The sequence below is a fragment of the Rhinolophus hipposideros genome (assembly GCF_964194185.1).
Source record: "Rhinolophus hipposideros genome assembly, chromosome: 7".
Classification (NCBI taxonomy): Eukaryota; Metazoa; Chordata; class Mammalia; order Chiroptera; family Rhinolophidae; genus Rhinolophus; species Rhinolophus hipposideros.
In genome coordinates this window covers 100,201,819-100,343,349 of record NC_138053.1, presented here as the reverse complement: position 1 = coordinate 100,343,349, position 141,531 = coordinate 100,201,819, and the positions used below count along the sequence as shown (strand labels likewise).

The window sequence follows — 141,531 nt, the reverse complement described above, 5'->3', positions numbered from 1 at the left end:
CCTGCTGAGGGAGGGATGGGGGGCTGCCGCTTGGGGCAGAATTTCCCAGTGTCTGCTCTGCTGCCTGGGGCCTGGGACCCTGGCCTCCCTGGAGCCCTGGGTGCCCACCGCGGACAGTGGTACACGCCAGCATACCAGGGGTTGTGAGGTATCCTGCACGGGGAAATGGCCATCACTCAGCACCCCCAGTTCACTGGACACCATTGCCCGTGTCACATGTCAGCTGCCACCTTCTGTAGCTGCCCCAGGACACACTGGGACAAGCGAGGTCCCCCTCTGCCACCTTGTCCCTGGGGACACAGTGGCTCCTTTTCAGACTTACCTGTCCTGGGCCTCACTCCTCCGGAACTCAGGGCTCCAACCACAGGCCTGCGCAGAGGGCCGAGTGGGGGCCCGTGGGGCTGTGAACTGGGGTGACCACCCGTCCCAGGCAGGGCTGCAAAGGTTGGCGCGGAGCTCGCCACACCCAGGGCAGGGCGGCCCAGTCTGACCTGGCCTGCAAGGGCCTCTCTGTCTCTCTCTCTTTCTCCCCCTCACACACACACAGCTGAAACACGTTTCACAAAACAGAACTTGCCCTTCTCAGGTGAACTGACTCTGGTATTTTCTATTTTGTTAAATTTTTAAAATTGTTGAGCCAGACTCACTCAATTGAAGTCCTCGGACATTTTCCATTCCATGTGCCGACACCAAAAAAGCTGCGGGCCCTGCTTGGCTCATGGATCCCCTGGGGAGCTGTTGCCATTACCTGAGGGCTGGGGGGGGGGGTGCAGGCAGGTGTGGCTGCCTGCTCTTGTTGTGCTCCCCGAGCCCCAGGCCCGCACTGGGTTGGTCTGTGGACCCTGATCTGATCTGTGCGGAGGGTGTGATGCCCCAGCCTCCTCCACCGGGAATCTGTGGGTCCTGGCATGGAGGTGGCGTTGGTGATCTCAGGGTGCTCGGGAGGAGGGGGGCAGTGAAACCCCAGCCCCAGGTTGGGGTGTGGTATCATCTTCCATGACCATGGAGCACAGGACTGGCTAATTGTCTTAGAAAGGTGACCTTTTCTGCGCTGCCAGTAATCAAGGTTCAGGTAAAGAAACCATGAACACTGGGCTTGTCAGACGCCTCTACAGAGATTAAAGGAGGGTAGTGGAGTAAACAGCCAAAAAGCCAAACACGCAGGAATCTGCTTACCCTTTAAATCACCGCTTTCACTGTTGCTGAACCTTTATGAAAATGCTTTTCTCAAAGGAAACACCACACGGCTTTCCTGGGCTTTAACTCGCAGACTTTGTCTAAAGGTCACTCGGTAAACAGCGTGAACGTGATGGTGAGGTGCGGTAGGCCGTGGGCTGAGACCTCCCACTCGACGGACTGGGCACAGGTGGGCTTGCCCGCCCAGGAGCGTGGTCTCTGCCCGGGTTCGCGTGACAAGACAACACCTGGTCAGGAGTTCTGAGATTGTATTAAAGAGCCTGACTGCTCCTTGGAGAAGGAACAGCAGATACAGCTTTCGTACGTCTACCCCACCGGGGCTCTGACATTGGACCCGAATGACAGACTTGTGGAGGCAACACAGGACCTTCCACCTCTCTACCATCTATGCTTCCATCCATCCACCTACTCCTCTATCCACCCGTCCACCACCCGTCCCCCCATCATCCATCCATCCACCCCTCCATCCCTCCATAATCTATCCATTAATTACCCACCCCCCACCCTTCTTCTACTCCTCCTACCTCCCTCCCTTCTTTCTCCTTCCTTCTATCCACTCACTTATCCATTTATCTACCCATCAACCCACCCACCAAATGTCCACCGATCCATTCACCTACTCTCCTATGTAAATACCCTCCCATTAACTCATCCATCTGTAAGTATATGTGACACTGTCTACCAGGTGCCAGGACTATTATTTAAATCACTGGCAGAAGTGAATGGGACCAATGCAGGCCCTGCTCCCAGCCAACTGTGAAGAGAGACAAGAGGCACCTGCTGGGAGACCTGGGAAGAGGGGGCTCAAGGATCACTGACCAGGGGCCAGATCCCAAAAGCAGAGGTTGGAGCGGGCTTCCAGAGGTGATGTCCAAGAGAAGGTGGAATGGTGTTAGGAGTCAGTGATCGGGAAGTGGGAGATGAAAGTTGAAAGGAGATTGTTCCAAACGGAACAAGTGGGAGGCACAGGAATTTGGAGACGTGTCCGATACCGCTCTCGTGTACCCTCTCACACTGCACTCCAACACCCTCATGTACCCTGTAATACTATACTCCAACACTCTTGTATACCCTCCAATACTACACTCCAATGCTCTCGTGTACCCTGTAATACTTTGCTAACATAACAGTAACAATGTATTTCCAATGAGGTACTGGGCTTAGGGTTCACCATCTTTTTCTGGGGAACACAAACTTTAGTGCCCCCCTGTACGTCAATGCTGTCTGCTGAAAGGTCCTTCCTTATTGGCTGAAATATACTCACCTGGGTTCACCAGTGCTCCTGGTGTTTCCTGTGTTTCATTCATGAACTTGTGTACATGTTGTGACACACACATATATGTGTGTTCTGCTGGGCACATAGCTGGAGGTTGAATTGTGTTTGGGGACATACTTCTCTTTAGGCTGGTACTCCTAAGCAGAGCCTGAAAGGGGGGTTCCCTTGATTCAGCAGTGGGGGCTCTCAGGAGAAAATGGAGGAGACAGAGTAAGGGGGAGGGCTAAGAGCAGGTGTGGTTCCAGGAGCAGTGGAACACAGACCTATGTCAGACCAAGGTGGCCTTCTGCACGCTCAGACAGTGGTGGGCCATCGGTGTCCGAGGGCCTAAGCCCCAAGCATCTGCGGGAGGGGCCCAGTCACCCAAGGCAGTCCCCAGGCTGCCTCACGTGTGAGCTGTTTGCGTCTATAGCAGGTGGGGAATGGCCACACCTGATGGCAAAAGGAATCTGTACGCCGGGCAGGGCGTCTGAAGCCTCTTCAACCTCAGCACTTTCTAAACCTGCTCCCCAGAATCCTGGGGCATCTTTCCCACTCCAAGGCCTCTCTACCCTGGAACGGGACACCTGTAAGTCTGTGTGGGGGCTGTGGCCACAATTAGGACTTTTCCTAGGTGCTCATGCTGCACCTAGAACAGAACAAGCCAGGCTCTTGAGGGGAGGCCACCAACGGCGGCACCTGGGTGACCAGGAAGAAGGGGGCACATGAAGGCACTGAGGTCGGCTCGCTTTGTCCCCTTGGAGCAGGATCTATGTCCAGTCCTGGGTCTGTTGTAACGGCTGACAGAGGTGGAGACGCCAGGAGGGGGAGGGAGTGGGCCATAGCCATGGGGCAGCCAGGACCCCAGGGAAGTAGTAGCCAGAAGTGCTGGACATTTGAGGAGTGGCTTACCGGCATGTTGGAGATGGCAGGAGGACTCTCTCACATGGTCCCTGGGAAAGTGAGACCCAAAGAAGTGAGGGTGTTCTCTGGGGGACCTGGGACAAGAATGATCACCTGGGGGTGGGGTATGAAGGCCCCAATGTGGGTGTGCCTGTGGGTCCCCTGGCTAGGCAGGGCTGAGGGGTCTGGCGAGAGTGACCAGTGTCCTATCACGTGGCCAGAGACTGGTGGAAGTGACCAGTGTCCTATCACGTGGCCAGAGGCTGGTGGAAGTGACCAGTGTCCTATCACGTGGCCAGAGACTGGTGAGCGTGACCAGTGTCCTACCACGTGACCACAGGCTGGTGGGAGTGACCAGTGTCCTACCACGTGACCACAGACTGGTGGGAGTGACCAGTGTCCTATCACGTGGCCAGAGGCTGGTGGAAGTGACCAGTGTCCTATCACGTGGCCAGAGACTGGTGAGCGTGACCAGTGTCCTACCACGTGACCACAGGCTGGTGGGAGTGACCAGTGTCCTACCACGTGACCACAGACTGGTGGGAGTGACCAGTGTCCTATCACGTGACCACAGGCTGGTGGGAGTGACCAGTGTCCTACCACGTGACCACAGACTGGTGGGAGTGACCAGTGTCCTATCACGTGGCCAGAGACGGATGGGAGTGACCAGTGTCCTATCATGTGACCACAGGCTGGTGGGAGTGACCAGTGTCCTATCACGTGGCCAGAGACGGGTGGGAGTGACCAGTGTCCTATCACGTGGCCAGAGACTGGTGGGAGTGACCAGTGTCCTACCACGTGGCCAGAGACTGGTGGGCGTGACCAGTGTCCTACCACGTGATCACAGGCTGGTGGGGTGACCAGCTGCCTGACCACATGGATCACAGCACTGCTGTTTATTCAAGTATTGTGATAAAGCACAGAGTTCTCCTCTGGGCTATGGCCTGAGCGGACCAATGTCTAGAAAGACCGCTTTAGCCACAGAGTGGACAAAAGACCCTCAGGGACCAAGGGCAGGGAGCCACTCACAACTCTGGTGGCACGTTCCCAGGAGAGGTGCTTAGCCAGGGCAATGGTGGTGGTCAGACTGCAGGGCTGGGGTCTGGCTACACAGGGAGCCCGCAGGGGAGCCCACAGGGCAAATGAGGGTTCGAGAGAGGGAGGCAGGACAGTGCTAGGTTGGTCTGGGATAGCGGCCACCCAGGGGGCCTGGCTGGGGCCCAGGTTAAGCCCAGCAGGCCTGGGGGCCCCGCGGTGCTCCCTCTGGGCTGGGGTAGGGGTATTCCAGAGGGTGAGGAGCTGCGAGCGGAGCCAGTGGCCAGAACAATGACAGGGTCGAGCAAAATGTGGGCAGGTCCTTTCCCACATAGATTTTTATTGTTGGTGATGCTGAGCATGGACAGACAGACACTGAGAACACTGTGTTCTATGAGGAGCAGCGACGCCCTCGGGAGCCACACTGCAAACTGCCTCCAGCCTCCCCTGGGGCCACGGTCCACAGCGGGCCGGCCCACAGCCCCGGGCTTTCCAGCGGCGACCGAGGCCAGCTGTGGGACGGCCACGCTTTGAACTTAGTTTCTCGTAACAGCAGTGGGGACAGCAGCAGACAGGTTTGCAGAACCAGCCCTGCATTCTGACAATTAGTTCTGATTCACAGATAAATACGGTTTTAAAAAGCCATTCCCTAACATAGAAAGTGTGGTTATGGATGTGATGTGTGCCTGAGAGAAAGAAAATTCTGGCTGGTCTTGCTCCCAGGGTCACAGCCAGGCTGAGCCTGGCAGGGTCTCCTAGATGCCTGCCTGCCTTGCGGGGCTGCCTGGTCAGGGCCCAGGGTGGGGAAGCACGCCTGCTCACGAGAAGCACCTTCTCTCGTGGCCGTGGGTCCATGCCCAGGTAACAACAAACTGACCGGTACCCACATCGGGCAGGAGTGGTGGCAGTCACACGGGTCCCATGGAGTCTGTTTCTCTCAGCTACAAGGAAATCGACAGCGTCCCCATCACACTCACCAGACCCCCACCCTGGGGGCTCTGAACAGACTGCTTGGGGGACGTGGCGACACAAGGCCCCCCACTCCATTGCCTTTTGCACGGTTTCTTTCATTTTGTCCTCTGCACAATTAGGCAAAATGTGACATTTAGCTTTTGTAATGAGAGCAAACTAATGACCCAGGAAGTGACTGAGCATGAGGCTCACAGTCCCCTACAATCACGGTGCTTCTCTCGGCACACGGAGGGAGCGAGACCCGAGCCCTGGGCGGGGGCTGGGGCTGGGGCTTTACACAAACAGAACACAACGTATTCTACTACGTTACACAGGACACAGGACAACGGCAGGTGCTGTCCCCACGGCGCATCACTGGTGTAAACATGGGAAGACAGAGCTCCCGTGTGTCCAGGCAGCACAGGTACCGGGAGCAGCCGCCTCTCTCAGGCTCGGGTTTTCATCGTGGTTGGCGTCTCTCCCTGGACGAGCACGACGGCCGCCCAGGGCCTTCCTTTTCTGCTCCCCTCTACACCATGAGCCAGTGGCGCAGCTGCAAAGAAAACGGGTTTTCAGAAGTCAGAAGCCAGCCCGGCTGGTCACTGAGCGGGTCCTCAGCTGAGAGGACAGTGAGGTCGTGGCCGGGATGCGTAGGGGGATGGCCAGTGCCAGGCTGGGCACACAGACCTGGTGCCTGCGGAACCTCAGCTAAATGAGTCGGGGACATGCGTGCAGTGAGGGGCCGGCACACAGACCAGTGACCGCGGTGGCCCACAGTGGCGTGACATCCACTGCTGGCCGGACATACCCGGGGCTGGTCTCAGATCGCACCCCTGCTGGCACCCATGTCACCTGAGGCCCCCACCCCAGGCCCCCAAGGCCACTTTCCTGGGGCCTCTGATTCGTCCCAGTCACACACTGTGCCCTATAGTTCCCTCTCGCTTACGAGACCCAGTGTGTGGGGAGCAGCCCTCATTCACCACTCGGGATGAACGAGATCGACAGAACACCATTCAGTCTTTGGCAAATGTCACCACCTGTTATTATGCAGCTGGGAGCTCAGCCTGTTTTTTATCACAAACCCTTTGTAACACTGAACGGCAAGAACTGTATTCTTTAAACATTTTCAGAACTAGAGCGGCCGGGCTGCCTTCTGGCCCAGCCACAGTGGCTGGGGGTGCGCAGTGTACGACTGCCTGGCAGGGCTCAGCCTCCCACCGACTAAAACCAGCTCAGCAGCAAGGAGCCCAGGAACGCGGCACAACCTGCCCCAGTGATGCTGCGACTGGCAGATTATGAGCCACTACGGCAGAAGTGTTAAAAGTGACAGACACAATGTACAACGATGAACATTTCACAAGAAACAGGCAGAGCAAGTGCAACTTCCAGGGACAGAGCAAACGTGTAGCTGTCAGCCGAGTGGGGTGCAGTCAGGGAGCCATGAGATGGAGGTGGCCGACGGCCTGTGGGGGGTTTACAGTCAGTGTCCTGCAGCCGTCAGAGCCCGTGAGCCTCACAGACTTCTGGTCAAGATGGAGGGATAAGGACCAAATCAGCTGTGCCATCTGAAATAGCCCCAATGAACACAAAGTGTCTGAGAGGACAGAACTGCACAGGGAACCCAGGGTCCCCCGAGGTTCAGCTGAGGACCCAGTATGCACAAGACTACCAGGTGGGAGACAGAACCACCTAACAGGATTGGCGGGGACAGCCCCTGAAACGCACATGGTGGGCACCAAGCCTGCTCCCCACAGCCCGACTGGAAACTCCCTGCTTCGTGGGTGCAGGACTCACGAAGGTGTCGCTTTAGTAGCGGGAAATAGTTAGCCCGACACTAAATGCTGCTCTGCTGCAACCTAATGAATCTTAAAAAGCAAGTCCCCAAAAGGTCACACTGTCCCCAAGAAACTTAACAACGTCCCAGAACAGAGCTCTAGAGTATTTTAAGGAATGCAAAGATACCAGCATCTAACAAGGCAAAACTCACAATGTGTGGAACCCGTTAAACATCACCAGACATGCAAAGGAGCAGCAAAATTCAGCCCTAAAGAGAAGAGTCATCCAACGGCAACTGACCCAGAACTGACATCAATGAGCCAATAAGGACGTTAAAACCATGATTATAACTGCACGCTATACACTCATGAAGTGGAGACAGGACAGCTGTAAAAAGACCCAAATTGAACTTCCAGAAATGAAAACTGCAATGTGTGAGACAATAAATATGCTGGATTATCAGATCACACAACGTGGAGGAAGAAAAGCAGTGAACTAAAATACAAAGCAACAGAAAGCACACGAAATAGAACAAACACACAGAGGAAAGAATTAAAGTGGCCTAATAATATCTGTGTAGTTGGAGTCCCTAAAGGAGGTGGAGCAGAAAAATACTGAAGAAATGATAGCCCAGGGCGAGGGCGGCCGGATGCCTCGGTTGCTTGTAGCACGAGCTCTGAACAGAACAGCTGCCAGGTGGATTCTCACATGGGCCAGCGAGCTGCGATGGCTGCAGCTAGATTGAAGACAAGGAGCTGCCGCTGAGGGGTCAGAGGGGTGTCAGATGGCTCAGCTGGGGAGAGCCCCAGCGCTCATCAACAAGGTTGCGGCTTCAATTCCCGCATGGGATGGTGGGCTGCGCCCCGGCGATGACTTGGAGCTGATGGGCTCTGGAGAAACACTGTTCCCCAGCATTCCCCAATTTATACATATGTATATAATCATTAAATTTGAGGAATGTGAGGAACGGTTGCATGGAATTCTTCTGAGGTTACGACTGTAGTTTAAAAAAAAAAGAAAGAAATGCTGGCCCGAATTTGCTGAAAACGACGACCTCGGAGTTCCAAGAGGCTTGATAAATGGTGGGTGTGAGAAGCAGGAAGAGGGGGCGGCGCACCAATTACACACGTGGAAAAGCACAGCCCAAGGATCCGGTCGCCAGTTATTGTGCTGACAACGCCCTGTACTGAGCCAAACACGCCTGAAACCCAATGAGGTGCCCCGGAACGACAGGAGGCAGGACAGGGACAGCTCCGGCTGCGCCGACAGCGCTTACTTCGGGGGCAGACAGGTGGGTGCACGCGAGTTACCGTCCAGGTGTGGTTTTCCCGTGGGAGTTCACAAAGCTTCATTTTGCTAGGTAGGTAAACAGCCAAGGAGTCGCTGTACCAAGGACGACAGTGTCGTCGCACAGCCGTGCGCCTCGCGTCTCCTGCCCTGTCCTTCGTGACCGCGACCGGCCTGAAGTGCTCCAGGTCCCCCGCCCGCACTCGTCCCCAGGGAGGCGGGCTGGTCCTTTGCTAATTCTAGAATGTGCCATCCCACCCTTCAGGGCCTTTCCAGGTGCTGTGGCCCCGCCCAGGCCCCGCCCCCACACAGGGCCCCGCCCCAGGCCCCATCCTCACACAGGGCCCCGCCCCCCAGAGGGCCCCGCCCCAGGCCCCGCCCCCAGACCCCATCCTCACACAGGGCCCCGCCCCCGCACAGGGCCCCGCCCCCACGCAGGCCCCACCCCACACAGGGCCCCGCCCCCACACAGGGCCCCGCCCCCAGGCCCCGCCCCCACACGGTGTCTGCTCACACGCCCCTCCCCTTGGAGGGCCCATCCCAGCAGGTCCGGCCCCTCTTTGTCGCCTTGTCCTTCTCTCCCACTGGCTGCACCTGACACATGTCTGCTGCCCGCCCTGCTCAGGACAGGGGTTCCCAGAAGGTGGTCCCAGGGAGTGTTTGCTGAATGAATAAAGGAGCCCCCCAGCTTTGCAAGGGCTGTGGTGCTCGCCTACTCTCCAGATCCGCTGCCTCCGCGCAGAGGGGGCGGTGGGGACAGTGGCACATACTCACCGTGAACTGGCGCACCTCCCCACTGTCCACCAGCTCGCGCTCCTTCTCGGGTGTGATGGCGTAGGCCACTTTCTAGGAAGGAAGGAGAGTGTGGGCACCAGTGACCAGCCCCACATCGGCACATGGTCGGCGGGGGGAGCTGACAGCCGGGTCCTCTGAGACCCTGGAGCAGAGTCCATGCAGGTTGAAAAGGCAGATGCTGGAGGGTGGTCTCCACATCAGCTTGCTGTGACTCTGAGTGAAGGTGGGCAGCACGCAGGACCCCACTGGCCCCAGGCCCCTGGAGCTCACATACCACGTGGAGAGGAGGCCCTGGCTTTGTCACATCGAGTGCTGCAAGCCAGCCTTCCATCCACCACCTGTCTGAATGGCCCACGCCCCGGAGCCTGGACGGAGGGTGGCGCTCCCCTTGCTCGTCCCCCAGGCCCATCTCTCAGCAGCTGTTTCTCTGACTCTGAAGTCAGGTTTCCTTTCCAGTGTCACAGCCAAGGGGACCATCCCACAGCCCCACCTGTCTCAGCTACTGAGAGTTTATGTGGTGTCTGTACAGTTTGGGTGGTGGAGGGGGAAGGCCACTGGACCTGGCTGGTGGCATGACGCCTGGGCGGCGGGGCAGGGTGAGGGCCTGTGTACACACGTACCTGCCGCAGGGACCCGGGCAAGCTGCAGAACTTGTAGGCTGCGTAGATGGGCACCATGGACATGGAGGACGCAGCGATGGTCCAGCCCAGCGCGTTGGCCCACTCGGGGAAGACGTAGTCTCCATAGTGCGGGGGCCTGAAGGTCACGACGCTGACCACGACCACAAACTGAAACCGAGGGCACAGCTCAGGTGCGTGTGCAGCACGGAGTGGGCATGTTCGGGCGGAGGGTCTGGAACCACAGCTCCAGGGGCCCGGGGCCCACAAACGAGGGAACCGGGCAGCTGTCATGGGCGGCGCTGGGCAGGTGCACGTCCTCTCGGTTCTGTCTGACTAGCGGGAATTCCTTCAGCTGTGCTCGTGCCACCTGGGACACCTCACCTGTCTAGAGGTCATACCCCCACAGCCGCAACATCTAGATGTGGGGAGATGGGCATGTTGGGGACGGGCCTCAGGCTGCCAGACGGGGTGACACTAGTAGCCTCTGAGTGTTTGGGGAGCTCCTTGTGAAGCACCGTTCACGCAGGCGCCCACTCCTGCCCCTCTGTCTCACTAGCCACCGGGCTGGCCCATGGCGTGGTCTGTCTGGCTGCCTGCCTGTCCCAGGCTGGCCCCCCATGACTGCTGGGCTGGCTGGGCAGGAAGAGGGCCGGGCATCAGGGGGCTGGTCTCTGCACAGCTCATGGGCTCTGCTTGGACCTGGACTCGGCCTTGATCAGCCACCTGGGCCACCTGTCCAGAGCCATGGGGTGTCAGTTGCAGCCACCCAGCCCTGCTGCTGCAGCACGGAGGAGCGATGCGCAGCCTGCAAATAAGGTCTGCGTTCTAGCAAAGCTGGAGCTGGTGGGCTTGGCCCGGATGGTACAAGCCAGGCAGCTACTGGACATGCCTGCGGAGGGCCCCCAAGGGCAGAGAGGTGACAGAATCCATGTCACTCTGCCCTCAAGATTGAGTACTTGTCGCCCCTGAAGGTCCTCACAGCAGAAAGTCCACAATCCGCTCCCTTGCCTGCCCCCCTCCCAGGGTGCACAGGGGCCTCAGGCTGAGGAGGGCACCGGAGATTTCAGGTGAGGTTTCTCAGTGGGGTTGGGGATGTCCCCCGGAGACTAGAGAGGACAGCAGGGGCCAGCTTGCCCTCCCGGAGTCCTGCTGACTCCACCTTGGAGACCCTGGTGCTAGGCAGCATGGAGACCCCTCCCCACCTCAAGCACCTTCGCACGCTCGAGTGGAAACCTGGCCACTGCTGGACCGAGTGGGCGTGAGCGCCGGGACACGGCAGGGACATGTGGCCAACAGCCTTACCAGCAGGAAGCAGGGGCTGACAAACTTCCAGCACAGTCGCCAGTAGAGGCTGGGCCGCTGCCCGGTCATCTGCTTGATGTCGTCACTGAACTGCCGCACACCTGGGTGGGGGCAGCCGGGCAGATGGTCAGCACAGCGCATTCCCGCCCTGAGCAGCAGTGGGGTCCTCCTGACCCCATTGCCGCCCAGGGGACCCCACGCTCGGCCACCTCCTGCAGGGGCCGGCCCCACTCCAGGCCACCCAGTGGTCTTATGACCGGGGGTCCCCACACATGTCCCCCGTGGTGACAGTGGGTGATGTTTGCTCCTTCCCTGTTGATCACTCGGGGAGACATGTGGGGTCCCAGAGACTCTGCCCGACCGCCCTCCACCCTCGTCCCGCCTCAGCCCTCCTCCCCGTGTCCCACAGCTGCCCCTGCTGCCCCTCTGCAGTCACGTTTTTTCCAGTTAAGAAAACCGACAAGATGTGTGTAACATACAATTGACCATCTTAGCCACTGTAAGCGTCCAGTGCAGCAGCATTAGGTGCATTCACACTGTTGTCCAAACGTCACCTCCGTCATCTCCAGGTCTTTCTCATTTTCCCGCTGTCCCCATTAGACACGGAGTCCCTCCTCCGGCCCCAGCCCCTGGCACCCACCCTTCTATATCCTGTCATCATGAACTTGACAGCTCTAGGACCTCACATAAGGGAACTCATGCAGGATTTATCCTTTTGTGGCTGGCTTATCTCACTGAGCATATGTACTCAAGGCTCATCCATGTTGTAGAGGGCTCAGAATTTCTTCTTTTAAATACTCTATGACGCACACAATCATGATACTTGAAGGATGTGCAGCGTGATGACGAGTGGCCACGGCCAGCCCTGAAGGACACCTGGCCCAGCGAGCTGAGTCAGCACCACGACCCATTTCACGGAAGAGAAAACTGAGGAAGCAAGGTGGTGGCTCGCCCTGCCAGCACATGGGAAGGGATACGGCTTCCTCCAGCTTTTTCTGTTGCTGACAAATGACACTCAGTCACCAGCCCAGGATGGGCAGGGGCTGTGGCTGCAGTTCAGTGCCAAGCCCCGTCTGGGGGCTGCCTGCCGACCAGCAGGTCCCCAGCCTCATGGGGCTCACAGCACTAACTTACGACAAGCGGCTGGATGTGGGTGGGTCTGGGGCAGATCAGCAGTGACGTCCTTGAGGGCTCAGTTCTGTACCGTGAGGAGCCCGACACGTGAGCAGGGTCACGTTGAAAGATGATGGTTGGAGACAGCATTTGCTGGTCACGCTCCCCAAGGAGGGACAGGCTCAGCTCATTTCTCTGGTGTCTCGGTGCTGGTCACCTGTTAGCTGGACCTCATGTCCACCAGCATTAGTGTCCCCACATCCCATGAAACCATTCTTTCTCAAGAACCAATTAGGATATGTGCACAGCATAACTGTGGCCACAGTAAGGATTTGGGGTGCCATCCAGGCCAACTGTCTTCATTGGTCCAATGGAGTGACGGTTGCCAACCCCCCGTCCTCTGTGATGCTGTGGCAATCACAATTTAAGCTTCCTGGGACTCTCGTGTCCCTTTTCAAGCGAGCGTTACTCAAATGGAAGCCGCACAGCCATAAAGCGACAGGCGACCGGCCCCACCGGTTGCAGTCTCCCGCTTGCCGAAGCACACCAGCCTCCAGGGAGCTTTGTCCTTACCATAGAACCAGGCCACCCCGATGGCCTCGATGAGCACTCCAAAGAGGATGGACGTGCCGGCCGCGAAATGGTCCAGCAGCGTGAAGACGTAGATGCCACCCTGGAATAGGAGGGGCCCTGCTGAACTCGGGGAGCCGCAATGTGGCATGCCTGGCCCACGAAACCTGGCCCACGAAACCTGGCCACGAAACCTGGCCCACGAAACCTGGCCACGAAGCCTGGCCCACGAAACCTGGCCCACGAAACCTGGCCCACGAAACCTGGCCCACGAAAGTGCTTCTCCCAAAACATAAACCTGGTCTGTGGATTCACTTTACAGACAGATACTGTTTCACTCCCTATAAAGTTCAATTTGAGTCACTAAAATGCAGTCCACACACAGCTTCTTAGGGACACATCTAGTACATGAAAATGACCTCTCTTCTCTTTTCCCAAGGCTCCAGGTGTTACTAGAAATGAAAGCCACCAAATGCCAAGCTTGGCAGAGCCTCTGTGGGGAGGGGAGGTGACCCGGGCCCCCTGCACAGACTGGCCTGGCTCCAGCCCCACAAATCCAGCAGGCAGGTTGCTGAGCCAGGGGCACGTCCCTGGGAGCTGTCCAGGTGCTGAAGGCTCTGGTGGCAAACTTCCATATGTGCCACAGCCATTACGTGACCACAGCTTCCCTGAGTGTGACCACGGCTAATCTGCGTGACAGTGGCTACCCCGAGTGTGACTACAGTTTTGCTCATATGGTCACAAGTCGAGGGTTGTTTGTGGGGTACAGCTCTTAGAAAAACTGTGGCTGTGCAGCCTGACAGCACCGGCCACGCTGCCCAGCGCTGAGGACTCAGGACAAAGACTCTGGCTAAGGTCAGCCTGTACGTACGTTGGTGACGCAGAAGAGAGAGAGAAGGAAGGTGGCCAGGACGATGAAGAGGGTGAAGAGCTCCCGGTGTCTGTGCAGCAGCTGGAACTCATCGATGAGCCCGGTGATCACAGACTCCATGCCACCCATCTGCAGCCAACACAGAGCAGGGGACATGCTGGGGGGAGCTCGGCACACGCCTGACTGGGAGCTCGGCACACGCCTGACTGCCACCTACCCATAAATCCATGGATGTACACCGGAAAATGGGCACGGAGTGAGAACCACATGGTGTCGAGGGTGAGAACGACCTAAAGACAGGGCAGCCCTCGCGAGGGCTCCTCATGACATGTCCATTGCAGAGAGACGACTGGGGGTGGACGCTCTGTCCACCGGTGGTGATTTGCTCAGTCACCTTGAAGTCCTTGGAGGGCAGAAGTGCTATGTGGCCAACACAACGCCATGTACTGCATTGCCACAAAGCAGGTCTGCTGGACTTTTCTAAGCAAATGTCTCTCCCATAAGCACATCTATCCCCAGGGCGGACAGGCCTGGCCCCTGGCTATGTCCTCGCTGATGAAGGCTACCTGACTGAGTCTCGTCATGATGGGGTGTCGCCCACACAGCCCTGATTGCTTGGCACCCTCTTAGTCCTGCTCTGTTGAGACCACCTCCCCCAGGAAGTGCTGTCATGGCTCCGTCTTCCCCAGACTGCCATCCAAGGGTGTGACCCGGCTGGTGGGAGATGGAGGAGGAGGGTTATGTAGCGTGGCCAGAGTTACGGGGAGGGACTCGTGGTTCTCTGCACTTTCCAGGAAACTCCGCTGAACAAGATGCCCATGGACAGTCATGGGACCCTGAGGTCTCAGCTGGCGCTCACCAGCAGGCAAAGGGGAAGGCGGCAGAGGAAGTCTAGCAGGCCCAGGGCCGACCCTCCACCCCCAGCGCACAGCACACACAGGTACACACCACGCACAAGCACACGCCCACATATACGCACGGGCATACCTAAGCACATGCACACCCACCCACATGCATGCACGCACATACAGGCACACATGCATATACATGTACGCACACGCCCGCACACGCACACCCATGCACACGTACGCAGGGCTGCACAAGACATTCAGTGGGCCAGGCCCGGGCTGCGCCGGAGCTTTCTGTCACCTCACCCTGCACATGCAGCCACTCCTCCTGGGGGCTGAGGGTCAGGGACAGTGAGGGGCCTGCCTTGATTCTGCGTGGTCATAGCACCCGGTTTTCCTGTGCTGCCCTCTTGCTGTGTGTGTTTAGGGTCCATGGTGGCTCACGCAGAGGGTGCAGCTGGTGCCCCCAAGTAAAAGAAGGGGTCACTTGGTAGAAACACCCCATCCAGGAAGGGTCTCATGTAATTGTGGGACCCCTCTCTGCCACCCACGTGGGCTCTGTGTGAGTACAGAGACTTTGGGGGATGAACCCGCTGTCTGGCGGGGCCCCGGCACATGACGTGCTGTGGTCACTCACGGCGCTGTCGATCCCCAGGGCAAGCAGCATGGTGAAGAAAACCACGGCCCAGACCGAGGACAGTGGGAGTGTGGCGAGCGCCTCAGGGTAGATGATGAAAATCAGCCCGGGCCCTGAAAGCAGACCCCCGGTTGGCACCGAGCAGTTACTTCTTGCTCCCCCACCACACCCCCCGAGGCCAACTCAGCCCAAGTGCCTCCAGACAGCGACAAAGCCTTCCCATGGCCAACTCATCTCTCCCCCTCCTGTGAATTCAGGGGACACCTGGGCTGGGACTCTAGAGAATGGGAACCCAGCATCAGTGGGACACTGATTCGCCTGTAATCCCCAGTGGGCCACAGCTGTGCTCTTCCAATCGCTCCTGTCCCTGGCTGCGGGGATGCTGCGATAGGAGTGGGGAGGGGCTCTGGGGTCCTGCTGGTCCCTAGACACACGTCAGGCCTCCGGGTTTGTTCTTCCTGAGCAGGCTGCAGACACGGTTCACGAGAAATACATTGTAAATGTTTCTCTGTGCTGTGAATTATTCTAAGTACAACCTTTAAAAGCACATTTGCGAACGTTCTCTGGTGTGCGGCTAGAAAGAGCGTTACCTGCTCGCAGGTGAGCACTCCGTTCATCAGCCCCTTGCAACACCCCCCGGATGGGACTGCTGGGTCAGCACAGGCGCACGTGGGCAGCGGCACCTGCTCCTAATCCCCACCAGGTGGGATCTAGGGGCACGCAAAGGCTGGGACTGGAGCACGGGGTATGGGGGCAGCAGGCGCAACCAAGATGAGATGCACTTTGGCCGCGAATAATCCCAAAGTGAAAATATTCCCACAGGAAATTGGTAACTGACCATTTTCACGGTCAGCTTTAGTAGACGGGCACACGCCTCTGCTTCTGGACAGAGAGGTGACTTACAGCTCTTCTGCTTGTCCCATTGTCCGGGTGCCCATGGGAACAGAGGATCAGAGGCCAGAGCCTGGCCACCTCCTAGAGGCCACCTTCCGGAGGCTGGCTGGCCCTGAGGCTGCGCTCTCTGACTCCCGCCCTAAGGGAAGGGGCACCATTTCCGGTGTGGGGAGAGGGGCAGGTCTCTGAGACACTCTGAAGGATAAATGCTGTGAGCTAAGCCACGAACCTGGGAAGAGCTTCGTCAGATGGGTGGAACATAATGTCAACACCCTCACCTTCCGTTTCTGCACCTGAGTTAGTATCTCACCCTGTTTTCTTGAAAATTAGAGCCATGAGTAACGTTTACTTGGCTTGTCAGGCCCACGCACAGCAGACGCAGGGTTCCTGTCAGGGCTGACAACCCACTGGCATTTCTCATCAGAAGGACAGTAGGACGGGATGTACAAAAGCAAGGGGCCAGATCTCAGAGCTTTGTGTGCGTCTGCACGGGGCTCCCAGGCTTCACCTGTGTGAGTTTCTCCTTGAGGAAAGGATGTGGACTTGGAAACATACGGCGGTTTTGCCCCAGCCCCGCTGTGTCATCTCAGAGGGGTCCTTTTGGGCCTGTGGGCCTGTTTCCTACTTTCAAAGCGGGGTCTGATGGGATGATGAGGGTTGCCCCTGGCTGAGAGCTCAGGGCCCAGAGGGGTTGGTCCTCTGCTCCCTCCTGACCCTCCCTGAACAACCTCCCTAACTCAAGAGTAAAAACACCCAGGAAAACAGGTCAGTGGCCCCACGGGGCTTTCTTCAGTCTCAGCGGCCTCCAGCAGAGCGGGGCACTTCCAGGCACAGGAGAAGAGGAGCGAGGTCTGTGAACTGAGCCAGGGGACCTCTGGGGGAACCCTTACCGCTCAGGGGAGGGGTGCAGCCATCTTGGGAGACCCTGGAGCCTGGACTGACCCCATTCAGGGCTGCGTGGGCCCTGGTTTCCACCATGAACTAGAACCGAATAGACCCCCAAGAGCCCAGGGGCTTCAGCGATCAGTCCCCTAAGGCACCCGGAACTGTGCCCACCCACCAACTTCCCCTGCCTGGCACACTTCCTGCTGGGGAGGGCCTGCTCCCGTCACCGGTGCCCACCCCTCAGCCCACCAGCTCCCAGTGTGGGGGGCTGATGCAGATGTCACCTGGGCTGCAGTGGGCTCCCATGGGGACGCCTGCAGCCACTCCGGCCTGCATCCCCCCATTTTACAGGAAACATGTCTTGAGAACTGGCCCGGGGCAGGCAGAGGTGTGGCCACACGCCCGCTGCAGACTCACCATCCTTGGCCACGTCCCCAATGGGCACGCTGTGCTTCTGGGCCATGTACCCCAGGAAGGAGAAGACCACGAAGCCGGAGGAGAAGCTTGTCAGGGAGTTGACCGAGGTGGTGATGATGGCATCTCTGTGACAACAACACACCCGTCCCCACACTGGTGCAGCTGCAGTTCCCATCATTATCCTCAATTAGTGCATCTGGGGGTGCCTTCCTGAGGATCATGCAGCCGCAGAGCCCGTCCTCCGGCTGCCCTGCCTGTGGGCATGGGACTTCCACCTGGGACCTCCCGGCTGCAAGGCCCAGGCTCTGGGCACGTCCCCACAGTGACCAACTGTCCACGTCTGCCTGGGACCAAGAGGCTCGAGAGACACACACTCAGTGCTGAAGGTGAGACAAACCCACTAGCAATGCAGGGGTTCTGGGGGGACAGAACAGACAGCCATGGGGTCCCCACATATGCTAGGGGTGGCTGTCAGGTGGGCGGACCTTGTTCTGACAGGGTGGGTCTAGTGGGCCCTAGATGACACATTTCCCAGCTACTGCCAGGGGTCTGGTGCTGCTGGTCTGGGGTGGAGGAGGGGGCAGGGGAGGGCGGGAAGCAGGGGTGGAGGAGGGAGGGAAGCAGGGGTGGAGGAGGGAGGGAAGCAGGGGTGGAGGAGGGCGGGAAGCAGGGGTGGAGGAGGGCGGGAAGCGGGGGTGGAGGAGGGAGGGAAGCGGGGGTGGAGGAGGGAGGGAAGCGGGGGTGGAGGAGGGAGGGAAGCGGGGGTGGAGGAGGGAGGGAAGCGGGGGTGGAGGAGGGAGGGAAGCGGGGGTGGAGGAGGGAGGGAAGCGGGGGTGGAGGAGGGAGGGAAGCGGGGGTGGAGGAGGGAGGGAAGCGGGGGTGGAGGAGGGAGGGAAGCGGGGGTGGAGGAGGGCGGGAAGCGGGGGTGGAGGAGGGAGGGAAGCGGGGGTGGAGGAGGGAGGGAAGCGGGGGTGGAGGAGGGAGGGAAGCGGGGGTGGAGGAGGGAGGGAAGCGGGGGTGGAGGAGGGAGGGAAGCGGGGGTGGAGGAGGGCGGGAAGCGGGGGTGGAGGAGGGCGGGAAGCAGGGGTGGAGGAGGGCGGGAAGCAGGGGTGGAGGAGGGCGGGAAGCAGGGGTGGAGGAGGGCGGGAAGCGGGGGTGGAGGAGGGCGGGAAGCGGGGGTGGAGGAGGGAGGGAAGCGGGGGTGGAGGAGGGAGGGAAGCGGGGGTGGAGGAGGGCGGGAAGCGGGGGTGGAGGAGGGCGGGAAGCGGGGGTGGAGGAGGGCGGGAAGCGGGGGTGGAGGAGGGAGGGAAGCGGGGGTGGAGGAGGGCGGGAAGCGGGGGTGGAGGAGGGCGGGAAGCGGGGGTGGAGGAGGGCGGGAAGCGGGGGTGGAGGAGGGAGGGAAGCAGGGGTGGAGGAGGGCGGGAAGCAGGGGTAGAGGAGGGCGGGAAGCAGGGGTGGAGGAGGGCACAGATGGGGCCTCAAAGGAGTCCGCTGCCCTGCAAGCTAGAAGGCTTCCTTGCAGGGAGGTGACACACATCTTCGTGAGTTTCAGTACCTTCCTGAAAGCAACACTCACCCTTTACCTGTAGCTTCCCCATTTTATTTCCCACTTAAAAAGCCGTTTGTCTCAGAGGTCTGGCACACACAGCTGATTTCTCCTCCCTTCATCCAGGACACACTATGACGCCCTTGATCCTGCAGACCCTCATCTGGACAGGGGCTCAGGACTTACCTGTAGCAGTTGTTGGTGAATTGATTGTAACTGGAGAAGGCTATCAGCACCCCAAACCCAACGCCCAAGGAGAAGCATATCTGCGTAGCAGCGTCTATCCAAACCTGCAGCCAGAGGAGACAGACAGGGCTGTGAGAGATAATGCGGGAAGCCACAGCGCAGCTGTCACAAGGCAATTGTGCGAAGACCGTGACCTCAGCTCCCTGTGCTCCCTGATGGTGTCTCCAGCTGAAATGCCACCTGCTCCGTGGAACGGAGTCGAATGTAAACCCAGCATCATTACCAACGAGCACCTGCCACCCAGGCATGATCAGAGGAAAGGCCGTCTGGGGAAAAACCTCCCCATGTCGCTTGCCCGAAGGAGCATGATGAGAAGGGGGCCGCGTCTTTGCGTGTTCTTCATTCTTCGATTCTCTGTGGACCATCAGTACATTACTCCATAGGACCGGAGTTAACTGGTTATTAATTAACGCTGGCATCCGCTCTGCTTCCTCTCCCTGCTGCCCGGAGTTGAGGACTAGGACCTCTGTTGCACTTCCTGTCCGTTTACACGTGGCTCCCTCCTTCGTGCTCCTGGAACACATGTCTGCTCTCGTGGCCTCACCGCCGTCTTCCCGCGGGCTCCCAGCCAGTGTCCCACCGAGGTCGCTCACCGCTGCCTGGCCTTGTGGGCTTGAAGGTGTCCTGTGGGAGGCACCTTCCTCCCAGGGCTTCTCCCCCTCCCAGGGTTTCCTGGGGGACTGGAGCCATGCCTGCCCTACCTGCTCCCCCGTTCCTTCCTTTTCTGCCTCAAGGCTGCTCCTTCCCGAGTCTCTAACGAGCCCCACACCTGCTTTTCATTGTGACCCAGCAGCATGGGTAGCTACCTTCCAACGGCCCCCTGACTCCAGCTGGCCCCCCACCCGGCTGAGGCCTGCCCTTCCCCCTCTTGCCATTGAACTCCCCTGGGTAGCTGTTGAGGTCCCACCACCTGCCCCAATCTAGTCCTTCTGAATTTCTGACCATTTCCTTTCAAAAGCTGTTATTCCTTCACCCCCGCCCCACCCACAAAGCACCCAGAGGCCACTGCCATTTCTGGATGGTTTCCCTCAATGCTGTCCCTGTCTTTAGAGACCCCTCTCCCATGGCCTGGCCATGCCTCCTCTCTCCAGGAGTGGGTGGTGGCCATGGTCGGTTATGGAGTGGACGGGGGCTCCAGTGGGTTGGGGAGAGGACAGGTGACTGTGGTGGGTTGGAGAGCTGATTGGGGACCGCGGTTGGATTTTTAACCCAGAACAACCCCTTCCTTTGCTGAAGAAATCTATAGGTGGCTCTGGACTTCATTTCTGATATGATTTAGATCACTCTCTTGTACTGTGGGGTACAGCTTCCTGAAGAGGGTGTTCTGGTTCCTGCAATATGGACCGTTCTCAGCCTTGCTGGGCCAATGCACGGGGATCTGGTGCTCAGGACCACGTCCTGGGTGAGACGCAAAGCTCTCTGGCACAGACTGGGCAGCCCACACTGCTCTTCCAGGAAGCCCAGATCATTCCTCCAGGAAGAGATGGACCAGGGGGAGAGGTCGATGGGCAGCAACGGTCCATTCTATTCCTCGAGTCCCAGCAGGTAGACCGGTCCCCTAACTCCCTCATTGTGGTCATCAGCTCCCCACTGTGCCCACACATCCCTGTCACTTGGACCGTGAGCTGCAGCAGGTGAGGGTGCTGTTTTGCAGAGCCTGGCCTGCAGCAGGATTTACAGGGTGAATGAGACATTCCGGCCAAAATGCTAAGTTTGGGATCGCCTGCCCCAACACGGAGCCCCTGCACAGCACCTGTCCACCCACGAAGGCCGCAGGGCACGAGTGGTGGCCGTACTCACGGACGCCTCGCAGAGCCGATGGAAGTCCACACTCAGGTACGCTTTGATGCCGTCAAGGGCCCCGGGAAGGGTGATCCCTCGTAGGAGCAGGGCAAAGAGGACCACATAGGGCATGGTGGCTGTGATCCACACGACCTGGGGAGAGGACAGGGTCACCCGGCTGCACAGGCCACCCACTGTGGGGACAGGGCACAGAGAGAGGCGGCCCAACATCCCCCACATTCACAGGATGCCAGCTCAGCAAATGCTCACTGGGGTGAGGCTGCCGAAGCCTTCTGCCGTGTGCACCTTTCCCAAGGATTAAAATAGGACAAACAACTTGGCAAGGAAGGGAAATTCCTGCTCGTATTTGGTCTGTCACAGTAGGAGTGGGCAGGAGTGGCTGAATTTCTGATGAGTGAGATGTGAGCGGATTCCACCTGGCTTACACGTAAAAGATGGATTCTGGGCTGCGGGGGTGGGGCGGGGAAGGCACCATCATTGAAAGGTTCCCATGTGTCAGCATTTCACTGCATGTATTATCACAAGTGACAGGCACATTTTGATCAAAATTGCTTTGGGTGTCCATAATAACCAAAATATTTTCATCAGCAAAAAACTATTTATGCTGTGCTTGTCTTTATGCTGAAAACACTGCTGTGGGTGCTTTCCCCCGGAGGCCACTCCAACCACAGCCACGTGCCGACTTCCCAACCAGGCCTTGGCCCCTGGTCCACTCCCAAGCCAACCACAGCCATGTGTCCACTCCCCAACTCAACCATGGCCACGTGTCCACCCCCCAGCAGCGGCCACGTGTCCACCCCCCAGCAGCGGCCACGTGTCCACCCCCCAGCAGCGGCCACGTGTCCACCCCCCAGCAGCGGCCACGTGTCCACCCCCCAGCAGCGGCCACGTGTCCACCCCCATTGGTGGAGCTGTAGCCTCACCTTCCCAGAAGTCTTCACTCCCTTCCACAGGCTGAAGTAAAGCAGGACAATGACCAGCAACAGGCAGGACGTGAGCTGCCACCGGGGAGGGCCCAGGTCATCGATGCCATGGCTCTCGTGCAGGTGCAGCACCCCCCGCCTGCACGGGGGGGGGGGGAGAAGGGGTGCTAGAGGGATGTGCGTCCCCCAGGGCTGTCCCTGCACAGCGGTGCTCGCCCCGGGACCCACCGCCCAAACCAGCCTGGCAGGACCAGAGACCGCCAAAGGGCCAGGCCCACCAGCGCCAACCGAGGTGTTCCTCGGGTAGAGGTGTTCCTCGGGTAGAGCGCAGAGGTCAGCTGTGGCAGCGGGGAGCCCGTGGCACCTGCGTTGGAGCTGGGGACAGGAGGGGTGCCTGGGCCTGTGAAGGAAGGGGCCACAGAAAGCAGAGGGAAGGACGGGGCGCTGCAGGGGTCACTGCTGCCCACAGAAGGTCAGGACCCCTTTGCAGGCGAGGCTGAGAGGACTCAGAACAACGTGGTAGGACACACAGGCACCTGCGCGTAGGGTTTCCAGGAAGGAATTCCTGCCCGTTCTCAGGAATTCTTTTTTCTTTCCCGTTCCCAAATCCCAAGATATAAACTGTTTTCTGTTCTCCATGAAAAATCGTTTCCACAAAGTGACGGCCGATACTACCAACCACCTGGGTTCAACGAGCCGATTTTCCCGATTTCCCGACCAACTTTTCTCAGGATTTGGGAATGGGAAAGTGAAAAAATTTCACGAGAATGGGTGGGAATTCCCACCCGGAAACCCTACTTGCGCTGTTCCCTGAGGGTGACCGCTGACCACAGCTGTCCAGCTGCTTTGAGGAGTCGTCTCAGGTTTGTTCAAGAATCCCTCATAAGGGCAGAGCATGAGGCCGTGGAAAGGGGATGGAAGGCATGGCCGGGAGCACTCCCTGTGGGCAGGTGGGGGCCAGGCACTTTCCACGGTGTCCTTAGACCCTCGTTGGGACCTGCGGGACAGGTGCCCGGTGTACCTGCTGCCTCGCTGTCCCAGGTTTCCACCTGGCCTGTGGCTGTGGCTGCTGGGCAGTGGGGAGGCCACACTGTGAAAGGGGACAGTCCTGACCCCCTTGGGAGAAGGCCGCACGGCCCAGCTTCCAGAGCTTTCCACCAGGTACAGGCTCCCGGTGCCATGTGGGAGTTCGGTCTTCCAAGTCCAGGATCACAGTCTAATGACAGGACAGGCCCTGAGGGCACGCAGAGCCCAGCACAGCACTCCTGGCCCACCCAGCACCCAGGCACAGCCAGGTTGGCTTAGGGACAGATACTCCACTGTCCTAACTGTCACTGTGATCTTTACGGAGCCCAAACCACACACTGAAGTGAAAGGATCGTCCCATGCTGCCCGCTGACCACACAGTGCGAGGTCTGGGAGACAGAGCTCCGGTGGGTGGGAGGAGGGGCCATTGCTGGCACAGTGCTCACCTGCTGTGCCCACCTGCCCTCACAGGGCCGGCCTCACCTGGGGCAGTAAAATTCCCAGCATCTCCCTCTCCTCTTCTCCCCACCTCAGCCCTGGCTCTATATAGGGCTGCTGTCCATGCCCCCAGCTAGGGCTTATCACCTAGAATCTCTTCACCAACCAGAGACATCTGCTTGGGCCAATACCACAGTGGAGTGGTATTCAACAGACGATTCGATTCGGGGAGGCCCTGCCCAACTCTGTGCAGTGCAGCCACACCTCGGCAGCCTCGCACACACGCACGGGTCACACATCCCAACCTGGTGGCAGGTGGCCGTTGACCCCACCTGGAAAGGAGCACAGTGACCCACAGGAGTCTGTAGCCTCTGGGGCCTCAGAGGAAGCGGCCCTGGAGAACGCACGTGGCTCTGCTCATAAGGCTGTTTCTAGGACACCCCACACTCTGTTTCACTTTAACCACGTCAAGTCACTTGTGGAACAGCACCTCATCTGTACCAGTCCATTCCTTTCCCAAAGAGTAAACTGTCCTCTTGTTTGAAATCCCACAGACAATTCAGAGGGCAGGACACTGCCAGCTGGGGAGAGGAGACGGCACGCACCATCGCTGTGTGGGACAGCCACACAGTCACGACAGGACGCTGTGGGGCACGGGGAGGGCTGTGCTTCCCGAGAGCAGGCACAGGCCCATAGAACTAGAAAGAGTATCTGGGGAAGGTGACTGGAGGCTGAAATGCAGAAATTTCCGGAGCCGTCAGTGGTCTGGAAGAGCAAACAGTGATGGCCTGGGATATCACCAGCCTTGGCAGAGGTAACACTTTCACTTGACCTCTGCAGGTCCCAGAGCTCATGCAGGGCTGATGACCGCTGAGCTCCTACCAGCAGGGCAGGGGACTTGATCACATGGGGAGTCCAGTGGATCCTGGAAGGGCCAGTGCAGTCAGGCGACAAGCCATTCCCGAAGCAAAAGCTTCTCCAGAAGCATTTTAACAAAAAGCTGCAAAAGGGTGGAACTGCACCAAAAGCAAACTAACTTCCTATCAGCATAAATCCAATACCTGTTAAAGAAGGACCACAAAATCTAATTACCCACGAATGTAAAACTCACCAAGTTTAGCATGTGGAAAAAATTACTGGACACAACAAGAAGCAAGAAAATGTGACCTACCACCAGGAAAGAACTCATTAATAGTTCCCTCACACCAAATACAAAAATTCACTCAAGTGGGTAAAACACTAAATGTAAGCACTGAAATTATGAAACTCTTGGAAGAAAACAGGAATAAATGTTCAAGATCTTGGGTTTGGCAACAGATTTTTTAATAAAAATATTCAATGTATTTAAACAAACAAAAACTCAGTTCACCCATTTCTCCCAACCCCCACCTCCTGCCTCTGGCAACCACCAGTAAGTTCTTTGTATCTATGAGCTTAGTGTTTTTTCTTTCTTTTTCTTTTTGTTTTTTCTTTTTAGCAATGGATTTTTTGATATGACACCAAAAGCAAAAGCAATGAAAGAAAAAACAGATAAACTGACTTAATCAAAATGAAAACCTTTTGAGCATCACAGGACACTACCAACAGAGTAAAAAGGCAACCCAAAGAATGGGAGACAGTGTTTTCAAATCACATATCTGATAAGGGATTAATATCGAGAATACATGAAGAACTCCTAAAAGTCAACAACAAAAAAGCCCCAAACAACTCGATTCAAAAATGGGCAAAGGACTTGAATAAATATTTCTCCAAAGAAAGAATACAGATGACCAATAAACTCATGAAATCATGCTCAACTGATCATTAGAGAAATGCCAATCAAACCACAGTGAGAGTCCACCTCAAACCCTTTAGTGTGGCTGCTACAAAAAAAAACCCAGAAAACAAGTGTTGTCCGAGATATAGGCAAACAGGAAGCCTGTCCACTGCTGATGGGAACTTCAAACAGTGCAGACACTGGAAAACTGTGGTGGGTCCTCAAAAATTAAACAGAATTCTCACGTGATCCTGCAATTCTGTCTCTGGGTATATACCCAAAATATTGAAAGCAGGGACCCAAACAGATATCTTTACACCACTTTTCACAGCAGCATTATTTCCAGCAGCCAAAAGGTGGAAGCCACCCAGGTGTCCACTGACAAACACAAGTGGTCCATCCGTCCAATGGACTGTGATTCCCCCACTCTGACACCAGCCACAGCAGGACGGACCTTGAGGACACTGCTGAGAGAGAGAAACCAGACGCAAAGGACAGATACTGCGTGATTCCTCTTACGTGAGTCCCTGCAGTGGTCAGACTCAGAGACAGGAAGTGGACGGTGGTGCCAGGCGCTGGGGGAGGGGACGGGGCGTGAGTGTCTAATGGGGACAGAAGTTCCGTCTGAGATGATGAGCAAGTTCTGGAGATGGTGGTGGGGGTGGTCACACAGCAGAGTGAATGTGCCTAATGCTGTGGAACTAGATGCTTAAGATGGGTAAAGTGGTGCATTGTAGGTTATGTATAGTTAGTTTACCACATAGAAAAAAGTCCCCCCTCCCCACAAAAAGAAAAAAAAAGTCCTCCCACAAGAAGGCAAAATTCTTTTGGGAAAAACTGATGCTGTGGGAACTCAATGCCAGTAGGTCTGCTCAGTGAAGTTCTTCAGGTGGCAGAAGAGCACCTGAGATGGTGAGTATGCAGGGAAATAGAAAAGGTATTTTCTGTTTTAAGCTTAAATATTTCATAATGAAAAGGGGGTCAATTCAAAGAGTTGATATTCACAAACATATGTGCACTTCATTACAGAGCTTCAAAATACACGAATAAAGCAAAACCTGGCACAACTGTGGAGATAGGCATATCCACAATCGTGGTTGAGATTCAACACCCTTCTCAGTAACTGACAGAACAAGTAGACAGAATTATCAGTGAGGGTGTGGGAGACCTGCACAGGACCTTGAGCTGGCACCCCACTGTCTACCCAACAACTGCAAGACACATTTCTTTTTAGGTGTACACAGAACACTCATTGGGGTCAACCATATCCTACGCCATAGAACAAATCTCAGTATATTTTGAAATAAAGCAGCTTTATAAGTATGTTATCTCGCCAAATCATAATTAAACTGGAAATCAATGACAGAAACGTATCTAGAAAGCCTCTAAATATTTCTAAATATTTAAACAACACACCTCCAAAAACCTCCCATGAATCAAAGAAGAAATCACAAGGCAGCTCAGGGAGTACTTTGGACTGAATGAAAATGAAAACAACATATGGAACTTACAAGAGGCAGATAAAGCAGTCTCTTAGAGGCAAACTTATAGCTTTAAACTTGAAGCTTCCGGATTTATATTAGAAAGGTAACGGTGGTACTGATGAGTGTTTATGGAACTGGGGGACACGCTAAATGGTTGGAACTGCATGGGCCTATTTTGGGGCTTCCAGAGCCCACATGCCCTTTCCTGGTCCAGACTCCATGTCTGTCAAGTGTGCTCACCGCCATAAACTCCGGGTGTGTCTGAGCCCATTTCTCATGTGCACCCACCAGGTGCTGCAGCTGGAGGAGGGTCAGCAAGTATGCGGCTGATGAGGAAAGTAGTTCTGCGTGAGAATTGGGACTGTGAAAGGGAGGATGGAAACTACAGGGTTTCTTTCTCTCATGGAAGACAAGCAAAAGCAAAAGGGACTTCAAGGGCTGGCCATTTTTCACCCAAGCACTCCCATCCCCCCATCCCACGGGTTGCTGCCCAGAGAAAGCTGCAGCAGCAGGAAGGAGTCTGGAACCACTGGGACCTGGGGACTTTCTCCTCTGTCCCGAGCCTGCACAGCTCAGCCCAGGAAGCCATGAGCACTCCTCATTGACCAGCCCAGCCTGACAGATACCTGAGGTCCTTTCAGATCTGCCCTGCCAGCAGGCCAGCTGTCAAACCCACGATATGTCATACCTGCACCTATTGTGCTGGCATTGGAGTCCCCTGACTCCAATGAGAGGGCTACAAATGGCTCCATTGCTGGACATAGAGCTTCACTAGTCTAATGAGTACAATTATCTCCACCCTTATGGCATTTCATGGTGGGCCGCGAGCTCCCTAAGTGTGTGTGCCTGTAGGAACATGCCGTCCTTTTTGCAGTGATGTACTTCCTAGAGTGGGTTCAAATTCCAGAAAACACCTGGTTTGCAGGCCTGGCAGTCACAGCCATCTGCCGCAGGGAAACCCTGTCAGCACCACTGGGAAAGTCACCTGCAGAGTGCCTGGGGCTCCAGTGTCTCCAGTAACCTGTGACGTCCTCGTAAAACTTCCAACGCCCCCACGTCCCCATGTCCCATCCAGCTGTTCTGTGGCTTCTGCTCCTGCTAACGGGCCCTTCAGGGAGAGGGCGTCTGGGCACCCTCCCCTGGCGTTTCTCCTCCAGACTGCGGATTCTTAGATTTCACTGATTTTTAAAAATCACGTATCATGTATATTCTTCCCTTCTAGTATCCTTAGTCATAAACCACTAAAGTAATCCATTTTCCCCTCTAATTTTCTTATCAGAAAATCCCTTAGATAAATCAACTCTTTCCACACCTGCCAAAGATAAGCGGTCCCAAAATGGTGTTACTCAGCACCTTCCTGCACCTCGGCCAGCGTTCCAAATGTCCTAAGTTGCACCGAAATCCATCTTGAAATTGTAAAACACATGCTGGCTTGAAAACTTCATTGCCATTTTGTTGGCAAAGTGATCAGTGAAACCCACCTGCAGCACGAGCTGTCCCCGACTGTCCCTTTGCGTAGTGGGACTTATCCACGGTGCTCCCAGCCCCTGCCACAGTCATCTCCACATGGCTGCTTTCTGTGCAGAGGGGAGGCCACCGGGGGAGAGCACACACACCCAGCCTCGGCCTCTTAATGAGACAGCACTGCATTTGGGAAACGTAGGGGTAAACAGGCCCGGGACAAGCGCTGTTTTTCATTTTTCTGTTTGTCCCTAAGAACGGCAAATCAGCTTTGTCCTACGCTCTGCTTGTCTGTGTTGGGACAGGTCTGTCATTCTTGGTTGCCTGTCACACTGAGTCCTGGGCACATACACACCCTTGCCTGTGTCTCCATTTCTCTGCCACACGCCCACCCCATCACCATTCAAGCAACTCGAATGGACAGGTCCCAGGCATATTCTCTTGTCAGCCCCATCCTCTGAAACCAGCTGTGCACCCCCACCTCCCAAGATGTCTGTGAGCCGGAGGCATGGAGTCTCCCTCCTCCTGGCAGGCGGCCTCTTAGCAGGCCCCTCCCTCCACATCAGGGGGTTTCCCTCCCTATCCTGCTCACTTTCCACTCAGTCCAATCCCAAACCACAATCCCCACCCTCCAACTGCGCTCTCCCTTTGATGTTCCATCCTTCTCCCTGTCTCTCCAAACCCTGCGTCATCCGTGAGGAGGGGAGGGGCAGGAGCTGATGCAATGCCAGGACAGACTCGAGGGTAGGGATGGGCTTGCAGGTGGTGGGGGCCACGCGGCAAGAAATGCTGAGGGCCAGGCCTGGCATGGAAGGAACAGGACACCAGGAAGGCCGCTGGATATGGAGACTGAGGAGCAACCCGTGAGAAAACCAGCATTGTGTTTATAGGAAGAAAAGAGCATCTGGGGGGAGTGGGCAGTTGGTACACCTGTAGATAAGTGTTTGGTGAGGCAGGTGTTCTGCAGAGAGTGGTGCTGGGCCTACGCGCCAGGCAAAGCAGAGCGTGGAGCCCAGCCCATTCTGGAGGCGACACTGCAGGCCCCAGTGCCCAGGCCGGGCCACCAACCCTACCCCAAACTGCCGCTGGGGGAGGATGGAGCAGCCCTGGCCAGCCCAGCACACATGACAAGGGCTTTGCCAAGCTCTAGAAGTGTGATTCGAAAATATGCCCCACAAGAACTCAATGAGACAGAACACAGCACAGGACAAGGACAGGGCCCTTTCACACCCCTGGGAGGCAGCAGGGGCAGGTGGCTGGTCCCCGGGGTACCATGGGTGCCTACCTTTGTGCCCTCCCTTCCAGAAGCAGACATAGCAAGTGGGGAGTCACTGACCCCTGGGAAGCAGACCCCCACTTACTCAAAGTACTCGGCAGCGGGCGTGGTTCTGAAGCTGTCATTGAGGCCCAAGCTGTCGCTGGCGTTGCCGGGAAGGGTGTCGGAGCAGTTGGGGCTGTTCCAGGTGTTGTTGCAGTGGGTCCAGGGCAGCTCCATGGTGAAGGAGGAGAAGAAGTAGTGCAGTGCCCATGCGATGATGACGTTGTAGAAGAAGCCCACGTAGAGCGAGATGAGGATGACCGTGAAACCCACGCCTGGGGTGGTGAGGACACAGCCACCATCAACAGACACCCCTCTCCACCTCCTCCAACAGGAGACGTCGCCTCCCAGTGCCGGAGGTTCACATCCATCCCAAACCCAGGTGATGAGAAGTGAGAGGGCAGATATCAGACTTTAGGCTGGGATCTCAGAGAGGGGCTTTCCACTCCAAAATCATCTGTGTCCATCTACATCCACCCAGAGACTCAGAGTGCCTCTGAGGGATATTCAGGACCTGAAAGGCTATCCAGGGCCATTGAAAAGCAACCTGGGAATATGCAGGGTCACCCAAGGACATGTAGGGTGATCTAGGGTCACCCTGGTAGAACCAGGCCACCCACAGACATACAGGGTAAGTAAGGGCCACCATGGCTATCCACTACCACTCAAAGCCACTCAGAATCAAACAGGATCCACCAGGCTCATGTAAGGTCATCTAGGGCCACTCTGAGTCACCCTGGGAAACCCAACCCAGATTTGTCCAGGGCCACCAGGTCATACAAAACCATCAGAATCATCCACTATCAACCGTGGCCACCCATGGCCATCTAGGGACATCCAGAGATACAGTGTACCAACAGGTGTCAATATAGACCACCGAAAACCTTCAGGGTCACCCAGGAACATTTAGGGCCACCCATGCCAATAGGGTCATTGAAGACCATCCAGGGTAACCCAAGAATACCCAGTGACTCCCAGAGCCCTGCATGGATACCTAAAGCCATCCACAGTTACTAATAGTCACTAATGGACAACAAGGGTCTTCCACAGCCATCCATGGCCACTGAGGCTCATCCAGGACCATCAAGGGCATCCAAGACCATCCATGCCCACCAGAGCTAATCCAGGGCCACCCAGAGCCATCCAGTGCTATCCAGGTCCATTCACGGCCCCCATATCTACTCATATCCCCCCAAGCCTACCCAGGGCAAACAGAGTCATCTGGGTTCACTCACAGCTACTTAGAGCCACTCAAGGTCACCCAGGACCATGCATGACCATTTAAGGTCTCCCAGGGCTTCCAGAGTGCCCTTTTCAGGATCACAAAACCTGGAATTTGGGTGGTGAGCAGTTTTTGGACTCGTGTCATCCTGACTGGCAGGCAGATGGGTCTGGCAGTTAGAAGGCCCCTCCCGTTGGTCAAGGGACTCCTCCTTATTCAATGCTAGACAAGCATTGTTCCTGCTATGGTGGTTCATTTTATTAAGCTCCATGCAGAGTTCTTTTCATTTCAACATTCCTTCTCAGCTTTGCTGATTAGTTTGGGCTATAACTTTAATTTTCTTGATTGAAATCTGGTTAGGTGCCATGCTCTGTCTTGCCTGCTTGTGGCTGGAGCAGGAGCACGTCTTCAAGGTGACTTTTGTAGGGAGTGGCATGGGTTGTTTTTAGGGGCACAAACCTTAGGGAAAGCTATTTTTATGTTCAGGGTTCTACATTAAAGTTCTCTTCCCATCTTGAAAGCAAAAATAGAGGCACTAATATTTATCTGGGTTTAAATATTAAAGAAATCCAGTATCAAGAGGGGCCTAAAAGAAAATAGACCCTGGTATGTAATCCCTCAGTAGCAGCGATAATTAAACAAAAATTGTTTCCTTCAGAAGACCTTCTCCAATGTAAAAGTAGTCAACATTAAATAATCCGTATTACAATTTTGCTCACTGAGTTCCTTTAAGACAGAGGCTGGCCTGTGATTTACAGTGACCTTGCCCAGGCAGCCATGCTGTCGGGAAGCCATGTGGTTCTGACGCACATCACAGAAGGTTTGCTCTGGCGGTGGGCTGACATTGGATGCCTGACTTGAAATCTTTTTAAGGTTAAAACTTTGTGTATCAAATCCTCAGCTCGAAACTTTGGGAACTCAAAGAAGCCTTTGATCAAACACAAGTGCAGATCCAGGTCCAGTATGTGAAAGGCGGACTTTGCCTCTGGTTCTTCTGGAACCCACTTCTGTGTGACCAGCCCTCCATCTGGGCAGGCCAGGTTTCTCAACCTTCACAACAGAGTGACAAGGTCACCACAGGACAATGTGGCTCCGAGAGCACATGGGCTGCCCATGAACAACACAGCACACCAGCACCAGAGCTCATTTTCATCCAAGAACATCTCCCCCCACCTTGCTCTGCGCTGCTGTCTAGCTGCCCTAAATGCCTGGAGTGAAGGAAACAATTCTCTAGGAAGGTGGTTGTGAGTATCAGCTGTTCGTTTGGTCACTCCAAGTCCCAGTTTTCAGGACAGCAGAGCCTTAGAGAGCCATGGGCTTGGGCCACTAAAGTATAGCTCCTCACTGACTCTACCTTCACCAAGTTCCTCCTTAGTGTCACTTAGGGCCCAGCCATATGAAATCCACTTTTTGTTTGCTATAGGAATGCTCCATAATCGTGCTTCATTACATCATCATATACTCTAAATAAAGCTCCACTTGATACATTTCTTTCACCACTTATTGCCACGAGAAACTGTGCCAAGGAGGTGGCAGGCTTAGTCCCCTCTAATATTTCCAATGAAAATATTAATGAAAATGTGTTCCTCTATTGTCTGATTCTCAGGAAGCTCGGGGCTAAATGTGAATTTCAAGCACAACTCTTAATGTCAATTTTCTTAAATTTCTATTTTTAAAAATATTTTTATATTAACCTTGTGTGCACTTTGTTTTGCTTTATTTTAAGCCACCTTAGGTTCTTTTCCAAAAGAGGGAGAGTTTGATAAATCACACTAAAATATTATTGACCACAAAATATCATAAATTTGTTATATTCAACAAAATAGAATGTTTCCATGGAAAACATAAAGTGGGGGGTGTCTCTGGCAATTTCCCTGACAGCCTTAAAAGGAGCAGCCTTAGGCCTCAAGAGAGCATGACAGTCACCCCTCTACCATCCCAAAGCCAGCTCACTCCAGAGCATCCACAGAAGCCGGCTTAGGAGAGCGTGTCAAAAACAAATACTAATCTCAGGAACACCAGCTGGAGAAAAGGCTCCCTACAGCTTTCAATTCCTTGGAAGACTCATCAGTGGGTGTCATTGAAGAAAACTGGAGAGCAATCCTCCCCTGTCGGCTTGCAGGTCTTTGGAATCTGGTTGGTGTGTGTGTGCATGTGGACGGCGCTCAGATCAGAGAGGAAGGGGGAAGAGAAAGATAGTTCTGAGACTCCTCCCCTAGGACCCTGTGATGTCATAGCTGAAGGCCACCTGCAGCTTCTCCTGCCTCACGCCCACCCTCAGGGGCTCTGGACAGACAGCACAGGGAACTGAGGCTGAGGCCCAGCCTCTGAAGTAGCTCACCCTCACAGTGGACTTCACCGCCTTGCTTTCTCGGGTGGAGCTCAGTGCCAGTCTGGTGCAGGGAGAGGCTCCCAGGTCAAGGGAGGGGAAGCGAGCTTTCCAGTGAGTTCGGCTCCAAATGCAGGGAAAGCTTCTACAGGGGCCCGGACGTGCCATGAAGGGCTGGATGACCTTTTAGCTTATTTGGTTACTTAATGATTATTTTGGGCATTTTAACTGATGTCTTCATTTAGGATGTGTTACCCCTATTTCATGATACATGACAATACAGGCAATTACTTTTTTTTAAAGACAAAGAAAGAGACAGCACATGTGTCAGGGTATCCAGAGAAACATAGTTTGCCTCACCTAATTTTAGAGGCACCTGGGCACCCTATACATAAAACAGAACTTGAATGTGCAGGAAATCACCTGCTAGGCATCACAGATTATCGACATTAACGATTCAAGGTGTCTCTTCTTGAAACATAAAGTCTCGTGTTCTTGCCCTGGTTCATTTCTCCTGGACAAGCATGGCCCTGTGTTGATGGTACACAGTCCAAGCTCAACAGATGATTCTGTGGTTCTCATGCCCTCAGTCCTGGGGCACAAGCTAGGTGACCAGTCTGACCAAGATCCCGCCCACAGGGGCCACATGGTGCTTCTTCCTGTGGCCTCACTCAGACCTAGCTCAGCCCTCCACACGGATGAGCTTCCAGGACTGGACAAAAGCTGACGTGGCACAAGAGCGTGGCCATGGGGCTGGGAAGTGGATTAAAAGGAAAAGGACCGTGGCCCCATGGGGCTGGGGCCAGCTGTGTGCCTGCCACAGTTTTCAACAAAGCTTCAGAGTGATTTATTATCGTGCAGCTTATAAACTGTCAGGAAACGCTTTCCAAGGATTTCAAGGTGCTACTTAATCCTAATGAATTTGAATCCATACAGGAAATCTAACTGTTAGCACCCCATTCTAGAGATGCTCAATCCATGCACGGAGGCATTTCACCACCTCCCAGCAACTTCGCAACCTGGAGGAGAAGTCGGCAGACACCACTCAGCTCAGCAAATGATTCTACTTCCCAGCCCCACGATCACAGGTGCTCAGGAAAGAGGTGGGTTTACTCTGTTTTGGCATTAGACCCCCTGGTGGGGGGTGGGGGCACGGGGTCCTGTCACAGAAGAAACTGACAGACATTCCCTGGGCAAGAAGGACATGCTTCTGGATATCCAGAGATGCCAACTGGTGTCACCAGAGTCTGTGTGGCGTCGTTTTCCCCCCAGATGGTCACTTGAGGACGGACAGGCTTAATTTCCGACTTGGCACTTTAATGCTATAAATACTGACCACAGTGTGAGCTCATCACAGCACATGACCACGGACACGTTAGCACTGCCCAGCAGAGCCTGAGGTTCACGAAGAACTCATTTGCATCTTGGACAGTTAGTTTGGATTCATTGCCCTCGATGGCACCACTACCGTGCCAGTACGCAGATGCTGAAACGTCTAAGTTGACAGCTGCGCCCATCACTAAGAGCTCCCTGGGGCTTTCAGGTACACGCACAGTCCTCCACTGAGAATTAATGATGGCACCAGACGGGAGTCTCAGGCAACTCATTTGAGCTTTGATATCAGTGCAAATCACACAAGGGGACAGCTAGGACCTGGCACCTGAACCCAGACGGGTCCAAGTCTCCCTCTGTAACCCCACTTTAGCGTGGGCCCATGAATCATTTAGCCTCGGAAACAATCACTAGTGCCTTCAGATTCACCAAGCAGGCCATTAGGCAGGAATAACAGACAGTGCCTGCAGGAGCCATCACGCCTGGCCAGTCTCAGTGCTTCCGATGCTGCGAGGGTGATTTTTTCCCTATGGAGACCGACCTCGGCAGCTGTGTGATGGTCTCACCCCCACGGCCGGATCACTCGCTGTCTGAGCACACGCCCACTGACCCATCCATACAGCATCCTCGGAGACCTACCAGGGCTTCTGCGCTCCTCAAAACACCAACTTTTCAAGAGCTGAGAAAATCCAAAGCCTGATCTTTTAATAGCCACTTTCTTAATGAAACCAGCTGTCTGAACCAACCACCATGCCTGGCCTCTTTGAGGAACGTCGCCCCCCGTCACCCCCCACGTCCTCCCTGAGCCCTCAGCTCCTATCTCACGGTGTTGGCCCAGTGAGGAGGCAGAGAAGTCTTGGACTGAATCCCACTCTGCCCCTGAGGAGGTGACAAGCCCTCTCATCTCAGTGCGTGTGTCTCCAATACAGAGATGACACAGTGCGTGCCTTCCCTGGGGCTCTTAGGAGGATGAAGTGAGGTGACCATGGGAGGGTTAGTCACCAGGACTCAGCCAGAGGTGTGTTTGCTTCATAGTGCTGTGGTATCGCAGTAGTGGCCTGGAAGGCTCAGGGAATCACTAGGTAGTTAGATGACAGATAGCAGATAGATAGATAGATAGACAGACAGACAGACAGCTAGGTGATAGATAGATAGATGACCAATAGATAAGTGATTGATAGTAGATAAGACGATAGATTGATAGATAACAGATTGATAGATCACCAATAATAGATTACAGATAGATGACAGGTAGGTAGATGATAGGTAGGTAGATATAGACAGGTAAGTAGACAGATGATAGATAAGGAGAAATAGAGTGAAGAAATAAAATAACGTCACTAGAGTCCAGCTGCTAATTGACTACCACCAAGTAGTTGAGGTAGGAGGAAATGATGCTATTTTGTCCTAACTCTCCTGCGGAACTTTTGCACTTGCCGGTCCTGCATCAATGCCTGGATGTACATCAGGCCTCCACATCACATTCTGGTTATGCCATGAAGGACTAAGGAAAGAATGTGCAGGTTACCCAGACCACCTGACATCGGTATCCTGACGACTGGTCATCTAGAGGATCACCATCTCGGACCAGTCCAGAGACCAAGAACGCAGGACTGATTCTTCTCAACAATGTAATTTTTATTATAAGAACCCTTAACTTTTCTTCTTCAGAACACTCTGGGTATCGCTTAGTTGTGCTTCCACTTGCAAACCCGAAGACCCTTGGATAAATCTTTATCATTTATTTCTAGCTGAAGCCTCCTGATTTCATTTGTGTTTGGTCGACATTGACTAGATAATAGATAGATATGATACACAGACGATAAAAACGTAGATAGATGATAGATGGTGGATGGATGGGTGGTGGATGACACAGGCAGGCAGATGACAGCTATATACTTGGACAGATTGATGATGGGTACATAGTCAATAGACTAGACAGATAGACAGATACATACATAGGTAAAGAGAGTTATGGGCTGACTGGTGTCCCTCCAAAACTCTTTTGTTGAAGTCCTAACCCCCAATATCTCAGAATGTGATCTTATTTGGAGATAGGTCTTTATAGAGGAAGTCAAGTTAAGGTGAGGCTGTCAGGGTGTACCCTAGTCCAAAATATCTGATGCCCCTATACAGGGGAAGGTTGGCTATTGAGACACACATAGAGGGAAGATGAAGGGAAAATACTGGGTGAAGACCATCATCTACGAGTCCAGGAGGGAGGCTTGGAACAGATCCTCTCCCACAGACCCCACCAGGAATCACCCGACCAAAACCTTAACTTCAGATTTCTAGTCTCCAAAGCTGTGAGGCAATAATTGTCTATTGTTTAAGCCACTCAGTTTGTGGCACTTTGTATGGCAGCCCTGGCAAACTAGTACAGATAAAAAGAAAGAGAGGTGGTAGATGACAGATGGATAGATAGATGGAGGTCTGATCTTATCTACCATCTTAACATTTTGAGAAAATGAGACCCCTAATGAACTGTGGGGTGGCTTCACCAGGGGTCAAAGGAATACACTCTCGAATCCGTGGTTATTACAGATGCTTAGAGTGGGACAAACATTCAAATGGTGTGTTCCCATGTAGCCATCTAGCAAAGCAGGACCACATGCACACGACTTAGATGGGCCTGCTTGGAAAGTTGTAGAGCAGCCCCCATCCCTCCCCCCTGGTCCACGCACGCCATGTCTGGCTGGCATCCCCACCATTACCTTTGAGGACTGGGCAGATCTTCCAGACTCCGGCAGCACCCTCCCTGTTGAACTGCCCGAGGGCCAACTCCATGTAGAAAAGTGGCATTCCCGCAATGACCATGAAGAGCAAGTAGGGGACCAGGAAGGCACCTGTGGGACATGGCAGCATGGTCATTGGGGGTCTCGAAGGCTCGGCCATCCCCATCAACCTCACAAGTCTTGGCCATGACCCCAGTCTCATCCCTGCCTGGCCACCCTCCACAAAGAAGCCACAGGTTGGGGTGGGTGAGCCTCCTCCCTCTGTGCCAGCACCACTGTCATCAGGCTCAGATATGTCCCTACTGAAGACCCAGCCATCCCCATCCCCAGCTGTGGTTGTCAACCCCAAGAGCACAGCAGGTGAGGCCCTGCCTGCCTGGCTCTGCTCCTGGCGCTGCCCCCACGTGCCTCCCTCTGCCCCTTTTTGCTCCTCTGTGGAAAGTCCACCCCTCTTCAGCTGTGATGCCTCTGGGATCTGTCGGCCACCTCTGACCCTGTGTGGGATCAGGGACTGTGGCTGACAGGGGCTGGGGTTCCTCAGGGAGGTACCCTGTTCCTTCTGGAGCTGCAGCCTATCCCAGCACACAGCTCAGAGCCCTGTGCTCGGCCTCTTAGAGCTGTGCCTTGGCTCTCTCCTTGGGATGGGGGGCAGGGAGACCCCACAGCTCTGCCTGTCCTTGGGCCACTCACTATTCCTGCCGAGGCATCAGTCTGCTCCCCTTGAGCTGGAATGCCAAGAACACCCCCCCCCCCAAGGTCGTCATCCAAAGCCCTCCATCTGTGCTGTGACCAGTGAAGCAGGGAGGCAGCAGGCTGGGGCGGCACCAGGAGGGTGGGCACGATTTCCAACTAACTGGCTTCTCAACTTGAGTTTTGAGGTGACCCTGCCCCTGTATCTTAGTTTTCTGCCTTGAGTCCACAGACAGTTGTGGCTGAGTTCAAGGGGGGACGGGTACATTTCCAGGGCATCTTCTGCTACCCAAGCTCAAGTGACTCCGCCCACTTTGTAAGTACCCTTCTGTGGGCCTTTGAGAATTTCCTTTCCAAAGTGAAATCACCTTTGGAAACAGAAGGCCGAGCCATGGTGCCTCTAACCGCTAACTCCTGCTTTCTGCTCTCCTGGCCTCACCATCCTCAACTGTGAAGTCCAGACACAGTGAAGTCGCTCTGAACTCGACCTCTATGGTTTTGTGACACCATCTGGGGGTCTGTGCCCCACTAATGTTAAGTGAGAAAACAGGGTGGTCTTGCCAGAGTGCGCGCATTCCTCAAGGGCACTGCCTCCATTGCCTGGGTTCTAGCCCACAGGAGCGCCCAGGACGGCAGGTGGGGACTCACCCCCACCATTTTTGTAGCACAGGTAAGGAAACCGCCAGACATTGGCCAGGTCCACTGCGAAGCCGATCACCGAGAGGAGGAAGTCTATCTTCTTGCTCCACGTCTCCCGGTCCTGGGTCTCCACGGGGCTCTGTGGGGTGCTGGTGAGGGTGGAGTTGGTGAGCTGCACCCCATTCTGCTCCTTGACCAGCACAACCTCCACCGCCCTCGGGCACGTGGCGTTGGGCTCCTTAGCCGGCGCCACCGCGGAAGGCATCCGTGCCACTGGGCACTGGCTCCTACTCATGGCACACTGCAGTCTAGGATTCTGTGCCTCTTCCTTCTTGGTCTCCAGCCAGCTTGAAAGATAAACACAGAGGAATGCACAAGTTGGTAGCCAGAACGCCGGTGGCAAGAGCATGGATCCCAGAACTTACAATCTCTTCTTTGGGGCAGAGCAAATACATTCCGAGAAGCTATGATGGCAGGGTGGGGCTGGGGGCGACAGGACATGAGCAGCTCTCCTGAGGTCTTGAGGAGACAAGCTGTGGAAACCTCCGCACGGACATCTGCTTTGCCCTGTCCCCCACTCCTTTCTCCATTCCTATCAAAGTGCAGGGCTCCTGTGGTCTGGAATTCTGCTTTTAACAATAATGAAGCAGGGAGTAATGTCAGTGTCCAACCCGCATTAGACACCAAGCCTGGACAAGAGCGCTAGCTAGTCTTTAGACCAACATCAGCCACAGGAAGGAACGTTTAAAGATAACGATTACAACAGTTTCTTGGAAGAGTGCCTGCAGGTGCACACCCACCAGGGGCCAGAGCTCGCCAGCCCCACCTGGAGGAGGGGGGCAGGGGCCAGAGCATCATCCGGAGTCACGGGAGGGGCCCCGAGCTCCCGTACTTGGCAGCATTATCAGGGAGCTCACTTCCAAGCCACTTCCACAATCCTGGGCAGTGCCACCCGGGACCACAGAAGCTGTTCCAGTCACAGCCAACAGAAAGCTGGGCCCCGGTGGCCATGAACAGCTTTAAATGTGACTTGCTATGGCCTTTGGATCCACCAGCATGGTTTCACCTGTTGGCACACGTGTGTGCACACAGCCTAGAACACACACATGCTAGCATACACACTCACATGCAGTGGCTGAGGCAGAAGCACAACTGGGTGGCGGCTGTAAGAGGAATTCTCCACCGTATCCAACTTCGAACAAAAACCCACAATGGGAGTTATTTTATGCACCTTCTCTGTGGCCCCTTCACCTCTGTTACAAACCCAACAGCACCTTCCTGCTGTGTATGAAGACCGCCCCCAGGGGCTGCGCGGCCTGCGGAGCAGGTGGGTCTGGCCTGCGGGGGTGCAGCTGGCGCGGACTGGCCTTTGCTCTGCCCAGGCCCTCGCAGGCTGATGGGCGCCTCGCCTGCCAGGGACGCCCACGCCCAGCGTTTGGGGTGAGCCGGGTCACTCCTGGAGCTGCAGCCTCAGAGGCCAGGTTTGGGTGCAGAAAGCAAAGTGTGGCCTCTTAGCAAGCGTCTTTCCTCACAGCACCCCCAAAGAGAAGCGCGGCTGGCTCAGGCGCTGTGCTCCCCTGGGCCGTTCCTGCCCACAGCCTGGGAGCACAGACCCCGCCACTCAGCGCCCCCAGCTCCACCTTCAAAACCAAAGACAAACGCCGCGAGACGGAGCGTTGGCTGGGAACCCCCCGGACCGGCTCTGGGGCCCGCTGTGCCCGGGCCCGCCTCCCGGCCCCACACGCAGGATCCCGCCACCAACGGCTGCGCACCCCCGGGACGGCCGCCCCTTCCCGCGTCGCCGGCAGCCCGGCGCGCACCAGCCCCGCACCCCTCTCGAGCGCGCACCTCCCGGCCGCCGACCACCTTACGGCCTCCAGCCGCCCGCCGGGGACCCCGGGCCGCAGCTTTCGGGGGCCACAGCGCGAACCGCGAGCCCGGAGGATGACGCGGGGGCGTCTGTGCGGGAGCCCCACGGAGCGCCGGCCTCACCTGTGCGCCCGGCTCGGCCCCGCGAAGCTCGGGCTCCCGCCGCCGCGCGCAGGGCGGCCCGGCCCCCCGGCTCTTATCGCGTCTCCGAGGCCCGCCCTCGCCGCCCCCCCGCCGTCGGGGGCGCCCGCCCGCCCGGCTCCGCCTCCGCGCCGCCCCGGCCGCGCCCCGCACCCGCCCCTGGGATCTGGACGCCCGCGGGCGCCGGCGGCCCGCGCAGCGCTCGGCCGCGGGTCCTGCGTGTCCGGGAACCTCCGACGGACGTGGCAGGGCCGAGACGGCTGCTTCCCCGCGGGCCCAGCCCTGCCCGCGCACCTACGTCTGCTCGGGCCCCCGCGACCCCCCCAGCGCGGCGGGGGAGGCAGCCGGCCACGCCTGTGCCCGCCCCTCGCTGCCGCGCGACCCCTCGTCCTGGGGACCCCGCCCCCAGCGAGTCACGCGCGGAGCTGGGGCGGCGGCGGGGAGCGGGTCCCGGTCGCGCGTGTGCCGTCCTGTCTGACTGCTCAGCCCGCCGCGGCGACTGCGCCCGGCCCGAGGTCCTGACGTCGCCGGGTCTGGCCGTGGAGACTCGGGCGGGTCGTTTTGTGGCTGGCGGTCGCCGTGCTGTGCCCGCACCTGGCGCGGCAATTGGCATCAGGTGGCTGGAATCACGCTGGCGTCAGAAAATGAGTTTCCCCAACGGCTTGGTGGTGGGTACCTGCCCCAGGACCAAACCCACTCAGAATCCTCTTTGCCCATTAGAGCACCACGTGGAGGAGTGGACCTCCAGGCCATGCAGCGAGACCCAGGACCCCAGGGGCAGTGGCATCAAGGTGAGTGGTCCCCTCACTCACACCCCCCCCCATTACCTGGCATGTGCCCTTTGATTTCCCACTGTGCACTCACATCCACACGAGTCTCCAGGCTCTCCCCCCTGTCTGGATGTAGTGCTCGGCAGGGTCATGGCAGCAGTGTGCCTTTGTCACACCCTGTCACTTCCTCAGGACTGTTTCCCCCACTAGCTCCTGCCTCCTCCTGGAGACCAGAGTGACTGCCTTTCCCATAGCCTCCTGATGGGGAGTTGGTGCCTAGGACAGGGCTGGTACCACAGCACAAAGGAACTGTCTGCCAGGCTCATGGGCATCAAGCAGAAAGAACCTGTGCCTGGTATATTAGTCCTTTCCAGCTGCTGTAATGAAAAGGCCACAGACAGGGTAGCTTTTATAACAACGAACATTTCTTTGTCACAGTTCTGGGGGCTGGAAGCCAAAGATGAAGGCAGGGGCAGAGTTGCTGTCTGGAGGCTTGGCTTCTGTTTCACAAATGTCTTCTCTCTGCCGGGTCCTCACATGGCACAGAGTGCAGGGCTCTGTGGGGCCTCTGGTATAAGGGAACTAGTTCCATCACCAGGGCTCCACCTTCATGATCCAACCACCTCCCAAAAGCCCTGCCTCCTACCACCATTGCATCGGGGGTTCAGATTCAACATGTAAGTTTGGAGGGACACAATGCAGCCCATAGCACTCGGGGATGGGACAGGATTTCAGGAGTGACCCTCACACAGGGCTGTCTCTCCCCACATATGTCCAACAGCGTAGGTTTCAAGAAACAGGAGGGATACAGTGATGTTAATCAACAGGCTCGTGGTGCAGCTGGATGGCTCCGTGGTTAGAGCACGAGGATAGAACAACAGGGTCGCCAGTTCAAGTCCTACACGGGCCAGTGAGCTGCACCCTCCACAACTAGATTGAAGACAACGAGCTGCCCCTGAGCTTCCAGAGGGGCGGCCGGATGGCTCAGTTGGTAAGAGCGCGAGCTCAGAACAACAAGGTTGCTGGTTCAATTCCCACATTGGATGCTGGGCTGCGCCCCCTGCAACTAAACATTGAAAATGGCGACTGGACTTGGAGCTGAGCTGTACCCTCCACAACTAGACTGAAGGACAACGACTTGGAGCTGATGGGCCCTGGAGAAGACACACTGTTCCCCAGTATTCCCCAATAATAAAAAAACCCCACAAAAACAAAAACAAAAAAGCAAAAACAGGCTCAAAGACACAAATGGACACCAAGAAAGTGATTTTCCTTTAAACGAGAGCACAGGGTAGAACCCGTGAGTTCAGATATATATTAAACACACACACACACACCTGCGTGCACACACACACACCTGAATAAGAAACAGTGGGAAGAAATGCAAGCCTGATAGGGGATAACTGTGACACCAGCCAACAAAGTGCAAGGAAAGGAGGAGCGGTGACAATAGCACACAGGGCTGTGTGTGTGTGTGGGAGGGGGGGCAGACAGCGTCCTCTGTGCCGGTAACACAGACTGAGTGCATGGCTCCCCAGTGCATGGCTGCAAGAGGTGCAATGGGGTGACCACCCTCTCTAACCTACACCCAGGCCAACCAAGAGAACAGCCCAACAGCCAGGAGCCCTCCACCCCGGCCATGCCCTCACATGTAACCACATGACTTAGGATAGCTGGCAACAACCCTTGGGAGCTCTTAGTGAAGAACAACCTGGGACGCGGTGGTGGTGGCGGTGGTGGCGGCATGCTGGCCCACAGGACAGAAGCCAGAACCATGCTCTTGTGCTCACCATCCTCCTAGACAGGGCCGCTGCCCTCTGGACCTGCGCAGGTGGAAATGGTGCAGTTAAGAGCTGATTAACCCTGATTAAAGGGCGCCCTTTGCCTGCTTGGAACTGTGCCCTAAGTTCAGAATCCAAGCAGGGGCCAGAGGCAGGCAAGCACGTCACATCCTGCCAACTGTTGGGGCTGTGCATGGCTCACCATTCCCTGTGGACTAGCTGCAGTGGCACAGCACGTGGGAGGGGACCTGAGAGGCTAGGTTTTAAGATGATTGGTTTGCTTGGCCCGCCATGACCAAGTGCCAGGGCTGGGCTAAAACACAGAACTACCCTCTCTGGGTTTGGAGCCAGCAGTCCAAGTTCAAGGTGAGGGCAGGTTTGCTTCTTAGGCTGTGAGGGAGCACGTGCCCCGGCCTCTCTCAGCTTCTGCCATGGGCTGGCTGTTCGTGGTGCTGCGGGGCTTGTAGAGTCACCATCTCTGCCTTCACGCTCACATGGTGTTCTGTACATGTGTGCCTGCCCAAACGTCCCTGTCCTAGTGGACCAGGGCCGACCCTATGCTCTCATTGTAACTTGATCACCTCTGTAAAGACCTGATCTCCAAATCAGGGTACCTTCTAGGGTCCCGGGACTTAGAACTTCAACACATGGATTTGGGGGCACAATTCACCCCATGACAAAGAGGGACCTTAACAGGCCTGCTCCCAGGAGCGCTGCTCAGAACATGGCAGCGCCTTAAAGCTGTGCCACCAGACACGTCCATCTGCTCAGGCTGTCAGTCCGTCTGCATCGCAGAGACCTGTGGGGGCAGCAGGGTGCAGGGAAGGACAGAGGCCGCTGCCGTGTGCACCATCTAAGGCACTGCACGTGGCCAGTGGGGCTCAGCTGGGCTGCCCCTTTGTTACGTCAGCTGCTGAGGAAGCCACCTTTGCTTTAGACTTAAGGGGACCATCGGAGCCATAGCGTTTATCCCCTCGCTGGGCACTGAGCTGAGACCCCCTTGCCCCTCTTGACCCTATGCCGCTTCCTGTGGCTTCAGTTATCTCCCGCAGGAATGACAGGGCTCCCAGGTGCTGGGGCAGCAAGTTCATGCATCACACAACCTTTGCCAGTTGTTCTGGCCTCTGTCCTCTCACTTTGCTTGCTGACCACCCTCACACTGTGTGTGAAGGACTGAAAAGACCATCCACCTCAGGCAGTGAACCTTACGGGCAGCATGTGATTCCTGAAATGGGAGGGCCAGCCTGCAGGTTGGCAGCTCCTTGTTGGAGGGAGGGAGTGAGCTGGTGCAGCTCTGACTGGGTGGCCCTCTCTAAAGAAAAAACACCAGCAGACCAGGAACATGCTGGTGCTGCTCCCTGAGTGAGAAGTCAGGAACTATCGTCAAGTCGCAGGCTCAGTGGGGTCCTGCCCTCGGTGACCCTGCTACGTCCCCATGCATCTTATGTTACTATGGCCATCCCAGTGGATGGCTGAGCTCTACAACACTCCCATGGCACTCAGCTGGACACCGGGAACTGTGTCTCCCACATGCCCTGGCCTTCAGCACCTGCTGAGTCTGAGGGGAGAAGGCCCAGTGGCTGGGCAGTCCCCTGCAGCCCCCCAACTGGGTAGCACCACCCCTCCCACCTTTTGCCCCTCCAAACCATCCAGCAATTTTTAACCTAATTCTCTGCATCAAATTCCTCTCTGTTTATAATTTGCGCAGTGGCTGGCATTCCTTAGTCAGCTTGTGCTGCTATAACAGAAAGCCCCTGGCTGGGCAGCTCAACTAACATTTCTTTCAGTTTGGGGGCTGGATGCAAGATCAGAGTGCTGGCATGGCCCAGTTCTGGTGAGGTCCCTCGGGCTGTGACCTCACATAGGGGAGGAGAGAGAGCCAGCACACCTGATCCGGGCCCTGATCCCTCCTGGGGGCCCACCCTCATGACCTCACCTGAGCCGAATCACTTCCTAAAGCCCCACTTGCTAATACCTCCTCCTGGGGGTTTGGACGTCCATATGTGAATGTGGGAGGAACAGACATGCAGTGCACAGCAGTTCAAGACTGAGATGTTTCGATTCAAACTGAGCTAGTGTCCTAGCACTTCATTCCCTTTCTGGGAAAATTTTCGTTTTCCTTTGAATTAATAACTGCCTGTCTTTTCATTGGTCAATTTCCCATGTTCCTATCATTAATCCACATCCAAACTCTCCAACAGAAGCATGAGTCTCTTCTAGATATGCCCCAGCCCCACGGCACTCAGCTGTTGTTTGAGCCTCTGTGAACAGCTGGCCCTCCAGTCTTGCTGCCCAGATGTCCTGGTGTCTCCCATCTCCCAAACTCTGGGACTCACACAAACCTTTCCTCTCTTATTCCCGGTTTCTCAGCTCCCTGTGGGCTGTGTTATCTTGGCGGCACCACCACTTGCTTTCAGGTCTCTGCACCACCAGGGAGAAGTCAGGGGTTTGTCTCTCAGAGCCCCTCCCCTGTGTGAGTGACGGTTAGGGTCTGCCCAGGACAGACAGTCACAGGAGACCAGGAAGGAGAAAGAGGAGCGAAGCCATTACTCTCTGGAGGTGTGCCCTTAGGTGTGGTGTCCGGCAGGAAGTTCCTAGTGACCTCCTGTGGGCTCTTCAGCCACCTACTTGGCCTGAAGCAGTTGCTGGGCAGCATTGGAGTAAATCAACACAAATCCTGTCTATGCAGCTGCTGCAAAGGTTGATCACCACCCCCACTTGTTAGGAAAGACCAGGAAGAGACAGTGTCTTTTCACATGGCAGGGACAGCAGTACACCTTCACTGTCCTGTCTCAGCGTTCCATCAACCACCCTGCTGTTATTTCTAGTCACATGCATCTGAAGAGAACGTATGCTCTGCTCTTACTGGGTGAACTATTGTACAAATGTCAACTGGGTCAGCTCAGTTCATAGGGCTTCACGTGTTCCGTGTCCTTACAAAGGTTCCATACTCGTTCTGTCATTAGGAGGGATGTGTTGAGATATCCCAGGATAACTGTGCCTGGGTTCTCCTGGTGGTTCTACCATCTCTGCTTCGTCCTGTTGACACTCTGTTGTCAGGTCCTCTCCTGGGGACCAGAATCCTTATCATGAAGTGCCCTTGTTTAGACCTGCTCAATAACCTCTGCTCTGCAGTCAACTTTGCTATTAAAACCACCTCTCCACCTTTTAATTAGCATTAGCCCCCTTCCTTTTCCTCCTAACCGACTTGTGTCTTCATGAGTAAACTGTCTTTCTTCTATGCGTCCTTTTATAACCAATGTGACAGTCTCTGTTGTTTATTGAAGGTGTTTATACTATTTACATTTAATTTGAATATTGAATATACCTACTATTTGTTTTCTATTTTCCAATGTGTTCCCTGTTCCTTTTTTTCTCCTTTTCTGCCATCTTTTGGATTGAGTTTTTAAAAATTCTATCCCCGTCACCCTTTGTTGGATCATTAGCCAGATCTCCTTAATTGTGCTATTTAGTGGTTGCTTTAGGGTTGCAGTATGAACCTTCCTTCCGTCATACAGTATGAACTTCCTACAGTTCATACTGTAGGGAAGTCACCACAGGGACGCCTACTTGTCATCAAACATTTTACCCCTCTGTGCTATGGACCAAGAATGTGTAATCAATTTTGTTTTTCATAGTCAATCTTCTTTTGGAGAGATTTAAATAATGAGAACGCATGCCCACATTGGTCCATGTCTGGCCCTCCTCCCTTGGGTAGACCCAGATTTCAAAGTGCTTCAGATTCTTTCTGCTTCAAGAACTCATTTCAACATTCCTTGTAGTGAGGGGCTACTGCTGATGAGTTCTTTCAGCTCTCATGTGTCCAAAAACGGCTTTACAGAGCCTTACCATTGTGATCACAGAATACGGTGAATGCTGCTGCCGAGTGCCATCCAACAGAAAGACAGGCTCTTCATTCAATATGGGAAGCAGTGTGTTGAACCTTAGTAACAGTGTGTGATAGGTTTCACCTTGTTCGGTGCAGTCAGTCAGGTGTGAGCTATGGTTGAGAGTAGAGGTGTTTAAAGTGTGCCCTAAATCATCCTCCATCATGGCAACAGTCCTTGTCACACATCGCTTCTGGTATACGACAATTTCTGTCAAGTAAAAACAGAACTGTGTATCCTCATCCACCTTATTCGCTGGATCTGGCACCGTGCGACTTCTGGCTCCTCCCCAAAGTCAAAGTGATTCAGGACACTGAAGCAGCTACGACAGTTCAACTAAAGACACTCACGAAAGAGGACTTCCAGAACTGCTTCAGAAAGTGGCAAGAACGATGGGATAAGTGTGTTTGAAGCGAGGGGGAGGGTATTTTGAGGGGGATTAACGGCAATGTGCCTTTACTATAATAAATTGCTGTTTTTTTATTTAGACATTCACCATATTGTTTGATCACACCTTATATTTCTGTTTGAGTAAAGAATTCTAGGTTGGCAATTTTTTCTCTCCTTGTTTTGCAGACGTTGCCCCACTGTCTTCCCACCGGTCTCATTTCTAAGGAGAAACCGGCTCTCCCGCGTGCCTTAGCTCCTTGTGTGAAATGTGTCTTTTCTTCTTTGGCTGCATTTCTTTTTGTCACTCGTTTAAGCCTTGACTGCGACACGCCTGGTGAGGTTCCCATCATGGCTCCTATGCTTGGAGTTCACTGAGCTCCTTGGGTCTGTGGGCTCACAGTTTCTATCAAGATTAGGAAAGCATTTCTCTAAATAATTTTTCTGTTTGTCCTTTTCCTTGGAGACTCCAATGGCATATATATTAGGCAACTTGAAGTCCCACAGCTCACTGATGCTTGGTTCAATTTTTTTGTCTTTTTTATTTTGTTTTGAGTTGTTTGTACTGCGTTATCTTCAAGTTCACTTGCCGTCCCTTCTGTGATGGCAAATCCACCTTTACTCTCAACCAGTGCCTTTTGTGTTTCAAACATTGCAGTTTTCATGCTAGAATTCGTATTTGTCTCATAAAAGGTATCTCTTATGTCTCTACTGAACGTGTTCAATCTCGGCCCCAGCTGGCTTTCTGAACAAGGTAATTCAGTCATATTGCATTATTGCATAATGAATGCCCTTTACTAATTCCATCACCCGAGTCATTTCTGGGTCTGTTTTGATTATTATGGATCACATCTTCCTGATTTTTTGCATCCCAGTAATTTCTTTCTTTTTTTTTTATTTTAAAATTTTTATCGGGGAAGGGGAACAGGACTTCACTGGGGAACAGTATGTACTTCCAGGCCTTTTTTCCAAAAAGTCAAGTTGTCCTTTCAGTCTTAGTTGTGGAGGGTGCCGTTCAGCTTCAAGTTGTTGTCCTTTCAGTCTTAGTTGCAGGGGTCGCAGCCCACCATCCCTTGCGGGAGTCAAACGGCCGCAGCCTTCAGAGTTAGGAGCATAGAGCTTCTACTACCAGAGCCACCGGGCCCGCCCCCTAGTGATTTCTGATTGGATGCTCCACATTGAGAACTCTACCCTGTTGGCTACTGGAGAATTTTGCATTCTTGTGAATACTCTGAAACTTTGTTTTGGGCGATAGGTAAGCTACTTCTAAGGAGTTTGGCCATTCTTCCTACTCTTGCTTTAAAGCTTTGTTCAACCCAAACAGAGCAGTGCTTCATCTATTTCCTCACTACTGAGACAAGGCCCATCAGAGTTCTCCACCAGGAGAGGGGATGAATCCAGTCTTTGTTGCTGCATTTTGACCGGAAGCCAGATTTTGAACTCTTTCACTTTCATTGTGTTTAAAAGAATTAGTAAGAACCCATGCAGCTCTTGAAAACATTATGTGGCAGAGACCTGCCCCATTGTCAGTGCTGCTGTGTGTGCTGTCCTGCTCAGCAGACATCTAGCTGGGGGGCTGTGCAGCTCAGGCCTGCCCTGGCACAGGGGCAGACGCTGTTATTTAACTTCATTTTCACAAGGGAACATACTCTGTATGATTTAAATATTTTGAAATTCATAGAGATTTACTCTCTCGCCAAGCATAAGTCTATTTTGTCAACTGCTTCGTGTGCACTTCAAATGGCAATTAAGTCCCTTTGGTAAATGGTGTTGTCCCAATTTTCTACATAATTATGTTGCCCTGGTGGGTCTATCGATTACTGAGGGAATGGATTTGTTTATCTCTCCTTTTAATCTGTCACTGTTTGCTTTCTGCCTTTTAAGCTCTGTTATTAGGGTTACTGTGTTTTCCAGTTGGAGCAAACCCTTTATCATGGCGCCACGTTGGTCTGTGACACGGTGAGTCTCCTTGTCTTAAAGGTCACGTAGTGTGACGTTATTCTTGCCACATCAGCTTTCTTATCTTATGTTTGTATGTTACATGTTTCCCACTCTCTTACTTTCAAATTGTTTAAACAGCATATACATATAAATATATACATATACATGTATATGTATAGTTAGGTAGTTTTTACTTGGTGTAGTGAGTATCATTTTAGTCTATATTTAATAGAATTACTAGTGTGGCTGGATTTAAGTTTACCATTAGCGATTTGTTTTCAATTTGTGTTATCTGTACTTTCTTTTTTCTTACTTTCTGCTTAGTTTGGATAAAATTACTACTTAAAAACACCCCATTTTTATCTCTGCTGTTGGCTTATTAGTTCTACCTCTCAGTTTTCATTGGGGAGCTTACAATACATGTGTTAAACTCATCTCGGCCCATCTTCAGATAATAGTAGTCCTCTGTGCCGACCCCTATTTCCACGCGTTCTGTGATAACGTTTTCTTTTTATCTAGCTACTTGTAAGTGACTTTATCAGTCACTTTCAGAGCTCTATAATGTAACTTCTGTATTTTTGTTATAGTTATTCTGCTTGTGACCTATTGAATTACTTGGATATCTGAGTTTATAGATTTGGAAAAATTCTGGCCACTATTTTGCCAAGTAATTTTTGTCCTAATCTCCCCCTTTCTGGGACTCTAATCACATGTGATGAAACACTGATATTTTTTTTGGCCTGTGCTGCACTGGTGCTGTGAGCGAGGCTCCCTGCTGCTTCCTCCGTCACCCTGCCCATGCTGGGCGATGGTGGACGGCCTGTGTCTTTCTGTGTGCACTTCCTAGACTTCACCAAGTGACAACGGAGGGATGGAAACGAAGCAGGGATGAGTCAAGAACGGTCTTGGCTGATGTGGGCACCTCGTCAGAGCAGGTCCAGTTCCTTGGACGTCCTGTGGGTTGCACTGGCCCCTCCCGTTGTTGAGGGGGCGTTGGTCCCCATCCCGATGCCCTTATGCGGATATGCATCTGCCTTCTCTCTCCTATGCGGATTGCCACCACACTGTCTGTGGAGCTGAGTGACTGCCTCACCGTCACGCAGCTCGTTCTACCACAAAGGAAGCATGGCAGCCATGCCCATACTCTCCATTCCTGCCAAGAACCTCACCTGGAAGCAGCTGGCATGACAGAACAGAGGACGAACTTCTGAAGTTTCAGGTGTGCTGCCTGCTGGGGGATGGGCCTGTGAGGTGGGGGTGACGTCATTGCGTATAGATGTGCTTTGAATGATGGGCTTCCCAGCAGGACATCTGTGACCCCAGGGGTGGAAGGAGGAGTGGCTCTCCTTGCCCTCAGGCCCAGTAGCTATGATAGGGTGGCCTGTGCTGCGTCTCACGTTCACACACTCTGTGCCACCTCCCAGGGCTCTCAGCCTGTGGAGCTCAGTATGGAGTGTGACCCAGTGTGGCCCCAGTGTGTTTACTCCTGCACAGGAGACTCAGCACTAGTGCGTGGGCCACGTCTTCGGCAGTTCCAGGAGAGGGGCTCGTGGTCAGACAGGGACACAGGGAAGAGGCGGTGGAGCTGCAGGTGACCTGCTCGAGGACAGGTGAGCTGTGGGATCTGGTTGCTGACCCTGAACCTTCACGCCACCGTCACCACGATTCAGATGAGCTCACACTGCCCTGTGGCCCTCTTCATGGTCCCACTTCTTTCTCTGCAACTTTGGGCTCTTCTGACTAAAAGGGCTGCATCCCCAAGGATGGAAAAGCTTCTGCTTGGGGACAGAATCGTGCCATTGCACTCAAACTTCATATGGTCACCAGCTACTTGGGGCCACTCCTGTGACTGAGCCAACAGGACAGGGCTGTCCCTGATGCTAGCGACATGTGGGGAATGGGGCGCTGACCCACTGGGCTCCTCTTGGCACCTTCACAAGTAATATCGTGACTAATAAATGCAAGACAGATACTTTGGGATAAAAATTTGAATCCTCTCATAAAGAACCCTGACCTTCCCAGGTGCTGGTCGGAGCCAAGGAAATGTGGCATGGGGATGGAAGACAGAAGTGTGAACACGGCGGCGCCCTCATAACTGCTTACAGGGACCAGGCCGAGACTGTCCCCGCCCCTGGCACATGTGCGTGTGTGACACCGCGAGCCCGCACGTCAGTTTCGCACTTACCTTCCCCACTTCTCGGGGTTTGCTGCTGTTCTAAATGGGGAAGATGAGTGGTGGTGAGTGGTGAACTGTTTCCATGTCAAACAATGTCCAGATGGCGGCGTGACTGTAGTGGAAGGAATGACATCGCCCAGGGAAGGATGTGAACATGCACGGGCTGTCACGTTTTGGGGGGAAGGTAAAAGCATGTGTTTGGGGTGTGAGGGTTGTATCATGTTAGGAGGAAACAGCAGACGCCACTCACATATGGGAAGGGCTGACAATGGACACTGAGTAGCTGCAGATGCACAGCACTGGTCACTGGTCAGCCGCTTGCTTTCAGTGCCCGTTTCCATGTCCTACAGGCCGGCTCTTGGTTGGGTCAGCAGAGGGGCAGAGGATGTTGGTGAGATGGGCAGCGGAGGGGCAGAGACTTCCTTTTGTCCAGATGCTGAGGGGGCTCTGGGTGCCCCCCAGCCCCGTGTGCAGCTGCACTGCCACTGCTCCTGGCGACTTTGCCGTTCGTTTCACTGGGAAGTTGTGTGCAGCTTTGGGTGTGAAATATTCAGACCCTGCCTTTCTTTGGTCCTTTTCTTCACTTAAGAGAAATTAAATACATTTAACCAGTTTCAAAGGCAATCCCCATTACTCTACTAAAAAGGGCCGACACAAGCACGTAAGTAAGATGGCTGTTGCGTGAAGGGGGCCAGTCTGGTGCAGGTCCGTGTCTCCGGCCAGTGGGGTCAGACATGCACCGGTGGCAGCGGCTCCTCCGACTAATTTCTGCGAACAATGTCACTGAGTGTTCTGGACGCCTGAGGCCAGTGGCTGACCACCTGATGCCCACGTCCAGTGTGCAATCATGACCCACCAGCTGTCCTGGTTTTAGAGACTTGACAGGACCGCAGTGTTTGAGGGCTACGTGTGAGCCCAGAGAAATGAGACGACTCACCAGGGAGGGGGCGGCCATGTAAGCTCGAGTTCTGGGAAATGTCAGCCACTGTCCACGTGATATCGGAACGCTCCAGCCCTTCGCTGGGCTACGGACAAAGCTTCATCTACGGAATTCCAACAACTGTTTTCCAAATACAGTGCTGTCAAAGCACTGAGAGGAACGTCACAGCCTGAGGAACAGTCGTTGTCTTTCTAACAAAAACCACACATAACAAACCTCAAGTGCACACGACTTTACGTTTTATTTTATTCATTCCATTGCAAACCCAAAGTTCTTTACACGGCGCCCGACCCACGGCCTGCGTGTGGGGCGGGGCTGCACCTGCCATCTTGCCGTCATATCCCACTAAAGGGACTGAAGTGACGCTCAAGCTCTGAACATCGCTGTCACTGTGAGAGAGAAAGTGGGTCAGGGGGAGCAAACATCCATTCGATGTCTGCGTATCAGAGATTTTTCTCCTGAAAATGCACGGTGGCATTTCATTCAAAAAACCCTTCATCACAGACAGGAGGGATAAGGCCACGTGCTCGGGCCCTCCCCCAGAATATCCTAGTTTGTTCACCTCCTTCATTGGTTGCTGGTACGTTTTTCTCTTTGAAAATGAACCTTGATGCACTTTATGGTTATCAGGTCACCATCAGCTACAAGGCTGTGTTTGGGTCTGTTGTGCCTGGGTCACGGGGCTGCACTCGGCCTCAGTTTAGCCCATCGCTGTTTGCGTCCTGGCTGGCAGTGAGCAGCTGGCACAAGGCAGGGGTGACAGAACGGGACGGAAGGGCTTTCCTGATGGGGGTCTACGGGTAGAGACACATGTCACAGCCACCTCAGGAGGTCGGTAAACATTTTCTCCCTGTGCTTCTGGCCTGGTGGTCACTTTCAATAGAGATGCCCCAAATACAAAATCCCATTCATTTTAGAAATTCAGAAACATTTCTTTCCCCAAGGAACCCAGAGACTTTGCTTCAGGGCACAAAGGAGAGTCTGTGGCTACAACTGCCTCAGGACAGGTTCGAATCCCGTCCCAAGGAAATGAATCAAGGGGATTTCGTGAGGAGCCAAGGTAACACCGAGGTATCCCGTCCCGGCTGGGCTTAGGGAGGGGACCCAAACGTCACGCTGCCAGAGGCGTGCTGTCCCGTCTCAGACCGATGCCACCCTCGTCACTGTGACAGGTGGGGAAGTCTGAATGAGGCTGTCCCCAGACACCCCAAGGCTGTCCCGGCTACCCCAGCCACCCGCTCAGCTGCTCCCCACTCCAGTTCCTCTGTGTAGGGTGCTGCTTTGCCCTAACTCGGTGCAGATGCAGGCAAAGGGTGCGTCATGTCACCCCAGGGCGCAGGCACATGACCCGATCCCTGCAACAATGACCCGGACTGCCAGCCCTCACTCCTAAGTCAGCCACCTGCGGCCAGCGCTTCCCCTGGAGCTGACGCCACAGTGAAGGGGATGACGTCATAGCAGAACCGATACCAAGCTGGTAATGTTTATAAAAAAGGAAGGCTGAAAAAGAGTAAGGATGGGAAAAAGCAGCTTGGGGCCCGTGCTTGTGGTGGCCCGAGTGGGAGGGGAGGGACCTGGGAGAGAGGCCGGGAGGGTGAAGGCAAAACCACAGACAGCCCGAGTCTATCAAAAAAGGGCTGGTAAATAAATACCCTGGAAAAAAAATGAAGTAGAAAAAGAATTTTTTTTTTAAAAAGATGCTCAATGTTTCCTGAAGTTTCTAAATGAAGTTTATAAAATACTCATGAGCTCCCACAAATATAGAAACATTTAAAAACCAAATGGCAGTTGACCACGTGGTGACTCCAGGGGTTGGCAGACGGTTTGTGCTGCAAGCAGAACGCAGGACACGTCCCGCTTTTCACGTGTGCGTGGAGGCCACCGCTCACCAGAGGGGCTGTGTGGAAGACGGAGATGGAACCCTAAAACCAGGACACCTTGGGGGAAAACAAGTGCCCCTGGTGTCCACCCAACCCCTGAATGCCCGCTGGAAGGGAGACCCTGGAGCCCAGCCACGCCGGGCCAGGCACTCGCCACACACACGGTCTCGCTGTGAAGACGAGGTGCCCAGTGAACTCTCATGGGCGCCCCACAGGCCAGCACCTCACCCAGAAGCAAAGTGGAAACACGCCCAGTCTCTGGATCTTGGGCCTGGGACAGTGAACACGCAGCCTATGTGGAGAGTGAAACCCAGAGGTGGTAACAGCAGATGTGGCTCGCAGCCATGTGGGGACGGGGTGGTGACCACGGGGAGCGGCCTCCTGATTCCAGGCCCCACCGTCTTAGTCCAGTTTCTTCCGAGCAGCCGTGTTCCCAGCGTCCGAGTTTTCAGGGCTGAAGTCGGCACAGAAGCCGTTGGGGGTGGGGGACAGGGGCGTCTGTGCACAGCTCTCAAAGGGCGGCCGGTCAGGGTACAGATACTCCTCTGCAAAGTCGGGGTACATTTCTGCAAACCTGCTGAAGTCGGCTGGAAAGACAAGGAGACTTGTGGTTACTGGGACCTTGGGGGCAGATGCCTGGAGCTTATGGCCCTTCCCTCGGTCCGCACGGCCCCCCCTCCCCTGGCAGGCTTGGACTGAAGGCAACGACCTCGGAGGGAAGAAGAGGAATGGGCACCCCACTCCATTTTTCTCTGCTGCACCCAAAATCACAGAGAAGCAAGGAGGTGGTGACTGCATCCTTTCAACTATTCCTCCTTGGGAATTTAAAGAAAGCGTGATTGTGAGTTCAGTGGTACATTCTGGGAACTCGGCGCGTGTGAGGGAGGCACCGCTCATCACAGGGTCGGCTCAGGGACAGGACGGGGCATCACGTGGTGACAGACACTGTGAGGCAGGCGCTGGCAATGGGCTGAGCTCCGGGGAGACCAGGCGCGCATGGCGGCTCACCTCCGAGCTGATCACAGCACCTGAGTGGCCTCACGCCTCTGCATTCCCCAGTAGCCGGGGCCCTGAGTTGGGGTGGACAGTGTCTTTGGGCCCCCACTAGGGTACCTGAGAACAGGTGACACTGAGAAGCCTGGGTGCAGGAGCCCGCAGGCTTCGGGAAACTTGGAATGGCTTTTACTGGAAAAGCCTGCCTTTGGTCAGCGCTCACTACAAACCTCAGCGACAACCCCCACCCCACCAGGAGACACGGCCTTCTTCAATGCAGACACGAGTGCACGCACTCAGCTAAACCCACACACACTCCTGTCTGACATTTAGACACAATTTTAAAACATGTCCAAACAAGACGTGAATGATGACCTTTCCTGAGCAAACGTCTACTGTTTCTGAGCGAGAACACACGTTCATTTGAAATGTGCACACTGGCTGGTGCGCTGAGCCTTCTGGGACCTTGCTGGCCTGCCCCCCAAGGTGGGTTTCAGGTCCTGGCCTGAGGATCTGAGCTGTCCCACTTTGTGTGGTTACTGGTAATGATGCCAAACCCCCCCAGAGAGCGCCGCCCGGGGCCTTCCCCCACACTGGGGCCTGACCGGGGCCCTGACGCAGACGCCCACCTGGGCCTGGCCAACCCACAGCCCCAGGACGGTGTCCACTGTGGGCTCTGAGTTGTGCGGCTAGGCTTGTGTCACCCGCCTGCGGAAATCAGATTTGAAATTGCCACCCATCCTGGCCAGGTTTCCGGACGGGAAGAAGCTTCCTCCTGAGAATCTCTGTGTTGCTTGCAACACAGGGGGCCTGGCGAGCACAGGTGGGCAGGAACTCCATGTGTGTCCCCACCCCTCCTGGGACCCTCCTGCACGAGTGAGTGTCCATCGTCCCTGCTCCTGGGGCCACTCACCAAACGTGATGCTTCCCTTCTCTTCCTGGTCGATGGCCTGGAAGAGGTCGGTCACGGCGAGTCCTGCCACCCCTAAGGCCGTCTTGAGGATGCTGGCCAGGGCGTCCTCGTCGATGCTGCCATTCTCCTGAGAGCCGTACATCTGTGAGGCAGAGGCTGGCGTCACCCCGCAGCCCCTCTCGCCCTCCCTCGGCCCCCCCAGCCCCACCTGTTCCCCTTGGCCCCCCGTTGGCGTTGACAGCTGCTGGCAAGTGATGGAGGCAGTCATTGCAGGACAGCCTGTGCTGTCATCCTCGATGCCAGCTCTCCTGTGAGGGAACCTTCCTCAGAGAAATGCTCTGGCACACGCTCTGTCCCATTGGGCGGGACCAGCAAGGTGGGCACAGGTGTGTGCCATCCTCCCCCGGCGCCACCTCCTGCCGCAGCCTGTCACACCTGCCCCTCAGGGGGGAGCCTCGGCACACCGCCCGGAGATGGTCCTGCTCGGGCTTCCCTCCCAGTCAGGGGGCTAGTGCAGTGGCCGTGCGGGGAGAGCCATGGGGCATGTGGCACTGAGCAGCCCGCCGAAGACCGGGAAGACCCTGTCTCGTGCCCTTCTTGTGAACGGGGGTGACTAATTCCTAGATGAAATCGACCTGAAGAGCTTCGGGCATGGTTTCACACACAATGGCTGGTCTAAGCTGGGGTAAACCCAGCACTCAGGCAAACGGTTAAGTTTACCCCATAATCAGGGCTTTCAAGACCTGAGGTGACCCATGCGTCACCGTCCCCACCCACTAGACTCACGTGAAGCCCGCACTTGCCTTGAACGCCAGCTGCATGGTGTCCAGGGTCTGGGCCGGCCGGCAGACGACGGACAGGGCGACCACATACTCTCGCGGGTCCATCTCACCACTCCCACTCTGCAAGAGAGAGAGGCCCTCAGGGGCAGCTCAGCCAGCTCCCTGCGGGAGAGCTGGGGGTCCACATGGCCTCTTGTGATAATAAAGGACGGGCCCACTCAGATATGAGGTTATGTGTCTGCAGGAGAAGAGCACTTTGGAGACCACTCACAGCCGATGGGGTCACCACACAGTACGGCGTTTCTGGCCGTTACAATTAATTTTCAGCCAAGGAGACTGTCAGGGCTGCTGAGGAAAGCATGTGGCCACGACCACCACCCACTAGGGCCTTCCTGTTAGAAAACCAGACCCGCCAACAGCAAGGCTCACATGTGGGCTCTGGGGAAGCTAGTGAGAGCGCGGGATAAACGTGAGTCGTGACACCAGTGCCCGGCAGCTGCGCACTCAGTGTGCACTGGTTGGGATGAAGGTTGTTGGCAATGCTGCTGGCTGCTGCAGTGACAGGATGGGCCAGTGGGGTACAGGTAAGGGCGCCTGCAGGGGAGGACACGGCAGGGTCACAGGCCAGCATCGCTGTGTGATGGCACCGGGCCTTACAGCGATCTGATTAAAACCCCCAAACCACAGCCGTGTTTATCAGCAAACATTAATTTAAATGTGAAATGTTTATGTGCATTTAAAAACACGGGAGAAAATTCCCCAGAAGACAGTGTGGGCTGGTGTGAGGGGGCCAGGAGGGGTGCTTTCCCCGCTTCTATTTCCAGAATTGTCTACAGAATGCCTGTCATGAGGAAAACAATTTATACATGAAAGGCTGAAGGTTTTGCCACCAAACCCCTCCCCCCGCCCCTGCCGGGCGACAGCGCTACCTCGTCAAACAGGGAAAACATGTCACCCAACGTGTCCGACACGGGGACTTCCAGGGACGCTGCAAACTCTGAGAGGCTGACCTTCCGTCCCCCGGCCATTCGAGCGCTTTCCGCGTACCTGTCCAGGTCTTTTTCAAGTTTCTCTGGTTTTAGACTAAACAAGGAAAGAGGACAAATTTTTGCAGTAAAATCACAGAATGCCCAAATTAGGAGGTTTACTGTTATGTTTAAGACCCAATGAAATATTAAATTATTTATAGACCAAGTAGCTAGTGTCCAAGAAGAGGCTTCTGATAATCCGAAGGCACACAGGGTGCTTTGCGGAGGCGCCGACACCAGCAGTTACTGCCCCCCCGCCCCTCGCCGCCAGTCTGTAACAGGACGTCCTCCGGGTGGCGCCAGAGAGCTGGCACCAACAGAAGGGTTTTAGGACACTGACTCCTGCGTGGACTGAAGTTGGTACTGGAAAAAGAAAATCCCCCCCACCTCCAAATAAGCACTGTCTCTGTGACATCAGGGGGCCGCTGGGGACCGCTGTGACCTCAGCAGTCACCAGCACCTGCAGAGGGAAGGCCCTGTGGGGTGCTGGTGGAAGTTTCCAGTCTGGCTCGCAGCTCTCGGCCGAGCTGTCCTCTCACTGCTGCTGAACACAGCACACCTGCGTTGTCGCACGCGCCCACGGAGCTCGAGGGAGCGTCCTTTCTGACCGCCTGCTCGAGAAGAGCCAGAGCACTCACCCCAGGCCCCTCACCAGCCTGGCAAATTCTAGGAGGCAGGTGTCCACGGGCAGACGAAGCTGTCCCTCCGCTAGGGCCAGCTGGCAATCCTCGAAGGTGTAGTCGGTCACGGAGATGTCCAGGGCCCTGCAGGAGAGAGGGGCCCTTGTGAGCACCCCACTTCACAGGGCCTGCCTTCAAGGACTCTCCCGAGTCCGCTCTGAGGGCAGAAATCCAGGCAGAGGTGACAGAGACTGGCACATCCCACGTCCTGCTCTGAGCCCCGCGGCACCCACACCGCATGGCGATTTGTCCTTGAGAACGTGGGCATGTAAACAGGCGATCCCTCTGTGGGATCTGAGACGCTTATCTGTGCCATACACGGTACTTGCGCTGAGATTTCAGGCTTTTACTTTGAGTCCCCATAAAACTTTAGTTAAAAGAAGAAACTGACGTGAATACAGCTGTGTCCAGGGTGGACATGCAAATGATGACCCCGGGAACAGGGGTCATCAGCGTGATACATGGAGGAGTAGCTGGAGGCGCAGGCAGCTTTGCTTAGAAAGGCCCCTAGTGTGTCCACATGTTGGCGGAGGCCCCGCGGGGGCGAGGCTGCAGGGAACCAAACCAACTGCCCAGAGTCAGAGGGAGCAGCATTTGTAACTTAAAAGCCAGAGTCAAGGGACACATATATGAAGACGCCTAATGTGGGCTGATCCTGCCACGCCCATTGTCAGCGGCTCCTTATCCAGCCGGCAGGGGCCGCGCGCTCTGTCCTGCCGCTGTGGCTGCAGCAAACGCAGCTTCTAGCAATTCCAGCAGAGGCCGTGCAGGCAGTGGGGGAAATGCATCTTCCTTAACAAACCAGGAAAAGCTGCACGGGAAGGACACGTAATGACACCGCGTGACCCCCACCTTCAAAGCCCTCTGGGTCAGCAGGCGTGCAGCCCCCGCCCCTCTTTTAACTGGAGGGCAGTCTGGGTTTCCTTGAGCTCTTTACCCAGGGGTGACAGGAAAAGCTCCTTCTCCCTGGTGGGGGCAGAGGCTGGTCCCTCCAGCCCCCACGGCTGGAGTGGGGCCCCTCCCATCTGTCCCTCCCCAAGAAGGGGCGTCTGGGTGAAGCCTGGGCAGGACAGAACTGACCAACAAGGAAACCTGGAGGGAGGAGGGAGAGGAGATGACAGAGAGGCTCTGACAAGGGACACGTGGGGACCTAACCCACAAGCCCCCCCCTGGGCTCCCACGCACGAAGAAGCCTTGAGCCGGAGTCACTGGCTGGGGAGGACTCTCATCTCAGAGCTGTAGAGGGACCACGTGTAGAGTCCACATTAGCACCGAACATAACTGCCTAACAGCCGAGCGCACGCTGCACATTTGGGCCTGAACAGAGACGCCACGGGCCCAACGCGGTGCTTGATGGAGAAGCTGACTTCTTGGCAGGTGACCCAGGGCAGCTTCTGTCACGGCTGCCACTGCCCTCAAGTCCTGGGGACAGAGTAGGGATTCAGCCATCCTCAGAGCTGCACCAGCATTCATGAAAAAGCACCTTTCCTGACCGCGGAGGAAAACATTTCATGGCGGGAAACGTACCAAGTACAGAAAACTAAACGGCCCCCATGGCTGAGTGGGCTGTCAGTCCCTTAAATGGTAGCTCCTGTTGCCATGACAATGCTGTGTGCAATCACACGAGGGGAAAGGACTCTGAAATCCTTCTCCACGGACGCTGGGGTTCCCCTCGGCACACTGAGCTGTGATTCTTTGGGACAGAAGTCACAGTCATACTAGAAAAGTCGCACTGCTCGACGGGAGGGCAGGACTGCCCCACGGGAAGGCAGGACGAGGCCAGCTCCAGGGACCCACAAAGCCCTCAGGGACCCTGGCCCCTCCCAGGCGCATCTGAAGGTGGGACCAAGGACCAGGGAGGCGACAATCTCCGTTTCTGGAATTCTCCTGCAGCCGCTGAGGCAAGGGGGTGCTCCCTGGGTTATCTGTCCTTTCCATCGACTCTATCATGCTTCTCCCCTATTACTATGTGCAGTTTCTTTAGGATGCATGTCTTTAAAAATGGTAATGATTAATTTTTTGAACGTGTACTAAAATATTTACACCTGACCTGCTGAGCCTGCAAGTCCACGGACATTATTTCTTGACCAAGAGGTTGAACAAGGGTGTCACGATTTCCCCTAAGTCGGGGGTCGTGTGAATCCTGGTGGCCGGTATGTGGTACACAGAGGCTGGGGGAGAAGGGACCCCAGAGGGTGGGTCAGGGGGGGCGCATTCCGTTAGAGTGTGCCCAGAGCCCCCTTTCTGAGGAGGCTGGACAGACTGGACAGATAGCTCAGCGACAGCAGCTGGTAAATCGCCTGCAGCCGTGTACACCGCGCTATGGTGACACTGTCAGAGCCCCTCCTGGCGCCAAGGCGGCGGTGGCCATGTGCCTGGCTGCAGCTAGTGCACTGGCTGTGTACCGGTGCAAGGCTAAGGGTGCAAACCACTTAACTCAGAAGATGGGGCAACAATATCAACAAACACTACGGGGGTGAACACTGAAGCTTCGGGAGGCGCCCACCCAGGCCAGTGCCCTCACTGACAGCTCTGCTGCCGGCCAGCACGGCGCCCACACACGCAGCACTGGGGTGACTGGTGGCTGTGAGCACATCCGAAGTTTGGGAAAGTGAGTGATGATTAAGATTCTTCCAAATGCTGAAGCAGCAGAAACGTCACCTGACAGAAACAGGAGACGTGAGGTACGTGCCTAGTCGGCAGCCAGTGCTTGTTCACTGGTTTCTGCCAGAACCCTTTGCCCCAACACTTATGGACGCAGAGGGAGCAGGGTGTCCGGCCCACCCTCGCCTCGATGGGGGAGGAAGCGCTCACTCACTCTGCCATGACGCGTCGCACGTTGTTGGCGTACAGAGCTGGGTCCTTCCTCTCCTCCTCTGAAGGGCTGTACACTGGCAGGAACTGAGCACAGAGAGGGCGGTTACTCCCACGAGGACCGACCACAGACACCCGCCTCACCAGCGCCACCTAAGTGACAACTGAGTCTGACAAAACTAAGACCTGTCAAAGCACTTTCCATCGAATCATCTTTCAAGTGGTCACACGTGCACACACGTGTGTGAAAACTCCCAACCCATTGCCCTCACCAGGGGCGCCCGTTCCCCGATGGGAGCTCTCAGGCTGTTTTTACCGTGTTTCCCCGAAAATAAGCACTGTGTTCATGATTTCACACAGGGGCGTGGTCTTTACACACAGACAGTTACATGCGTGCGTCCCTTTCTGAAGTTCTCACTTGGTGCTGCAGACAGCACAACTGATCATTTCTACGTCAGAAACAGACTCATCTTACCTCTCTGATATTGCTGCATTTTGACATCATAATAAATTGTCCCCTGAACATGTGTCTGAGTGAGTGACACTCACACAGCGTTTTAAATGACTGAGTTCTACTGTGCAGGAAAGGAAACCACCAGCGCCGAGCCCTTTTTCTTTAATGTGGACATTTGAGGATACAGGGACTTCCTGAAATCCTGTCTATGCTCGTCGTACAATGCCAGTCTCTCACTCACCACTACATTTAAGAGAACCGTGTGAATCGCACCAGGTCCTCACGTCAGCCTCGCCCTCTGAAGGGTAACACCAGGAAGGTGGTCTAGTGATTTCACAGTTAGACAGCTGCTTTTCAGCTCTCAGTTAAATCAGAGACCAGGCCTGACCCGGGAGGCAGGGGCAGCACGGGCTTGTCCTGAGGGCGCGGCCGCCGGCAGACAAGCCACAGAAAAGGTCCTAGGCGGCAGGTCTGTCACCCTGGGACTCGGGCCAAGGCCCTTTCAACTCAGCCCTGTGTATCACGTAGCTGATGTTCTCCTAAGACTGGCTCATTTGGAAATTCAGTACTCCTCTCAATATTTATCGAAGGTAACAAATTGTCTCATTAAATACTTAACTTCTATACGACTCATCTTTAATTTTCAGGTGCAGGAGTAGCCTATTTAAGAAAATAAACTCCTTTTTAAGAGTTTTTAAGATAATGAACTCTAGCTTTTAAGAAAATAAACCCTTTTTAAGAAAATAAACTCTAGTCTTCATCCACACCTAAACTTACAAGCTGAATGAATATGACTGTATTTAATTTACCGTGTTTCCCTGAAAATAAGACTGAGCTGGACAAACAGCTCTAACACATGTTTTGGAGCAAAAGTTAATATAAGACCCGGTCTTATTTTACTATAATATAAGACTGGGTATAATATAATATAATGTAACATAATATAATATAATGTAACATGATATAATATAATATAATATAATATAAAATATAATATAATATAACATAAATATAATACTGGCTCTTATATTAATGTTTGCTCCAGAAGACACATTAGAGCTGATTGTCCAGCTAGGTCTTATTTTCGGGGAAACGGTAGCTGAGGGGATGGGTGTTGTGACTTTGCGACATCCAACAGGATAAAAACTGGGAGGCAGGCTACGTGAGTATTACTCTGACCAAGTATTAAAGAGAGGATGACAGTGTGATAAATTTAGCAGTATGACTTCAGCAGTACTAGTATCAGGTAAAAATAAAAGCCAGAAACTTAATTCACTGTGCATATGCCAATTTTATATGCCCTTAAGCTATGCTAACCAAAATGTAAAAAATGACAGATTTATATTCCTCGTTGATTTAAAAAATCCTGTCTGAATGGATTCAAAATAATGCAACAGGTGCAGTGGTTGATGCAAAAGCCCTGGAAGGACCTCCAAGGAGCCATGAAAGACGGAAAGACTTCAAAGCAAGACGACGACATATCATTGTATCTACACAGATGTCCCTGTGCCATTGTATCTATACAGACCCCAAGCAACACTGCTTAATATTGTATCTATAAATGTAGATACACACGTAACTGCATCTCTAACACTGTATCATACGCTGCATTTGCACAGACCCCACCTAACAGTGTAGGACAGACCTTGATGCACTGTATTACACTGTCTCTGTGACACCCCCAACATAACACTGGGCAACACTGTATCTGTACCAACCTCAATTTCCAATTGATTGTGAAACTGACACAGTGTGAGCCACAGGATTTCCAACCTTAAAAACGAATAGATTAATAGCATTGGTTAAAATATTCCGTCTAGTTAAATTACTTCCAATTCTGGAGCAAAATCTCCAGAGCCCTTCCCCTGCAGAGGGCACCTCTGGGCAGTTAATTCTCCTTCACGAGATGGATGCTTTCCTCAGCCTGAACCTGAACCTTGACCCAGCAATAAGTGACAAGGCTACTTTTATTCAACAGTGGTTTTCACTGTTCTTATGAAATACACCCACACCTGTGGCTCTGGCTTGCCCTGCAAACCCCCATTTTCCAAGTTTGTCCTCCAGCTCAGGAAACCTTGTCCACCTGACAGCGGTCCCTGCCCTGGTATGCCCTGGCGGTGCAGACTGGACAGGCCTGAATCATGCCACCCCCAGACTCCCTCTAGGAGCTCAGCAAGAGCTCTTCTTTCTTTCCCAGGGGTCCCCTGGTCAAGGATGGGATGGTCACCACTGAGCTAACAGACACCCGCTGGAAGAGAAGGGTTCTCATGGTTACCTTCCCACTGGGGTTGGAGACAATTAACCGAAGTGCTGGAACCCAGGGGGTGAGGACGGCCGGGTTCATACACTGGTTCTCACAGTGGCTTGAGCCTAACTGCTGACAAACAGCAGCGGGTCATGTGCTGAGGTTTCACATTTGCTAACGGAACCAAGTGCTTTCCCAGAGGACAGGACTAGGGGACAGCTTGGTCTGACTTACGCTCCAGGGCCTTGCCACGTCCACGTGATAGTGTCCTGGGGGTGAGAGAGGAACAGATGAAGCGCCACGGGAAGCCGGATGTAGGAATCCCCACCGAGGCCACATGGCGCCTCCGTCCACAGGCGAACCCGCTGTTGTGTGGGCCTCATCTCAGGACCCAAGACGCTGACCTTCCCATCCCCCTAAGTCCACTCTGGGGCAGGGGCGAAGGTGGGTGCTCTCTTCCCACAGCTCCAAGGTCACTTCCGGTGTCCACCTAAGTCCCAGCCCCATTCCTTTTCTGCCCTTCCCCCCTCAAGGTAGCCCTGGCAACTCCAGTCCACAACGTGGAGCCTGCTCTGTTGGCGACACCCGCCTGCCCATCACCATCAGCCAGCCACATTCCAACCCCACACCCACCTGCACTCACTCCCAAATGCCCTTGCTCCACCTCTCGGTCAGAGATGCACTCCAGCAGGTTGGCCCCAGGCTCAGGAAGGGGTGGAACAAGCCACCGTAAAACTGTGTCCTGCACACCCCCAACCCCATGAGAGCCCAGGGCCCGGGGGGCATTTCAGACCCTCTCCATCCACAGCCTCCGCAGCTGCACTGGCCACCGAGGTGGGGACGTTAGATGGCACGCCCTGCTTCTATCCTGACATGGGTTACCCACACGGGCTTCCTTCTTCTGCAAGTCCTGACCCCTCTCACAGGCTCCCGGAAACCCACCGCACGGGGATTCCCCATCACCCAGGAGGGCCCCGCTCGCCTCTCTGACACGTAAGTTGAATGTTTCTGGAAAAACCGGTAACAGCATCTTGCTTAAAATACGTTGATGGAACAGACTTAAAAAATGGAAAACTCAGAATCCTGCACACTGATGACAGGTTCTTATTCTCAGAGACTGGCTAATGAACGCACGTCTCCCAAGTTTCACTTGTGCTGTGAGCATAATTGATCTGTCAGTCTGCGTGGCGACCGGTTCTGACTGACATGTATTTACTGGCCGCTCAGAGCCTGTCCTGAGCCTGTCCAAACCTGCAGGCAGGGCCCAGTGTGCAGACCTGGGACCCATGGAGTGGGGTCTGGAGTTGCTGGTACAGACGGTGGCATAAAAGCTGTGGTAGCGAGAAAGCTCCATGTAACGAACAGATCTGCCTCATGTTGTCCACGGAGAACCACTCCAGGGCACCCAGCACCCAGGCAGGCACCAGGGACACGAGTGCGTGTGGACCTCTCTTGGCTACAAGAGTGTCCATCGAGGCACGAGCATGCCCACCTGGATGGTGTCACAGCAGAAGTGGGACGCAGCTGGCATGGAAAGAGCGCCCACAGGATGCCTGGGAGGAAGGGACAGCTGTAGCTGCGGTGGCTACACGGGGCCCCAGCTGGAACCTGCGCTGAGGCTCGTCCAGGTTCCCCCACTGAGCTGGGGGTCCGTCACGATGGCCCAGGAGCTCTCCCAGGCGCTCTGGGCCCCAAACACCCATTCCTTCATTTTGTTCTTAGGACAAAACCTTCTGCACACCCAGCGGAGGCACGAGAAAGGCACATGAGCTGGTCACCTAACTCCTCTCCTCCCGCTTCCTTTCCTCCAGCCCCCAGAACTTAAATATTCTTAATTTAAAAATTGTCTGGAGTGTGAGCTGGGCAGCGAGAGTTGCTGACAAGGTGGGGTCTCCCACCCAAACGTCAGGATGGATCACGCGAGAGGAGGGCCATCGCTTCCTGACCTATGAAAGCAGGACTTCCTGCACAAACACGGAATATTCTAGACTAGCGGTGCATTAGAAACCCAGTGTGCTCAGAAGCCTCGCAGTTCTCACTCCCGGGCAAGCCGCCTTCACAGGACTCCCGGAGAACACACTCACCAGCTGATTTGGGTACCGCAAAACCACAGGCTGCACAGGAACTCCCGGAATGAAGGCACCTGCAGAGAGAAGGGACGGGGACGCCACCTCACTCCCATGGCACAGGCACCTGCACGCTGCTCACGCCGGCCTCACAGGCAGCGTCCTTCCCATTCCGCAGTGACCTGGTCGGTGCCTGGAAGGTCCCTGCACATCGTGCCGGCGGGAAACACTTGGAGAGGATTCCCGGCTCCCAGCCCCGCCGCAGGGAGCAGGCGGAGCACCTCGGCCCTCACAGGCCCTTTGGTGGGGCAACCGGGAGGCACTGGTGGGGGGGCAGGTCTCCCCCACTTTCTCAAGGAGAAAAGGAAATAATTAAGGAAACTACATACCAGGCTTGAAGGTAATTAGGCAGGTCCTGTTGGTACAAGTTCCCTCTGGAAAAATCATTATCTTGAAAAGAAAAAAAAAAGAGTTCAGCAACAAGGGGACATCATTCAGAGCTCACAGGTGCCATCAGTCACGGGCTGTTTCTCTACTGCGGATGTCATTTAGATAATCATTTTCAGGTGAACAAGCTGAAATACGTCATGAAGCATACTTTGGTTCTTCCTCTAACTATGGGTTTTATTAAAATCTGGAAGCGACACAAACAGACAAAGCATGTGCTTTCTTGGGCCAGGGACATGCAGACGGGCCACCGTGGGCCCCACCTCCCAGCTGCCCGGAGGACTGGACGCAACCACGCAGAACGCATCCAGGGCTGACACCGCCAGGGCCACCGCGGCAGACACACGCCGGCAGCTCAGCCCAGGACGTCACACACGAGTGGACACCTTACAGATGAACGCAGCACTCAGGAGCCGGTGCTGGCCGCGGCGGACAGGTGAGCAGCTCTTTCCGACTCATTACTTATAAAAAGACTCATTGTCAACAAAGGCTGGGGAACTCAAGACGTCAGAATTGTTTCTCCTTATTTCTTTTAGTTTTAAAATTTCAGAACCCAAAGTGCCTGATATTTAGCGCATTCTTGGATTTGCACACTCACCAAAAATAAAAAGAAATAAACATGTCCAGCCCCCGGGAAGGCCATTTCTGGCCCTTTTGTTTCTTCCACCCACCCCACCCCCAAGACCCAAGTAGTTCTGATGTTTTGGAATAAATCCACCTAAATGCAAGCAGGCTGCTCACCTGTGGCCACTTGCCGTCCGACTGTGCCCGTCTCTTGATCTCCTCCACAGTCCTCCTGCGGGAATCCTGGTCTGACCGGGACACGAAGACCGGCCGTATGTACTTGATCAGAGCTGAAAGAGAAGGTGCCGGGTCTATGAGGGGACGCAGAAGGACTGGGTGAGGGGCGAGACCCCCAGACGCCCCGAGGGCCGCACCACCGGGCAGGCGGGGTCCACGCCCGGCCACAAGGAAATCGGGACAAGCACCGCCAGCTTTCACCGAACTCAGACGACAGCATGAAGCCTCGCAGCCTGCAAAGTGCAAAGCGTCCACGGAGATAAATCAGGAGAAAGACGGAAGGAGGCTGAGCCCCAGGGAGCGGGAGCCTCTGTCACCGATGACAGAAGAGGGCATGCGGGCCATGGGCTCCGAGTCAGAGGGCCCAGGGCCCAGGGCACGTTGTGGGCTGAACTATGTCCCTCCAAAGGACAGGCTGACATACTAGCCCCCAGGTACTGTGGCTGTGACCTTATTTGGAAACACGGTGTTGCTGCTGTAATTAAGGAAAGGTGAGGTTGTTGGGACTGGGGTGAGCCCTAGTCACTGGCTGGTGTCCTTACAGGAGGGAGAACAGACACAGACACAGAGGGAGAAAACTCCACGTGATGACAGAGGCCAGGCCAGGAGGAGGGGCCACAGCCAAGGGGCCCCGGGGACCGCTGGGAGCCACCGGCAGCTGGAGGAAGGCCCGCGATGACTGTCCCTCTGAACCAGCCACGCCACCATCTGGATTTTGGACTTCCGGCCCCCAGAACTGGGAGAAAACCAACTTCTGTGGTTTTAAGCCGCCAGCTTGTGGTGTGTTGTCACAGCAGCCCCAGGCCACAGCACAAACTGGCGTGTCAGGGGTCCCATGACCAAAGCTCACGGCAACCACCACGTTGGGCCTCTCACAAAAGCACTGAAAGGTGTTAACATACTTTTTAGAAAAGGAAGCTGAACTGACTTTAAAATACGACTGTCCTCAGTGAGAGCTTCCATCTCGGGAAACAGGGTAGAGCCAGTGGCCCTGGCAGCTTGTCACCCTCCTGGGCAGGTGAGGCCACGCCACACCTGCTCTGCCCCAGGGTAGCCCTCGCTGGGCCCACAGTCAGCTTCTGGTTCCTTTCCGGATGCTTTCACTACCTGTACGGAATAACATCTATCACACAACTTCTTGGAGATCTTCTAAAGAGCAAAGGGAAAATTTACTTTTGAAAAACACCCAAAATTCTATCCAGTCAGATCCACGGGGCTCATTAACATCGAAGGCACACGTGGACCAGAGTGATGGTCTCTCCTGGGTCTTGAACTTTCTGCTTTTCATCATTCTAGGACCTATTTCCTCCTTCCTTGCCGATTATTCCTGACTCTGCTAAAACAACAACGAGAAGGAAAGGACAGGATGATGGAGTTGCGTCCTGCCACCCAGAAGCGGGTCCTCTCCGGAGCTGTGAGGAACGAGCGGTACTCTGTGATGGCGGCTGGAAGGCACCACCGACCTCTTTCATTGGGAGCAGCCATCACTTGGCCAACAGCACACAACCTATCGGACCTTCTCTCAAAATGTCCCTCTCATCAAAAAGAATAACGTTTACACAGCATTCTCTCTGTAACTGTCAAATGAACACTGATGCCGTCAGGCACCACATGGAAACTCAGGGAAGGGAGACGCCCCTCTGCCCCCGCAGCCCTCGCCCAGCCCCGCCGGCCTCCGCCCAGACCAGCCCGGCTCCAGAATCCACATGGAGGCCCAGCTCAACGGGCAAGAGGCTGGTGGGTGAGGAGAGCAGCCAGGTGGGGCCGGGCGGGCAGCTCCATGGGGATGAGAACCTGGGACAGGCGCAGACCCCGGGGGCACCCTGGATAGCGCTCGGGTGCGGGAAGGCTGCTCATCTGTGCAGTGAGGGGACCACAGAGAGCACCCAGGCTCCTCACGTTCCCACAGTATGGTGACTGCGCTCAGGGGTGACCCCAAAGAGATGAGTCCATGTCCTAAGCCCCAGAACCTATGAAAGTGACATAGAGAAAAAAGGGTCTTTGTGGATATAATTAGTTAAGAATCCTGGAATGAGATCACCCTGGATTATCCAACGACAAGTGTCCTTATAAGAGACACACAGAGGAGAGACACAGACAGACACAGGGAGAGGCCATGTGATGATGGGGAAAGGTTGCAGTGACATGGCCACCAGCCCAGGGACGCCAAACGCACTAAGAGCTGGAAAGGCAGGGAGGAACGTCCCCTGGAGCTCTGGCGGGAACCTGGCCCTGTGACGCCGTGTCATGAGCCCTCTGGCTCCAGGGCTGTGAGAGCACATTTGTGCTGTTCTCAGCCCCATTTTGGTCACTTGTCATGCAGTCTCAGGATACCTGTACAGTGTACCCGTACAGTGACCAGCGAGCCAGGATGAGCTCAGAGCTGTCCCCAGACTTCCAGAATCCTCTGCGGTAGAGGTAACAGAGTCTCGTTAGAGAGACTTGCAGAAGTACTTCAACACGTTATAATATTCGAGGGCACTAGCCTGCTAATAAAAGGTAAACATCACAACAACTACTACCACAGAGGACATCACACCAAGGGGAGACACCAGGGACGCGAGGCCGATGTCTGTCACGTGGGCATGACCTGCACCGCCTGGGGGGCAGGGGCGCGGGGGTGTCACTCACTTCCCCATATCGGGATGTCTCTGCTCTCCGCCTTCATCACAATGGAGGACATGGTCATGGTGACGGGGATGGCGTCGAAGTAGGAGGAGTGCGGCGCCAGGGTGAGGATGGCCGCCTCGGTGGGCAGGGCCTGCCGCCCCTTCACGCTCACCCAGTGGAAGCCGCCGACGAACCACATGGCACGCATGATGGCCTTCAGCAGGACGTCCACCACCCTGTAAGAGAAGGCACAGTCCCGTGAGGCACGTGGGCCCGGCCCACCAACCTCCTGAGGGGTTCCTGTCACGGGCTGGTCACTCGGAGACCAACGTGGGGTCTCAGAGCCAAGCTCGCTGGGTCGTCCAGGCCAGCTCCTACCCGCAACCGCTGTTACTGAGATGTCCCCGGTGGGAGAAGAGAGCTGTCTACTCTGGACACTTAATGTGCGGCAGGGCGGCCTTTAATTTACTCATTTATTTGAGGAAACACAGGACTGGCTCAGCTACGTCACTCAGCAGCTTTAAGACAACACGTGGCCCCTGAATACAACAGGACAAGGCACACGGGCAGGAAGTAAGACACTGTAAGTGTCAGGAGTCATTTATTAGCATTCTAAGTATATATATTTTAAATTCAGAAAACAAAACCATCAAGACATCTAAGCTACGTAGTAAAATGTGGAGCAGAGCTGACACCTGCCATGTAGAAGTCCCCAGACTCATGTCCCACAGGTGGCCTGACGTTCCTAGAATCAGATGTCATGTTATTAGAATGAGCCTTTTCTGGATGAGATTAGATGAACAATAAATTGGGAGATAAAGTAAAAATCAGTCTAGATTAACTAAATTTGTTACCCAGTTATTCTTTTTAAAACATATGAGAATTGAGGCATTTAAAAGTACGTTGCCTTCCATGGTTTGCTCTGACGGCTACAAGCGAGATCACTATCCAACACGTCGTTAAATCCCCACGGGGACGGCTGCACCCACGCCAGTCCACAGGGAGGAGGGGTCTCCTTCACAGACAGCCCTGTGTCAGCAGGTTGTCTGGGGGTCAGACGGGGTCAAGCTGCCGCAGAAACACAAGAGCCCCACACCTGACTGGACTGCTCTCCGAGGGGCTCGAAACCCTCGAAGGATTCTGGAAAACAAGGCGCCAGTGACCTGAGTGGGGCCAGTTGCCAGAGAGTCCGCGTGGTACAGCTACTGGGTGGTTACACACGAGACGCTGGGGGCTCAGCTCGATGCCCCACCGCGGGGCTGGTGTGACTGCACAGATGCTCACCTCCTGATCACCTGTGCAACTGCACACTCGTTTTCACAATAAAAACATGTGCAAAACAGAGCCCACAGATGTTCACTGATGCACAAGGAGGAAGAACAGGGCTCTGGGGAGGAAGAAACAAGACTGCGGGGAGGAAGAAACAAGGTTGCGGGGAGGAAGAAACAAGGCTGCGGGGAGGAAGAAACAAGGCTGCGGGGAGGAAGAAACAAGGCTGCGGGGAGGAAGAAACAAGGCTGCGGGGAGGAAGAAACAAGGCTGCGGGGAGGAAGAAACAAGGCTGCGGGGAGGAAGAAACAAGGCTGCGGGGAGGAAGAAACAAGGCTGCGGGGAGGAAGAAACAAGGCTGCGGGGAGGAAGAAACAAGGTTGCGGGGAGGAAGAACGGGGTAGTGGGAGGAAGAAACAAGGCTGCGGGGAGGAAGAAACAAGGCTGCGGGGAGGAAGAAACAAGGCTGCGGGGAGGAAGAAACAAGGCTGCGGGGAGGAAGAAACAAGGCTGCGGGGAGGAAGAAACAAGGCTGCGGGGAGGAAGAAGAGGGTTGTAGGGAGGAAAAATGGGGCTGTGGCAGAAACTGCAGTGGGAACAGAACCAGTCCTAGGAAGGCAGGAGGGAGAGGGGAGCAGTTAAAAAACATGGGGATCAAAGCTCGATCTGTTAGACACACACCCGGCACTCTTCAGGTCAAGCTCAAACACTACCCAACAGAAAGGGACAGGGGGCAGGGGCCCAAACCTGATAACCCTCTGATGGTCTGGGAGGAATTCTGTCCCCACCCAGGTTGCAGGAAGGCCGCATAAATGCTGGCCTGAGAGCACAACGCTGGGGCCCAACACCACTGTCCCCAGGGCAAAGGTAGCCGATGACACCGAGGTGGCCTGAGCTTTTCCAGGAGATGTGGATCGGGAGACAGCTGTACTTATACACGGGCGGGGACCTCCACCCTCCTCTTGGCACACAGGTTAGCATCTTGAGACGTGTGGCAGAAGCAGCCACATGACAGGGGACAGGCTGTGGTCCTGAGGCAGCCCAGTCGTGCTCAGAACGGGGGTTTAACGCCCCCACTGCCATCAGCACCGTCACTGACAATCAAGAGCAGGGCGCCCAGAAAAGCACGGGGACAAGAAAACGCTCTTCAGTCAGTGATCTCACTGCAGCAACGGCCAATTCCTGAGAAAGGCTGGAAAGTGAGAAGGAAACCTCCCAGACATGCAGAAAAAAGGGGGGCAGGACAGGCTGTAAGACATGAGGAAAACAGAGCCTCAGAGCCGAATAGAGACCCAGATTTTCACACCGTGTCAACGTGCTGAGCACAATGAATATTTTTAAAAGTCTCATACTTAGAAATTTCCTGCAAGATTGTTCCCAAAACACCAAGGACAAAGAGAAGACCCCGAGACCTCCCACGAGGAACAAACAGGTTATCCCAGCACCCGCCGTCGGTGTCAGAACCACATCTTCAAAGCTCCCCGACACAAGGTTTGGAAACTTATTCTGTGCCCAAACGACCCATCACTTCTGCGGGGAGAACAAAGGCATTTTCAGACACAGAATGCGCCCGAGTTCCTCTCGCATGTCCTCTTTCTAAGAAGAGAACTTCATACTCCAGAAAATCTTGGACAAAAAACAAGGAAAAAGAAAAAAGACAGAAACAGACCCAAGAACCAGCCGACCGTGCCCAAAGAGGCAGCAGACAGGCCGAGAACATGGTCCCAGCAGCGGCCGCGACCTGAGCCGGACAATTCCGAGGCTTCGCTCAGGGCTCACTGTGATTTTCTACAGACAAAGCACAAGGTATTTTGAAATTCTGTAAAATAGAAAGAAAGACAGCTGATGTGCATGTGGCCATGGCTGCGACGGTGACGGGAGAGCTTGTCCCCGTGAGGAGCCCGCAGTGCACAGACATGTGCAGCTGCCTCCTGCCACGTGCTAGCCGGGCGCGTCCGCAATAAAGTGACAGCTCTTTCCTTAGGAGCACGGCACCAACAGCAAAGCAGAGCCAATGCAGACGGGACCCCACACATTGGAACCAGGAAGGACGGGCCCGCAGACATGCCTTCCACACCCCTGTTGTCAGAGCTCAGTCCCGACGCCGTCATTCACCCCGTGTTTACTCTCCGGCAGGCTCGGAGGGCACCCAGACGGAAATCCATGCCTGCCTTGAGCTCACTTTACGGGGGGGAGTAAGAGTTTTTTTAAAGATTAGTGAATTATGGAGTAAATCAGAAACAGGTCCCATCCATGAAAAAAGAAAAAGAAAAGGAGAGTGAAGTCAGGAGGGTGAGGAGCAGCAGAGGAGGAGCTGCAAGGCCACGGCGGGCCCTGTGTGCAGCTGGCTGGACGGGGGCACGGCCTGTGCAAGGGTCCTGCGGCAGGAGCACGCACGAATGCTGGAGAGACAGGAGGCCCCGGAGGGAGGAAGCGCAGAGCGCCAGGGCCCTGCAGGTGCTGACGGGACGAGGCTTTTCCTGGGGGACCCGGACACAGATCCAGGGCTGGGGCTGACGAGAGCTGAGAGCTGTGCTCTGACTGCGCTTGTCGCTTGTCTCCTCCGAGATAGAACTACAGGAGAGCACGCAACAGGCTTCTCTGGGGCCCGGGACCAGGAAGTAGGAGCAGGTGGAGGGTCAAATGTGTTCTGGAGGTGGCGCCACCACATTTCCCGCAGTGTGGATGGGAGGCGTGGGAGACAGGGTCCAGGGGACTCCTGGGCTTGGCCACGAACAACATGGAGTCCCATCAACGGAGGCGGGGCCAAGGCTTGAACAGGCGGGGAGATGGGAGCCCGGAAGCTCCGCGTGGGCACGTTGAGTTGGAGATCACCTAAGACAGGTAAGTGCAGAGTTGGGCTGGAGGAAGGAGTCTGGGAGCCGTTGGCCTGTGGACAGTTGTCACTGTCCCAGAACCAGAGGGGCTCATCAGAAGAGCACGGGGATTGACCGCAGCCAAGGTTGGGAGAGTGAGCTGCAGCAAGAGGGAAGGGGCCACGGAGGTAGTGGGGGTGACCGGAAGCTGAGGGGACGGTGTCCAGGTCAAGGGAGCGTCCTGACTGCGCACCCTGGGCATGACTGCCGGGACCTGCGTCCCTGAGCACGCAGGTGCGTGGGGGTGGGACAAGGCCTGGTCACTGGGTCTTTAAGACGCACATGGTCGGGGAGGATATGGGCCTGCATGTTGAATGGTGCTGCTACAACAGGAACCACAGACAACGTGAGGAGTGCGGCAGGGACCACCCCAGGGAGCTGAGCACCGACCGCTGGTGATGGCAGGCGGGGCCTGGGCCACATCCTGGAGCCTTGAGCTCGCGGCTCGATGCTGGGCCGCGCTGGCCAGGAGCAGGGACGGTCCCCGGGCAGCAGACTCGAGGGGCGTGTGGGTGCTGCTGGCCTTCTCTGGGACAGTCACAAGCTGAGACCCTGTGTGAGCGGAGGGTTCCAGGAGAGCAGAGAAAAGCTCAAAGTAATTCAAGTCCAGGCTCTGGCCTCCAGTGGACACGTGGCACTGGGGTTGTCACGGAGATGGACTCCTCAGATCTAGGAACAGAGTCCCCACACGGAGCACTCAGGAAAAGGTGTCCTCTGCTATGGGCTGAATCGTGTCCCCCAATCTTGTATAACGAAGCCCCAACCCCCAACATGACTGTATTTGAAATTAAGGCTAAGTGAGGTCACGGTGCGGCTCTGATCCGACAGGACCCGTGTACTTATAAGAAGAGGGAGAGGGACCAGGGCGCCTGCCACGGGGACCCAGAGAGGAGGGGATGTCTGCGGCTAGGAAGCGGCCATCCCTGCGGCCGACCGGGCCGCACCCTGACCTCACCTCCCAGCCTCCGGAAATGCTTGTCTCTTGTCTGAGTCCCCAGCCAGCAGCTCTAGGTTTAAGGTGGCCCTGAGCGGACTAGGATACCCTCTTTCTAAAACCCAGGAGTCGGCAGGGGCAGCACCGTCTGCCCACCCGGCCTGGCTTGGGCATTGGCCTGGTGTTTGGTTGGGTTTTGCAAGAAGACGCGACAATGTTTACAACGCTGTGTTTTGAAAGTAACTTTGAGTGCCTTCTGTGAAATTGTGTCATGGCTCCCTTCACTGCAGACCTAAGACTTCCGCTTTAGGAAGGTTTGCATGACACTAAGTTACATCCAGCATAAACCTCCCTGATCTCGCACCAGGGTGTCAGAACCGCACAGTTCGCAGCGCGCAGTGACTGCCCAGACGGCCGCACGGTGCTGCTCCGTGTGGGGCACAAGTGTGTGCACTGGACCCGCTATTTCAAAACCTGCTTCCTCTTAACTCTCTGTGTCCCAAAGCCTTCCAGGAGTTCCGTGTGGGGTGTTCACTCTCCTTTGTTTCCCCTTGAGCACCAGACCCAGCCCAGGGCCGAGCACGAGTGACTTCCCCAAAACACTGCTGCGTGGGGCCCCGAGGGCTGTGCTACGGGAAGTGCGTGGGCGATGTATGCAGCTGGAGCACACGCACACACGTGCATGCTCACACACATGCAAACAGACGAGCAGACACATACATGCACACACATGCACACACGTGCATGCAAACAGACATGCAAACACCTACATGCCACACATATAATGCACACACGTGCATGCTCACACACATGCAAACAGACGAGCAGACACATACATGCACACACATGCACACACGTGCATGCAAACAGACATGCAAACACCTACATGCCACACATATAACGCACACATGTGCATGCTCACACACATGCATACTCACTCACATGCACATATATGTACAGACGCGTGCACTCACACACGTATATACACATGTACACACCTGTGCATGCTCACACTTGTACACATGTATGTACACATGTATATACACAGCCACAGACCCACACGCACACACACGGATGAATGGTACCCACCCCAGACACCACGGCTCCTGAGAAACTGCCGGCCCCCACCTGTCCCTGGTGGCCTTTCCATAGGCCCGGGCGTCTGTGAGGCTGGGCTGTGGGCACTGTTCGCCGTGGCACATTAGTGAATTATTCATACACAAGAAAGGCCACCTGGAGTTAGCTCGCCCAGCGGAAAACAGTCCAGAGCCGTCTATTTTGAAAAGATATAATCTGCAGGTGGAGGAGAGGGCCGAGAGCGGGAGAGAGGGGGCCGAGCGGGAAGGAGGGGGCGGCGCGGGAGGGAGGGGGCTGAGAGCGGGAGGGAGGGGGCTCCAGGCACAAAGCGCCTGGCACTGTCACTTCCCGACCATTGCTAATACTGCAAACTTTCCATTAAGTCACCTGTAATTTGTCAGAAATTCCGAAATCTCTGCTTTCTAGCGATGGGTCCTTAGCCTTGTGAGATGGAAACCCTGATTCCTACTTGGCCTAGATTTATTCTGCTTGATTATATATTTGATACTAAATTCATATTTTATAGTTCATAACATTAAAAACAATAGCACTAGGTGCACCACAATCTCCGAGAGAAATCGTAACTCCTAGGCTAGATGAAGCACCATAGCCTGTGGGGCCCCAGGCCCGGGGACCACAGCTGATGGGCCCAGCAGCAGCCCCAGGCCAGGCGTGGCACTGGGGACACAGTGGGGACACAGCCCCGGCCTGCCCTCAGGTGTTCTGGGGAGCTAGAGAGACCGGGAACGTGAAACACCATGAGGAGAGCACATGGGGACCCTGCAAGAAGGGTCCCCTGGACACCAGGCCCGTCCCCAAGCCTGGACGCACCACGTTCAACACCAGCACAGCAAACCCTGGGACCTTAACGTCCGCACCTGGCCTGCATGTGGCCACCGTGTCTGCAGGGCCTGTGGGCATCAGGGTGGCGACCCACGCTGAGGACAGAGCCCAGTTCCCGCGGAACCCACGTTTCTGTAGTTCCCGCTCTTTCTAGAGAAAGGACAGCTGAGCTAATATGTCCCACTGTGAGGGGCCAGGCAGCACGTGTTGAGCTCTGTGGCCGCAGGGCCTGTGCCACCATCACTCCGCTCTCCAAGGCGGTGGCCAGGACAGTGCATGACGCGTGTGCACGCCTGTTTCCCAATAAAACTTTATTTACAGAAACAGGTGGCAGCCAGGTGTGGCCTGGGGGCCCTTTGGCCAACCCCCACACTAAACAACTCATGTTTCTGTTTCCAAATAAGCTGTTTAAGGACCCCTTGTGATTGATTAGCAATGTTAAAACATTCCATGTTTCCCCGAAATTAAGACCTAGCCGGACAATCAGCAATAATGTGTCTTTTGGAGCAAAAATGTAAGACCTGGTCTTATTTTACATTAAGACCGGGTATAATGTAATATAGTATAATATGATATATGATATATGATACCGAGTCTTGTATTAATTTTTGCTCCAAAAGACGCATTAGAGCTGACTCTCTGCCTAGGTCTTATTTTCGGGGAAACAGGGTAGAAGGCTGGCCAAGACTTTGGTTTTTGATAGGAGTGATACCTTCTAAGACTGAAAATACTTAGAGCTGTTAGGCCACCCGCCAGTTTCTTCACTCCGAGGCACACGGTGAGGCAAAGAACAGCGCGAGGCAGCTACACAGGAAGACGCAGTGACTTAACTTAATTCTCTGAGGTCCATGTGAGCCTTTAGTTAAGACGTGTTCACAGCAGGCCCATCTACAGAGCTCGGTGCTAAAAGCGAGGAGGCATTTAGGGCTACGAAGCCGGAGGAGCACCCGAGACCAGACCAGGGGCGGGAGGCAGCAGGTCCGGGACGGGGAGTGCCCCCCGGGACATGGACTATTCCACGCTGGGTGGACAGGAGAAGCTGTGAGGACGGACACACGGCCGGTGCCCCCACGCCACCGCGGACAAGGACTTACTTCCGCCACAAGGCCAGGGGCTGCTCAGGGTCCCTCTCGGTGGGTCCCAGCGAGGCGACGAGCGCAAAGGGCCAGGCGAGCAGCATCATGAAGGCGGCGAGCAGCAGCCGGACGGGGAAGAGTGTCAGCGTCATGGCCGCGATCTGGGGAGACAGGGGCGGGTCACTGTGGAAGTCTCTCCTGTGGGCTCCTTGCATGGACGTCGCCCAGCGCCGGGCCTGCCGTGCCCTCCAGGATGGCTGGGTGTGTCACCGGCCACCTGTTGCCCCGCCTTCCCGTTCCATCCTGATGTCACCTGAGGGACAGCCAAGGAGTGGGGTGGGGGGCTCCCTCCCGGAGTCGATGGCACTCGGCCCCTACCTCACACCCCACAGGCAGCCCTGCACCCGGGCCTGACGCGACACAAGGACACTTTTGCAGCACTCAGCCGCCATGTATGGAGCTGGCCAGAGTGGAGCCCAGGAAGCCCAGGGAATTCGGGTGGCTGTGCAGCCCAAGGTGGTCATGGCGGGAGCCCAGCAGAGAATGTGCCACCACGGATCTGGTCGGGGGGACTCTGGGAAGACAGGTTGTGGCTCCAGGGAGAGGGGGACAGGCCGCGCAGGTGACAGGGACAGAGCAAACACGGGGAGGGAGTGGGAGTGATGCACACACGGGGTCCAGCAGAGCGGCCAGGTCAGGAAGAGCCCTGGGTGGCCAGACGGCTGTACCTGAAGTGCCGTGAGGTTCTGGCTTCGCACCTGGCACATCATAGGCGACTATGAACTTGACCTCAGGTGCCCAGCCAGGATGGGGCGGGCAGGGGCGACAGAATCAGAGACACAAAGGCTCCACGATCAGCAGATGCAGTTTCTGATTATTTGCAATAACACACACTTCAAATATGTCAGTGAAGAAAAGACAGATGAGAAGGTCCACGGTGACACAAGCCCTCAGTGGCCGACCCTGACGGGCCCCACCCCACCTCACCTTGTTGGGTCTGTCACCTGCAACTGAACTCATGCTGACTGTCCCCGGGTCTCTGCAGAGTCCCTTGGGTTCCCTATCAAGACCAGCACTGCCCAACAAGACACTATGTAAACCATGTGTATAATTTAAAATTTCCCAGGGGCCACATTTTGAAGAAATACAAAAGTGATGAAATTGCCTTTATAGTTTATTTAACCCAGTAGGTATGTCTGAACTATTATCATTTCCACACATGCTCAATACAGAAACTGTGAGCTTCCCCACACCTATGTCACGGTGTCCCACGAGCCCGGTGGCACTTACAGAGCCCCTCGGCTCACAGTGGCCACAGGCTATGTGCCCAGGAGCCGCCATGGCCTGGCTGCCTGTTGGACGCTGCCACACCTGGAAACCACACGTCTGCAAACGAGGCCATGTTGACGGGCCCTCTCTTTCCTCCTGTTCTGGGAGGAAGGGGCGTCCCTGCCCCGGCGGGAACCTCCCGTCTCAGCCTGAGGTTGGACGGGAGCAGCGAGAGCAGACTGGCTGTCTGGTTGACGTTGACGGACTGCTTCCCAGTACACGGGCGCTGGCTCCAGGCTGCCAGTGAACGTCTTCCTGCTGAGAACACACCTTCCGTCCCAGGCTCTCCGAGAGCTTTGTCTTGCTTTGTCACGACTGGTGCTGGACTCTCACAGGTCTCCCTGCGTCTGGTGGACAAGCCCGCGCCTGCCCTCACCCACCATCAGTAGGCGGTGCTCACGGCTTCTCCCACATTCAAACCCTGGCTACAGGGCTGGGCAGCTGCCCATACGAGGTCCTTTTTCAAGGATTCGCTGGGTGTGCTTCTGGGACGGAGCCGACGTCTCTGGGATGGAGCCACCGCCGAGTCCTCGGGGAGGCTGGGCCCCGGCCCTGTCCCAGCGTTGCCTGCTCTGGGCAGGTCCTGCGGCGTGTCAGGGCCACAGCCAGCCGCCTCCACAGAGGAATTTCCACGGAGATGTCTGACTGCTCTGTCAGTGTTTCTAGGACTACTGTTCACCCAGATTTCTCTTTTCTCTCCATTTCACTTCAGTGTTTTTGTCAATGAGGAAACCTCTGGAAGTCCTCAGCAGGTTTTTCCTCCCCTACCAAATTTCCCATCGTGTGTGACTTCAGGAAAATTGAGTGAATCTGCCCAGGACATTCCCCTGTGGGTTGACAGCAGTCCTGACCTACAGTTTCGCTGCTAATATTTCTGTCTCTAACCCTTTTTATCCTATGCTGACTGATACTCTATTTTATTTAATCTGCTCACAGAACCAGTTTGATGTGCGTGGTCCCCTCTGCGACCTGCTCAATCACACTGATTTCAGCTCTTCCAAGAGCCTCTCCTGCACTGTGATCAGACTCGAAGGGTCCGTCTAACTTCTTGTGGTAAAAGCCTGAGCACTATTTTCAGAAATGCCTAATTTCCCAACATCCACGTTGAGAACACGCAACTTTCTCTAAGTAGCTATTTAACCCCACAAGTCTGTAGCCTTTCCTTTATTAACACTTGGTATAAAACACTACAACCTTCCCCCCTTTGTTACTATTTTATAATTTTGTTGCGGAGGGAAAAGAGGACGCAATACAGAGACAAAGACGACACTTCCTTCCTGCTCCTGAGACGGCGCCCTTCGCGCGTCGGGAGGGCTGGCTGCCCTCACCGTCCAGGGTGCCGGCTCCGAGGGGACGGTCCTGGGGCTCATCATCCTGCTCTGCTGTGACAACGCCAGCGGGCTGTCTCCTCCCAACGTGCAGAGACGTCCAGTTCCTGGAGAGTTCTCTGTTGGTTCCCATAAACCGCTCCTCAAGCCTGGTGCCTGTGCTGGCAGAGTGACAGGCCACAGAGAGCACAACGGCTCCGCCAGTCAACACACGCGATGGCACAGCGTCTGCAGCCACTTTCCTTCAGGTGCCAGATGGTTCCTACTACAAACCGTGGACAGAAGCAACAGTATCTCACAGGTTCCACAAAGACCACACGCAGCCCCACCCCATGCACCTGAGGCCTGCAGACGGGGCTCCGAGGGAACCCAGGGGTGCAGCGCCCCATCCCGTGTGGACCGACAGGGAGGAGCTGACGAGACGGGATACGGGACCCAAGCCTGCCCAGCACCCCGAGTCGGGGCACGGAGCGCAGCTGTTGTCTGGTTAATTAGCAACATGTTTCCTGGAGGCTGGTCGGCAGCCACGGGCTTCACTCGGCCATTGCACGTGGGCCACATATTTGCTCTGGCTGCCATGTGCACCGCAGTGGGCACCGTCCTGGTTTCTCAGTTTTGCAGCAAGAAAGGAAGGATGTGTGAGTGACCAGCACAGGCTCTGACCCTCAGCAAACAGACAAGCTGCCGGTGACAGGAGGAGCAGGAGGGTGGGGACCGGACGTGGCCTGAGACAGAGCCCCACAGACCTGCAGGGCGCCGCCTGGCACCGCCTGGAGGCTGGGAGAGGCGGTTCTGTCAGTGCACGCACACGCATGTGTGTGTGTAGATATGTGTGGATGTACATTATGTATGCATGTGTGTATATACCTATGTACATTATGTATGCGTGTGTATGCATGTGTGTACATTATATACGCATGTGTGTACATTATATATACTTGTGCGTGTGTACATTACGCACGTGTGTATATATGTATGTGTACACACACACTGAATAGATACAGTGCTGTGTAAATCGCACCCCTACAGGGTCCGGGGGGCGGGGAGGGAGTCCCGGCTTCCCGGGCTGAGAGCCCACGTATTTTCCAGCTACTTCACTGGGTCCCCACAGCTCTTTGTGCTCTCTGCTGGGCTCAGCCTTGCCCCAGAGGAGGCAGAAACCAGCCCCAGGACTTGGAAGGCCTGCGTCAGCTCCTTCCAGAACCATCTGTGGGCTCTGGCCACTTGTCCTGAGCATAGACTGCCCCTGGCTGGACCGTCCCATCCTGCGCCTTCTGGCCCGCCTCTCCTCGCTGGCTCTACCGCCTGCGTCCCTCCCAGGCCCGGCCCCCAGCCTCCACGTATCCTCACTGTCACGCGCGCCCTGTGCACGCCGGCCACGGGCCTCAGCCTGTGCCAGATGACCTGGCGCTGCGGGGCCACAGTGACGACGGCGGGCGCAGCTGTGACAGCCACATGGGTATGCACAACTCTGGTGGGGTGGGGCTGAGGGAAGAGCAGTGTCACTGCAAAGATGGTGCCAGAAAATCCTGGCCAGACTGGAAACACAGAACAGAGAGTGTCTGGTGGAATGGAGCCACCAGGCCGTTTCCAGGCGGTTTTGGCCAAGCCCTCGGAGGGTACTGTGGTCAGGTACCGGGCAGTGGGCAGGCTAGACATGGCAATTTCACCCCGAGACGGCTATGCTGCTCTCCTCTGCTGGCCAGAGGGTGAGGCTGCGGCTTTGCGGACTCCTAGTATTTCTCCCCATCAGGAACATATAGGAAGGGGCAGGGGTGGCCCAGGGAGAGAGGGCAGGTGTCCACTCCCCACACCCCAAATGAGCAGCTTTGTGCTGGACACCGGCTCAGAGAGCCCGGCCCGGGGAGGGTTCCCTAGGACCTGTTCACAGCAAAGCCCCTGATAGGGGCCATCCTGCCCAGTGGGTGAGGTGGCACCTGGCAGATGGCAGCTGTGCAGGCAGCACTTGGGGGGCAGATGGGGCTGGAGGTCCAGAGAGGGAGGTTCTTGCTCCCAGGTGACAACTGGCCGGGGCCCCAGGGGTTGGGGGCCAGTCCCTAAGGAGGCAGAAGCCTCGGCAGAGGGGACAGGGAAGGGACAAGCAGGCAGTGCAGGGACCTGCAGCCCTCTCCAGATGCCGCCAACAGCTGCAGCCTGCCCATCGTTACCAGGAGCCCCAGTCACCTCCCACGTGCCAGGCAGTCACCCTGCCCGTGAGCTAAATGAAGGTTTGTGACACACTCCTGAGAGGAATGACATTTAGAGTCCCTGGCTGAGTTATTTAACTACTGAAAATCGGCTACGATAAACTGTCCCATTACAAAGGGGTTTAACATGAATGACACTGACATACACGTCCCCAGCACGTGGCTGATTTAAACTCGATTGGAAGGTGAAGCACCTGTTCCAACCCACTTCATCCAGAGCCCCCAGTAGAGCGGGTCCCAGCGGTGACATGCCCAGGGGCCAGGGAAATTGTGGGCTGCCTGTGGCCTCAGACACCATTTTCACCCACAGGACACAGGGCCCTGAGCGAAGCTGATTCCAGGTCGGGGGAGAAAGCGCCAGAGGGGAACCTGGAACTCAGTGGTGCAGCGAGATGCGGAGAGCTGGCAGAGCCCGGACGCCGCCGGTGACACGGTGCCATGACGAGAGCTTCACAGGTGGTTATGACGTGACCCACGGTCTCAGGCACAGGCACACACACACACACACACACACACACACACACACACACATGCACATGCGCACGCCAAGGAGAGGCCTGATGAGAAAGCAGCCCTGGCCACACCTGGCGCTCGCACGTCCAGCCTCCAGGACCCAGAGACAGAGAGACTCGCGTTCTAGCGCCTCCTGGGGTACCATGTTAGGACGGCCTAGGCTGACACGCTTGGAGTATACCTGAAATGTCCCGTGGTGAGAGGTCTGAAAGGGACAATTCTCATTTCACATGGGAAACGTTCACCAATTCACAGCGAATTCACCAGTCGGCCCAGAGCTCTAAGTGAGGCAGCGTGGTCACACAGCTCTGACTCACGGGCACCACCCCCTTCTCTGCGAAGGCCACAAAGGCCCCCGGCATCGCCTCGGGCCCACTGGTCCAAGTGCCTCGTGTTTCACAACCACCGCGGAGCCACGGCCCTGCTCGGTAGGAGACAAGGATCTTCAGCGTGTACACGTCCCTCTAATCCACACGTTGCTGTCCCTGTACCAGGCTGGGTCAATCGGGGGAAACACACCATCTCTGGGAGTGGACGGGCCAGTTAGGGCGCCGTGATGGCGTGTGTGCACTGGGCATGCACACTGGAGTGACGCCACACTGAGGGACCCCCGTCAGCCGTGCAAGCCTCTAACAACACCTGCGGCCAGGAGAGCACGAGAGGAGGAGGTGTGGCTGCTCCAAGGGGCCCGGGTGCCAGTAGCTGGCAGAGGTTCTAGAAAGGACCACAACTCAGGTGGGTCTCCCCGAAAGTTCCCTGAGAATGACTGCAGCCTGGCCAGGTAGGGCCTGAACATATGTATTTGGCAGCGGGAGGCCTGGCTCCCCAAGCTGCTCACACAGGTGCAGGTGACTGGACAGACGGCTGACGCCAGTGTCGCGGGTGGCAGCAAGCTGGATGCCACCTAGGGGGCCACCAGGGGACAGGTGAGCTGAAGGTCGCCTATGTGACAGACGCAGGGGCCAGCCAGAGGCAGGAGCTGCGAGTTACATGGGGCACTGAGGACTGGTCCGGAGGTGACATTTCCTCATGTCTTATAACAAACAAAACGGGACTCGTATCTAAGCCATTTAGACGCCCGGCATCTGAATGAAGCATTTGTCAAGGACGGCAGGCCCAGGTGAGACCCAGGAGGTGGACAAACCACTATTGAGGATGGGGCCTAGGGAGTGGGGGCAGCCTGGATGAATGGGGGAGCTACAGCAAATACTTGGGGCCCTGGGAATCATGGGCGCACGGAGAGAGGTCTGCCACTCACCAGGATGGGACCCCAGGGCAGTGAGGCGCTGGGGCTTACCTGCTGGGCCACTTGGGGAGCTGCCAGAGGCCAGGAGGCCCCCTGCTGCTCCCAGCCCAGAAACCCAGAGTTGGGGGCAGAGGGTCCCCCCATGTGGGCAAGAACTGAAGGGAACTGCTCATCAACTCAATGGACACCGCTCAGAATGAGGGTTGCCGTGAGGCCACAAAGAAGCAGTTCCAGGAGCAATGCAACAGACGAATCAAGTACCCCAAGTCAGTTAACACCCCCAAATGGCATGTGCAGCACGTGAGGGCATGGCTAAGTGAGATGCAGCCAGGCAGGGCCGGCCGCTGGAGAGGGGCGCAGGGACAGTCCTGCCGGGTGCAGGGTGTGGTCCATACCCCACAGTGGGTGGGCCTGGACAGGTGGGGAAACTGAGGCACACTCAGGGAGGTGGGCAGCTTCCCAAGGTCAACCGGCTGGTCAGAGCAAAGGCCGAGTGCAAGGAGCAGCAGGACGAGATGGGGCTGGCCATCCCTCCTCCATGCACCTCACGACCTTGGACGTGGCCGGGCACTGGGACGACCCTTGGCTGCTGCCCGGGCTCTAGCGCTGTGTGCATCGTCACAGTACAGCTGCCGTCCCACTCCCCTGCCCGCCCTCCCCACTAAGACAGTCGGTCCGCTCAGAGGACACACATTTGGGAGTCACACTTGCCACCATCTTTCCTACCAGTTCCTACTGCTTCACCTGCAGAACCCGAGACCCACCCTCCTCCAAGATGCAACAGGGCAGCTCCTAGGCGGGCGCTCCACACGCAGCCAGAGCACAGCCCTCTGCTCGGAGGTCTGCACGGCGGCCACGTCACCCTCTGACCCCAGGTTGCCCTGCCCAGCCTCTGCAGGACACACCGGCCTCCCTATTCACCCAGGCACCCCAGTACCTCTGCAGGGCAGGGCCTCCCCGAATCGCTGCAGGGCTGGGTCCAGAACCCTCGCTCACCCCTGGGCCGTACAGAACAGCTCATGCTGGAGCCCAGAGGGGTGCGCCAACTCGTCCCCAAACACAGTGGGGGTTGGGGGACACTACGGGACAGGAGCTGTAACGAGGGCAGAACGGGGAGTCTGGGTGACAGGCTCCTCTTTGGAAGGACACATGCCCAGGGTTCCGGAGTTGCCAAAGCAGTGGTTCCTGGGGCTGGGGCTCGTGTATCCCCGAAACGTACCTGGGGGGCTGGTCAGGGTCAGCCCTGTGCTTGGCCGAGTAGGTTAGACATGAAGCGTGTACATTCTGCAGAAAGCTGTCCAGGGCAATGTGAGAGCAACACAAAAACCCTGCCCAGAGAATCAATCTTGGTTTTCTGCTGTTACTTATAAAAATACATACAAAGCAAGCGTTTCAAGAATCCGGTTTAGTATGGACAGAATATTGTAAAACTGCGGAGCTAGCACCCGAAGCCCTGGGAGCTGTGGCCCCCAGGCAGCCGTGTCCAGGCAGGGGGCGGGTCCCCAGGACCATGGGGAGACATTCCAGGCTCCCGGGGCCGCGTTTTTTGTTAGACACAAAGTCCCACAGGCCCAAACCCTATGCTGCAGCCAGTGTGGGCTAAACAGGGGTTTCCACACTGACGCCAACACTCAGAATAAAGCAAAAGTGAAACGAAAGCCTGGAGTTCTGAAAGGTCGGTTGGTCTTATCTCGTCACACACACCGTTGCTCTTATGAAAAAGCTTCCTCTTTATGAAGAGACAGACACAAAGGCGTCAACATGGGGGTGGAAATGGCTGTGGGGGGCGGGGGGCGCAGGGCACGTCCCGGGGCCCTGCATGGGACACACACACTCTGTGCGCCGGGTACCTGGGCTTCTCCTGTGTACTTGCTCATCTATAAATATCCTGCACCCCAAACCCGTGGACTTCTTACTAGCGAGTGAACATCTGCCGCTGACCTCAGGTGGCACCTGTCCCACCGAGGCTCCCTGTCCACCCATGTGACCGTCAGAATAGCCTGAGCCTCCGTTCGGGGAAACTCCCAGAGCCCGTGCTTACCACTGCCCACATGCCCGTTTCTTCCCAGCTCTCCCACTCAAATCTAAAATTAAATATAGCTTCTCTAAAACAGCTATTTTTGCCTTTCAAGCCCTCAGCCAGCCCTGCGTCTCCACCATCCCCGTCACCACTACTCACGAGCTCTCCAATCAAATCTCACCACCCAGCGTGCAGTCTGGATGCTTCTTCAAACTGAGTGTTTCAGTAATTCCCTGAGCTCACAACCGTCCCACGGTCGGTAGCAGAGCCATCTTCCTGGACAACCCACTGCACTGCACCGTGGGTCTTGAGAGGCAGCCCTTCGTGGTCAGCACGGCTCGGCCTGAACGCGACAGCCCACACCCAGGAGCCCCCACGGGAATCCCCCCCAGCAGCAGTCTGCCTGCCTGCCCTGCGGCCAGTGCCTGCGGGTTCCGACCAGAAGCTGGGCCCTCGAGCCGCTGACCCTGTCAGGCTCAGTCATCAGCACCGAGGGCTTCACAGGCCCCCGGCGCCGGGACCCGAGGGCAGCCTGAGACGTGGGGCCCACGGTCCATCTGGCAAAGGAAATATAAAGCCAACCCCTCGGTCAGCGGTCAGCACGGTGGGCAGCGGGGTCTCCGGGTAAAGCTTTCGGCGATCAGGCACCGGGAGCCCTGAGGACACGAGGGTCCAGGAAGTGGACCGGCTGTGGGTCCTGCCACAGGGACTCGGGCTCCAGGGAAACCAGCACCCAGACACCGACGGCCAGAGGCTGGGCCCTAGGTGGGAGGTGGGGGCACGACACAAATAACAGATGACAGATGTCCGGAGAGATGGGCACGCCTGGGGGGAGCGAGCGAGCACCCCTTCTTCAGGGAAGCTGGGCAAGGTCTGTACAATGAGTGGTGGGCTTCAGGCAGACAGAGGACGTGCGTGCGGGGGGTGGGGGCAAAGGCTCCGGGGCCAGAGGGCAGGGCCCGTGGGAGGGGCGGCAGGCGGGCAGGGCTAAAGGGCACAGGCAGATCAGCCTCAGGGATGCCAGTGCCCCTCCCCTGCCCCCGCCGGCCTCCGGACCCCTCCGCTTCCTCAGTTTCTAGAAGAGTTCACCTCTGGGTTTCCAGGCCCACTGGCTGGAGCCCGAGTCTGTCCCTGTGGCCCCAGGATTCTGGTTACTCCTGCGCGTGCACATGTGGAATTCCACAATCAACCAAAACGCAGGTGGGGGCCGACACGCCGGGAATTGTAAGCTGCCTGCGCTGGACATTCCACTCTGGGAACAGGCCTGGCCTCCAAAGACAGACGCTGGCTCCACGTCCCTACTGAGATGCATCAGGACGGCGACACCTGTGGGGCAGGACACCCTCATCACACGTCCACAGAACACGGAGCTCTGCTTGCAGAAACACACGCGGACGCTGCGAGCCCCATAGGTGGTGGAGCAGCCTGGGGAGGGGCAGGACACAGGGGCTACGCCAAGAGGACAGGTCCCTCCGAGGGGAAAAAACACTCAGGAGGAAGGGGGGCAGCAGGGGCCGCACGGGCCAGGCACAGAGAAGGGCCGTCCTGCTCTGGGGACCAGGTGACGCCAGAGCCCACCACGAGCGTCAGAACACCAGCAGAGCCAGCACTGCACCTCGAGAGCACTGCTGCAGGCACCGGGGGCCAAGAGACCATCTGTGCACTGACCGGTCGTCCCAGGGCCGCTATGGGCCCCTGGCCGTGTCCCTGCCCTTTGGAGCTCACAGGCCAGAGGTGCCTCAGTGAGGAAGTGAGGAGAAGGCCCCAGCCCCTCTCGTAAGTGCATGTTCCCATCCTAACGGGCTGAAGTCAGGTGCTTCCTCCCCTGATGGCAGACCAGGGTGAGCGGGCAGCCCTCTTGGCATCACATGGCAGAGTGCGCCTCAGCCCAGGGGCAGGAAAGGTGGGGGGCGCAGACCACAACACGCCGGAGGCAGGGGAAGGGTGCTGGGAGCGCAGGACAGACCCTGGCCCCTACTGCCCCCAGCTCGGCTCAGCTCGGAGCGATGGCCCAAGGAAATGCCTCACCTCCAGGGGCCGGACTGCAGGGTCTGAACCAAGGAATCTTGAAATTCAAGAATGGCAGCATTCCCACCTGCTTCCATTTGTTTAGCGAATACCTGCTAGCCAGCAGGGCCTGGTGACAGCTGTCCTGAGTGCTCTTGTGGGGGGTTGTCCTGTGCTCCCGGCTGTGGGAGAAGCCTCCACCTACAGGCAGCCCCACCTGGGCACCCCCTGGACCCCACCCTCAAGTACAGAAAGCACCCCAGACATCAGCCGACTGGCAACACTGGTGGGTGAGGCTGGGCCTGGCAGTGGGTCTGTGGTGCTGGCCAGCAGAGCACAAGTGGACAGAGCCGGGGGCAGTCTGGCCCCTGGCCAGGGGGGCCACTCCGCCGAGCGCAGTGGTGAGCAGGCTGACTGCTCCTTAGAAGGAACGCACTAGGATGGACTGGGGGGCTGGGGGCGCGCGGCCAGCTGGGAGAGGGGTTCTGCACGTGCGACAGTTCCCCCACCCCCGGCCAGGGGGAGCCTGGGAGGGGAATAGGCTAAGATGTGAGACCCACCGCCATCCAGGGTGGGCCGTCAGGGCCCGCAGCCGTCTGCACTCCTGACTGTCTCGGGCACCGAGCAGCAGGCCCTGCTGGGAGCCCAGCGCTTGTCCTAGACCCCACACCTCGGGGACCCTGCGTGGGACACGGCACAGAGAGGCCCAGCTCTGTGTCCACATCCAGGGGTCTGAAACATTAAAGTTGTGAAAGATGTTTTTTAAAAAGTTTTTATGTGGCAGGTAATTTCTTAGGGAAAATAGGTCACCCCTCAGACTCTGAAACGGAAACAGGAGTTTTAAGAGTGGTCCCAGGGCACCTGTGACATGTCCCCACACCAGCACAGGGCGAGGCCAGTGGCTCTGCCCACGACACTGGGTGGTGGCCTCCTGGATGTCATGGCCACGTGTGCAGAGCCCAGGGAACTGTGCCTGAAGGAAGACAGAAGCCCACGCCAGCAGTGAGAGCAGCATTTCAGCCTTTCAAACACCCGAGCTCACAAGGCTGCTCGAGACCATAAGGCGGTTAAATGCCAAGGGACAAGAAACTAGTTTTCATTGTGCAGAATGTGGGGGCGCCAAGGGCTGCACGGCAAAGGGGGTTCTGGAAGGACAGACTGCGATCCATGAAAGCATGTTATTGCCAAACACACACTTTCCTCTGGGCTTATCGTCAAAATACTGCACTTCACAGCTAAAGGTTAACAGAACACAACAAACTTAGGCCAGGCCAGGTCGCTCTAACTCACCCCTGCAAACCCACGGCAACTCCCAAGAGCGAGCACGGCTTCTGCTCGCTCTGGGGACAGTGGCACTTTGTCCGGCTGTGTCGGTGAAGGCCGGGGAGTAGAGTGGTCACCAAGGCTCCCAGTGTCGGGTCAGGCGGGAGGGGCAGGCACCAGGCTTTGCGGAACACGATTTAGAGGAGGCATCGCCCAGACGTGCCTGAGCAGGGAAGCCCAGGCCCCTCCTCAGAGGTGCAGCACTGGGGGTGCCCTTCTGGAGGCCTGGCATCTGTGGGGCAGCGGGGGGGGGCAAGGTGCCCGGCTCCTACAGCTCAGCTTTCCAGGGGCTACTGTTTGGGGACAAAATCCTCATTATTTAAAATGGGAAATAATGTTGACTGTGCTTTGCTCAGTCCTAAGACATTACAGCTTGTAAAACAAAACTGTGTGTTCTTCTGTGTATGTGAATGTGTGTGTGTACTTCTGTGTATGTGTGTGTGTGTCTACAATGTGTGCATATACTTCTGGGCACATATGTGTGTATATATGTGTGGGTGTATACAACATGTGTATATACTTCTGGGCATAGATGTGTGTGTCTACATGTGTGCGTATACTTCTGGGCACACGTGTGTGTGTACATGTGAGTGTGTCTGTATGTATACACACATGTATAAAACACACACACACTGAAAATGCAATCGCAGGGCAGAAGAGCATAAAAACTGAGAAGACAAGCCTTTCTGGCCTTGAATTCCCAACATGAGCCCCGTCTAGTGCCACGTGTACTCCTCCATAGATTAGAATTGGTGACTTAGAAGGGACATCTAGTTCCCTATGGGCCAGACTCCTTGCGAGGCCAGTCAGACACGAGCACTGAGCCAGCCCTCCAGCACTGGCAGGGCACCGTCACTACACGTCTACTGCCTGGGACTCCAGGGACGGCACTGTCTCCTCACCTGGGACACGGGGACAGGCCGCCTCACTCCCTACGTGACCCTCCCCCACCTTCCTCCCAGGGCTGAGCTGAGTGACCAGCACAAGGACGCCCGGATCTCACTGACGTGTCACCATCAGACTCCCCGGTGGTCAGAAGGTGGCCGGAGATGTGGGGCTTGGGGTACGCTGGCAGCCTCAGCCTCCCAGGCCTTCTTTCTCCCACGGGACACACGCTCTGCTGCAAACCCCCACCCCCATGGTCCCCTGGGGTTTCTATTACCAGCAGCCCCTCAAGAGCACCAGCTCAGGGCCGGGCCACCTCCTGTTCATCCACCCCTCCACACCCCCTGGCAGAGCACTGGCTTGCAGGAGGGGCTGGATAGAGCTGCTGCTGTGAAGCGTAAGGCATGGGGCACCCAGATACAAGAGGCAGCGGGGGTGGGCGGGGTGGGCCGAGTGAGGGAAAGGCCAGGCCCTCTGTGTGTGGGGGGGGGTGGGGGGGGGTGAAGCACTGAGACCAGCGGGCCAGGTGGGCATGGGACCCCCTGCTCCAGAATGGCCACTCCTAACTTGGGATCCAGGTTGAGACTAAACAGGGCACCTGTTTTTTTTTGTTGTTGTTATTGTTTTTAATTATCAAAATTCAAGCATTTGGTAAGGACTCGTAGAAGAAGATCACCCACTTTTGGGTAAATTCCACCCCCCACCCCCCATGCAGGCTGGTGCGTGAGAATCTGCAATCCTCTCTGGGGATTAGGCTGGGGGAGGGGTGCACTAAGCTGCCTCATCCCACAGTCAGTTCCAAGGTGGACAGGAAGCCAGTCTGCTTCCCAGGAAGTAAGTTCTCACCGACACTAGTTACAGGGAGTTCGAAAACGGGGACTTCAGAGCTGGAGGGGGATGTGCCCACACCCATGGGTTCCAGTGGGAAGCACCAAAAAACCCGGGCACTATGAAACCATGGTTGTTCATGACTTCAGAAGCAACAACTCCCCATGCAACCATCCTATAGCATACTCTCCACAGTTTCCAGATCTTACGGTGCTGTTCACTGTCCAGAGAGACGCTTAAGCTCCTTGCTACATCTGCAGTTAAATGACAGGCAGACTGGCCATTCATCCTCAGACACGTGGCGGCCCCTCGCTGGCAGCGAATGCTAGCAGGTTGGTGCAGGCCCCTTACTGCTTCGTCTTACGGGAATGTAGGTGGGTTTCCCCGTGCCCCGGTGTCTCCGGCATTGCCGAACCCATTTATTCATCGATCTGGGAGGCAGGCGTTCTTTGGTTGACAGGCTGGTGCACGGTGCAAACTGCCCTACCACAGCAGACAAAGGTGAGAAGCTTGGCAGACAGCACTGCTTGGTGCAAAGCCAGCTGTGTACATAGAGCAGTACTTGGAACCTGGACGGCATTTCTGAGCTACACACTGTCAGCCACACACTGCAGGCATCTGAGCATGGGACGCCTCTGTGATAAAGGCACACGCCAGTTCTGACATTGCAACAAGCTGTGCACAAAGTATCCCGTCCTGCCCGGCAGCCTGCGTCCTAGCACCTGTTCCAATTCTGAATGTCTTCCCGATGACACCCACCTGCACCCAAAACCAGGACCTGGCGGCCGCCTGGCCAGTCTCACTGAAGTAGAGCCCGAGGGCCTTGGGTTCACAGCCCTGGACCCTAATGGAGGGCAGCTGGGGCTGTCTGCGTCTGCTCTGACTGCCTCCCCCCCGCCACTCGCTTCTTCACTCAACAGCTAGCTGCGCATATACACTAGGCCCAACCCAGCTGGGCAGGAGTGCAGTTTGGGGCAGAACAGACCTGCTGCCTCCCGCCCCCCACCCCCGCCTGTATGGGCAGTAACAGGGGCTGCCACAGTGACAGGGATTCGGAGGTAGTCATCCAGGGAGCTCCGGGAGGAGGGGGCTTCTTCCTGGAGGTGGTACTTCACCCAAGAGGGAGGAGCACAGAGGTCAGGAGACAGTGGGCAAGAGGAAGACCGAGAACCCTGTGGCACCTGGGGCCAAGCGTGACAAGCCTGGGGGTGGGGCAGAGCCCAGAAGGGACCGTGGGAAGCACCTGAAGGGGTCAGGGCTCGGTCCCCAGGGCACCTTCAAGGGTTCTAGGCAGTAGAGCAGTGGGAGGAAGGAGGCCCTGAGGACCACAGACTTGGGGGGAGAGGGCTGGTGGCTGGGGGCCCACTCAGGAGTTCAGGGGAAGTGACTGTCCTAACGCCCGAGTGCCCCGGGCACAGCACCTGGCAGGTGGTCAGCGTGACGCTGCAAGTGAACGAGGCGCCCCCAGACCGCACGGTCAGCAGAGGCTGGTATCTGGCTTCGGACGGGCACAGAGACGAGGGACGAGGGACGGAGCCCAGGAGCCTGGGGACGAGGCTCAGAAGCCTGGGGCAACCTTGCCCTTCTGTGTCACCAGAAGGGACGGCACCTCTCCGTTCTCTTCACTCTGCTCTGTCTCTACACACCCTTTCTTCTCCCACGTGCTACTGCACCCACCAAGAAGGTGCTTCGAGAAAAGACAGGTGCCTCAGAAAATGACAACTTTGCGCTGACTTCAAGAACTTTCAGTTTAGTATTATTTCAGATGAATCACTTTACACATTAAAAAATTCCCAATCTCCACCTCCCCAAAAAGTTTCATCACACACACACGGAAACACCCTGCGCACCTACTGGACACGGCTGGGGCCCGGCGGCTGCTCTGCTTCTGTGGGCGGTTCTGGAGCCAGAACAAAGGCCCACTTTGAGCGATCCCGCCGACGTGCACACAACGAGCACGCAGCTCCCACAGGGGGTCCTTCCAGCGGGTCAGAAGCCACGTGAAGAAAAGGGACAAGTGTGCAGGCCACTGCTCCTGGCGGCCACCATCCCGCAGCCGGACCCGAGGGGCCCCCGACGACATCCATGGACGCACGTGCACGCTGGCCCCTCCCGGGCGGACGCTGTCGCAGACAAGGGCCTCCGCTTACACCCCCCCAGGGAGCGCCCCCTGCACACGCCCCAGAAAACAATGTGCAAACAGAGCGGCGTAAATTCTCCCGCGGTTCATCTTCACGGGACCCCACGCCGCCGCCCCCCACTGTCCGTGGCACTCAAATGACCAACGAGGTGCCCACACACTAAGCTCATCAAGTGACAAAGTGACACGCAGGGGGCCACTCCAGCACCGAGCTGGGGCCTGCACGCGGCGGGAGTGGCCAACCGGAGGAGGGACAGCCGCGTGGACCGAACGCGGGTGCGGGTCCGAGATGGGGGCGCGCGGATCGCGGGGCGGGGCGCGGGGGCCTCGGGAAAGAGGATGGGATCCAGGTTCGGGACCCGGCGGCGGGGACCCGGGAGAGGGACCGCGACGGGCGGGGGGCCGCGGGGACCCGGGAGCGCGCGCGGGGCAGCGTGGGGGCGCGGGCCGGAGTGGGGGCGGCAGGCGGCCGGGCCGCGCCGGGGCCCCGGGCGGGCGGCACCCACCTGGGCCTTCTGCAGGGCGCTGAGGCGCAGCTCGTGCACGAAGGGGTTCCGCCCCGGGGGCGCCAGGCGCCGCGAGCCGCCGGCCCCCGAGCTGCAGGCGGCGCCGGAGGCAGGGGCGTCCCGGGGGCCGCGTCCCCGCAGCCTCATGGCCGCGCCGCCCTCCGCGAGGGTCGCCGCGGGGCCTGGAGGGCCGAGCGCGCGGCGGGGCGCGGAGCGGAGCGGAGCGGAGCGCGGGGCGGGCGCGGGCCGAGGATGCGCGGCTGGAACGGGCCCGGCGCGCGGCCGCGCAGGCGCGGGAGGGGCTGCGGGGTGACGTGGGCGGGGGGCGTCGGCGGGGCGGGGCCGGGGCGGGGCCGGGGCGGGGCTTGCCTGCGATCCCCGCCCCCGCGGCCGGGAGAGGCGGCCCCAGCCGGTCCGGCTCCGGCTCCGCGCACCCACTTGGCTGGAGGCTGGCGGCGCGGGCGCGGGCGCGGGTCCCCGGGGGCGCCCGGCTCTGGCCCGAGCGCTGGTCGCAGTGGCCGGACCCCAGGGCCCGGCCGGCGGTCCTGTCCCGGGAGAAGAGGAGGTCCGCTGCTAGGGCGGCGGTCCCCACCGCGTCGTCCCCTCCGCCACTCAGCACGCGCACGCCCCGGGTGTGGGTGTGCCGCCCAGCGCGGTAGCTACGAGGCCGCCCCACTGCCCGAATCCTGAGGCGCACGAGGAGCAGGGCCTGGCCAGACCCCACGTGCGACAGGCCCACGCAGACTCGGTTCCACGGGACGCGCGAGACCTAGCTCACCCAGTGTGGGAAGACCTCATTCCAGACACGCGGGGTCCACTCAGACCGCGGGGACCAGTGGAACCACCCGGCTCGCGCAGACGGGCAGGAGGGGTCCACAGAGGCATTGGCTGGGTGGGACCCAGTGGTTGGGGAAGGGGGTGACGGGAATCATGATTCCTTCCCCTTCCCTAATTACTCTAGTTCGTGGAATTACTCCCCAGGTGAAGGGGAGGCATCTGGGGAATCCCTAATTTATGGCACAGAACTAAGTAAGGCAAATAGCTTCCCGTTCCAAATTCATAAATTTCAAAAACTCACAAACCTTTTGTAGTGAGAACAGCTAACTATGCACGCCTCTGCCTGGGCCCCTGAGCCATGAGATGGAGGAGCAGGCAGTGGGCGGTGAGGGAGGGAGGACGAGTGGGACACGTCCAGCAGCCCCTCAGTTGACACATGGGCGCCCGAAATCATGGGCAGGTGCCCCAGCTGTTCCTGAATTGCTCTGGGGTGACCCCACTGGGGCTGCCCGGCCGAGCTCTCCAGAGTACTGCTCCTGGGGACTTGTGCTCTGTGAGGCTCCTCGGCCTTGTCAGCCCCTGGGTCTTGGGACAGGGAGTGACTTGACCCTCTGGTAACCCGGCTGATGCTCCCACGTGGGGAAGTCTCGCCATGCTGGGCCCCTTCGTGTTTTGATGGAGGGAGAGAGTTGGGACCAAAAGAGAGCCAGCCTGGCAGTTCCCCTGCGGTTTAAGCTTCCTTCTCGCAGTGGCTGGACCACGGGGACCGGCCGGCAGGTCCTGTCCCGGGAGAAGAGGAGGTCCGCTTCCTAGTGTGGTGATCCAGCATCATGGATAGGAGAGGGAAAGAGCAGGGCTGGGTCCCACACCGCTTCAAAGCCATGCATGTGACCTGGACAAGCGAGCTGTCCTCAGACCCTGGTGGGCACATCTGTGAAAGGCAGCTAGAGGCAGCATTGCCCTCCACAGCGCTGTGGCGATATGGGAGCCTAGGCACTGTGGTGGGCATTGTGTGCTGGTGGACACTGTGCTGGTCTCCGGGTCATTCAGTCGGTAACTGCTCTGATCTCAGACACAGGGGCCCAGCTGGGAAGGCTGATGGGACCGTCGACGGGCTGTGTACAGCGGAGACGGACAGGGAGGGCAGCTCCTTTCATTCCCAAGCTGTGGTGGACCCTGGCCTGGGAGGCCTGTGACCAGGAGAGCAGCGGGGGCGAAGAGTGGAGGGCCCAGAGGGGTGAGTCCAGGAGTTGCCCCTTGGGAGGACTGGCCAGGACAGAACTGGACGGCTATCCAGTGGCAGGAGACGGCAGTAGGGACCCCCGTTCAGTGAGCCACAGTGCCCGGGCTGAGGGAGCAAAGCAGGAGGGAAGTGTGCTGATGTCTGCGTATTCACACAGATCTGGGAGCCCTTTCACACCCTGAGTGTGCCTCCCTGCTGCTCTCTCTTCAGCCCATGTTGTTTCTCATCTCAGTGGCCGCCTTCATCCCACTGTCCCTTCAGGAGGGTCTCCAGCACGTCGGTGGGGACACCCCAGGGCCTACCTAGTCATGTCCTCAGTGGTTCCAGAGCCCAGAGGCCCTGAAATATGGTGGGAGATCAGATGTTTCCCAAGGTGTCACCCTTGGCTGTGAAGTCCTGAGACATTTGGGGTGTGTAATAGTCATTGTGTGAAAAAAGGAAAGGGAACAATTCATTTGGAGCATGAAAAAGTTTGTTCTAGAAGGATGGAATGGCAGAAGTCCTCATATTCGTGATCTAACCTTCCGTATGTCCTAAGCTCTGGCTGGGAGGGGGGACTCGGTGGGCTCTGCCCCAGCTGGAGAGCTGGAGATTAGCGCCTGCATTAGTACAGCGGGGCCCTCTGGGGGCTGTGGGACAGACGGAGGACTATGGAGGAGATGAAGGAAGAAAGATGTAAGTCCTGCTGGGAAGATCAGGAAGGTCCAGGAGGAGGTAGCAATTGGAAGGTCTGGGAAGAGGCCCAGGAGGAAAGCAGAGCACAAGGTGAAAACACCAATGCCGTTTACAAGAGGCTCGTCTTGCAAAGTCCCAGAGCTGGGACCACATGGAGGAAGGCCTGAGTCACGTGTGAGCCTACTCTCTCTCCCCTCCCCCCTCTGTCTCTGGGGACAGGGCTGCTGTCCACTGGGTCCTGGGCAGGGCCTCTCACACACTTGGCTGGTATCGCACCCTACACTCATCTTCGGAGGTGAATGGGCACAGCAGGTGTGCACGGGTTGGGCAGTGGAGCCGCAGGCACCCCTGAGTGTGCTGCGCTCAGCCTGCACCTGCACGCTCACCTGTGCCTGAATGCCCACCTTCGCACACACCTGCACACAAGCGCCTGTACCTGTGCACACACCTGCCCTCTCCACCCCACACGTGTACCGACACCCCAGCTGCATGGCGCGGGGTTGATTAGTGCAGCAGTCCTTGCTTCAGCAAACAGGAGGTCATCCTGAGTGGGAGCACCTGGTCTCTGCCCACAGACGCTGAGAATGCCTTGAGCTGGCTCCTCAACTTCAGAACATTTGTCATAAGAGGTCCTTGTACATATTTTCAATACTTGACTTGATGAGGCCGGGAACTCTTACTGGACCAGAGGCCTTGATAAGTCACTTGAGTTTAAAGACTCCATTAAAGAGGGTGTGTCTCTTAAGACAAGGGGCAGGAAACTAGTGTTTGCGTTTGAGGAAGGACTTTGAGAACATACTGGGGTGTGGTCCAGGCCTCCCTGAACGTCTGTTTAGTCAGCATTGAAATGGCCTGTATGGCACTTTATCGTGTGTGTGTAGAATGATCTCCATTTAGAATGTGCATTAATAACCCAAAAGGAACCTAATTTCTTTTGCAGTGGTATTTGTTGAGCTGCAATGATACGTTTACCTACATACCACTGAGCTGTGCCAACGCCTGCCGATATGGCAAGCACGGCGAGCTCCAGCCTGGCTAAGTTGTTCTTTTAGACACAGCTGTATATGGGCAACTCTGTTTTCCACCATTGTCCTTTCCTTGGTGAATTAAGGGATTATCCTAGAAACCCATTTGTAACCAGCCTCTGGGATGAGTTCACACAAGTCCTAGGTCTTAATCACTCGAGTCACACCCCTGACGCGGGAAGGAGCGAGAGAGGGGTTAGAGCGTGGGGCCTTGGGTGACTCAGCTGCTCTCTGCTCCCTGTCCTGCCTCATACGTGACAGGGAGAAGATGGTTCTTGTCAAGTTCAGAGTGCAGGTGAAGAGCCGGGAGCAGAATGGCCCCAGTACGTGCTCCCTGAACCTCCCGCCTCCAGGGTGCCGGCCTTCACCCACAGACAAGCGTCTTCAGCAACAGGGGTCTGGGGTGCCAAGAGCATGTGCTGAGCTCTCGGTGGGGTTTGATTTGACATGGCCAGCTAAATATTAGAAAGCCTCACCTTTTTTCCGGACTAGGGAACTAGTCACACTTCTCTGAGAGTTGGATTCTGGATTGCAGACGGGGTTTTGTGAAAAGGTGGGTGTGATTTTAGTGACTGACTAGGTCACTGGGGAAAAAAGCACTGCCAATCCAATGTATTTCAGTACCGCTCCAGGTTTGAGTGTTTCCAGGTCCTAGAAGAGGAAGAGATGGCATATTCTGTGGGGCAGTTCACCACCTTCTCTCTGAACAAATGGTTCCTTCCACATTGAAGCTGGTGAGGTGGGCCCAAGGACGACAACCTGTGATCTGTTCTCCGTTCTGACGGTTTGCACTTGTTACTACTCAAAACACACGTGCACCTCTCTGGATATACGTCCCTAGTCCGTGTGCACAGTGACGTGATTTAAAGGGCACATATGCACACAAAGGGCATGAGATCAGGGCTGTCCCCACGTCCCCTCCCCCAGGGCTGCCAAAGGTGGGGGGTGGGGCGCGGGGCAGGCCTTAGGACTCGGCCATCATTTCCCAAGAGCAGAACTTGGGACAGTTACTTTCACTTAGGAGCCTTGGTGTTCTCCTCTATCAAAAGGGGTTAACGTAACGACCCATCTCCAGGGTTACTGCAAACAGCATCCTGATTGGAGCCCCAGCACAGAGCTGGCTGGCAGAAAGCCCTGAACAACCGCAGCTGTCAGTGGTAGCGTGAGAGCCACTTGTCACCTAAACATTAAATTCTGGTACCAGCCGTGTGGACTTTCTTCTTTTTCCATTGGCATTTCTGGTTCGGGAGTCTGCTTGGTGTTCCTGACGGGTGGGTCCACGTCCACGTCCGTCCTCTCGGGAACCAAGTGGGCTGATACCCTTCCTGCTGGAGTTTTACAGTGTTATCGTCACTATTGTCATTCTACGTCACAGAACGTTTCCGCAGTTGGTTTCGTGTCTCCAACGGCAATATTTAATTTTATCAAACGTGAACATTAAACGTTAAGTCACGTGCCTGGTGGCCACAGTGGTGCTGTGCTTTGCGGAAAGTGCGAGCTGACCGGGCACTGCAGGTAATCGCGCTCTAATTCCAGGCCTTGTTTACCGTATTCCTGTGGGGTGGCTGCCTCCAGACCGTGTTTCTTCTTTATCACTGTCCAAAGAGATTTACAGAGAAATAACTAAGTAAATGGTCCAACCTCCAGGCTTGGCCGGCACCCGAGGAAGTCAGCCGGGGTGGGCGGGTATGTGAGCCTCTGGTACAGACCAGAGGGACCGGGTCGCCCATATGGAGCCAACCGACATTAAATCAAACTTCAAGAGGGAATAGATCTAAGGAAACTCCATCTTTTCATTTTTTTAACAGGAACCTGGGGAAATGCTGCATGTAGCAAACCAGTGTACTTTGAGAGGAGCTCGTAAAGTCTTTACGATGTTGCATTTTGTTCTATATGGTTCCTGTGTCTCACCCAGTGCCTTCAATAAAACGATATGAGCACCATTTCCTCTTCCCAGGCACCCAGCACAGTCTTCCCCTGGGCCCGTGGCGGTTGCTCCACAGCACTGCCCGGGCGCCCGGGGCAGGGACACAGCCCCCACCCCGCTGAGCATTTCCAGACAAGTCCTGCAGGTTCCCATAGGGGACGGTGACAAGTGCAGCTACATGTGCAGGAATGCTTGGTAGCTCTTGCGACTGCTCCCCCAGTTATTTCTGCAGACACGGTTGTGGGTTCCTTGCATGGGAACCCACGTGGGAAATTGGATGGTTCCCCCAAAGGGTGTCAAGTACACTTAAATTTCAATGATGTAAAGCAGGTGTTTGCTTGTCCTGCTGTCCGATGGATCATGTTTTCAGGGTTCGGGCTTGGAGAAGAGCGGACAGGACGCCTGGGGTCTGGAGGGCTTTCTCCAGTTGGCTGGGCGCGCAGACTCCGTGGTATGTTAAATAGTATCACACTTTGTCCAAAGTCCATCCAGAGACGGCTTCTTGCCTTAGACTGTATTCTACCTTACCACATAAAACTCGCAGTAAAGTCTGTGGGCAAGACAGACTTGCATATTTACACTTGTAACATTTGTGCAATTACTTCCTTTTTTGACAATCCCTCAAACTGTATGTAACAAGTTTCTTATGCTCCAATTAAATCTTTAAAGGGTGGGGGAAACGCTTGTAGCATGTTATCGTTTCTTTCTTTCTTTCTTTCTTTCTTTCTTTCTTTCTTTCTTTCTTTCCTTCTTTCCTTCTTTCCTTCTTTCCTTCTTTCCTTCTTTCCTTCTTTCCTTCTTTCCTTCTTTCCTTCTTTCCTTCTTTCCTTCCTTCCTTCCTTCCTTCCTTCCTTCCTTCCTTCCTTCCTTCCTTCTTTCTTTCTTTCTTTCTTTCTTTCTTTCTTTCTTTCTTTCAAGATTTTATTTTATTGGGGAAGGGGAACAGGACTTTATTGGGGAACAGTGTGTACTTCCAGGACTTTTCCAAGTCAAGTTGTTGTCCTTTCAATCTTAGTTGTGGAGGGCGCAACTCAGCTCCAGGTCCAGTTGCCGTTGCTAGTTGCAGGGGGCATAGCCCACCATCCCTTGCGGGAGTCAAACCGACAACCTTGTGGTTGAGAGGACGCGCTCCAACTAACTGAGCCATCCGGGAGGCAGCTCAGCTCAAGGTGCCGTGTTCAATCTTAGTTGTGGGGGAGCCCACCATTCCTTGCGGGAGTCGAGGAATCGAACCGACAACCGGTTGGATTGCCGTGTGGTTGCCGGTGGTTGCCGTGTGGTTGAGAGCCCGTGCTCCAGCCAACTGAGCCATCTGGCCACCTGGGAGCCGAGCGGCAGCTCATTGACTTCATTCTAGTTGCAGAGGGCGCAGCTCGCTGGCCCATGTGGGAATCGAACCGGCAGCTCCGTAGCCCAGAGCTCACGCTCTAATCAACTGAGCCACCCATCCGCCCTGCCATTTCTTTTCTCATCTAAATAAATATTCAGTTTCATACCTAATCTATTATTGTAACTTTATACTATTTTTCTTAAAGAAAGCACCTACAGTCTTATGCTCTCCAGGCCCCATGAGACGTGGAACAGCCACGTTCTTCCGGGTCCTTTGCCATTTTAACTGAGTGCTGTCATCTGAAGGAGGGCACCCTAGGGCATTCTGCAGGGGACCCAGGAGCCCGTGAAAGGTTACTTCCAGTGGCACGGGCTGAGCAAACCCCGTAGGAGACCTCTTGCCTCAGCCACATGCTCTGATGGCTTTGTTATGCTCTCCGAGGTAGCTCGCCATTGGGGAGAAGACACATTGAAAATGGTGATGGTGGGTGGCAGCCTGGAGTGGCATGAGTCCAGACAAGGCCAGTGTGAGATGTGTAGATGGGGGGTGAGTGAGCCTGTCTTGTCCTGGCTCAACCAGGGGTGGATGAGGGTGGCTTTGCTGCCCACAGCGGGCCTGGTCAGTGGGCTCTTCTCTGGCACCAGGAGTTAGCACTGAGATGTCCACCGAGAGCTGTGGAGAGTGGTCCTGACCCTTGCTGCCATGTTCGTCCGTCCAGGGATGCATTCTGAACCAGGATTTCCCCCACTGACAAACTCCAGGGCCACTCTTGGCCCTGTCCCATCTGGCTACACCTGTGATGAGGCTACCAGGTAGCCTGCCTGCTGAGGCCCCAAGGGGACGTGCTCTGCCTTTCTCATGTCCCCTTATCTCCCCAGAACCCCTAGGATGGGGCTATCCTCAGAGCCACCCCTCCTACCGTCCGACCCCGGGACCAGGGCACCCATTCACCCCTCCGAAAGCCTCCCTTCCAGGGGAACCAGTGCAGTCACCCTGCGCCATGACAACTTCCTTAAAGGTTTACACTATGGCCCTTTACTCAGCAACCTGGGTCCCTTCCGCACTAGCTAACGCTGTGTTGTCATCTCCACCCCAGAAAGAGAAACGCTCATGTCAATTGGCTTACCTTCTGCTGCACAGACGCCCGTCTACCACCGCGGGCACTGGCTTTTGCTTCCGGGCGCGCTCCCTGGAGACTCCTTGAATGGGGAGCAGTGTCCCTCTGGCGGGCTAGTGTGAAGGCTCGACAGGTGGCTCACAGGTGGTGGGGGTGGTGACTGGAGGGGGAGGCACCCCTGGTTCCTCAGAGGAGCCACCAGCCCCGCTCTCTGTGCTCAGGTCTTGTTTCCCACCACTGATTTGTGAGTTTATCGTGTGTGCCAGCCTCCTCCCCACACAGTCAGCCCCTAGGGACAGGGGACTTTGCTGGGTTTGCTCACTGGCACGTGCCAGGACATCATACTGGACATTTAGATGGTGCTCGGTAAGAGTCTGTCAAACAAATTAATGAAAACGTGAACGAGTCTGTCTGCGGCTGGAAGAGCTTTGGGGACAGATGGTGGTGGGGAGGGTGCACAGAGTTGAGACGTAATTAATTTCACAGATTGTACACTTAAACCAGCTAAAACGGCAAGTTTTATACTATGTACCTTTTACCACAGCAAAAAAAAACAAACAAACAACAACAAAAAACACCGCACACATGAATGACTGATAAACTGTGGAAAGTGTAACCTTAAAGTTAAATTATACGAGATTATCTTAATGACCTGAGATAGGGACGGATTTAATAAACTCACCCAAAGCACAGGCCAGACAGAAACACTGAGACACTTAAATCAGGTAACATTGTAAAAGCCTCACCATAAACCAACTGACAATACAAGCCACAAAAGGGGCCAGAAATCGCTGCAGTGAATGCCACTGGCAAAGGGTCAGCATCCACAAAACACAACTTCCAGAAAGCTCTAAGGAAGCGAAACTACAAAGCCCGAGCAAAGCACCTGAACAGGCAATCCCCAGAAGAGGAAGCCACAGGCAGGAAAAGCGGGAAAGGGTGGTTGACGTGCTGGTGCCCAGGAAATGTGAACAGCACCCCGGAGACACAGCCCCGTACCCCTCGGCCGACGGCATGAGAAGGTCTGACAAGGCCTAGCGTAGGGAGACACGCAGTGACGCTGCGAAGGGGGATGAGAGCAGTTTGCCTAGCCAACAAGTGGCACACACTCCCCGAGACCCAGGAATCACGCTCCTCAGAATGTGTCTCAGAGAAACGTCCCATGTGAGGAGAATCTTGATTTCGTAATTGTGAGAAACTGCGAATGTCCACCAGGAGGGAAGTGACAAGCCAAGTTTGCGTCGTCATGTATGGAGCACTGGACATTGTCAAGTTAACAACCAAGGACGAAATGCAACCACTGCTGCGAGTCCCAGGCCCAGTCTGAGCACCGCGGCAGATGCTTTCTTTTCTTTTTTAAGAATCACTGACATAATCACAACATAAGAGCAAACGCAGAGGCCCAGAGGGCGAGGGGGGTTCAAGGCTGCACTTTGGGCACTGAGGAACTTTCTGGGGGCAGAGTGAGACGCCAGGTGCTGAAACACCATTTTGAAAGTTGAAGCAACGTGGCTGAAGATGGGGGCTCCGCGGGGGCAGACAGCGCAGGGCCCAGTGTGGCAGTCGAGTCGCGGGGCCGCTGCGCAAAGCCTGGGGTCACGAGCCGGCTGAGGAGTGGGGGTGAGGCTAAGAACACTTACAACGGATTAATTCTGAATGCAAAGTTTAGGTGTTGAGTTTTATTTGATAAGGAAACTACCAGTTTTGATATTTTTAATTTTAGCCTTGGTGTTTCTATTTCACTCCACATCTGAGAGTAACACTGTTACCCTAATAATAAGTTCTTTCACTGCTCACAGCATTCACGCCAGTGTGGTTTTATATGCAGCTCCGCGGCCAAGGCCTTTCACTTTCAGAATGAAATTAAAGAGAACCGTCTCATTTGCCCCGCTGTGCGTCTGGTGGCGTCAGCGCCTGTCCTGGACTCTTTCACAGGCTTCTAGTGTCAGCAAAGGGATTGTTCCTGACTGAAGCTTGGCACAGAAAATCCCTTTGCTCTCAGCCAAATGCGTGTTTGAAGGGTAGGATTTGGTCTCCGTTATTCCATTTAGCTTTGTTGAAGGGGGGTAAGACAAAAGGAACTTACCCCAGCTTCTAATTCGGCAATACTTTTATTTTAAATCTAAACGCCGTAACCTTGGCAGGCAATGAGCTTTCAGCATGGACCGGCATTTTGGCTACTTGGGAAAAAGCAAACCTTATTCACACAAGTCAGAGTTTCATGAACGGCCGCCCCACTTTCCCGCCATGGCTGTGCTGCGATGTTGACCCAACAGGACACACAGATCCCTCTGTCCCCCACTGGACGCCGGCCAGGAGTCCCTGGTCTGTGGAGCCAGAGCACTCGGCCATGGAAATCCCAGGGCAACAAGAAGCCTCTGTTCATTCACGAGGGGCTTTGAACGGAGAGGATCCAGCCCCTCCCACTCCGCGGGGGGCCAGAGTCACAGGCAGGGGCCCTGGGGACAGGGCTTTAGTTAGGTGAGTCTGTGGTGGTGGTGGGGGAGCGGAGGGTCCGCCCTCTGCTCAGTGGGTGACACAGGTTATCCTGCTCTTCGAATTTTTGGCAATGTCATGCACTCACTGGAGCCTCACGACCACCTTTGTCTCCACTTCCTAAAGTGCGTGGATCCTGTTTTTAGTTTTTGGGAAGTGGGTGTTGGCCCAATTCAGCACTCGTCTGCGTCAGTGAGGGCACCCCAACTTAGACCAGGAGTTCCGTTCTGGGAAGGAGACCCCCATTAGTGCAGAGTTTGTGGGATTATTGGATTGGGTCTCAATCAGCATATACATATATACATATATACATAAAATAGATACAAATTTTAAGAAAGGAAAAGTATTAGAATTGTCATACTCAATATGTACCGATAACAAAAGATGACTACAAGTCACCTTTGATTTCTGCAATTACAAGAGGTGCTCAGAGTGGTTCCCACCAGAATCCAGACACACACACACACACACACACACACACACACACACACACACACACACACACGCTTTGAAACCTGAGCTGCTTTTTCCCTGGAAGGAAGGGGGCCCCCTGATGCCCAGCGCCCTAGGGGAAAGCCTGCCCAGGGAGACTTCCTGGTGGGCCCAAAGCTGGGCCGCCAAGGCCACATGGACTGCTCTGCTCACCTCTGTTCACCCCACTGGCTAAGGAGGGACCCCACCTGCAGTGGGGGCGTATCTGGCGAAGGTCGGGGACCCACAGTTAGGCCTTGGAGACATTGTGAGTCTCCAAGATGCCAAGGCCACACTTGATAGGCCGGGCGCTGGATACAGGGCTCTTGCCGGCCAGGGCGCAGCCTTTGTAAGTTGGCTGTTGTTTCAGTAAGTGCACCGGGTTCCCGTTAAGTGACAATGTCACTCTCATGTCAGGAAGCTGCTGGGCTCCAGTCTGAGAAACCAGAGGAGCAGAACGACAGCAGAGGACACGGCCCCCCTTTCTCCTCCTTGCAGAGCCCTCGAAGCGACACTGGGCCCAGACCCCACACAGCAGAAACCAGGCTGACACCCCAGCTGGTGGTCTGCCAGGGAGCAGGAGCGCTGCGGGCTTGGTCTCTCTGGGAGTCGTCTCTCAGGCAGACCCATTACACCGATGGCTCCCCGTGGGGGTCCCCACCCCAATGGAACCCCCATTCCTCTCTTCTGTCCACTCAAAGTTACGGGGTGCTGCTTTAGGCTTACATAGCTCCAACCTGCAAAGCTGGCCTCCAGGGGACGGGTGTCCAGAGTGTGGTTGTTGTGACTCGCCTACATCTCTGTGTCTTTACTGATCCTATTGCTCTCATCCCTTTGTCTCCTGGTAAGTCCCCCCCACCCCACGTGCAGAGAGGAGCATGCTGGGAAAGGACGGAAGGACCGCAGTGAGGTGGGGGCGGGGTGCCCCCTCTTTCACCCGGGCTGGGGGGCACACTGTACCACAGGAGGCGAATGCCCCAAACTCCAAATGCCTCGGGAGCTGTGGTGGGGCTCTGCTTGGCCTTCAGACGCGCTCATGTGCACACAGATCTCCATGGGGGCCCTGGAAGCAGGCGGGGTTGTGTTCTGAACTTGGTAAGACAGGCAGGGAGAGGGCGGGAGATTCTGCAGGCTGGTGACTGATCGGGGTTCATGTGCCAAGTGGAAATTCTGCAGAGCCAGCCAGGCGTGATGCAGGCGCGGGGCAGGTGGGGCCAGGAGTCCGGGCCTGGGCCAGGTCACTTGACCACGGCCAGCACTCGGCCCCTCAGCTTCCTCCTCTGTGGTGTTTGGTGCCCCAACTCTAATGCTTTTATGAACTGTAACCATGTCTCTCAAGATTGCAGTAAACAGGCTCGTCCAAGGCTCATCCTGAAGGCAGCAGCCCGGACCCTGTATCACCTCGCGCTGGGGACGGACCCCGGAATGAGCTTGATTGCTGATTAGCCCCTCTCTCTACCGCCCCACACTGGTCACACTGCAGGGAGGCCCACTGTGGGTGCCCTGCACCCCAGGACAGCTCAGTATGTAAAGGCTTTCAATTATGAGACGTTAATTTGGAAACTGACTTTTCTGTTAAAACGAGGGTCATTCAGCCTTGCCGTAATGATTTCCTAGTTTTAAGTTTCTTGTTTTCAGTCAAGTGCTGCTGTTACGTATCTAACCACGTCTTACATTGCAAGGCATCCTCCACAGTGCACGGAAGCAGGCTGTTGCCCAATGTTTGTCTTTCTGAAGAATTCCTAGTGGTTTTCATTACACCCAGCAGGAGGGCGTGGGGGCAGCACCCAGGCCTCTCAGCAGGCCTGACCATGCTCCAGCAGGTTCCTCCACTCACCAGAGAAGAGGGGCACCGGGAGCCTGCAGCTGGGCTGGTGGGGACTGCCAGGGGCCAGTGCTGGCCCTGGGGGCTGTGCCCTTGAGCAGAGTGTGCAGCACTGCGGGAAGGGTCCCTGTGGCGGGCGTCCTCCCCCATCTCGGGGCAGGCTGACTTTGGGGCTCCTTGTCCATCTCTGCATCCAGCGTGCTAATATTTACTAAGCCATCGAATCTTAGCTTCCTTCCCGAAATCGGCTGTGAGGTGCTCACTCATGTGAGAGCAGGTGTAGATGGCCCCCACCCCTCACCCCCATCCTTCACTCTGCAAACACCACCAAGCTTCCCACAATGCCTTTGGTGACCCACAAAATTACACCTGCACTAACTACAGTCCTCCTGCCCTATTGTCCTTCTTCTCACAGCCGCCCAGTTTTTGGAGCTGCTTTGGAGAGCCGACGGCGTCCCGGGTCTGTGAGAGGCAGGAGGAGGCGCCGGTGGCCCGCGAGCCCCAAGCTGCAGGCCGGCGTTCAGGCAACGTCGGGCCCACTCCTGGCAGCTGCCCTGGAGAAGTGGGTGTCAGTCAGTGGACCAGTGGCTTACCGTGAGCTCTGAAACCCATGACCTTGCCTGTGTTTTCTCAACGGAATGAAGCAAATTACTTGACAGTCATGTCACTGCAGGGACAGGGTCAGGGTTTGGGTGACTGAGGACCCCCGAGGAATCCACACAGAGGAAGAGGGCTGGACTGCAGGCCGTCTGCTGCATGGGTCACTCTAGTTCCAAATTGTAACCCAGGTGTGGCCCCAGTGGAGCCAGCTGCCGCCTGCAGGGCGGCCCGGGAACCAGGGTGTGCTGGTGCCCCAAGGGGTGGGGGCGAGAGCGCCTATCAGTGTCCTGCTGGACACATCCCGCAGTCAGACGTCAGCGTGTGCACGCACACGCGTGGAATCACTGCTTTTTCCTGGCAGCCGGAGCGCCCGCGTCTCCAGCATGCTCTGCGGCCATCCCAGGAGTGACCCCGGGTCCGCGGGGTGCTGACGACTGCCGGGGCCTGCAGCATCGACTGCGTCAGCCTTGACAGTCACACACAGGCAGTGCCGGCCGAGGGGTGGGCTCCTAGAGTGGCTGCTTTCAGTGACCACTCAACATGGGTGCATTTCAAGAGCAGCAGAGGGAAAGTGGGGTTGCTGCCTGAGGACTGGGGAGGGCAGCGGGCAAACAAATGAACACGCCCACCCACAGCCGGGGGAGTCGGTGGTAGGAGGTGGTAGGACAGACTCGCGTCAGCCCCAGTGGGCAGAAAACCAGGAAGAGCAGGGACTTCAGATAAAAATGAAACTCAGGAGGACGGCCCTGGCCTGGCTGCGTTGTGGCTCATGTCAGGCAGACACCAGACCCACGTTTTGTGGCCCTGCCACTCTCAACCCGCAAGTGCAGCCTCCGTTCAAGCTGCAACCCTCATGTCCCTCCAGGATTCAGCCAACAAAAAGGAAGAAGGCATGTCCCCTGAGGTCGGTCACCTGGAGCCACTCCTCCCTCCCACTCAGGAGCCGCTGCCCGGGACTGGGCCACGTGGCCACTAGGTGCAGGAAGAGACACGTGGCAGGACCATCGGGTCTGACGCCCCCCCCCCTCCCCCGGAGAAAAGACTGCAACCTGAGCAGTGAAAAACGGCTACTTCAACTTGCACTTTGTTGCATAACAGAGTCTGAGCGTTTTCCCAGCTGTTACCGGCCGTCGGAATTGTGTCCTCTGGGAAGTGACTGCTTTCCTGTGGGACGTCTAGTCCTTTACGAGGGCTGTGTAGTCCACACGCTGTCCCAGGCTGCACACCCACTGTCTCCTCACTCAGAAGTTTCACAGCCATTTCGTGTGTCGTGTCTGGTTTAAGGAGCCCTAATTCCCAAAGGCCGTAAACCCTCCGTCTTGCATCTGCTTCTCATACATTTGTAGTGTTGCAAAGTTCACATCTGAAAGCATTTGGAGATCCCTTGGGGACACAATTTTACGGTTTTCCCCAAACGGACAGTCATTGTCCAAACATAATTCATTGAAGGACTTTTCTTTTTTGCGTGGACTTGGAGGCCACAGAACTCACGTGATCATGCTTCCACACGCCTGTCTGTCCCGCTGACGGTCGGGCTGCGTCCGTGCTGGCTCGTCACCATTTCTTTGCTATAGTTTCATAATCTTTTATTCTAGGTGGGAAATACCCCTCATCACCCCCTTATTTGCTTTTGTAAAATACATTTGTAGTTTATTCTTCTATGTGCATTTCAGAGGCTTGGATCTGTGGAAATTTTCACTAGGATTACCGTGAACTTGCAGAGCTGACATTTTTGCAAAACTGAGTACTTCCATTCTGAGTATTTCCATGGTGTATCTCTCCAGCTATTTAACAATTTTTTCTGCCTTGGAACTTAATTTTTATGTAGTGTTTCACTAATGCACAGAAAAACATTCACAAACGGAATGAAATTAAAGAGCAACCCGTGTTTTATGCACGGAGGCTGGAGGTGAACGCAGTAAAAGGAGCGACACAGCCGCCCGCTCCTTCCTTCTGAGAGGATGGACATCGTCCACCATCACCGCTGCCTGTTGTCACTTGTCCTTGTGGTTTGGGGCTGGCAGGGTCTCAGGTTCTGCCTCACACTTGTTTCTTTTTCACTTCCAAGGCCTCCAGGTGGCTGTTCCCACAGTGCCCAGAGACATAGAGAAAGGGACGTGCGTTTTAAGAAATCATAATAAATAAATGCGAGCACTAGAAACACGTGACTTAGGCACTAAGATAAAAGCAGGTTTTGAAGACCGGCTCTTACCGTCTGTGGGTTTCCTCCTGTCTCTGCAGCCTGGAGATGGGACCTCAGCGTTTGCAGAGCATGACTGTGTCCTTTGGTTTTCTTGCCTCTGATCCCCGTCCTGTGTTTTGGGGGCTTGTGGTGCAGGTGTCCCCCTGGAAACCAGGATGACAGAAGAACCTCCTGGTGGGGCTGTTGGACCCGACTGCTTGGGACCCCACCGTTCAAACTCCTGGGGTCAGTGGTCAGCAGAACTGAGTTCTGGTACAGGATGATGCCTGGACAGCCGGGAAGGCCCCAGCGGTGGTGGGGTGGGCCGGCTCGCCAGAGATCCCGCTCCCTCACTGGCTGCTCTCGGCTGCATGGCTGGGGTCCTGCACACAGGGGTCCTCAGGTCTTCATATCCTGGGGCTCTCGTTCCTTAGAAGTGAGGGACGACTTACCCCTAACCTGTGCTCTGCCGTGTCACCTGAAGACGGGACCACATACTCTCCGGCCAGGAAGCCCCCGCTGGAGGCTCCCACCACGAAGGTTCCTGCACCACCTGGGGCATCACAGGGCTCAGGCCCTTCGGCTCCCCACACCCCAAGAGTGAGGTGCATGCAGAGTCCATTCCAGGGAGAGGGCGATCACTGGGGGCCCCAGGACCCCATGGCTGAGGCAGGAGCCCACCCCACGGTCCTGGGCTTGGACCGTGGTGAGTTTCTGGCCGCCTGGCTCCTCTTGGTGCCACTTCCTGATCCTCCCTGAGAAGCTGGGGACGCCGCAATGTCCCTTCTGTGGCTCCCGCACTTCTGACGTGGGGTGGAGTGGTCACTGTGCTGTTTGTAGCAGGATGGACTGGTACAGCTGTTAAAGATCTGAGCTGAAGCAATTACCCTGGATTAGCGGTCGGCCCCAGGTGCACGAGCAGCGTCCTTACAGGAGAGACGCAGAGGTGACCAGATACACGCACAGGGAGAGGCCACGTGGAGCAGCAGAGACCGCAGTGACGCGGCCACAAGCCCAGGGACGCCTGGGCACCAGCAGCTACACGGGGCAGGACGGTCCCCTCCGACCCCTTGCAGCATCTGGACTAGCGAGTGGGGCCTCGATGCTGGACTTCGGCTTCCGGAAATGGGAGAATAACGTTCCGCGTCTGTGTGTGCCGCGATGTTCCAGGGCCCCAGACACTCAGACCCGGCACTCAGGTGACTGACCTCTCAGGGATGCCGGCTGGCCCCACACGTAGCCTTTCAAGGCCACACATGGACGTGTGACACGGACAGGCTGGGTCCTCAGAGCCCCAAAGGTGAACTTGGGCGTTGGCCATGCCTGTGCCAGGCCTCCTCCGCCCCCTGGGTCCTGGACACTGAGCCCCACAGCTGACTGTCACCGTGTCACTCCCATTCCTGTGTTCGCGTCCTCAGTGTGCGCTCAGGGCCACGCCTGCCGCCTGCCCCTGCCCCTCGGAGCCCTGGCTCACACCAGGAGACCAGGGGCTGCTTTCTGAGCACTGATGGGGTGAAAACAGGGCAGGTGAGGGAGTTGGAGGGACAGGCAGGGTACTTGGCAGCCAGATGCCTGGATTGTTCCTCGAGGCCTCGGTTTCTCAGACGAGATGGTTATCTCTGAGAACAAGGATTCCATTTCACAACCTGACTTTCTGACAGGCGCAGGATGCGCTCTTCTCATTCTGAGCTTTTACAGGTGTCCTGATACATTTAAATTGGGTTCAAAACAGGCAAATCGTGCTTTTTTCCAACAACAGAAAGTGCCGTGAACACTCATGGGTTCCAGCGTGTCAGACAGCAGGCAGGCTGAGGAGGACGAGGGCCGAGCTCCAGGGAGCCTCCCAAACTTGGTGATTTGACAACCTTGCCACGTCACTCATGGGTTTGTGGGCCTGCCATCGGGAGGTTCTGGGTGGCTCTGGCTCAGAGTCTCGGTGGCCATGGTCAGACCTTGGCTGAGCTGGAAGCCGGGGGTGGGGAGCCTGGAGCAGCGGGGGGCTGGCCAGTATGTCAGGGCCTCCCCAGGTGGCCCCGCCGTGCCATGTGCCAGGGGGCTCAGAGCGCTCACGGCCTGAGGTCCAGTCTCTCCAGACACGAACACACCTGCCCCGATCTCCCCGCAAGCCCCTGAAGCCTCAGCCTTCCTCCGGGGCTGCCTTCCACATGGACTTGTCGCAACAGCTACCACGCTGCTGTAGTTTTTATGTTTTAATCAAAGTGTAGCTAATTTCAGACAGCACAGCACACAGACCATAAGTGTTCACCTGTGCGTGCAGACCTGTGCAGTCAGCACCAGGTCGACATATAGAGCAGCCTGGCCCTGCCCCCCAGGCACACCCTCCCCGGAGAGTGGGTGTAAACACCGCCCTAAACACTGTCCCAATTCTGAGCTCTGAAACCGGAGTCACACGGCAGGTACTTGTGGCCCTTGTCCGCAGTGGGTGCCATGGACCCCCGCCCTGGTGTTCCCGTCCTGGCAGCCCCTCCCGCAGTGAGAGGGCTGCCCCAGCAGCTGGTTTGGGAACGACTGAAGAGCCCCAGGGAGAATTCTCTAGGTTCCAAGCAGAGGTCCCTGCCTCAGCCGTGTGGACGCCGTCCCGCAGCTGCTCCTCCAGCCCCGGAAGGCCTTCAGATGACCACAGCCCTGGCTGACGTCTGGACTGCAGTGTCACGAGCCACACAGAGCTGGAGCCAGCAAGTCAGGCCACTCCAGGATTCCTGACCCACAGACGCTGAGATAAGCGGTGTTGGTTGTAGCTTTAAGCCACTCAGTTTTGGGGCCGTGAGGTACGCAGCAGTCGCTGATGGACATGGTGTTTAACAGGTCTGTGTGTGGCATGCGGCGGCTTGTTCTGCCCCCATCGGCTCTCGTGGTGAGCAGTCTCCCTTGGGGATAGGCGACAGCTTGTGCACCATCCTTCTTTTGACGGACCCTTGGAGGTTTCCAGGCCGGGCTGCCACCGGTAAAGCTGGACATCCCTCCAAGCCTTTGTGTGGACTTGCTTCCTCTTCCTGACCGAATATGCAGCAGTGGCACTGACAGGTCACAGGGCAGCTGCGCCTCTAGTTTTAGAAGAAGCTGCCAGATCATTTCCCAAAGAGGATGCAGCATTTCACATCCACCACCGATGTGTGACAGCTTCAGTGGCTGGAACTAACTCATGAGCACGTGTGGCCCTCCGTTTTCCGACACCAGCCATGCGCAGGGTGTGTGTGGCCGGTGGACCCTGGGAGGAGGTGGAGCAGCTGCATGAGGGGACCGGGCTGAGCCGCTCTCCGCTGGCCGCTCGGCCGAAAGGCTTCGCTCCGCTTGGGCCTCAGACACTCCATGGGCCGGCCAAGTCCGTGCCTTGGGGAGACTGAGGGACAGTGACACAGCAGCAGGGGCAGCAGACTGGGGATCACTAGGGTGGGGTACCCTGGGTGAAAGAGCTGGGCAGACAGTTGTGCGGTGGGTGGCAGTATGTGGGGACCTTTTTCTCAGGTGCTCAGTGAAACTGTGGGGTGTGACATGGGAACACACCTTCGTCTTTGGAACTCTTCAGCTGCTGAGCAGAGTGGGTCACACATGGTCCTAGGGCCTCTTAGGGGACAGTAAGAAAGCTGTTCTAATTATACGGCCCCTCCTTTGTGCGACTGTTTGTGGGGTGCAGCACAGAGGCAGGGGGCGTGCAGAGAACAGAACCGGGCGCTGGGCTCCCTCAATCCCCAGCTGCAGCCGAGAGCCTTACAATGTCATCAGCACTCACAGGCCAACTGAGAATTGTCTCAAAGGGAGGCAGGAGAAGAAACACTACTTTTTCATGAGAATTGATACAGTAGCAAAGAAATTATTTTCTAAATTATCTGGCCGTTTCCTTGATTATTCACTTAATCATTACCATGTATAGAAAACAAAAAGAAACATTGTACATAAATTGTTTACGAAAAATATAAGATGTCTGTGAAGTTCTGTAAGTGCTAAATACAGTTGCATAATATTTCATTGTATGCATTTTGTTACAATGTTGCAGTTGGGTACTTAGACTATAAATTTTCTTTATTGTAATGAATTCTGCAATGAACAGCTTTCTAAATGAACCTAGTGAGTACTTCTGATTATTTCTAAAATAAATCAGAAGAAGCAGTAAAGAATTAGCATATGTAAATATTCAGGACTTTCTAAACAGGCAAATTTTATAAATTACAGACTGTTTTTAACAAAGGGAGACTACTGTGTCTCAGAAGACTGTTCACAGTGAAATTTCCGCTCATGTACTTCCAGCTCCATGTGTGAGGGGCCACGGAGGTGCCAGCTCAGGGACAGCTGTGTTACAGAATGAGTGCACGGCACAGTGCGCATCTCCGCAGAGGACGCGTGTGGGTGCCACCCTGCGGTCTCAGGAGTCGGAGAGCCACAGTGTCTGCAGCAGGATGGTGTGGACACCAACACTGGGAATCTTCACCTTTTTCCCACTGCACATCGGAAGCCTCAAAGAACCGTCACTGTAATACCCAGATCCGGTTGTGTTAAGTGGCCAGTGAGACAATCCCTGCATTTTTGGGGAGAGTTGGTCAGGGTGTCCGAAAATTCTAAGGCTTTTTAATGTAAACTTAAAATTGCTGCATTCTAAGAGAGCTGCCCTCTGCCTGCTGACACTCCCCCCAGGCCTCCGTCTCCCCCCCCTCCCCGCCCCCCCCCCTCGCCCCCGCCTGCTCTTCTCGTAGTTCTCATTTTTCTAAGTCACTTACTTGCTGAGAGCAACTCGGAGGCTTCTAGTGGCTTTTTGAGACGTCTGCCAGCAGACCTAACCCAGTGTGTGTGTTATTCTCCCACAGGACAGATTCACTTGGAAAGGAGAGAGGCACGATGAGAAGTCTGTTACGAGAATTCCTGGGTCAAACAACAGTGGGCATCAGTCAAAAGGCAGGTGACAGATGATGGAGCAGGTGGGATAGGACGTGGGAGCCACAGCTGCCTGGCATGCCCAAAAATGTGAGGCCTGAGCCAGGTGCCCGGTGATGACCCCACGGGCCCCACATGCCCTCAGAGACACAGGGTGGCCCCCTTCTGCCCGCAGCTGTCTTGGTTTCAGCATGAACTTCCTGACACCTAGGGTGGTTGGTCCCAGCAGCTCGGAGCCAGCCCTGGCGGTGGGGTGAGGGAGGCAGAGCTTCCACTCACTGACAGTGGGTCCTCTGCCCGGATGCCCGGGCTTTGAGTGGCCCCCAGAGAGCAGTGGCCCCAAGCAGAGCCAAGCGGCTTTAAACGGGTTGAACCCGAGAGGAAGTCACTCACTGAGTCAGACAATCTGGTCCCATTTCCTGGAGGGAAGGATGTCCTTCCTCTCCTGGGGGAGGGGCAGGTGGGCTACATGGCTGGTCTTTTCTTAGGGCAACCCACGGGCCAGTGGATCCAAACAGGGCTTCTCACCCATTGCCTTATCTCATGTACCGTGGCTGTGGACTTGGTGTTTACGACTCACCAGTCAGTGTGTGACATGAACCTGCCGGTGGGGGGGGGGCGGCACCCCTGAGGACTTACGAGGACTCGGTCACCATGACACTGCACAGGAAGTGGAGAAAAAGTCAATGCCAGTCACATCAGGTCCCCAAGCTCAAAGGCTGCTGCACACTCAGCTCCCGTTTCCTCTGGGGGAGCACAACGCCTTTCTGGCCCAAATTTTCCTTCCTAAACTTTGCAAGTAGAATGTTGGGCAAAAAATAGAAGAAAAAGCAGCCACTCGTGGAGAGGGGGCAGCATGACTGTGAATGGGAGGGTCAGCAGGTGACAAACCAACCTACACGATTCCAGGCACAGGCGCCTCAGAGGTGGACTTCTAATGACATTTATGACATTGTTTAGGGAGGAAAAACACCAACACACAAGATTAAAAATTGCAGCACAGAATTAAAAATGATAAGAAATGGAAATTCCAAGACTGGAAAAAAAAATTTTAAACTCAGTGACAGGGTTTAAGGGTTTAGAATAGCCAAAAAACGAATTGAACTGGAAAACTTTTCAGAAGGAAACATGCAAAATGAGTCTTAGAAACATAAGGAGAAACAATAGGAAGAGATGGGGAGAGACCCAGAGGACACAGGGAGAAATGCAACACAGGCATCGTTCCAGAAGGAAAGAGGAGAGGTAAACGAGTACGGAAGAGATAAGGGCGGACAATTTCTAAATCCTAAAAGTCATCCCGGCTGTCACCCGGTTGGGTGGGTTCCTGTTCCCCCTCGCACGTCCCACTCGGGAGCCACGATCCTGGCACGGGTTACAAATCCAGCTGCCTGGTAGGAAAATGAAGAGTTAGAGTCCTCTGTGATCCATCCTCACTTTTACCGTTAATAATTGCCATGGCCTGGGTGTCGTGTCCCCCTCAAACTCACATGTTGAACCCCAACCCCAAGGTGATGGTGTTGGGAGTTGGACCTTTGGGGTGATCAGGTCATGAGGGTGGGGCCAATGACGCGATCAGTGCTCTTACAGAAAGGGCCCCACAGAGCTCCCACCTCGTGAGGACACAGCAAGAAGACGGCCGTCTGTGACCCACAAGAGCCTTCACCAGAACCTGACCCTGCGGGCACCCTGGCCTTGACTTCCAGCCTCCAGCACTGTGAGCAACGGACACCTGTTGTTTATAAGCCGCCTGCATGTGGTGTTTGGTGGTAGCCGCCTGGAAGAGCTAGGAAATCCTTTAAAGATTCAGGCTTTTGGGAGCAAGACACCACAGTGCCTGCGTGTGGCTGGGGTGTCTGCGTGGCCTCACATTCACTGGAGGCGGGGTTTCTACTGACGCAACGTGCCTGCAGCCAGGGCCGGCGGGCGCAGCGCCTGTCACTTGCAGCTTGTTCCCATTGTTTGGTTGGTGTAGATGCTTGAGGTTGCGTCTGAGTAACTATGGCGACAGAAGACACCCATGTTTGACCCTAAGTGGGAGTGGATGCCCTTGTGTGTGACATGGGGGCTTCACGGGACCCGAGTTTGGGGGAGAGGGGAGAAAGGACGTGAGGTGGGGGCATTGGGGTGCGCTCACACACCTCACCGGGCACTGTCCTTCCAGATCCTAAGGAGGACGGGGGCTCGGATGGTTCCCTTCCGTCTGGCTGACCTCAGAGAGGGGCTGTGTGCCTTCGGGACACACAGCATTGTCACTATTCAGGCACAGTTGATAAAGGGACTCAGCAGAGATGCCCAGCTGGGTTCCTGAAAACCTTTGGTTGTCAATGAAACAGGTTTACACGTTAATCGTTAGAAGAAAGGAGTGATGGTAGCATTTGCGTAGAATCTGCAGTTTATAAAGTGCTTGGGTGTAGCATATACTGGTGTCCCCACTGGTTCTCCTCATGAGGGAACAGACCCCGTGGTCCTGCACAGACCAGGAGCCCTGGGGGCTTGGAGGGGCTTCAGAGAGGTGGAGAGGGGCCGCGGCGCACAGACCGGCTCTTCTCTCCACGGACCTGTGAGCCCTGAACAGCCCGGCCAGGCCTGCCGGTGAGCTCGCTTTGCCTCCCGGCCAGCTGCCAGGACAACCTGCCGAGAGGGGGACGCCTGTCCCTGGACGCTGCTGTGCCTGGAGATGGGCCACCTCACGGGAGTGCCCACCTGACTTGGTGCTTCCTTCTTGCTGGTGAGGCTGTGTTTCACGTGCTTTTGTGCACGCCTGAGTCCTTTCTCTGAGTCACTGCCTCAGCACATCTGCGGACTTCTTGTTTTTACTGATTCCCAGCGGTTTTGCAAAAACAGATATTACTGACATGATTCCTTCCCAGACTCTATCAGTAGGTGTCCAGCCCCCCACTGTCTTTAATTTTTATTTTCTTTCTTTTTGTGGTGCCCAAATGTTTGATTACTCAGATGCAGTCAATTTACTCATTCCCGATTCTTCCCATAGTTCTTAAATCTGTCAGAAAACACTTCTGCTTTCTGCTTAGGGAGATTCCTGACCTTCAAGAAACCATCTGGGGAAACCAGCGGGGAGCTGGCAGCAACCAGGAAGTTCAGATGGCGGCCAGAGCCACTGTGCTGGTCACGATGGCTGACGTGGTGACGGGGGAGCATTCAGAGTCGGCCCCAGGCCTGTGGAGGGTCGCCCACACCTGCCCACACAGGGCCTGGTTTAACCTGGGGACGCGCACCCCCTCCAGGTTGGCCCAGCAGCCCCCGGGCTCTGTGGGGTGCTGTGTGTGCTCTCCTGCTAGGAGGGTCTGAGCAGTGACCCCAGGGCTGAGGAGCATGGGGGAGGGGCTGCCGGCCCTCCTGGAAGCCTGCATGTGACTGGCCTGCCCCCAGCCCTCAGAGCAGCCCCACCTGGATCCGGGTGCCAGCGACACCCCACCTGTAGCTTTCCTGGCTCCCTAAGGCTGCCACAGTCCTCCCCAGGGGGTGCAAAGGGGGTGCAGCCCGGAGGCAACCCTGCATTGTTATGCTGCCCCCGCACTGCTGGGGACACAGTGGGCTCCGGGGACAGGCCCCCGATACCCTCCCTGCATCCATGAGCCTGGGAACAGCCCCACGCAGGGACCCAGACGCCACAGCTAAAGGGGAGATGCAGGTGGCCTGGGGGATAGCTCACCTGTAGGCACCAGGGCAGACCGAGTGCCCTCAGGTGTAAGTGCAGGTCTGCACTGTCCACAGGCTCCTTGACCATGTGCACCCGTTTGAAACAGCTCCTGCTGGGGGGGAGTCTAAGACCTGGAGCCCAGGGCCGGCGACGCCAGAGGTCTAGTGAACACAGTCCCAGAGCTGTTAGTTATTGTCTCCAAGTGCACAAGACCCCCACCCACAGCCCAGGGTCCCCACGGTCAGGCAGAGTTGCTCCTGGGGCCAGGGCAGCAGGAATGCCCAGATCTTTCTGGAAAGGAGGCAGTGAGTGTGACTGGGCACCCTGTCCATACTGGGAGGCCCAGAGCCGTGTGAGGGACCTGCTGAGGGGGCTCACATGTCCCCTGGTCCCCGAGGCCTCGGAGGCTCTCTCCCCAGCACCAGTATTTTCTGCCCATTTCTGAACATTCTCGCCATTTTGTCACCTGGCCCTTCGTCCCCCAGAGCTTCAGGGCAGGAGGCAGGCGACTCACTCCCGAGGCCACCTCTTCTCACCAGTCGGGCTCTGAACAAGGTGGCCTGAGGTCCTTGAGAAGCCGTGTGGCCAGGGGAGCTTTGCTCAGGCGCATCGTGTGCCTGGACGTCGGGAGGTGCTTGTGTGGATGGGGCTGCGCTCTGGGCACAGGCTAGGGGAGGCCAGCTGAGGGCGGGGGCTGGCCCTTCCTGTGTGACCCAGGAAGGTCCAGGCTCCAGCGCCCTGCCAGCCTCCGGTGGCCTGAGAGTCCTGTGTGACCCTTGGAGGAGCTACTGACGTTGGCTCCAGTCCTCAGAGCTGAGGACCTGCCCCCTGGTGGCTAGGGACTGCTCCCCGCCCCCCCAGCACCCTCACAGGTCACTTTCCCCCAGGGACTGCTCCCCCCCCCAGCACCCTCACAGGTCACTTTCCCCCAGGGACTGCTCCCCGCCCCCAGCACCCTCACAGGTCACTTTCCCCCAGGGACTGCTCCCCCCCCCAGCACCCTCACAGGTCACTTTCCCCCAGGGACTGCTCCCCCCCCCCAGCACCCTCACAGGTCACTTTCCCCCAGGGACTGCTCCCCCCCCCCAGCACCCTCACAGGTCACTTTCCCCCAGGGACTGCTCCCCCCCCCCAGCACCCTCACAGGTCACTTTCCCCCAGGGACTGCTCCCCCCCCCCAGCACCCTCACAGGTCACTTTCCCCCAGGGACTGCTCCCCCCCCCAGCACCCTCACAGGTCACTTTCCCCCAGGGACTGCTCCCCGCGCCCCCCCAGCACCCTCACAGGTCACTTTCCCCCAGGGACTGCTCCCCGCGCCCTCCCAGCACCCTCACAGGTCACTTTCCCCCAGGGACTGCTCCCCCCCCCCAGCACCCTCACAGGTCACTTTCCCCCAGGGACTGCTCCCCCCCCCAGCACCCTCACAGGTCACTTTCCCCCAGGGACTGCTCCCCCCCCCAGCACCCTCACAGGTCACTTTCCCCCAGGGACTGCTCCCCGCGCCCCCCAGCACCCTCACAGGTCACTTTCCCCCAGGGACTGCTCCCCGCGCCCCCCCCCAGCACCCTCACAGGTCACTTTCCCCCAGCCCTGCCCGGAACACATCTTCCCAGCCCTTCACGCAGGCTGGGTGACACTCCCACCGAGGATACACGAGGGGCCCTCAGAGAAGCAGACTAGCCCCAGCCCATCCTCATGTCCCTAACGTCCCCTGAGGCCTGGGACCTGATTCCTCTGCAGACTGTGGCCAGGTGGCCATGCAGAGAGGTCAAGAAAGGGAGCACCAAGTCTTCTGGGTCTCTGGCTGCTGCTTGTTCTGTGACAGCTGTGAACTCACACCTCTTTCAGAGGCTGCAGGGAGGAGGTGACCCGGTGGAGCATGATGTCCCATCTGCGGAACTCTCAGTACACATGGCACAGCCTTCGCAGCTCACAGGGAAGGGGGATGTGTCGCTCGGATGTGGAGTGCTCCAGGCTGCGGCTCTGTCCCAGCGCCCCTGTGAGTCAGCAGGGGTCACGCTGGAATCTGAGTTGTGACTCACCAGTTGTGGGGACATCCGAATTTTTCCAGGCTACTGGAGGAAAGATGACTCTCTCACAGATTAGAAATTGGGGCTTGTGAACATCAAAGTACTTCTTGGTGACACGAGGCTGCGAGGGTCTGGGCAGCCCAGGCAAATCACCCGAGTGGGGAAGAAACACACACCTCCAGTAAGACCCCTGGGAGGGGCATCTGGAGTTCCCAGCCCCCCTCCCCCCTTCCGCTTTGGGGCACTTTGGGACACTCCAACCTGGCAAGGGACAATGTCTCTGAGGATGTCGCCCTGGCCCATGGTGGCCTGTGATTCAGAGGATAGTAATTTGGTTAAAATTACTCATTGTAAAAATACCCTGGAAAAAAAATATATGCAAAGATTAGGAAATAAACTCATCCATATTCCCCAACCCAGAAAACATTAGAACATTACCAGCTATCAATTTATCACCTTGTAAAATGTTTTTAAATAAAATCTTTAAGTGGGACCGTGCAGCTTATTCTCTACTTTCTTGCGATTTTCTCTCCATGTCGTATTAGAGGGTCTTTCTGTGCCACTAAAATGCGCGTCTCACACATCGTTTTTATGGGTAGTTTTACTATGGGACGCTGGAGATGAAGTTAAAGGTTTAAAACAGAACTCAGACTGTTACCATTGGCTGTCACTCTTTGATGTTTTATTTTTTCCGTTTTTTTGGGGTTAACGTGTGCTTTCAACTTGAAATCATCTGAGGAAGGAACCTCAGGGAAAACCCTGCTCATAGCCCGCGGCGCGGCGGGGGGAGCTAAGGATGGGGTTTGGAAACAATTCCCCCCCCCTTCGTCCCCAGCGTTGTATTATCTGGGGGCTCCCTTTCAAAAATACTCTGTTAGAGCCTGTTCCTCTGGGCCAGTCTCCCTGATCTCCTGGGGAGCCTCTGTGCCCTCCGGGGGAGGGAGAGCAACGCCCCGCCAAGGCGACCCGAGGGGGCACAAAACAACCAGGTGGGCACTCACGAGGCATGTGGGCAGAACCCCCTCTTCAGGAACGGCCGACACCAGGAGAAAACGCACAGGAGATGTGGTCTTACACAGAACGGCTCCAGCCTGGGTCACGAGCACAGACGGGACGAGGGCGACGTTCTGTCCCCACACACCAGACAGGCGGCGTTAGGAGCCCCGGAACCCAGTGTTGGGGCTGTGGACCAAGGGGCCACTCACGCCTGGGTTTTAATCCCAATTTCCCACCTCAGTTTGCCTGAGGTAGACCCTGTAAGAAACGGTGCTAAAAAACAAGTCATCTTTTAACTCTTTCGCTGCGACGGTTGGGTATACCCGAATGAATATTTCCATCCGCTGAATGTGGGTGGAAATGTCCAGAAAGGAAGTTTCGGAAAGCAGATGTACATTTTTCTATATTTTTGTGTTTTTCAAGAATGAATAACAATAAAACATTTTTATACATAAAAATAATGTCATTTACATACAAAGTAGCTCAAATTGTTATTAGATGCATAAAATAGTCAAAACATCAACTTTTTGGTTTTTTTGTAGATTTCCGACACATTTTGGGAAGAAATCTTGAAATCTATGAACAAAGCGAAAGCGTTAACTCTGCATACAAGGAGTTTTGACTGTTAATGGTTGTTTGAGATTTTAATCAGTGTTTTGCTTTCCGCGCCACAGCGAGAAGGACTCTTGCACTTCTGTGAATCTAATCACACCTTCACTGTGCTCTTCAGCTGAGGTCCTGACCCCTGGGGCCCCTGCCTGGTCTCCCTGCTGGTCACCCCTTCCCCACACCCCTGCGCATCCTCTCCCCTCCCAGCCTGGGGGGTTCTCCGAAGCAGGACGAGCGTGGCTGACTGGGCCTGCACCCAAGGACGCTCCCAGGCTTCCAGGCAGAGCCCAAAGTAAGTGAGCATGTGTGTTAGTGTGTGTGTAGATGTGTAAGTGTGCGTGTAGGTGTGTGTGCCTGTGTGTGTTTCAGTATGGGTGTGTGAGTGTATGTGCTCATGCGCGTGTGAGTGTGCGTGTGTGCACACGGGTCTAAGGGTCAAGTGCAGAACACACAGCCGTAACAATGCACAGATATGCTCGGGCAAGGACGTTTCTGGCCCTTCCTGTGGAGCCTTTCCTTGCAGAACAGGTATGAGTTCTGTCCCCCGGAGCTCCCCAGATTCTCAGGCGCACCCACTCCTGACCCACTCCTGACCCACTCCTGACCCAAGCCTGCTGAACGTATCTTCTGGGGGTTCTGAGGCGCAGCTTGGAAACCACTGCTTGAAGCGTAAAATGAAAACCTGACAATTCAAAAACACTGAAACAGAACAAATGAAAGCTAACAAGAACTGGAAACACCCCTGTGAGTGTCATGACAGAGGGACCAACATGCTTAGTGTGTAAATGTCCTCCATGCACAGGGAAATGCGCACTAGGACAGAAGTTAAAATGTGCAAACAGATGCCCAGACATCAAAGAAGATACAATGTGGCCTTTGCCTATGAAATTAGCAGCCCGTTTAAAACCAGTAGTGGCCAATATTGGCAAATATTTAGGGAAGTACCCTTTCAGGTACTGCTGGGGAAAGTACAATCAGTATAATTTTTCTGGGGAGGAATTTGGCAAAAATGTACCAAAGGCTTTAAAATTGCGTATCTTTTGGCCTAGAATAATTCCGACTTTAGGACTCTGTTGTGTGGGTGATTTTGGGGTGGGGGTGGGTGTATGAGACACACTATTGCCAAGAAGTCAAAATGGAGCCAATGGCCTGTGTGTGTATGGCCCAGTGGCTAAGAATGGCTTTTATGTTTTTCAAGGGTTGTGAAAACAGTCAAACAAATAAGTGGTATGTGACACAGACCTTTCGCACCTGGGCACAGCAAATGCTCAGGGTCTCTGTTTTCCTGGCCCAGGAATGGCACACAGGGCTCCAGGTCTGCAAAATAAACTGACCACAGACAGATTCCCAGGAGAAAACACAGAGACATTTATTTGATGTTAGTTTTATGTGCTGGTGGGAGGGGGTGCTTCATAGAAAGAAAAGAAAAATCTCCCAGGGAAATGGCTGGGAGCTCAGGGTTTTATGCCATTTAAACAAAGGAGAATGAATTTTAAGAGAGATGAGGGGAAGTTGAGAGAAGGCAAACAGGGGACATCGGGAGTCGAGGGCGTGGCCGGGTGTGTCCGTGTGACAGGGCTGGTCTCTCTGCCTGGTACAGGAAGGGGACCTTCACAAACACACTCCTGCTATCAGGCACAGGGGGTGGTAGACAGACCGTCTGTGTCTGCTTTTCCCAAATTGCCGTCAGCTCAAAGCAACCCTTACTTATACCAGAGCAGTGTCTGTAAACTGCAGTGGCCACTGTTGCACAACCAGGCAGGCCAGCTGCTTCCAACCAGCTTCTGGACCCGTGTGCTTTGACTGCTTATTCACACGGCCTTGTTAGGCTGTTGGGGAGGAAGCCAGGGCCGCAGCTTTTCCTGCAGGAGGAGAGGAGAGGAAAGCCCCCCAGCAGTCCCAGTCTGTGGTCTGCGGGGACAGCCGCTGGTCTGGAGGGACCACAGCAGGAGTAGTGGGATTGCATGCTGGGGCCCTCTGACCAGGGGACCCTTTCCTCTCTTTACAGCTGGGGACTGTGTGGTCACCTGATTCAATCTCCAAACAAGGCGCTCTGCGCTGGCATTGCAGAGGGAGTGAGCGTCAGGACAGGGCAGGGAGCCCCTGGACCAGGCTGGCCTCTGACCCCTACCCAGGCTCCCTGTGGTCAATGCAGGGTCCCAGGCCTGTCCCTAAAAGTCCCATGTGGGACCCACGGAAGCTGAGTTTTAACGAGGCCCAGGACCCCTGCCTGAATGTACGGGGATCATCTTTCGAATAACAGAGAATTTAGAAGGTTATGGGGGCACGGCTTGGCTCATCAGGGAGGGTCACCGTAGACTAGGGGCTCCCCAACCTTTCCAAGCACAATGGGGGGTGTCTTGCCACAAAAGGCAGGCTGTGTTTCTGTCCTTAGGACAGCTCAGGCCCTTGAGGCTGAGCCCATCTGAAACCTGGCCTTGGACCCAGGCCCTGACACCACAGCCAACACGTCCTCCAGTGGACAGCATGCACCCCCCAGGCTCTCTCAGGAGGGAGAGGAGGCTGGGGACATAGTGTGGAGGGCACCCCAGCCACGTGCAGGCTTGGCGATCCCCAGGGCTGGACGTGGCTGCCACCTTTCCCTGAAGCGTTTGCTCAGGGCAGAGAGCAGGGGTCTTCTGTCATCCTCCCCCGGCCCAGGAAAGGCTGCCCCAGAGCAGATGCCAAGGGCGCCAGGGGACGGAGGCTGCCTCCTCCGGGTGTCCGGGCTCAGCCTCGGCCGCCCAGGCTGTGTGTGCCTGTGTGTGCACGTGCCACGTGTGACTGACTGTGCCCCCAAGTGTGCACATGCTCATGTGTGCATGCATACGTGTGAGCGTGCCCCTGTGTGCTCACAGATGTGACCTGGCTGGGGCCGGCTGGGGCCGCCTTCGGGGGCAGGACACCAGAATGCCAGCTCTGAGGTGGGGGGGATGGAGGGCGGCAGGGTGTAAACAAGTGGGAATTGGGTATATGGGGCAGGTGACAAGCAGGTCCTGTGTTCAGCTGAGACTTTTGCTGACATTTGTATGGGGGGGCGGTGCTCAAAGTGGGTTTCTCAAAAACTGAACAGTGCTGGTACCGGGTCCCCTGCAGTCCAGAGGCTGCCTGGAAACAAGGGGCCAGCGTGGCTCTTGGGATTCTGGGGGCCCCTGGGCTCGGAGGCTCCGGTTCCCAGTCCCCTGTCGGCGCTGGCCGTGACCGAGCCCACAGCGCCGCCTGGTGTCGCTTTGCTTCCGCGCACGGAGGACGGAGGCCGGGCGGGTCTGAGTCCCGCCAGGCGGTGGCTGGAGCTGGGAAACGGTGGGTTTGTGTCTCTGGTAGGAGAGGGCCCAGGAGGCCAGTGCACGTGCCTAGACAGGGTCACAGAAGACAGAAGGACAATGGGTCCATTGACGCAGCAATAGGCCGACCAATAGCCGGGTTTTCAGCAAATAAGTTCCTTTGGGGTCTAAGAGACTTCGGCTGGGTTTCTCTCAGCTTTGCTCACATGGGGCAGTCCCAATGTCAGGTGGATTCGTCCTGCCTGTTTCAATGAGCAGTATGTGCAAAGGACCACATGTGCTGTCACTCGAGTGCCCCTTCCCTCCTGCCCACCCTCCGATGGAGGGACCCAGAGGAGGGCTGACACGGGTTTGCATGCACTCACCCTGCCGGCTCTGCTCGGGCTGCAGGAAATCATCCTGCAAGTCCATTTCCTCTGTAGCAGACAAGGCGACCCCAAAAGAGAACAAAACCTTTCACAGGATTCCCAGGGCACTTGGGATTGAATAATCTGTCACCTCTGGCTTGGCCTGCAGGACCAACGTGGGCTCAGGGCCGGGCCCGTGAGACCTTTAGGCCCCTCCCCCCACATTGCTTTACTTTCTTTAGAGTGGGAAAAGAGTAAGAACAGTTAGGTCAGAGCAGTGTTTTACTGCATAATATTAATGTGTCTGTCTTTATCCTAAAGCCGTCATACAATAAAGCTTCAACAGGCTTCTTACGTAGGAAGGGACCACGGAAGTCCTGACAGCCTGCATGGTGCGCCCCCGCCCTTCACCGGGGTTCCCCATTCGCCCTCACGTCTCAGCCTCAACGCTGTGTTCTGGGAGAGGTCTTCTCGGGTGGTTCCCCAAACCTACATCAAGTCTCTTGTCGTAGATGAGCTGCTTCTCGTGACCGTAACAAAGCAGCACGAGCAGAGTGGCCGAAAGCCTCAGGCATTGACTGTCCCTCAGTCTGGGGCAGGCGTCCAGGATCAAGGTGTGGGCAGGGCCGGTTCCTTCGGAGGCTGGGAGGGGGTGTGTGTCCCAGCCTCTACCGTAGCTTTTGGAGGTGGCCGATCGGCTTGGTGTCCTGGCCTGTGGCTTTGTCACTGCTGTCTCCACGTGTCCCTCTGCACATGGCGGGTGTCTGTCCTGGCTTCTTGTGTCAGGCACCAGCTGTGTGAGTTTGCTGGGGCCGCCGCAGGAGAGAACAGGCTGGGTGGCTGACAACAGAAATGTCCCCTCCCAGGCCTGGGGACAGAAGTCCAAAACCCAGGCGTCACCTGGCCGCGCTCCCTCTGCAGCCTCCAGGGGACGGTCCTTCTTGCTCCCCCAGCTCATTGGCGTTCCCTGGATTGTAGGTGCATTGATCCCAATGTCCTCTGTTGTCACTGGGCCTCTTCCTCTGTCTATCTTCACATGGCCTCCTTATAAGGACATCGGTTGCCCTGGGTTAGGGCCCACCCTACTCCAGGATGGCCCCACCTCAGCCTGATGACGTCCTCAGGGAACTTATTTTCAGATGGGGTCAACTTCACGGGTTTTGGGGACACATGAATTGGGGACACGATCAGCCCAGCAGAGTCTCCCACTGCAGCCTGCCCTGGCTGCCTGTGTTACCCTGGGCAGCACCTGCCACAGCTGGGAGCTCAGTGGATAGTCACCCTGCCTAAGCGACCCCCAGACTCCATGGGGAGCTGATGTCCACTGTCTGTTTGGCAAGAGAGGTGCTTCCGGCACTTAGAGTGGAGCTGGGCTGGCTGGGCACTCAGTCTGTTGTTTGGACAAGGAAGTGGAGCTGGGAGCCCACCAACCATGCAAACCCCCACCCTGCGTGCTGGAGCCCCGGGAAGACCCTCCTTGTAGAGCCCACTGACTTGGGTTCTCAGCTGCCCCTCCTACGGTGTACGGGGAGTCTGCCCTGATTGGCAGGGCATCAGATTGAAAGTTCCCTCTCACCTCATAATTACGTGTCCCTTGGACACAGGCGAGCACACGTGTTAATGTCTGTGTTTGCATGTGCACTGACACAGGCCTAAATGGTTAAACATCTGAAACAAATACACTGGGCGAGAGGAAACCAAATCTTATTTTCTTTTAATTTCAGAGTTGTCTGTGGAAAGCTGACTTGAAAGACATCGAAATCGGATAGGTAATTAATTCACACGCACTTACAAGAGAGGAAAGAATGCACAAATTATTGATAACATTTTGTAAGCACTGAAATTAATGTAGTATGAATTTGTCATTTCTACCCAAAGTTACAGATTTTCTATATTATAATTTAATCTTTTTAATGTAAAAAGAATAGGAATTTTGCCCTTTCTGGCCTCTCGGGAAGCAAGAACCAGTGTATCTAATTATCTGAACACATAAGAACACGAACGAATAGCAAGTACTGAAATTATAAGTCGGCCGGAACAACTCCATGTTCTCTGATTAAACTCTCTTCCTGGAGCCCTTAGCAATCATGTTAGCCCTGTGTTCATCGTAATTGCATGTGTCAAAGCCGAGGCTTTGTGTAAATGGGACTGAACGAGGCACAGTTTTAATTTAGAAGGGAGCTAACTGTACACAGCTCCCGCAGCGGCCTGGGGAGTGTGGCGGGGCCGGGAGGGCAGAGGCCCCGGGCGGCAGGTTAATGGCGCACGGGGGCCTCGTCAGACCACATCGCGACAGTGGGATTTCTAAAACAGAGAGATGCAATTTACCAACCCGAAGCCAACCACCTGCTCTCTCCCTGATTACTCATGTAAAGGAGGCTGTCGAATGTTTTCGTAGCTCAAGGGCAATGAATTTTAACAGCGGTTCTGTGTTGATCGTCAAGACGGCGACACGCTTCAGTGAGACCTTTCTGTCGTACTCGAATCTTAGAAACAAAACAAAATTCTGTTTTCAACTTTTAAAACGCTCCCCAAAGCCAGGCAAGGAACCACTATTTTTTTCCCCTCAAGGCACCTCAGCTTTTTTGTTTTCCCCAGCACGTTAGTGATTTTTGTCTTTGAAGCAGCTTTTATGGAAGGCCACGCTTGACCGCTTAGGCATCAGAAGGGACAGTCCAGTTGGAGCCCTTTCTGCTGGGAAACCCTGTGTCCGAAGGTGGAAGGGGTTCGTAGCCAAGCCCCTGTGGGAAAGCACTGGTCTTCCCATGGACAGACGTGGGGACCCTGTGGCCGAGGGGGCATTGGGTCTCACTGGCTCCCCGCACCTGCTCTGCATGCAGCTCCACAGCACAGCGGCCCATCCCGCGGGCTCTGAAGGGCCCTTCACACTCAGCAGAGGGACCACTGAGTGGCCCCAGCGCTCCGCGGTCATGGCCCTGTGGGGAGCCGCACTCTGGCCCTCCTCCAGTCTCCGTTTTCTTGCTGGCCTCTCATGTGGGGCATGTACAAGGCCAGCGCTGACAAAATCCTCCAGTTCAGACTAGGCGGCAGAGCACTGGGCAGGATTTGCAGGGTTTGACACCTGACTTCTGCCTCAGCCTGCTCGGGCCACCAAGACAACACACAACAGATGTTTACTTCTCACAGTGCTCGAGGCTGGACGTCTGAGACCAGGGTGACAGTGTGGTCGGCTCCTGGTGGGCCTCTCGGGCTTGCACACGACTGCCTGCCCTAAACCCAGGGGCTGCCTGTGACTGCATGCCTCGGGGCTCTGAGAACTCATCCTCCTCACTCCTCCCCAGACCTCACCTCTTCCGGTTCCTGTGTCGCTGGGCTTTCCCAGGAGGGGCGTCTTCTCAGTGCATTAGTCGTGGGTCTCTCCACCTGAGCACATTTCAAGTTTCAACCATTGCATACGTGTTGATAAGGAAAGAGCCTGCCCCAGGGCCTCTGCAGGCACCGGCACCCACGGGAGGAGACAGAGTTGGCTCAGCCCCACTGTACCCGCGATCCCCATAGCTGTGGCGAATAAATCAAAATGGAAGAGACTGACAGAAGCCCGTCTGTCCCAATCCAGCCAAAGTTTAAACTTCAGCTGATTCGCCAACTATTTTCCAAAGAGCTCACCATCCTCAGGACGGACTCCAGGTAGGAAACTGTGGGTGAACTTCTCTCACAAGAAACGCACCTTCAGTGACCAGGAACGACAGTTTAAGAAGCTGTTCCAGGTGACTGCAGTCTCACCTCTGCAGGTAGAAACACTCAGGTTTCCAGGCCAGACAGAGGCCACAAGACTGCAGGTTTTGACAGAGGCCAGGGTGCAGGTAGATACCCAGTTGTCCCCATGTCCAAGGACACAGAGATGGACAGAAGGGGCTATTCCCAGACTGTATGTTTGGGGTACCAGCACCTGAGGCAGCAGGTGTCAGCAGAGGGGCTGCACACGGACCCAGGCTGGGGCCTTGGAAAGTGGTCTGTGTTCTGCTGTCTATCACTTTATGTGACACCCAGTGCATCTTGTTACATCGTAGCACGTTTTGTTAAAGATAATTACATTGTATCACACACATCATACTGTGTTACATTCTGTTACATTTCTGTTGAATTGTTACATTACATTACTCTGTTGATGGAATCCCATACAAGATGAGCCTGAGATAACCATTTACATCCCTTCAAATTAAGATTCCAAAATTCCATGAATTTCCTGCTTTCATGGCTGAGATCTTGAAATATCATTTCATTCTGCAGTGCAGGACCTGTTCCCCAGCCCCCAGCCTGCAGCTGGCAGAGGTCATGGTCCTCTTACACAGGTGGAAATGGGTTTCTCCTGCCTCACTGCCACAGGGACAGAGCCCAGGATCTGGGTGTGAGCTGAGTTCTCTAACCAGCTGGAAAAGCTGGGGTGGGGCAGGTAACCAGCCTGTGCCTTCCTTTCCCAGATGGTAAGAGCAGTAACTGCCTCTTCCAGCGGTAACAGAGGTGCAATGAGTTACTATGGAGGCCCAGGAGGGGGGTTCTTTGGGGGGCTGTTTACATGTATAACTAAGGACCTGGGCAAGGCCAGGTGCCTGGAGGGAGGCCCCTGAGGCAGGATCTGGAGACTTAGACATTGGCAACTGCAGTCTCTTCCCCCCACCAAGGGAAGTTGTCCGAAAAGGATCTGGAACCTTCGGGCCACTCTTCATGCTCACTGAGGATGAGTGGCCTGGGAGGCAAGGGACCCTGCGTCCAGGCCAGGGGCTGCTACAGGGACCCAGGTCACAATCACACTGCGCGCTGAGCCTGAAGACTCCTTCTAAGGACACTGTTGGGGAGGGGGCAGAGGGGCTGCGGTGAGCCAGGCGCTGACCTTGCTCCCCAGGCCAGGCCGCGTCCAAGCCACGTCCAGGAGGAGACCCGGCTCTGGTCTTTCCTGGGACTACCAGGTGGGGCGGGAGACGTGGGGGCTCCAAGGCTTCGCCTCTGTCCTTCCTCGCACCCGCCCAGACTCCGGAGAGGCCACGTGAGAAGGGTCTTTACCTTCCTGGCGCTTTGTCACCTTTTTTGAGATACCAGGAGACACCCCTGGCCCTACCGACCGCGTCGCGCCTGGCCCGTCCCCGCCCCGAGGCGCCCGCGAGTTCCCCGACTTGGTGTCGGATCCGCCCCACACCCGCCCCCTCGGCCGGTTCCCTCCTCCCCCTCCAAACCGGGTGCGTCCTCCGCGCCCGCCCGGCGGTGGCGCTGTTGCCCTGGGAACGCAGTGACCCTTTCCGCCCGCCTTTGGGGCCTCATTTCCAGCTGGGGCTGGACCCCCAGGGCGCACGCAGACGGGAGATGGCCCTTGGGGGCCGCAGGAGTACGAGCTCGTGCGGGGCCGGGGGGTCAGCGTCCCCCATCCTGCCGCCCGAGCAGGGGTGTCCACGGGCTGGGGGCTGCTGGCCCTTTCCCTCGGAGAGGCCTGGGGTTGCCAAGGTGGGGCTCCCTTCTCCCGCTGGGTTCCGAGCTCCTCTGCAGCGAGGGAGCGCGTGCCCGGGGCACGTGGGGGCGGGGCAGTCACTTCCCTGCCCGTGCCCCCCCCACCCCCCCAGGCACCCAGGCCTCCGGTGAGGGCAATGTCCAAAACCGGCTCCAGAATCCTAGCCCCACCTGGCTGTCCTCCCGGACTCTGCCGACTCCAGGGAGATGGCCGGGAGGGGGTCAGGGGTCCACATTCAGCTGAAGGTACAGGCAGGGAGAGGCGACCCTGGGGAGCACCAGGCACTGAGAAGGGGGGTCTGCAGAAGCCAACAGCCAGGCGGTACACCTGGGCGCTTCACCAGAGACGGCAGGTCTGGGCCTGGAAAGGGATGGAGCGCCCCCCGCGCCCAGGTCAGCGCTGGTCTGGTCGGTTCTCCGGTCTGAGGCTCGCGCGAGTAAATCCACCAAAACGCGGTGGAAACAGCATTGCCTAAGTTCTTGCTTGCTGAGGACAGGTTATCTATGGCCATTGTATTTGAGAATCAGATATGCTGAATATAAAATAAAACGTTTGGCTCAATTTTCTTCCCTTGAGACTCTTCCTTTTCTCTGGCATGTACAGCATTGCTATTGAAATCCTAATCATAATCTCAAGTTCTTTCCTTGAAGTCACTCACTGTTTGTCTAGATGCCCAATAGATTGTTTCTTTGTTTCCTTAAACGTCCTTTACATTTAAAAGAAGCTTTTGATGGTCATTCTGGGTATGTCCTTTCAGGTGCGTGGTGTAATCTTTCAGTTCCGTGTTTCCAATTGTTTAAAAAAATCATTTCAGGAACTCTTTCTCGAATCACAGTTGTTAGCATTTATTCTGCTTTTCACAATGGCTTCCACCAGCTCCTCCATCCCAGAGAAAGCTACCCCTCCACCATTTGCTCCCCCCTCAGCATTACTGAGATCCAGTTGACATACATCACCGTGTGAGGTTAAGGGCTGCAGGTGATGATTTGATACATGTAAATGCGAAACGCTCACCCTTCCCCTCACAGGCACACTTGGTTTGTGTGGTGAGAACTTTAGAATCTCCTCTCTTAGCAACTTTCAAGTACACAGCACGATACCGTTAACTCTAGTCACCAGCCTGGACATGGCACACTCAGGACTTACCTTGCAACTGGAAGTTTGCGCCCTTTGACCGGAATCGCCTGTTTCCCTGCCCCCATTAGATTTTTGACTGCAGTTATCTGTATGTTGGGTTTGCTTTGTCTGTTTTCAATATTTGTCATGTTCTTTTGAATTCTTTAGACCTCTTTCTTCATGTATTTTTAAAAGACTTTTATTAAAATATAGCTAACATACAATATTATATCAGTTTCAGGTGTACACAATAGTTGTTTACTATTTCTGTACCTAGAGAAGTGATCACCAGGATAAGTCCAGCAACCATCTGACACCATCCGATGCCATCACAACATTATTGACTATCTTCCCCGTGCTGTACATTACATGCCCATGACTTATTTGTTTTATACCTGGAAATTTGGACCTCTTATTCCCCTTCACCTTTCCTCCCACTTTGAATTTTTCAGTTATAGTTGCCATTCAATTTATTTTATATTAATTTCAGGTGTACACGTAGTGGTTCGACATTTATGTAGTTTAAGAAGTGATTCCCCTGAGTAGTCTAGTCCCCACCTGGCACTATACATAGTTATCGTCGTATTATTGACGACATTCCCTGTGCTGTACTTTACATCCCCGTGACTATTTTGTGGAGGAGCTGTGGAGCAGGGGCTGACCCTACAGAACAGGTCACTGTAGCAGGGCTCTGGTGCCTGCCCAGTCTGCCCTTTGGGTGTGTCATCCTTGGAGGTGGCCGGGTGATGCTCTGGCCCAATCTGAAGCTGGCCACGGGGACTGCCAGCCCTGGGGCCTCCTGAGAGGGGACCCGCTGCAGGCCGAGTTCAGCTGCAGCCTGTGCCCTGCTCTATGTCTCCTGGCATGAGCCACAGAGCAATCCACAGATGGCCGCTGCCCATGCTGTGCTTGGAGGTGCCTGGAGAGCCCAGATGTGAACCAAGGCTCACCCTCACTCGTGCCAGGCTTAGAGCTGCTCAGCCAGAGGTACAGCACATATCTAAGACAGACGCTGCTTGTTTGGCTTTTGTGAACCTTTGAGAGTGTCATGCAGTGTGTCAGGCGGGGTCTCTGGTCCCGCTCCCCGCATAAGAACACAGGACATGGTGAGGCCAGAAAGGAACACCCACAGAGCCATAGGGAGGGGAGTCATACCACTATATTCTCGCTGGCGGCTGGGACGGAGACACAGGAGGCAGGAGCCACACGATCTGCGACCCGCCATCCACTTGTCTCTGCCAACTGACCTTACTTGCTAGCTGCAATCCTCCTCTCTGCAATCCGTAATCTGCACACCACCACACCACACCACTATACCACCACCTTGCTAGCTTAGCCGCGGCAGGTATATCAGTGGCTAATGGCTAACCGGTAACAACCCATGGACAACCAGTCACAGCTGATGACCATCTACTACCTGAGCCAGCCCCCTCCTTGTGAAGCCGAGAGCCTGGAAACTACTCTCTGGGGCTCTGCTCTCACAGAGAGATTTTAGGAAAGTTCACAGCATGAGCCAAGGCAGGCTGTTTTTAAGTAAAAGCCGCTGGAAATGGCTGTGTGTGCCTGAAATTTGGGTGGGGTGTGGTCTCAGGGAATCCCTAGGTCAGGGCAGAGGAAAAGTGTTAGCCAGGTTGATGGAGACTCAGATATAACATCCATGTGTGTCTGCATGGAGGGAGGGGGAGGGCTCAACAAAGAAACAATGGCTTCCACCAGCTCCTCCATCCCGGAGAAAGCTACCCCTCCAGCCCTCACCCTGCAGCCAGAAACTCAGCATCCCCCCGACCCCCAATCCCCTGTGTGTCCCTGTTGACTCTTGTGGGGACAGAGTCCCACAGAGCAGTTTCCAGGTTCTCGGCCTTACGTGGAAAAGTGCTGGCTCGGGTAGTAGATGGCCATCAACTGTGGCTAGTTGGCCATCAGCTGTAACCAGTGAGCCATTGGCCACTGATATAACTGCCGTGGCTACACTAGGGAGTTGGTTGGTTTGCAGAGAAGCTGACAGCAGATGGCGGATCATGTGGCTCCTGCTTCCTGTATCTCCAACTCAGCTGCCAGCGAGAATATAGTTTTATGAACCCCCATCCATGGCTCCATTGTTGTTCCTTTTTGGCCTCACCATATCCTGCGGTCTGTGCGGGGAGCAGGAGCTGAGACCCCCCATGACACTCTTCAGCTGCCGCCCCAGTGCTGGAACTCAGAGCCAGTGATTGCATCAGTAAGTCCACGCGCGCGAGCCCTTTAAGAGGAGCGCCTGGGACCTCAGCTGCCCTCCATCTCACTCAGTCACAATCTCTGCTGGATTTCACAGCCAGAAGGTATGAGGACTTCTCTCCCCATCACTGCTGACTGGGAGCATTGTGCCTCCTTGCCTGTCCTCGAGTCCAGTACTCGTTCTGACAAACGGGCAGGTGCTTTAAGGATTTAAGCAGCACACACTGGATTTTTAGGAAGAAACATTCTGCACAGAGTTAGTGACCTCCTTGAACTGGGTCCATGTAATTAGCAAGGTCCTGGGCACCACATCCCCGTTATTTTACTTGTTGGATTTTTTTCTTGTTTGTGTGTTTTCATTTTAATGTTGTATTTTCAATTAGCCAATGGTGGTGATTAGGTTACAAGTAGCCAACTAGCTGAGAAGTTGGTTTTATATATTCACTTATTTAAAAGATGCTCTATATTATACTTAATTGTTAAGAAATAACAATAATAACAATAAGGAAATAACAATAAGGAAATTCATACAAATCTTATTGAAGCTCCTACACATCACATAGTTATATCTTTAGGGAAAATGCCGTATTATTACGGTAATAGTCATTTACTGAAATAAGCCATGAAGTCATTGCCTTTTTTTCTTTTGGAGTAATTTCAGAAAATTTTAAAGGGACTACAGAGCATTGTCATATACCCCTCACTTAGTTCCCCCATTGTTATACAAAACTGTGGGACATTTGTCGCAACTAAGAAACCAGATCTCATCAGTTAACTGATCTCATCAGTTATTCCATAATGTCCCTTTTTTGGTTCTATCATCTAACCCAGAATACCATATTGTGTTTAGGATTTTAATTATTTTTGACTTGGTGTCCCATGAAAGCGTGGGTGCCAGTTAGCAGAGATTTTGTAGAAGAAGGAAGCAAGCGTGTGTGGGGTACTTGGGGCATATCTGTGATGTGTCCCTCTGAGGAGAGAAACAACCCTCTTTTGAGGCTGGAGCTCCTGGCATGTGATGGCGATTTGCCTTCTTCGGAGAAGCGTGAATGAATAGACTACAACACTAACCCTACGCGAGACCAGAGGGTACATGTCTTCCTAAAGAAGTGGTTTCCAGGTTCGCACTGAGGCCAATGAATCAGAGCTAATCATGCTCTTTGCAGTGTTTTTGGGTGACCTCTGTACTTCTTATGTGCTGCGTGATTCCTCATCCAGCCAGGGAGGCCTGGGCCCTTTGTCCAAGCCATTTCATGGCCCTGGCTTGGCTGTCAGGATTAAGGTTAAAGATGGAATCCTGAGCAGGCCCTCTCAGCCTGAGAAAGGTGATGAGACAGGGCTCACCTTCCCTTCACCCTCAACCCCAAATGTTCCCCTTCAAACTGAGAAAGTGGAACCGACTCAGGCACAGTCTGAGAGCACTGCAGTGTGCTCTCGGAGCACCCAGTAGGGCATGTACTGCACTGAGTGGGGAAGGAGATGGCATGTGGAAACCTTTAGCCAGTTTCTGCTGATCTCAGAGCAAAGATGGCCTTTGACTCAGGACGCTTAGTCACATGGAAAGTTCACAAAGGAAGAACGTAGGTGCACACCCTGAAATTTTATTATCTCAAGTGCCATCTAACAGCACGAAAGAATGCCTACAGCTGGCTCAGAGCGTGAAAGAAACGCGAGTCCTGTTAAAGAGAGCAAGAGCATTGGAACGATGACACAGTGCAATCAGTTTTTAATGCCCTTACTAGAAGAAAAGAAGTGCAGACAATGCATAAGGCCAAATGCAGCTGGTCACGTAAGCGTGTGGATCTCACACAAAGGCACTCGCCCCACCCCTGACCAGCCCGACGGCACCCTGTGCGTGTAGGGCACCATCGAAGGCTTATTTGTAGGAGACGGAGGTCCTGGCAATGATGGTCAACCGATTTAGAGGTGGTGAAGTCTTGACTACACGGCGGGCAAAACATTCACAACATGCTTTTCCATGTTTCCAAATCCATTGTCTCCAGTTGGATAATTAATTGTGACATTGCTAACTCTGGAAGAAGAGAGCGTTTGCGTCAATTGCCTATGAGGAAAGGAAGCCTTCTGTTTGGAGAGCCTTGATGTGCTGTGCTGAGGGCCTCTCTTCGAAACATCACCTCTATTTCCCAAATAGCGGAGGACAAAGCACTGTCGTTTCAATCTAGAACAGAATGGGACTTAATCCCACCTGAGTGTGCTCTCCCTGCCTCGGACATGTGGAATGATGCAGGTGGTAACAACGAGCCTTTTCTAAATAGGTTTCTCTGATCTCTGGGAGGTGGAGGGCGGTGGGAACCAGGGGCTGGTATGTGGGCACACATGGGCTGGGTGACTGGCTCTCCTGCAACCCTGGCACTTCCCTGGGGCAAGATTTGGCTCTACCTCCACCCTGTGGAGTCACCAAAAGACAGTTCTGTGTTTGTGGAGAGACAGAGGCAGGAGCATACTGTTGCCTTTATTTAATGAGTTGTGACAGTGTGGACTGCATGGCTAGAAAAGTTAGAGACGCTTTGGATCTTTCTCAGTGCTGACCAGGAGTGGCCTGGACCTGAAGCAAAGGTGTTCTTGATCTCATGCTTGAGGTGGTGGGCACAGCCTGTGGCACTGGCGCCAGGAGCACTGGCTACTGCCCGACAGGCCCCAACGCCTCACAGGTTGAACAGGAGGGAATGTCTGTCTTCAGGAGCCAACAGTAAGGGGAGGAATTTAGACCAGTTTGTGAATTCCATTTTCAAGCTTCTCTTAAAGCGATAGCTCAGAAGATTGATGGTGTTTTGTGACATTGGCCCCAGTCTTCCTTGTTCCAAAGGCACAGTTCCAAGTGTCCCAGGCTACTGTTTTGGGGACACTGCTAGAGAGGCACCAACCCAACATTAAAGCACTAGAAAGCACTCGAGGAAGGAGGGCATGTTATTACCATCACAAGAAAAGTTATAGCTCAGTTTTACTTTGTAGTAGCTTTATTCTTATCATCCTTTCATTTATCAACCTTTGTCAAATATTTTCCCTCTGGGTGTTTCATTCTGTTTTATTTTATGTTCGTCCATGAAGAAGGTCACCTGAACTCTCACCGTATTTTTCTCAGTTTATTCCGGTGGTGTGCTTACAAATATTCAGCAGCTGGGTTTCTGGGAGAAATAACCCTGATTTACGGTGCTTGCTGATCGCTGTGGTGTAAATACTCCCACCGTGGCTGGTCTCAAGACACCGACAGGATGTCACCGGCCTGGCAGCCGAGACGTGTGCGCTGCTCTCAGGGGCCAGGTGAATGGCTCCATCCTCCCCACTGGGACAGCAGCTTAGACTATGAGCCAAGTGAAAATTGGCCCATAAGTGCAGGTCCTGAGGGACCTGCTACCTTTCTTTTCACAGTTACATAGTGGGCTTTATCCAGGAAAACTACACAAACCCAGTGTACATTCCTACAGTTTGACTTGTGTCCGGAGGAGGTGTTGGCTGATGAGGACAGCCAGCAAAATTACAGACTGCCCAGAATCCCTGATCTGCTTATCACAATCCCTTACAACCCGACAAAGGCCCAGGGCAAAGCAGGTGCCTCAGAGGAGCCCCTCCACATGTGGAAACCAGGTGCACATGTGTCAGCACAGCTCCTGTGGCCCCCACCCTGAATGTCCCTCACACCCAGCGTCACAGAATTCACAGGCAGGAGCCTTGGCATACACCTGTCCTGTCCTAATAGTTTGCTTCACTGTTTGCTCTTTTCTTTGCCATTTGCCAAGGTGTATTCAGTTGGTTTTACTCATCTCTGAGGAGCAGAATGAAAGCGCTTATCCGCGGGAAGGTTACCTGCCAGACTGAATCAGCAGTGCCTTGTGTGCGCTCTGAGTGCTCCCAGGGCCTCCCAGGACAAAGGGTACTGAAGCAGGCTCTCTGTGGGGACACTTCACGTGCCGGGCATTCTACATACAAATGGCTGAGATTAAGAGAATGTCATGGAGGGAGACGTTGGGCTGCCATGGAAAGAGTATTGTAGCAAACATGCAGACTTCACCTGAGTGCTTGTGCACACGTGCGTGCATGAGTGTGTGTGTGGGGTGTATGTGCTTACGTCTCAGTACTTAGCTAAAAAGAAGCAATTCAATTCTGATGGAGGAAGTTACTTCCTCCATCAGAAGAAGTTGTGAGTGTTGAAATGCACATGACACCATCAGATGCCACGATTGTCACACTGTGTCCCCCCATGTCTGTGTAGCCACCTGCTATATTTGAGGACTCACAGCCACTCCAGTGCCATCTCTGAGCATGCTCAGCTTGCACAGAGCAGCTGTGTTTGCCTGTGACGAGCACAGCTAAGCCCCTTCTGCTGTCTCTCCGTTGAGGTGGGAGCAGGTGATGGCATGGGAGAGGTTGGGGACAGCCATCACTGATTAGGAAAGCTTGTCTGAGCAGCAGTGGGCAGGCAGAGAGCGGCCGGGCCCTGAGGCAGCCTCTAGGCTGTGGCCCGGCCATGGACAGCTGCTCCTAGCCCTCCAGGGGCCAGCCTGAGGTGGGTAGAGGTCAGAGGGCTCAGCCTCCCTGAGGGAACAGGGTCTGGAAGAAGAGAGAATTAGATGGCATCCCCACGCTGGCAGCAGGGCTGTGCTGTGTAGTGATGGTGCACACGATTGCTGAGGGCGTGAAAGGCGGTTTTCACGGCACTCAGGTGAGCAGGTGTTGGAAGACCCTTTCAGTGAGACCAACTGTGAGACCCCATGTCTGATCTGAGGAAACTCTGTTAGGGGAACAGGGCACAGAAGTGTCCTGCCAGGACAGGGTGAGGGTGCTGCAGGGCCAGAGGGCTGGGCCAGGGCACGGAACAGCTGTGAAGGTCCTGGGTCAGAGGCTCTGTGGTTGAGTGGCTCTTGCCAAGGTGGGGTGAGTCCCCCTTGATTTCCGGGTATCTGCCCTGACCCCACACTCCATATTCAGGGTGGAACCACTGTCCTGCCTGTTTTTCTTCTTCTCTTGGACCCGAGGCACTCTAACCAGTCAGCATCCACGCAGGGGAGGGAAACTTTGCTGAGTGAGAGGCTGGCACGCTGTAACAGTGTGGGCCATTTCCAGGCCTGGCTCTCGGGGGAGCTGGCTCCTGTGATGGCTTTCTCCTAGATAGTTGTGTGGTGAAGCTAGTGGTTTATAAATAACCCATCAACCATCCCTTCTGTCTGTCACTCCAGCCAGAGTCAGAGAGCTGAAGTTTCTGGTAGGACAGGAGTTAATCAGACACGTGCAACTCACGGAGGCTGCCGGACAGCTTGTTTGTCCAGATTCCTGGGGCCACCCTGAGGGCTGGGGGTTTGGGAAGGGCCTGGGACCTGCATTTCTTCAGGTTCTCCAGATGACACGGTGGTGAGGAGGGGGTTTTGTAGCACTTTGTTGAGCTACAGCGATTTTTCCTCGCATACATCCAGTGTAGCTTACTTCACTTTCACGTATCACGCCCTAGGGGACCAAGGGTACGCCTTGCACGTGATGAAACGTCCCAGGATCCTCTCACCCCCTCAGCACATGCCCACTGTTCACTGCTTTGAGAAGAACGTCCGAAACTTTATGAAGATTACTCTCCAGAGAAAGCAAAACATGGCTCTGGAAAGGTTTGCGGTCATGACCACAAAGTTGGCTCCAAATTGTGGTCATTTGTTTGTTCTGCCCACACAAGGGCCACACGCCCTGTGACGCCTCTGCATTTGGGGCAGGTAAGCGAAACTTGATGACTTCCTCGGGCAACGAGGAAAGCATGTCAGCTCCTCATGCTGTACTTCTCTGCGCTTCGGGCCCTTCTGTCCTTGACTCCCTGCACTCTCAGGGCAAAGCCGACAGGAGTTCTGGCTCTGCAGGAGCCCATCTCCTGGCCTGGAGGTCCATCCAGTTTGAGTGTGGATCTGCTCCCCCAGCATGTCACACTAGCTATGGTGACATCACAGACCTGGAGGGGTGACATAGGCTGTTGCTCCTGGAGGTCGTCCTTTCCAATGGCTTTCTGAGTCATCCAGTGAAGCTGGTCCTTAGGTTCCCATCTCCTGTTGAGACCTCCTCACCTCATCTCTATGCACCCCGCTCAGGCCCACCTGCCACACACTTTACAGGAGCTGCCCCTCAAAGGTGTTCTGAGGCCTTGTCACCCCCTTTCTTTCGTCCAAGGGGAATGACTATGGGACATCAAGAACAGGAACCAGCCCTCCCACAGCTCCTAGAGATGCTTATCTCTCTTTTATATTTCCTTCTTCCTCTTGACTTTTACCAAAAAACAGAGGTGCAGTTATGCAACTTGTGTAGAACCCCACCATGACAGTGGGGTGGTGAGTGGACATGTTGGTCTCAGTGGGTCCGATTGCCCTAGAGATGTGAGCAGTTTGCACATAAACTTTCTTAGGGCTTCACAAAGGTTGCAGATGTCCCCAGATGTTGGAATATTATTGGACTGTTGCTTGTCATGGTGCAGACAGTGACAGTCAGCCCCGCTGTGGACTGGGTGTGATGTTCTGTCACTGAGTGTGTGTGAGTGTCTGTGTGTGTCTATGTGTGTGGTGAGGAGGGAGGGAGGGGGAGCTGTCCTGCTCTAACTGAGGGTGACTCACCACGAACTGAATAAGTTCTAACTTTGGGATCCTCACTTGCATGGCTCATTTCCAAGGCCAGCCCCTATCATTCTATTAATCAATGCTTTGTCTTACAGAAGGCCCCAAAGTGTACAAGCTCAGCTGTGGGTCCAGACCCACCCATGGGTTCAAGTCTAGAGATCCTGGAGTCCAAGAAGCTGTGATGGCAGCACTATGAACAGCTCTGTGCCTACACTCTCCAGGGTTCCACGGGACATTTACCCACCTTGCTGCCAGCACCACACTGAATTCTCCACTGTGGCTTTATAGTAAGTCTCCAAATCAAGTCATTAGGACTCCAACTTTGTTCATCTTCTTCAAGAT

At 55.4% G+C, this 141,531-nt stretch overlaps 2 protein-coding genes across 4 annotated transcripts; both read right to left on the bottom strand.

The window, feature by feature from the left end:
* Nucleotides 1-4,772: 4,772 nt before the first annotated feature.
* Nucleotides 4,773-40,321, bottom strand: SLC6A3 (solute carrier family 6 member 3). Of its 2 annotated transcripts, none has more exons than XM_081053827.1 (15): nucleotides 40,297-40,321; nucleotides 38,314-38,651; nucleotides 36,955-37,086; nucleotides 29,401-29,632; nucleotides 21,875-22,013; nucleotides 20,949-21,083; nucleotides 19,089-19,192; nucleotides 17,357-17,481; nucleotides 15,161-15,273; nucleotides 13,676-13,804; nucleotides 12,808-12,907; nucleotides 11,122-11,222; nucleotides 9,820-9,987; nucleotides 9,179-9,246; nucleotides 4,773-5,894 (listed from the first exon to the last, which is right to left on the bottom strand). In XM_081053827.1, exons 2-15 carry the CDS (start codon nucleotides 38,597-38,599, stop codon nucleotides 5,714-5,716), a joined length of 2,013 nt encoding a protein of 670 aa, XP_080909953.1. In that variant the 5' UTR covers nucleotides 38,600-38,651; nucleotides 40,297-40,321; the 3' UTR covers nucleotides 4,773-5,713. The 2 variants fall into 2 exon arrangements, with proteins under 2 accessions (XP_080909953.1, XP_080909954.1); XM_081053828.1 differs by having other exon boundaries at nucleotides 5,725-5,894; nucleotides 9,179-9,250.
* Nucleotides 40,322-52,418: 12,097 nt separating this feature from the next.
* Nucleotides 52,419-94,562, bottom strand: LPCAT1 (lysophosphatidylcholine acyltransferase 1). Of its 2 annotated transcripts, XR_013993677.1 has the most exons (15): nucleotides 94,317-94,562; nucleotides 78,003-78,145; nucleotides 69,931-70,145; nucleotides 67,240-67,352; nucleotides 66,441-66,501; nucleotides 66,070-66,128; nucleotides 64,220-64,254; nucleotides 63,459-63,513; nucleotides 61,291-61,373; nucleotides 58,431-58,556; nucleotides 57,694-57,847; nucleotides 56,786-56,884; nucleotides 55,983-56,124; nucleotides 52,759-54,663; nucleotides 52,419-52,585 (listed from the first exon to the last, which is right to left on the bottom strand). XR_013993677.1 is itself a non-coding variant. In XM_081054216.1 (14 exons), the coding sequence occupies exons 1-14, from the start codon at nucleotides 94,461-94,463 to the stop codon at nucleotides 54,479-54,481; spliced, it is 1,617 nt and encodes a 538-aa protein (XP_080910342.1). In that variant the 5' UTR covers nucleotides 94,464-94,562; the 3' UTR covers nucleotides 52,419-54,478. The 2 variants fall into 2 exon arrangements, 1 of the variants encoding a protein (XP_080910342.1); XM_081054216.1 differs by having other exon boundaries at nucleotides 52,419-54,663.
* Between the last annotated feature and the right edge of the window lie 46,969 nt (nucleotides 94,563-141,531).

Bases quoted from the DNA above. Each gene is read 5' to 3' on its own strand.
- SLC6A3 (XM_081053827.1), bottom strand. From the start codon at position 38,599: ATGAGTAGGAGCCAGTGCCCAGTGGCACGGATGCCTTCCGCGGTGGCG. The intron at 12,908-13,675 runs GTACGTACAGGC...CTCCTATTCCAG, and splicing joins CTCTCTTCTGCGTCACCAAC to GGTGGCATCTACGTCTTCAC. The intron at 5,895-9,178 runs GTGAGTATGTGC...TTTTCTTTGCAG, and splicing joins GGGAGGTGCGCCAGTTCACG to CTGCGCCACTGGCTCATGGT.
- LPCAT1 (XM_081054216.1), bottom strand. From the start codon at position 94,463: ATGAGGCTGCGGGGACGCGGCCCCCGGGACGCCCCTGCCTCCGGCGCC. The intron at 61,374-63,458 runs GTTGGTACAGAT...CTCTGTGCTCAG, and splicing joins ACAATCAATTGGAAATTGAG to TTCCTGCCAGTGTACAGCCC. The intron at 58,557-61,290 runs GTGAGTGAGCGC...TCTCTCCTGCAG, and splicing joins GTGCGACGCGTCATGGCAGA to GGCCCTGGACATCTCCGTGA.